Source organism: Xyrauchen texanus, chromosome 11, assembly GCF_025860055.1.
Source record: "Xyrauchen texanus isolate HMW12.3.18 chromosome 11, RBS_HiC_50CHRs, whole genome shotgun sequence".
Taxonomy (NCBI): domain Eukaryota; kingdom Metazoa; phylum Chordata; class Actinopteri; order Cypriniformes; family Catostomidae; genus Xyrauchen; species Xyrauchen texanus.
The window spans coordinates 14,395,517-14,539,695 of record NC_068286.1 but is presented as its reverse complement, the minus strand read 5'-3'; the positions used below and the strand labels follow the sequence as shown (position 1 = coordinate 14,539,695).

The 144,179-nt window shown below is 38.0% G+C and overlaps 5 protein-coding genes and 2 pseudogenes across 9 annotated transcripts in view; 1 reads left to right on the top strand and 6 right to left on the bottom strand.

Moving 5' to 3' along the window:
* The window catches only part of LOC127651838 (reticulon-4 receptor-like 2), a 4,845-nt gene extending 1,939 nt beyond the window's left edge, over positions 1 to 2,906 (bottom strand). Inside the window, exons 1-3 of the mRNA XM_052137872.1 lie at positions 2,762 to 2,906; positions 1,939 to 2,165; positions 1 to 1,308 (exon numbers count right to left, since the gene is read on the bottom strand). The exon at positions 1 to 1,308 is cut by the window's left edge and continues 1,939 nt beyond it. Coding sequence (XP_051993832.1) covers positions 217 to 1,308; positions 1,939 to 2,165; positions 2,762 to 2,819 — 1,377 coding nt within the window. The 5' untranslated portion in view covers positions 2,820 to 2,906 and the 3' untranslated portion in view covers positions 1 to 216. The remainder of the gene's footprint in view (positions 1,309 to 1,938; positions 2,166 to 2,761) is intronic.
* Positions 2,907 to 18,941: 16,035 nt separating this feature from the next.
* Positions 18,942 to 24,488, bottom strand: LOC127651842 (beta-crystallin B1-like; annotated as a pseudogene).
* Positions 24,489 to 28,650: 4,162 nt separating this feature from the next.
* On the top strand, positions 28,651 to 34,824 carry LOC127651311 (beta-crystallin A3-like). The gene is made up of 4 exons (XM_052137092.1): positions 28,651 to 28,717; positions 29,081 to 29,189; positions 29,330 to 29,503; positions 34,677 to 34,824. Exons 1-4 carry the CDS (start codon positions 28,651 to 28,653, stop codon positions 34,822 to 34,824), a joined length of 498 nt encoding a protein of 165 aa, XP_051993052.1.
* Positions 34,825 to 37,335: 2,511 nt separating this feature from the next.
* On the bottom strand, positions 37,336 to 54,768 carry LOC127651830 (protein unc-93 homolog B1-like; annotated as a pseudogene).
* A 5,793-nt stretch (positions 54,769 to 60,561) lies between these two features.
* LOC127651846 (mitochondrial import inner membrane translocase subunit Tim10) lies at positions 60,562 to 61,951 on the bottom strand. Its single transcript, XM_052137879.1, has 2 exons — positions 61,709 to 61,951; positions 60,562 to 61,164 (listed from the first exon to the last, which is right to left on the bottom strand). The coding sequence occupies exons 1-2, from the start codon at positions 61,777 to 61,779 to the stop codon at positions 60,969 to 60,971; spliced, it is 267 nt and encodes an 88-aa protein (XP_051993839.1). The 5' UTR covers positions 61,780 to 61,951; the 3' UTR covers positions 60,562 to 60,968.
* Positions 61,952 to 64,238: 2,287 nt separating this feature from the next.
* LOC127651825 (uncharacterized) lies at positions 64,239 to 80,501 on the bottom strand. The gene is made up of 5 exons (XM_052137853.1): positions 80,385 to 80,501; positions 79,408 to 80,291; positions 77,892 to 78,342; positions 65,243 to 67,381; positions 64,239 to 64,614 (listed from the first exon to the last, which is right to left on the bottom strand). Exons 1-5 carry the CDS (start codon positions 80,485 to 80,487, stop codon positions 64,277 to 64,279), a joined length of 3,915 nt encoding a protein of 1,304 aa, XP_051993813.1. The 5' UTR covers positions 80,488 to 80,501; the 3' UTR covers positions 64,239 to 64,276.
* A 5,101-nt stretch (positions 80,502 to 85,602) lies between these two features.
* On the bottom strand, positions 85,603 to 140,884 carry LOC127651826 (catenin delta-1-like). Of its 5 annotated transcripts, none has more exons than XM_052137854.1 (21): positions 140,543 to 140,884; positions 117,600 to 117,751; positions 115,048 to 115,119; positions 112,724 to 112,849; positions 112,031 to 112,311; positions 110,172 to 110,450; positions 109,824 to 110,079; positions 108,021 to 108,243; positions 107,729 to 107,921; positions 105,160 to 105,277; positions 98,407 to 98,563; positions 97,975 to 97,992; positions 95,593 to 95,658; positions 95,326 to 95,453; positions 94,936 to 95,086; positions 94,559 to 94,754; positions 94,239 to 94,429; positions 94,057 to 94,110; positions 92,928 to 93,010; positions 92,589 to 92,687; positions 85,603 to 87,638 (listed from the first exon to the last, which is right to left on the bottom strand). In XM_052137854.1, exons 2-20 carry the CDS (start codon positions 117,744 to 117,746, stop codon positions 92,628 to 92,630), a joined length of 2,799 nt encoding a protein of 932 aa, XP_051993814.1. In that variant the 5' UTR covers positions 117,747 to 117,751; positions 140,543 to 140,884; the 3' UTR covers positions 85,603 to 87,638; positions 92,589 to 92,627. The 5 variants fall into 5 exon arrangements, with proteins under 5 accessions (XP_051993814.1, XP_051993818.1, XP_051993815.1 ...); XM_052137858.1 differs by having other exon boundaries at positions 85,646 to 87,638; positions 92,633 to 92,687; XM_052137855.1 differs by lacking the exon at positions 97,975 to 97,992 and having other exon boundaries at positions 85,648 to 87,638.
* Between the last annotated feature and the right edge of the window lie 3,295 nt (positions 140,885 to 144,179).

The window sequence follows — 144,179 nt, the reverse complement described above, 5'->3', positions numbered from 1 at the left end:
CTGCCCAATGTTCCCTGCTTACCCCTGTATCCTAAATCAGTGTAGTGCCCTCTAGATGCCAAGAACTAGAGGCTCAAACTGAACAGAACAAAGATACAAGTGAGGTTGATGGTAACAGGAATCAAGGCTTTCAAGAGTTAAATTGAGCAAACAGGGTTTTCCCACCTCCAGAGAGGAGAAAATGAGGGGATGATGGTTCTTCGGAGGTTGGTAGATTCAGCCAAAAAGAAGATAAATACAGACAGTCAAGACAGACATGGAGAGTAGCAAGAGAGAAGAAGTTGAGGAGCGAGAGGAAGAGGAGGAGGGGGGCAGAGAGTCGAATTCAGGTGGGCACTCAAGCTCAAAGCAGCGGAGGGAGGTGATGCCTGCATCTTCATTGCCATAGTTGGCCCAGTACTCTTCTGGGTCAAGCTTAGGAAGAAGAGCCTCTTCATCCCCAAGCTCATACTTTGTGGATGTAGATGTAATTGAGGGTTTTCCTCCAGGGAAGGGGTAGGCCTTGGTCTCAGAACTCTTCTCAAAGATGCCCTTGGAGGTGCTGACAGGCTTGTTCTTGGAGAACCACCAGCGGGTCTTGGTACTGAAAGTGGTGGTGGTTGTGCCACCAAGGGAGCCGGGGTCAGGGAGGGGGCAGAGAGCGAAGTCCATCTCCCTCAGGAAACGCAGGTCCTGTCCACGACGAGGGGCTGGGGAGGCGCACATAACCTCGGAGCTGGATAGACGGGCGCCACGGAAGAACTCCCACAGAGGGCGAGCCTCACAGCCGCATGCCCAAGGGTTGTTGTTCAGCCGCAGAAACTGGATGGAGGCAACGTCATGCATCGCCTGACCGGGCAGTTCTGCCAGGGAATTGTTGAAGAGAAAGAGCATGGTCAGCCGGCCCAGGTCGCGGAAAGCGCGGCGGTTGACCTGACGGACCCTGTTGTCATGAAGCAGCAACCTGTCAAGGTTGACCAGGCCACGGAACACATTCTCGGACAGAGTGCGGATGCGGTTGCCGTGCAGGAAGAGTTGACTGAGGTTGATCAGGTCAGCAAAGAGATCATCCTGGATGAAGTGAAGTTGATTCTCCTGTAGGTAGAGGAACTGTAGACTGTAAAGCTTGTGGAAGATGTCATGGGGGAGGGCAGCCAGGCGGCAGCGGTGCATGTGGAGGCTCTGGAGCTTCTCCAGGCCACGGAAAGCTCCACCCTCAAGGCGGTGCAGGTGGGGGTTGTCGCCCAGATCAAGCTCCTCCAGATCACGCAACTCACTGAAGGAACCGGCCTCAATCCAGGTGATGTTGTTCGAGAAGAGCCACAAGACCTGGCATGTGATGAATGGATGGAAAGAAATGGAAACAAAGGAGGAATAGGGAGCAGAGGGTAAATGATAGTAGAAGAAATGGAAGAACCAGAAAGTGGGGGATAAAGTAAAGAGAAGAAATGATAGCAAACATGAAATAAGTGGGTTGAGAGGTGGAAAAAGTAATGAGGTGAAGATTTGGGGGTGGAGCAAATACAAAATAGAAAGATGTGTTATATATTTGCCATTTCCTTTTGGTAAAGATGTACTCATATCTCCTAATTTTTCACTGTAGGCTTATATGCATTTATATAAATGAAAGTTTATCTACAAATATAAGGATTAAACATTCTCACATTCTCTCACACACACATTTCCTCAGCTGTGTAAATGGGAACATACCATAAATTTGACATGTATTGTTCAAATGTATTGTTACTGTATAAAGCTAAATATACTTACTATAAACTAACTGTAACCCACACCTTAAACCTAACGCTAAATGAAAACGTTTTGCATTATTCAAAATTGTAAAATCATTATTTTTCCAAATGAGGACAAAATGTCCCCAAATTTGTCTGATTTTGTCCCCAATTTGTCCCCAAACTATAGCTATGATACACACACACACACATATGCACTTTTTTTTACCTGTGTGCCAAAAGCAAAGGACCCCACTCTCAGTTCAGTGATGCGGTTGTTTTGCAGGAAAACGCGCTGGGATTCGTAGGGCATGCCGGTGGGCACAATGGTGAAGTTTTGCGCCTGGCAGCTCACGGTCATAGGGGTCGGGTAACATACGCACCGATGAGGGCAGTTCTGCGCAGGCACGGGCTTAACCACGACCAGCCAGACAACCAGCCAGAGCGAGAGCGCGCCTGATGGAAAGAGAGGAGCGCGTCACTTTACTGAAAGCTGCGTATTGGCTACAGTTAATGCTCAACGCTTAGACAGGAGCTGTCCAAAAGCTTTGGTGCTGAAATCAACGCCTTGGAAGTCGGCAATAATCGCATCATCATTTACATTACGTTTTGTATCAAATGTTACAATAATTAAAAAAAATCCATTATAATAATGGCAGTTGCTATACAGTTGCTATACATGAATCTAAAGGCGAATTTTCACATTGCCTACTAATTTTGAACATGGCTCTTCATTCTATTTAAATTTAAGTTGAATTAAAATCTACGACTTAAATTAAACACTTACTTATAGTAATTTTGTGAGAATATTATCTGAACTTATAATCTCAAAACATTACTTTAAAAAGTCAAAGCATCAAAGACGAAAGACATTCGAACTATGCCTTATGCACAAAACCAAGTACATTCTTGACAGCCAACTCGATCGTATTCTATCTCCTAGAAGTGCTTAAAAAGCAATAATTTCCCATACTTTAAACACTTTAACAAAGTTACAGAACTTCAAATACAGACTTAGACAAGAGATGAACAATGAAGAAGCAGAAACTCACTCTTAAAGTTGTGCGCAATGGAGCTGCGTTGGCTCCGCGTAAAAGTTGATGTTTCCATTCCGAACCAAAGCCGAGAGCGAGTTAGCCTGAGGAGTTTAACGAATGATTCCCTGCTATCTCTGCTGGTGCTCTGGTTCCCGAGTCGGAGCGACTGAGAGAGTGCCGAATGACGGGTCCCGGGCCCATTTTATACCCGAGTGTGATGCGCGCCTACGGCTGTGGGCACCACGGAATCTCTAGGACGTCACCAGTCGGGTCAAGCACAAGCGAGGGTGGCAAACGGAAAAGGCGGAGCGGAAAGATGAGGGAAGGGCTTCAGCGCACTAGTTTGGACCGAGGAAGTCGGACGTCTTAGCTCAGAGTTACGTAGAGGACTTGTGGAGACGTAGTTTGGAAAGGGCGGGGGAGCGCGGGCACGGCGCCCGTTAATGACTGAACAGAGAACAGGCGAGGAGTTGCGCACGAGGCACATGAAATAGACACACAGCTCGTTTCTTGGCTTTGGATCCCAAATCCCTTTGGATACTGCTTTCCTCCGCATTATTAATGGTACTGGAGGGAAAAAAAGCATTACTGTATGTGCAGCTGAGACTCTATTCTCTTGAGACACAGGAGTCATGACTTAAAATATAGAGATCCGAAGTTGAAACACTGAGATAATCGCATAGAGATTTGATAATGGGTGACTAAAGTATGACTACATACTGCTTAGAGAAAAGTAACTGTAGACCAATGAATAGAAAGTTTGTCTCCTATATGGCCAGCTTCCTGATCACATTTTATACCTTCATATGAACTAAACTACAGTACACTGAAACATTTTAACCTAAACATTTGCATCATGTGGTAACATCTAAATTAACTGGTACTATTCAGGTCATAAATATTATTAAACATCACTGAATCAACCTGAATACATGAAGTTACACATATAAATGGTAACATCTGGTAGCTCCTTAAGCTAACAATTGCATGTTACCACTTTTTTTAGTGTATCTACTGATAATGTTGTTTAGTTCAAAGTTTTTAGCACTATAGTCAGGGGCGGAGCCAGGAGTTTTTTCAAAAGGGTGGCTAGCCAGGGGCAAGCGATCAGTCTGTGGTGGCACAGAAATGTTCGGGCAGCCTTTTTATATCGTCGGACTGTGGGGAAAATTGCCAAAAAAATTACTAAAACAGCAATTGCGAGTGGGGTGGACAATGGGGTGACTAGGCTTCGGTTCCATGGTGGCCACGGTCACCCCTGGCCACCCCCTAGCTCCGCCACTGACTATAGTCTTATTCTTATGCACAACACTGGTTTGGTTCACATACAATCCCATAAAATCATCTTTTTCAAGATCAACAATCACGCAGGTTTACTAATAGGCTACAAATCCAGATATATGTGTAGAAAGACAGAAAACGGTGGACCCGGTGGATGTCCATGTTGTTATTTAGCAACTCCTCCATTCGCTAATGTTTTGGACGCCTCTTTCTTTTCCTCCCTCCCTCTCCACCTCCACAACAACATACAACACAGGATGACTGGATAAACAGGCTTTCCCTGCTCCATCTACACCCACCAGCTGGAAGTGTGTCTCATGTATCTTACACTATCGCCAACAGACAGCCGTGTGTATGGCATGACTGACAGCATTTGGGTCGTGGTACAGTTGTGTTGAGTGTGATAGGAGGAGAGATGACTGAAAAACAGCAAAAAGGATTAAATCAGAGGAAGCATAGGACGAGTGCGATAAAGAAGAGAAAGTCCAGAGTGTGGATGGAAAGAAGGAGTTTAGGGAACCAAAAGCTTGGAAAAGAAATGACTCATGACTCATACAGTATATTGTGGAACTTGTGGGATATGGATTGCAATTAGTGGGATGTTGCACACAAGGCTTGATCAGGGTGCGGGCCAGTAGCCTAATGCATTAAAGCTGTGTGCCATCTAGTGTTCCAAGAGTGGCTTTGTAGTGCCCTAAGGGAGTGCTCTACTGTGGCAGCCCACATGAAATGACAGATGTACTTTGTCCTCTTGTATAGAGAGAACAGAATAAAATCAGCACTAATAACTTTAGAAACTGCGTCACACTGATAGTAATATTCCAGATTTAATAAAAAGTTAAGCTGAATCGCCAACATTTGTGGCATAATGTTGATTAGCACAAGAAATAATTGACTCGTCCCTCCTTTTCATCTAAAAAGAAAAAATGGAGGTTACATTGAGGCACATAGGTAACACTTTACAATAAGGTTCCATTTGGTAACAGTAATTAACAACATTAGTTAACATTAACTAACAGCGAACAATACTTTTACAGCATTTAATAATCTTAGTTCAAATTAATTACAAGTAACATATGCTAATGCATTTTTTAAACCTAAAGTTGTATTTAGATTTAGCTAACATTAGATAATGCACTATGAACGCACAATGCACAATTGTATTTTTATTAACTAACATTAACAAAGATTAATTAATGCTATAAAAAATATATTTTTAATTGTTTGTTCATGATTTCCAATGCATTAACTAATGTTAACGAATGGACCTTTACTGTAATGTGTTAACAGGACTTACAATGGAAGTGAATGGGGATTTGGATGCTAGAAAGAGACGAGAGGTAGCCACAAAGAATTTTTTGCAATGAGCAATTTCTACCGACAGGAATTTGGTTACATAACATTAAGTTCATTGACTTAGAAAAGTAGTCCCATTTCAAAAGGAAGACTTGGACAATTTTACAGATCAAATATTATATTTTTTAAGTGTTTTAATAAAAATATGAGCAGCAAATTTATTTTTTTATGATCGCCACCAAGACTTAAATTCCAGGTTCAATACAAGTTAAGCTCAATCGACAGCATTTGCGGCATAATGTTTTTTACCACAAAAATGTATTCTGACTCATCCCTCCTTTTCTGCAAAAAATCATCATATTAAAATCATGTTAACATGTATATTGTTTGTCTTGTGGCTATACTTTTGAAAAAGTGAGTAATTTAAATTAAAAAAATTGGTCTTCCATTGTAAGTGCCTCACTGTATCCAATATTCTTGTTTTTTCATCAAAGTCAAACACATTTTTGTGGTAGTCAACATTATGCCACAAATGCTGTCGATTGCGCTTAACTTGTATTTAACCCAGAATATTCCTTTAATTTAAAGAGGCTTCTTGTTTGTTTAAATAAACTGATGGACGAGTAGTAATTATTTTCTGCTGTCATCAACAGCATGCTTCAGATGCTATTGTATATTCCTTTTAGATAGCTGACATTTGGCTAACTGTGATTGGCTGCCAAAGAACATTTGGGTTGTGTGAGTATTGCTTCAAAAAAATCACAACCCTATATTTGCCATAAAAGTCCTTTTGAAAAGTTGAGCCACATTAAACACATTCTTCACTTAGGCCAAAGAAAATAGAGGTCCAGAGGGATGGGGACAAATTAAATACATTTTAATTGAATTAAATAGAAATAAAAAATCCTGTTGTTTCCACTTGTTTTGACTTTAAAAACTACAAAATACACACGTTAAAACCTAAATATCACATGCAGTGTTGTTTCTAATATAGGATCAATCTAATTGATGTTGTTTTAAGGATTTTTTGATATTTTTACAGGAAAACAATACAAAAATTATTATCAAGAATACGATTTTGTCCCTAACATCAAAGGTCTTACTAGAAAAAAAGAAATTATGATCTAATGGAAAAATATGATCGTGCCTGGTAACGTGTGCATGTAAAATGGCTATAAATAGCATTTTAGCTTAGCGTAAAGCTGACAATTTACACAAGGTTTATTTCTATTTCTTGTGCTCCAAACTTACTTCAAAATTCTCTGTCTGCTTGTATGAATGTAACACATCATAAGAAAGTGTTTCATCGCTGTTCAAATGCACTTTGGATCACATCATTAATATGTATAAATGTTTTCCATCTGAAAGGACTAAATATTAAAATAGACAAATTACAATAAAATGCAAAGTAATCTTTTCAGTAATCAAAATACTTTTTGAATGTAACTGTATTCTAAATACCAATTATTTAAATTGTAACTGTAGTGGAATACAGTTACTTATATTTTGATTTTAAATACGTGATCCTGTTACATGTATTCCGTTACTCCCAACCCTGATGGTGGATGTGTCCTTATGAACACAGACACAGCTCTTCTCCAGCATATCTCCCTCAGCTTTGCTTTCTATCTCGGTATCAGAATAGTTACAACAACCCCCGTATGGAATTTCGTTGGCTGATCACTGTACCTCGCAGTGTACCCCCCCCACCCAGGCACCGCCCCTGGGTTGCAGCTGAATTTAATGACGAACAACCACAATCAAATGTTACTTCACAGTCTCCCCTTTCTCTATCTCATTCTTTCGACTTTTACCACTTTCCTTTCTCGCTCATTATTTCCAAATCCGATTGTCTCTGATGTATCTTTGTTGTTGCATCTGTCCTCAGGAGCAACAGTGATTATTCAATCTCTCTCTCTCTCTCTCTCTCTCCCCCCTTCTTCCATTCTTTTCTGTGTCATTGTTTGATCACTGTTTTTTTGGACCTTAATCCATGCATATATTTACATATTTGAATTTGTGTTAATATCAGGAGCCCTACATGTTAACATAAACTGTTATCACACCTTCAGTCCTCAATTAATCTCATAAATATTACGGTTTATAGGTGTAAATAACTTAGCATCGTGTTATGTGTGCGTGCTTCAGACCGTCTACTGCAGCAAATACTGTATATGAAGACTTGACTGGATTGGCTTATCCTGTTTTAATGGTCCCCTCTGAAAATGAGCTTTGTTAAGATTAAATCCATTTTAGACACATTCGCTGGGCTACTCAAAACCAAGTGTCCATAGAGACACTAGAGAAAATCAATGCTGTTGTAGCACTCAATACTGGAGTGGAGCGTTGGAATTGACAAGAGGCTCATCTTAAAACTGTAAAAAATAATGATTTTGCCATGACTGTGTAAGAAACAAGACAGCGTTCAGGTTTTAAGATATCTCCACTGAGATCAGAGGACAAAGTCATGGAAAGACTCTAACCCACATTAACTTTAGTTTTGCATCTGGAAAGTTCTTTAGCCTAACACATCACTGCCTAATACGACAACACAAGAATATAATTAGGTAGAGACATCAAGTCTGCGATTTGAAAGCAAATGTCAAGCCGTCAAACTTTTCCTATCTGCCTTGACAGATGCATTGTATTGTATTAATTGTTGTCTTTCATTCTCATCTGCCTACTTATGGACCCACTTCCTATATCTTCTCATACGTTTTCATGCTTACTAAAACAGCAGTCATGCGTTTTGTTTTTCAGCCTTTGTCATTGTAACGAGTGGCAGCTGGTACGTGATAGCTGTGCTGTATGTGTAAATCTCACTCCCTTGGCCTCAAGAGGCTCATTAGCGACTGATGTAGCATTTAGCCTCCTCGTAAGTGTGCCTGCCTCCTATGCCAGAGACACCGGTTTGAATCCCGTTCTGAACGGGTCGAGCAGGTCCGGTTACGATGGTGCCGTGACCCGGATGGGAGTGAGGTTTAGGGGGGTGAGTGTAACGAGAGCCAGCTGGTACATGATAGCTCTGCGGTATGTGTAAACCTCACTCCCCGGGCCTCAAGTGACGCACTATAACTGATGCTAGAGGCTGTAGCATTTAGCCTTCCCGTTAGTGTGCCTGCCTCCCATGCCGGAGACCCCAGTTCAAATCCTGCTAAGAGCAGGTCAAGTAGGACCGGTTAAACCATCATGTCTGATAATCCAATTATAATATCTGTTAATACACTGATGTGATCTGTCACAGTGCACAAACTGAATATATTGTATTTACTGTGACCTCGAATGTATTTGGACACTTAAAGGGATAGTTCACCCAAAAATGAAAACTCACCCTCATGCTATCTCAGATGTGTACTACTGTCTTTCTTCTGCTGAACAGAAATTATGATTTTTAGAAGAATATTTCAGCTCTGTAGGTCCTCACAATGCAAGTGAATGGGAGCCAAAATGTTGACGATCCAATAAGCAAATAAAGGCATTATAAAAGTAATCCATATGACTCTAGTGTTTTAATCCATATTTTCAGAAGTGATATGATAGATTTTGGTGAGAAATAGATCAAGATTTAAGTCCTTTTTTGTTTGAAATTCTTCTCCCTACCAGTTAGGAGGCAGTATGCATGAAGAATGTGAATCACCAAAAACACAAGAAAAAGAATGTGAAAGTGATCTGTTTCTCACACACACCTAACATATTGCTACTGAAAATATAGATTTAATCACGTCTTACAGATTACTTTTATTATGATTTATATGGTGGCGCTGGTGACTTTTGTTGGAGTGGTGGCTTAGTGGTCTAAAGTACAGAACTGGTAAACAGAAGGTTGCCGGTTCTGCCGCCACCATAGTGTCTTGAGTAAGGCACTTAACTCCAGGTTGCTCCAGGGGGATTGACCCTGTAATAAGTGCACTGTATGTCACTTTGGATAAAAGTGTCTGCCAAACGCATAAATGTTAAGTGATTTTTTGGAGCATCAAAAGTTTGTTTTGGGGTTTTTGAGTTCAGTAGATGAAAGAAAGCCACACATCTGGGATGGCATAAGGGTGAGTAAACGATGAGAGTATTTTCATTTTTGGATGAACTATGTGACAGTTTTACAGATTATGGGTACTTTCCACATACTACCACGAATGTTGTCATGCATTTATATACTCTGTCTGTGCAACATTGTGGTGTCGTGTTCATTGTCTATACAACACTTGGGTGGGGTGGTTGTTTTGTGTCCTGTATTTATCTACTTATGCATTTTTTTCATGTGTTGTGCAAATTGAATGTCAAAGTATTTGCAATGTGACTGTGTGTTACCTGTGTTTAATAGTGTGTTTCTGCAAGACGTCTTGGCAGTTGTTGATGTTTGATGGAACACACTGTACTAAAAGCAAATTCTACAGTCAGACTGGCCATAGTCATTAATCAGAATCTGATCTGAACCTTATAGTCTTATAGTCATTGCTTCAGCGACAACAGCGAGCAGTCATGTGCAGGGGTGAAGTTTCCAGGAGGGATGTGTGGGAGGTACAACCCCCCAAAATAATAATCAAAACAAGCAAGTACAACCACCCCAATATTTATACCATGATCAATAGAAACATGTAGATGCTTCACACTGCAACCAACCCAATTTTGAAGCCAAATCTACACCCTTGGTCTTGTACATTTATTTATGTTTATCAGCGTACTTGGTTCTTTTCTCATCTCATCTCATCATTATTTTAGTTTTTCTACACCCAGAGAGTTCAGCTTGAGCCACGTGACCAACGCCGAAACTATCCACACACGACTGCATCTGGGCCGCTTCTGGGACGCTTCACCTCAAGACTCATGCTTGCATTGTGTTTGATGTGGGTGCTGAAATGAAAACACGCTACTCACATCACACTCACACGCCTTTCGGCGTTGCCTTAATCAATAGTACCGGCCACAGGATGGAATTCCTGTTGCTTTTAAAGTACAATTCATAAGCAATCTCGGGTTCAAATGATTTGCCAGGGATGATGAAACAAAGATTTTGATGTTATATGACTGTATGAAAGCACTCATTTGTAGTTCATAGTACCAGTGTAAGCTGCAGTTTACAGAGTCTGAATTTTTTTTATTAAATATTAAAACATGACAGAGCCATTTTACTCCGCAAAACGTACATTTATTTACAAAGAAAATGAATTGGTACATTCATAATGAATGAACAGTATAAGCAACATTAGCATAATATTTGCATTGCTATCATGACATTTCTATTTCTTTTAATCTCTATGTTTGTTTTAACACCAACTTTAAATAGATAAAAAACCTTTCCACCCCAGAGTTTGATTATGTGGGAATCACTGTTTTAAATATCTTAAATGTCGAGTTCTACCTTCCAGTTTGATTGAAATGATTGGATAAGTGTTCAACGGTGACATATACAACAAAATAAATTACAGATGTGAGTTTAAATTTGGGGGCCCTAATCTGATATGAATGCAAAATAAACAAATAAAAACGACAACAGGAAAGATGGAAATGTTCCCTTTGTAATATTTGGTCCTTATGATTAGTAATAAATCAGTACTTCAAGTTGCTTCTTTCTTTAATGCATGTTGAATGCTCTTAACACAGAAACCAACAATTGGATTACATGTCAAATACAAACATGCTGCAAATTATTACAAACTGAATAAATATTTGAATATTTAAACAAACCATTAAAAACCTAAAATAGTTTAAAATAAAATGAAAAATCAACCCAAAGATGATGCTAAAATGTAAATGGATGCAAAATGAGGTGATTTCATTTTTCATTAATAATTAATTATATTATTTTGGGTGATTTAATTATTAATTTAATGATTTTATAGTTTTCCCCCAATTCCATAATGTATTTAATGATTTATTTAAATATTAAAATATTTGTTTTGAGTTACTGTACTTTAATTTTAAGTTATTTGGTCCTCCATATTAATCTTGATGGAATATACAATGTCAACACACCACAAATACACTTTCCAAAAGTATTTCTTTTCAATTACCTATCAATATCTATATATCTATATCTATACTGTATCTGTGCTTATCTAACTATGCGCTGTACTCCTTTTGCATTTCTGCCATAAAACTGACCCATATACTTCAATCCATGTACAGTATCTGTTATTTTCTCACTCATCTGTTCCCTTAACCCTCTGTCATTGAGCTGATAATGAGCCACAGTCACCGCTGAGCGCCTGCCATCATTTTCCTCCTTCCAAAATCCTCTATTCACAGTGGACTCTGCATAACCAAGCTCTCACACTCTCTATGATTCACTCTCTCTTTTTCTCTCATTCAGATATCTTCTTCTCTAACATCATGCCACCTTTTCCTTTACAGTTTTTTCATCTCTCCCTCTGTCTTCTCTTTTTGACTGTTTTGTTTATTTTTCTCTTGGTGACATCCTCACTTTCCTCCTTTTCTATGCTCTCAGTTTTCTCTCTCTCAGTCCTTTTCTTCCTCACTTTCTCCTCTGCGCTGACTTTTTGTTAGACTGAAAGAGAGGGATGCAAGTGTTAGTTTGCTCACTGCTTTCTGTGTGTGATTGGTGTGTGGGCAAGTGTTTTGAGGGCAAGTGTTTTGAGGGCAAAGTGTGTAATGTTTGTGTAAAGCTAGAACTGTATGACCGTATGTGTGTGTGTGTGTGCGCGTACAGGAACAGCTAGCATTGTGGGATTGCACACAGCTTGAGCCGTTACACTGTGCTATGTGTTTCTTTTTGAATGTGTCATTGTGATCATAGCACTGTCAAAGCCGAGCTCAGTTCTTCATCACATAAATTCAGGTGTCATTTCCTGTTCTATTGTTTCTCTCGCAGCTCTCATTCAATGGCACACGCCTTCTAGTCATCATCGTGTCTTTTTCTTTTCTTTGTTTCTATGTTTTCAGCTTTCCTTGCTGTTGAAAAGAACAGCAGTGCTGGTGACCAGCATATGTTGTGTTTTGGATGCTTGTCTCTAGCATGGGATGCTGCTATGCTCATTGTATAAATATAAAGATACTTGCGGTACTATTTAGGGTTCCTCAGATGTCACACTAGCAAATATTCTGGAGACGTACCCCTTCAAAGAGCATCAAATATCCTAATTATGAACTCAAGGAAGCTTAATATTTATGTTGAGTGCCTCAAAACCTTTCCCTTATGATGGTGTTTAAGATGGGTGGTATTAGGATTTGTTGTTTTTGATTTTTAGATTGAGAACTTCATTAAGTGAACCTTAATCGTGTTTCGGCATTGGTCCAGGGGATGAAGGAAAACACTTAAGGAACTATTGGCAGTCTTTAGAGCTTTTGCTAGACCTAATATAGCCAAGTGTATACACTTTATGTAATTTAACTCTAGTCATAAATTGGACGTGGCCCCTTTAAGAACAGGAGATTTGTGACAACGGCTTTCCGGCATGCTCTCTTGTTAGAGACCTGAAAACATAAAGAGAGCAAGAGAGCTCCCGGGTTTGTTCATCAGTTGATAATTCCTTGGGTAAATATAAAATTCTACACAAAATGTTGTTAAATTGCAGTAAATATTTGTGAACAAGAATCACATGACTGTGATTGGTTGTAATTATTCTAGAAGGATGCATATGGATTGTGTGGAGTTTGACAACATTTTGGCATACATACAAGGACTGGCCTCTTCAGTACTTCGTTGTACCTAATTTCATTTTTGTATTTCATTTACATTTACATTTTACTTTTTTTTTTTTTACATATATACAGCCCCATTGACTGCTGTTTTTTCTTTTATAAACAGCTGTCAGAATAAACCCTAAAAATAGATATTTTTTTATGCTATGTTGTTTTTTAAAATCACTGACTACACTAAGATAAAGTTTCCCATAGAACTGAAGTGTCTGAAGGATCTCCAAAGGTTTACACCAGTGTGACATTTGAACCCACCCAAATGGTGCCTACAGTATCTTTTAATTTCACAGCATTTTTACAGTGTCCCCACCAAGCTATTACTAGTTTAACCAGCAAGACCTCCTTGGTCAACCATGCATGGCGCAACATGGAACACACACAGGAACTTGACATGTTGCTTGCTACCGAATGTCATCGAATACCCTGACATCGACAACATTCTGCCGAGTTACTGACAAGTACCAGTACCCATTAGCAGGACTGGACTGGGAAGAGAAATCGGCCCGGGATTTTACATGGCAACTGGCCCAACTGTTGAGCCACTGTTGAGGGGTGGGGGGGTGTTCGTTGTCTTTTTCGCCATATCGCAGAGTCATTTTGTAGTCCGTTCTGCATAATACGGTGGATCATTTTTGCTTATCGCGGTCCATTCGGCACGTTTCACGGCCGGCCCACTAGGTTCTCCCGATGGCCATTCCGCCAACGTGCGTTGGCCCACTGGGAAAATGCCGGTATGCAAGATTACCAGTCCAGCCCTTCCCAACAGGAATCTACAGTATGTAACAATTCAAATGTGTTACCTTTTTCTGTGGCACTAGCCTACTGATAGGCCAAAGTTATCGCATTCGCATAATCTATGATAAGTGTGATTCAGAGGTTGCATTTTCCCTTTAAGTTACATTTTTGAGCCGACTGACAGTTAGGTTTATGGTTTGGATTTGGGTTAGGGAGTAGGGTTAATAAAATATGCACGTTCAACAACACTTCCAGCTTCTGCCACTGGGGGCAGTGTCTAGAATTTTGGTAAGAACAGACTGATTTCAGTTGACGAACTTTCGAACCATTATCACCAAATTCACAATGAGATCCGTCTGCATAGCTATGCTGGTCCACAAACAAGACCAGTACAAACCAGCTCAACCCAGCTTGAACAACACTAAAAAAATAGGAAACTTGAAATTGTTACCTCAATGATCTATTGCCATACTTGATAAGAATTGCATTTGTTGGTGTAACCTAATTTATATTAATATTTGAATAAATCCTGTAAATTTAGATTTAGTAAATTCTTAGATTACCAGACCATTTTTTTTTAAACTAAAGGAAATTCTATTAAACTGGTCCTGTCTTCATGGCTTACAGATACAACTTATTATTAAGTTTTAAGTATTAAATCTTTTCTTGTTTTACACTTCAGAGTAGTGATAATGAATGCCATATATCTTCCTGCTTACTGTTACCTAAGACTAACTAATTTTCTTCAGCTAAAAATATCCTCTGCTCCCATATGGATCTTCCCCCAGATTCCTCAGACTTGCCCCAGCATCCCAACGCACAAGCCTCTCAGCCTCATGCACTCACTGACACACACAAACTCTCACCCCTCTCTGCACTTTATTTTTAACCCAGTCAATCAGACACTGTTCACCGATGACGCAGATCCACATGCAGCACTGACACCATCAGCCAGAGAGAGAGAGAGAGAGAGAGAGAGAGAGAGAGAGAGAGAGAGAGAGAGAGAGAGAGTAGATGAAAAGGGACAATCTGTGGTAGGGAGAGGAGATGGAGGGAGAACAAAATGCTTGATGATAAGTACAGACCAGATCTCAATGAAAAATCTCTCAGTTTATACCTAAAAAGGTGCTTTATTTTGGTACATCTAAAATAACCTGACTTTGTAAGGTTATACCAATTAAAGTAACTTTTTGGGTCAGATCCTACATAGCTCCCTTGATAGGGTGGGACAGCTTAAACCAGTCTAAATTGGTTTGCTGGCCTTAGTTGGTTTAAGATACAGCTGGTTTCCCAGCATGACAAGTGCCCAAAACCCCTCTAAATCCAGCAAACCATACCAGGCTGTGAGACCAGCTAAGCCCAGCCAACCGTATGCTGGTTTAAAAAACATTTTTTTTTGAGTTTGTAAGATAACAACTACACATCTTCACTTTCTACAGTGTAAGTACAATATACAAATGGCTTTGGAGGTTTCTCCATTCTTTCCGATTACTTCTCTCTCTCTCAAATCTCTCTATCTCTCTCTCTCTCTTTCCTTACTCTCTAACTCTCTCTATCTTACTGATAGGTTCACACCCACTCATTTGTTAAACACTGAGACAAATAGCTTACATCACTAACGGCGGAAAGACTTTTTAGGAAGTTCCAGAAAAAGAACTATCTTCTCCCCCGGCTAACTCACAACACAGCCATGACGCAAGAAAAAAAGACCTGCCGCATGCAAACACACACATACAGCTTGTGCAGCCTCTGTGTGAGCTTGTAGTTCAGAAAGAGAGAGACATAAAGTGGCAAAGGCTACATATTTTCTGTGTGTGTTCATACATAATACAGAAAATCCATTAGTGAAATAGGATATAGCACTGTAAAAATGTTTTGTTAGGTAACCTTAAAATGTAGTGACAAGTAATTGGCAATTATTCAATTGAAAATGTGATTTACATAATATGTCCAAATCAACCTAATTTATTTGTTTACACCAAATGAAGTCATTTTTAAGTGTCAGTACAGGTAGAATATATTTTTTTATTATGTAACAACTGCCTATTTTCAGTTTTTTTACAATGTGCATATGTGAAAGGATGTGTGAGTCCAGGCAATTTTAAATGTCATCGGGATGTATTTTCTGAATTTTAAAATAACAGTCTACTACAGTTATCTTCCATCGACAAATCTGCAGAAAATCTGTGATGAGTTGAGCAAAAGACCAAGAAAATAACAAATCAAGACTGACAAAATGTTAGATTCTCTGCTGAGGAGCTCCTATTGGCGGAGGTGCAGTACTGCTACTGCCCACGATTCAATTACCTCAGAACCCCACTGAGCCGTCTGATTAGTTCCTTGCCTCTAATCATTCCAGCCCCTGTCCCAAAGCATCCTCTATATTATTTTCATTACCTCTCGGTGTGTGAGGTTGCAAAGAGTGTGAGAGACTGGCGAGAAAGGCTGATCACACACTTAGTATATGGAGTTACTAGATTTCCCAGGGTGTTTGTAGTGTGAGTGAATTGTCATGTCTGTAGAGCCTAGGGGCGACTAATATCAGTTTAGAGTGTAGGAAGTATACCATCAAAATCAAATAAATGATTAATTAATTCAGGAAGTCTCAGAAATATGTTATATATAATAGCACACGCACGCACACAAACACGCACACACACATGCACACACACGCAAGCACGCACACACGCGCACACACACATGTTCCTTATGAGGACTCTTCATAGGCATAATTATTTTTATACTGTACAAACTATAGATTCTATCCCCTAGCCTACAGACAGAAGCCTGTCTGTCTTATTTTGCCTGATGTTGTTTTTAAAGGTGCACTCAATGTTTTTCCTCATTAAAAAAGTTTTATATATAATTTAAATCTTGAAACATATGTATACAATTATGAGCACTTACAGGTGATGTAGACCTATCAGTGACCTTATTAAAGCTGTTTATTCTACAAGTAGAGGGTGATCATGGGGGCAGCCATGTTAGAATCACATGACCAGCCGAATGCTACTCATTTAGTCTCCATATCCAACATGTTGTTGAACACTTTTACTTGTGGATTTAATTACTCATGGTTGACTGTGAATAGTTCATTTCTATAATGGCATCTGTAACTGAAAATTACTGATTTTGAATGATGTTGCATCCACACCACGAGGTGTCGCTGCAAGTCCTAGATAACAAACAAAAAAGTCACTAAGTGTACTTTTAAATGTAATACATTTCCATGGATGTATTCCATTTCCATAGAGTACATTCACTGAGCACTTTAATAGGAGCACCTGTACACCTACTTATTCATGCGATTATCTAATCAGCCAATTATGCTCCAGCAGTGCAATACAAAAAACATCCAGATATGGGTCAGGAGCTTTAGTTAATGTTCACATCAACCATCAGAATGGGGGAAAAATTTGGCCTCAGTGATTTTGACTGGTTTGAGTATTTCTGTAACTGCTGATCTCCTGGTATTTTCATGCACAAAAGTCTCTAGAGTTTACTCAGAAGGGTGTGTGAAACAAGACAAAAAAAAAACATCCAGTGAGTGGCAGTTCTGTGGAAGAAAATGGCTTGTTGATGAGAGAAGTCAACTGAGAATGGCCAGACTGGTTTGAGATGACAGAAAGTCTACGGTAACTCAGTTAACTGCTCTGTATAACTGTAGTGAGCAGAATAGCATCTCAGAATGCACATGCCAAACCTTAAGGTGAGTGGGTTACAACAGCAAAAGACCACTGGAGCAGCAGCAATGCAGGAAACATCGGACCCATGGAAAACCCATGGGAGGAAGGGTGCGATAAGGCTCATGAAAGGGAAGTCACTAAATACCAGGAACTAGCTCTAGACTGTAGGGATGCAGAGGTTTACCGGCACAGTCTGTATGGAAGATGCGCCTCAGCCATGGGAATAGCAGGAAAGGATAGGAAGAACGCAACTCTCAGGCTGGGAGAGGCAGCAGAATGAGCCACTTCCTGGCTCTGGAATCGGAGGGAGGAGGTGAGTGAATTGGCCACCATTGCTGATGCGCCAACTGGAGGGCGTTACGGTTAAGGGTCGAAATGCCCAAAGAAGGTTGGACACCGTCTGATGACATCAACTCCTGATCAAAGGTTACTGCCACTCATAGAGTGGCTGAAGATTAGGCATCCCAAGATATATGCTAGTATACAATTCCACAACATTTCAAATGAAGAAATAAATAGAGAGCGATGGATTACAACCGTCAGAAGAGAGAAGATGGCAAATTATCTATAATTCTCTCAGCAGCTGCATTAGAAACCTCATCGCATCTGTGATACTAATTCAAGGGTAATATAATACAAAGTACAATGTTATAAATTTGCAAAAAAATATAAATAAATTAGAAATGTAAAAAAGCTACATTAGGTGAAAAAGCGTCATTACAGGGCTGTAAAAACAGTCCATTAATACAAAAATAGACCTAGCAGCCAAAACAGTCTGTGTGATGTGCACTAAAAGTACAAATAATCAGATTGCGTATTCATTGTGTAATTAAGTTAATTAAGTCTTACTCAGCATCACCATTATAAACAAGTAATCCTGTAAATTGTTTAAAGAAAGGTCATAAAATAATTTTTTCTATCATTATATTTTTCCCCTGAGCTAGTCATGTTTTATGCCAAAACAGTCATACTTTTTTTTTTAAAGACATTTTTCACCCTCTCTTTGAGCCATTGAGTTCAAAAGGTCTCTCTTTTTTCAGCACCCTTCAGACTTCTATATACATGCCGTCTTTGCATTTGAAATGAGTTACAATGCAAATTCGCAGGCTTGCTGTCAAGTCCTATGTAATGTGTTTGGTGCTGCCCCATCCTTCAATAACAGCCTATTTGCAATGCCTGTATGACATTGTGTCAGGTTCTCCAACCAATTCGTCATTCGAGATTTGGGGCTTTGTTTCAATAAATTGTTTTATTGGACTGGAAATTTTTGGTAGTTACAGTATGTTTTCATTGTGCATCAAATACTTTTATTTCAAAAGATCAAAGAAAAATCAATGTTTCATGATATGATACATTTTATAATATAATGGTTGCATTGTTATTGTAAGTTTTGCTCTCCCTTGAAGTTCTTACACAGTGACATACATTGGTTTAGAAATGTGGACAGAAGTTTCTTTTATCGGTACTGTGAGAGGCCTGATAAATTGGTGGTATAAGTTGAAGGCATGAATGGACAGAGATAACCAGCAGTGATAACAGGGAACAATGGTCACAGGTGTCATTTTTATTACTGTTCCAAAAGCATGTGGAGGTTTTACATGGCCTTTTGGCCAAAACAACCCTCTCCCCAGTACCCGTTGCTCCGCCCAACCCACCCTTGTCAATCATCATCCTTGACCCCCTGAGTCAGAGATCACTTAAGGCTTCTTGTGATGGACTGATTTCGTCAGGGGAAAAGTGGAAAAAGGAGGATGAGGAAGAGAAAGAAGAGGGAAGAAAGAAGATGGAAGAAGAGGTAAAGGATTTAGAGAGAATAAAGAGGGGTGAGAAAGAAAATGCCAAATGTCAAACTTTACAATTGCAGTCATTAGATATTGACAGCCACATTTTCAACCAATGTTTTTGTGTTCTCTTGCGGCAGGCCAAGAATGCTTTCTGTTTATCGCTCTCTTCCCACCCTGGAAGGCTCATATGGGTGGTACGCTCCTCCTCTCCTTCTTGGCCCTCCCCCCTCCCCCTCCTTTCTCTTCGTCTCCCACTCTTTTCCTCTCCCCCCTATTCTCTCTCTTTCTCATCCTCCCGAGTCCTCACTTGGTGGCCATAGTGTAGCACCCATCTGGGTGCCACTGCATGTCACGGATGCGCCTGACAGACTGCATCTGTGGATGACGAGCGCCAAACTCGTTAAAGTGACGGTAGTCGCCCTTCTCCAGCAGGTACTGGCTGCCACGGTAACCGGGTACTGGTAGCCCACCCAACTTTGAGATAAAATGTGAGGGAAAGACAAACAGACACCACAAAAATAAATAGAGTAAATTAGAAAAAGAGGAAAATCTTTTTTTAAAAGGAGGAAATCGTTTTTTTTTTAAAGCTGAAAGGTTAAAATTTATGAAGTAGGCATAAAATAATTATAAATGTCTGTTATGAAAACTACATCACTGGAAATGTTTTGCAAAACTTTTTTAAAGTTTAGAATAAGTTAAGAGTAATAATTCTTAGGGGGCCTGGGCAGCTCAGCAATTAAAGACGCTGACTACCACAACTGGTGTCGCAAGTTCAAATCCAGGGCATGCTGAATAATTACAGTCAGGATTCCACAAGCCACGTGATAAGATGCGTGGATTGACTGTCTCAGATGTGGAGGTAACTGAGATTCGTCCTCCGCCACCCGGATTGAGGATTGAGTCACCTCGCCACATTTATACTAACCATGATGGAAATGTTGGTTTCCGTTAGTTTTTCAAATGAATTTCAATGAATACAGTAACTCAGTATGTGACTTGTAGATCTGATCACAAATCTCAGAGACATCTGAAGTCTTTTAGTTTGACTCGAAATCTGATTTCATCAGATCTATTTTTTATGCTCAGATATCACTTTTATCACAGACATCTGCTTGTGCACAAATTGCTTTGATGTGAGAACACTTACGTGCCACAGCTGACCATGATGCTGCCGACACGGTCGGTAAAGCCGTAGGTGTACATACTGGGAACGTCATCATCGATAATCTCCATCTTGCGGCCCTTAAACTCTCCAACCTCATACAGACAGATCTTGTGCTTTTCTGGGTCCTGTCAGGAGCAGACACAAGAAGATCATACCATTTTTTCAATGTTTATATCAACTATTTATATAAATATATATATATATATATATATATATATATATATATATGTATATAATGTTTGCCACTTTCATGGAGCGTGAGATACATGACAGGAATGTATGAGAGACTAAGAAAGAAGTTTAGGAAATGTTGTGGGCAGTGTTGGGTAGTAATAGACTACATGTATATAGTCTGGATTATGTAATCAGATTACAAAAATCAAGTAATTGCAATTAAATTACATTACATTTTTAAATGTGTGTAATCTGATTACAGTTAATTTTATTGATTACATATTTACACATCGATTACATATCAGTCTTGACTCTTTCAATGAATTTAGGGACTTTCAAAGAAATCAGGGACTGACAGAGAGTAAATTGTAATCCAGATTACATGTTTGATTTCATGTTAACTAATGTTTAATGAAAGGAGTGTTAATTGGTACTAACTACACTTAAGAATCAGATTTTAATTCAAACATGCAATGAGTTATTCAAAGGTAATTTGTTTAGATAAGAGGTAGACCGATATATCAGTTTTACAGATTAATCAGTGCCAATAGTTTTAATCTTTGCTGATAGTTGCCGATAATAATTTTTTATTCTTCAGTGTTCCTCAATCTTTCATCATTGAAAATATTCATATTCATATGCATATTCATGTTATCCTCACTTCAAAGTATATTTTTTTATTTCAATAACACAAAGTGTTTTAAATTTGTGCAAGGGCATGCAAAGAAAAATGGAACTATATGGAAAAGTTTCACGTAAGCACATACATCATGTCTCCAACTTCATATCTTGTGAAAAATGTATATATAGAGCCATGTCTCCATCTCCACATTATGCACCAAATCTTATTTTTTTCCTTCAGATTATTATTGGAATTTTGGTTGAACATTTCAACTAAATTTGGGGTTTTATTCATTGTGGACTCTTTTAGCCTCTGTGTCCGTCATGATAAGATTTATTTTTACATTTCTAAACAATACATTTTAAATACTATTGTCCGATTAATCGGTTAACTGCCTTTTCCCACCACCTTATTTATAGTATCAGCAAAATCCACTATTGGTCAACCTCTAGTTTAGATGCAACATGACCACATGGGAAGTCAGTAAGTTGTTTCTGAAAGTTCCAGTAATCTAGAATTAGCCACATAATGCCGACTCACTGACAGGCGACACCACCTATCAGACATTTTTGCAACGGCTCCATTGTATTTGCCTTACCTTGTAACGTGACTGAAAGCGCATAGCGTTAGCAGTGTGGGAGACCTGGGTTTGCATCCCACATTGAAATCAGGAAGTAATTATGTTCGCATGATCAGAAATTAGTGCAATTCAGAAGTTGTATTTTTCCCTCTAACATACAATTTTTACTCCACTGATCATTAGGTGTAGGTTTGAGTTGTGGAGTACAGTTTATAAAATATGGATTCCTCTTCACTGTATAAAATACTATACAACAGAAAATAAGTCACTTTACAACTCACTTTTGGCGCCCCTCTGTGGACATTTAATCTGGAAAATGGACCTCACACGTGCCTATATGCCCAACAGCACTTACCTCTTTGGCCACTCGGGGCAGTGTTTATTTTATTTTTTTTTCTGGTTTCACAGTGTGATCGCTCTGTTAGATTACCTAAAAAAACATAATCTTTAATATGTTACTGAATAATCTAAACTCACATTGCCAATGTGAGTCTCACAGCTAATTTATTTTATTATTTTTTAACTTTGCCCTTTTTGCGCTTTTATTTGGGAGTTCAGTGAGATATAAGATAGGAAATAATGGGACATGGGGAGGAGGAACAAGATTTGGAAAGGTTGCGAGCTAGATTCAAACTTGTGTTATCAACAAGAGAGCCACGGCTCAATGCACTGAGCACTAGGTCACAGCTCTGACCAAAAATTATATTAGAATAATGTTTTAATGATTGCATGATGAACAATGCTCTGACAGTTGAGCTTATCTGACAAACAGTCACTCCAAACATAAACATAAGAGATGAAGAAATTGGTATTGTGAAAAAAGTTGAAGGAAGTGTGAATACCATTCTGACAGGTCTAAAGGAGAGCAGGTAGTCGTTCCTGTGGCAGTTGCTCCAGCAGTCCCAGCGAGGGTATTCACCCTTCTCCAGGATGTACATCTCTCCACAGAAGTTCATCTGCTCCCAACCCACCCAACTAAAAAGTGGTGAGAAAAAGAAAGGAAAAATACAGAAAGTGTTGAAATTCGCAACAATGTCAGAGCAATGTCATATGTGTCAGGAACGTCTGTAATTGTGTCACTCACGGGCCGCACTCCACACGGAGGGAACGCACTTTGTCCATGCCCATTTCACACACATTCATGCACTCGTTGGTGATCTCGATCATACGGCCCTGAAAGTTCTCCTGATCAAACACATACATCTAAAAAGACCAGAGGAGAAAGGGCAGAGAAAATCAGGTAATTTAAGTTGACAATTTTTTTGTTTGACCGCTTAAAAATACATCATACTTCCAACACCCACATCTATTTCTATGGAAACTGAAATGATGCACAGTTTTGCAGAACTGTTTGCATTAAATCCATCATGCATGTGTTATTTAATCATCACATGTAACTTTAAGGCATCTGAATGTATGTAGTGCCTTAGTAGATTAATCTCATTAACTATGGATATAGTTATCCAATATCTTGGATTATGATAATGGATAACCATATATATCTTAGTTTTGAACAATATATCTGTTTATAATTTGAAACCTGACAAACGTCTTTGCTTAAAAACTTTGATGAAAATACATTTATTCATACACTTTAATAGTGGTTAAAGTTTCCAAATACATTTAGGGGCTACTCTACTGTGTGTAATATGGAATTGGCATTGCAATATGATGTGGACTTCGATAAAATATGTGTTAGTGTGTGTTACCTTGTAGTTTCCCATGCCCATCTCAGTTCTCTTAGTCTGAGCAGCCTTTCCATCAGGCTGGGAGGCAGGCTTGGTCTTCTCTCCACCAGAGGACATGATGACTATAATAAAAGAAAGAGAAATCAATAGCAAAAGCATATGTATGAATGGAGAAGCCTAAATAATTCGATTTTTCACTAATATCTATTGTTGGACATATGGTGATGTTAAGTCCTAAAGTTAGCTCAATACAGTTAATGAGACTCATTCTCATTCGATGAGTGCATTTATAGTGCTTGGAAGAATTCTTCAAATGTTGAATGGTTCACCCACTCACTTTGCAAGTCGTACACAAGAGCAGCATAAACCAGCAATGCTCATACGTAACAGAATTTGCCTTAGACGACTAATATATATATATATATATATATATATATATATATATATATATATATATATATATATATACATTTATATTAATATAATGTACATTCTATTATAATATAAATATTGCATAAAACCTCAAAGGTATAATGGCTAAACAAATGCTTAATATACTGTGATTCTTGCTAATTAATAAAGTTATTAAAATACTCTTGTGTTCAATAAATAAATCAAATAAATGCATTATTTTTACATGTTAACACATTTTTCCTATAGCTACATCACCTCGCTCTTTCATTACACTTAGCAGAAAGACAGCTTCTTTTATCTTTACTTCTTCTGTTATGACAAAAAGGTCTACAGTTCACCCAGACAACGTTTAAGCTCTGTGCTCACTAAAGGATCTCATTTTAATTGCTTTCTACCAGTGCTTATGTGTCAAAAGCAGCTCTCTCTCTATTTGAGCTATTTTTTCATAAGTCCGTGCTGGGGTTCCATAGACCATCAGAATAGATGAAAAGAGGGAACAAATCTTTCCCAGGTGGTTTTTCTCTGAAACCCCAGTCTCTTACCTGTGTGTTAGGCAGTAGCCGTCTCACTCAGCGTGTCAGCGTGTGTATTGAAAGCAAACATGTGTCCCTTTTATAGGCTGGCGGCTGGCGTGGGGGGATTAGGCCCACAGAAACAAACTCGCTGAGCTCAACACCCCACACACAGAAAAGAAATCACCCCATCATCAAACAGAGAGAGAGAGAGAGAGAGAGAGAGAGAGAGAGAGAGAGAGAGCGAGAGAGAGAGACCCAAAAATGAAACTTCTCTAATCATTTACTCACCCTCATGCCATTTGAGATCTGTACCTATTACATTTTTCTACTGAACACAAATCAAGATTTTTAGAAGAATATTTCAGCCCTATAGGACCATTCAATGCATGTCAACAGGGTCCAAACTTTTGAAGCTCCAAAAAGCACATAAAGGTAGCATAAATGTAATCCATAAAACTCCAGTGGTTTAATCCATATATTCAGAAGCGAAATAAAAGGTGTGGGTGAGAAACAGATCAAAATTAAGACCTTTAAAAAATAATACATTTAATAAATTCTCTTCCCGGTCCAGTTGGTGGCGATATGCATGAAGAATGTGAATCGCCAAAAACAAAAGAAGAAGAATGTGAAAGTGAAAGCAGAGATTTATAGTAAAATAATTACTTAAATATTCATCTGTTTTCACACACACACATATCATATCGCTTCTTATGACATGGATTTAACCATTGGAGTATTACTTTTATGCTGCCTTCATATGCGTTTGGAGCTTCAAAGTTTTGGACCCTATTAACTTGCATTGAATGGATTGAAACACACTTTTAAAAATCTTAATTGTTTTTTCAACAGAAGAATGAAAGTCATACACATCTGGAATGGCATGAGGGTGAGTAAATTATGAGAGAATTTTCGTTTTTGGGTGATCTATCCCAATGAAGTCTCAATGTCACTATTAAAAACATTTCCACACTGTGAAATGAAACTAGATAAAAACTTTCTTTATTTGAATACAAAAGGAGATATTAGGCAGAATGGCTGCTTCAATCACCATTCACTTTAATTGCATTGAAACAAGATGCAATGAAAGTAAATGGTGACTGAGACCAACATACTTCACTGAGACTACATATAGAAATGTGTTACTGTATTTTGTATTTCACGGAAGAAATTAAATATGATTTCATTCCATTTCTATCAAGAATGCTGCAAACTGCACAAGCTTTTTGGAGTAACGTACCAGCAAATTCTATGTTTTCATTATAAAACTAAAGCTCGGTTGCAGTTTCTCAATTGAACGATGCAAATTTTTTTAGGGTTAACAAAAATGTTCCCTTTATCTGTCACATAAATTAAATTAATATTAATTTTACACTGCCATTTCCCCATTTCTTTTACACTTCTAGGTCACAGGTCATGGGTCATATGATGTGATGAGCAGCCATGATTACCATGGCAACACACAGTCTGAAAGGAAGTCTGGTAAACTTAGTCTAGTAGTCCTAAACTTGATTTGAAGAGAAAATAGATGGAAAAATAAAAGAAACATAATATAAATAATAACTTTTTGGACACATGGAATGGACAGCAAATTTGGGTATCACTATAGGCCTATGTACCATATAGCTAAATCTGTTATAATGTGAAGTATATGTTAATATAAAGTTAATATGAATAGTTTTCTTAAGTTCACTAAACTGAAGTTCACTACCTAATCTAAAACAGCAGAAAAATTACAGACATGTTTCAGAGAGGTTTGATAGTGAGGACTTTCACTGTATGCTGTGGGTCAAATCCCTGCATTCTCCACCTATAGGCCGCTCTTTGTGTACATAGGATGCACAATGCTGACTGATAGGAATACACCCGCCTGCACTCCATTGTCCGGGCCATTGCGTCTGCATTAACGCTCATGCGTGGCTCCATCAAATCCAATGTGCTGACAGCGCAGAATGCACCACTACTCTGGATTCACAATAAAGGGGATGATCTCACAAACAGAACCAAACACACTCACACACACACACACACACACACACACACACACACACACACACACACACACACACACACACAGACACACATTCAGACATACCCCTCTCAGTCTGTGATCACTCCATCAGTTTCAGAGTTGCAACCGGCATTCAGCTGTGGTGGCAGTGTAAAATTAAAGTGCCAAATATTCAAAAAACTCCTTGTGACAAGGGACTGATGTACAACATTGTAAAGTAGGATAGGTGGAGATTCAGGTGAGTTGGCACATATATGAAAGATTAAGGTGGGATAACATAACGGATGAAAATTTTATGGAAATTTACCAGTTATTAAAAAGAAACTGTCAATTCACTTCTATGTTTAATTTAAGATATTACAAGTCAAATGTAATTGCGCTTGCTCAGTTTTAACATTTGGGCTATTGCTCATTTTTGTGCATTGGAGGTGTTAGCACCTGGTCGAACCAGCCTCTGTTTTGTCATTGGAACTTCTTTTCAATACTGACTAGATCCAGTCAAAACATCCATGGAATGTTAATGGGATTTATATCACAATTGGAACCAATCCTCATGGGATCAAACAAGAATTTTCCTACTAGGTCAACTAAAATTCCTTTTTTCATTTTCTTTTCTCTCTCTCTCTCTCCCAAGTCAAGCCATTTTTATTTGTATAACACTTTTCACACCACACATCATGGATTAACAGAAAATGAAACTGTAATATCTATAAAGTTTTGAGTCTTCATTGTGTAGTTTGATTAAATATGATTGTAAATTGTGGACAAAAATAAACAATTAAATAATAATTGTATTTATAACCCCAGTAAGCAAGCCTATGGCGACTGGGGCAAGGAACACAAAACCATAAGATGTTGGTTAATGGAGAAATATAACCTTGGGAGAAACCAGGCTTACTCTGGGGCCAGTTCCCCTCTGGCTAAACAACATGAATAGAATGCCATATATACTAATACTTATTACTCATATACTCATAATACTTATTTATGTGCAGTGCAAGTCATGGTTTAAAATTGTAAGTGTTAAGGGTCAGTGTTTAAACAAAGATTTTGTATATCTCTAAGATTAACGACTAATGTCTTTGAAGTTCATCCTGTATTAACAGCAGAAAAGTATATAGATGCTTATATGGAGACCGTCATGAGACAGGTTAGTTTTACCCTACTGATGATGTGTTGTTGCAATAGTAATCCTGCTCAGTACGAGAGGAACTGCAGGTTCAGACATTTGGTGCGTGTGCTTGGCTGAGGAGCCACTGGTGCGAAGCTTCCATCTGTGGGATAATGACTGAACGCCTGTAAGTCAGAATCCCCCTAAACGTAATGATACTGCAGCACCGCGGGACTCCGATTGGCCTGGGATAGCTGGCCCACGTGGGCCCGGCAAGGAGAGGCGTTCGAGACGGAGCTAGGGCGCCCCTCACCCATCACGCACATAAAGTTTGTGGAGAACCTGGTGCTAAATGACTCGTAGATGACCTGACGGACATGTATATAGAAGAAGGCTTTTGTTTGCAATTAATTTATAGTCTATGTACTCCATTTTAAGAGTGTAGTCCATCATTAGACCAAGGTGATGCAGGTAGAGATCAGTTAGGTGCATCGCAAATGTAATGTTTATCCGGTAGGATCTTATTTGATTCCTTTTCTCTCCAATTTTTTGGCATTCCAAATTCCCAATCTGCAAGTCCTTGTGGTGGCGTAGTGACTTGCCTTAATCTGGGTGGCAGTGTATGAATTTGCCTCCACGTCTGAGAAAGTCAGTCCACTAAATGTATTACGTGGCTTGTTGAGCATGTTACCGTATACCTAGTACATTTGGAGGCTCACGCTATTCTCCTTGGCATCCATACACAACACACCATGCATCCCCACCGAGCATGAGAATGACATTATAGCGACCATGAGGAGGTTAACCCAACATGACTCTACCCACCTTAGCAACCTTTCCAATTGGTATCTTAGGAAGCCTGACTGGAGTCACTCAGTATGCCCCGGATTCGAACTTGCAACTCCTGGTCGGTAGACAGCATCTTTACTTGCTGAGCTACCCAGGTCCCCTCTTATTTGATTCTTAAAAAAAGAGAAGTAGCCTGATGTTTGATCCTGTAAGGACTATACTACAACTAGTAAATCTTGCAAAGAATGTCCAACGTCAAAATGGACATTTGACCTTCTGGCTGGTTATACGAGGGAAATTCCATTAGCCTTCCTTTTTTTAACAAATGCTCAAATGATGATGAATGGCAATCATGTTAATTTGTTAAAAACATTTGAGCCTTCACTTTTCTGCAGGTAAGAAGATGAACAGAGTCACCAAGATTCAAACAACCCCATCAATGTCTGAGATAGACATGGCTCCTTGCTTCAAGGAAATCCTGAACCCTACTATTCTTTCTCACACACTCTAAATTTAATGTGAAAACACATAGTGAGAAACAAGGCCAAACAATTGATTCTTTTTCTGAGAGAGTAACACAAGGTGTCAAACTGTCAATAATTTGACACAGATTTCCTCTTCTCAAGTATTGTTTTTGTGCCTCTAGTTTAATGCTGTGTGAATGGATGCTGCTTGGAAAGAGCAGAAGAATTACGGAGCATTCTGCATTATTTAATAGATACAAGACCTAATGAGAAGACAGAGACACTGAGAAAGGATGTTTGTGATTCAGTCTGTAGGAGCGGGGTACAATTTGAATGTTCAGAATTTGTGTATGCACATGTGTGTTTCTCAGGTGTTCGTGTTCGAGCAGGAGCATTTCCAAAGCAAGTGTCAGGAGCTCACCACAGAGTGCTGCAACATCCAGGAGCGTGGGTTTGACAACATCCGATCTAGTGGAGAGTGGCGCGTGAGTCGCCCACTCAGTGTTAATGATTGCGAAATCTCATGACTTCTTAAGGAAATTGCACTGTTGGATGTTCAAAAATACCAGACTTTACAAATGGACCTTTGTAAATGTTTTAATTATCTTTAAACAATAGCTGGGTGTGGTATGATCACCATGACTTCCAGGGGCAGCAGTTTGTCTTGGAAACTGGAGAATATCCACACTGGGATGCCTACAGAGACAGTCTGGGCTACCATGTGGAGATGATGATGTCATTGCATCCCATCTTCTGTGCTGTGAGTCCATGCACCAATACTTTGAAGGTCTTGTTCAAAGGACCAAAAAGCCTTTATTTTCTCAAAGTTGCATCTAGCGGTAATTGCTAAGACAAGCATCACTATCACTATTAAATAAACCCCTAACCCTAGTATTAATCTTTAGTGCATAACTCGTCATAACTTACATTTCTCTGAACAATCAGATTATTGCCTGATGGAGTAACAAGTGGGTGAAAAAGTCTGGGCCATTGAGCCAGAATGTCATAGAGACATGGGAAGTTGGTTGTATTGACTTGGGCCAGTAAGCAACCATCCATAATACCCTGGCAATGCCCTAGAAAATGCCTAGCAATGTAGCAAAAACCACTTAGAACACTTTTGCAACCATATAACAACACTCTGGCAACCACACACAACACAACTGAGGTGATGAGTTTTGCACAAGCCAAATCTAGTTATTCTTACAGGTGCTCATTAAATGGTTGCTTGTGAAAATTAGATTTTGGTAGCCTTGTAAATTGGGATTAAATTGATAAGAAATGTATTTAGTTTAGTTTTGAATAATGAAAAAATGGTAAGTGTCCGCACACTGATTTTTTGCTGTAAAAATTCTTAATTGGCTTACACATGCTTGCAACGTAGGGAAGGAGGCATTGCCTCAAGTGAAGGAGTTCAAGTACCTCGGGGTCTTGTTCACGAGTGAGGGGACAATGGAGCGGGAGGTTGGCCAGAGAATCGGTGCAGCGGGGGCGGTATTGTACTCGCTCTATCGCACCTTTGTCACAAAAAGAGAGCTGAGCCGGAAGGCAAAGCTCTCGATCTACCGGTCAATTTTTGTTCCTACCCTCACCTATGGTCATGAAGGCTGGGTCATGACCGAAAGAACTAGGTCACGATTACAAGGCCGAAATGGGTTTCCTCAGAATGGTGGTGGGCTTCTCCCTTAGAAATAGGGTGAGGAGCTCAGTCATCCGTAAGGAGCTCGGAGCAGAGCCACTGCTCCTTTGAGTCGAAAGGAGTCAGTTGAGGTGGTTTCGGCATCTGGTAAGGATGCCCCCTGGCCGCCTCCCTAGGGAGGTGTTTCAGGCACGTCCAGCTGGGAGGAGGCCTCGGGGAAGACCCAGGATTAGGTGGAGAGATTACATCTCCACACTGGCCTGGGAACGCCTCGGCGTCCCCAGTCAGAGCTGGTTAATGTGGCTCGGGATAAGGAAGTTTGGGGCCCCCTGCTGGAGCTGCTGCCCCCACGACCCGACTTCGGATAAGCGGTTGAAGATGGATGGATGGGATGCTTGCAACGTTTTGACCATTAGGTCTCAAGGACCTAATGGTGGAAATTTAAAAGCAAGTGTAAGCAAATAAAGTATTTTTGGATCAATAAATCAGTGTGCGTTCACTAACCATTTTTTCTTTGGTATTTGAATTGAGTCTTGCTCTTGTGCCCAACTGAAGATGGATGTGCGTAACTTTTCTTTAGTGTTGAATAACCATAGAGCATAACTGCATAGACCAACATAGTCTCATGACAACTTGTAATTCATTGAGAGTGAGAACCACTAATCCTTGTGGTCACGATTAGTGGTTCTCGCTCTCAATGGGGCATGTGGTAAGTTGTGCGTGGATCATGGAGAGTAGCATGAGCCTTCAAATGCTGGGAGTCTCCGTGGTGTCATGCAAAACGAGCCACGTGATAAGATACATGGATTGACGGACTCAGAAGCGGAGACTTGTCCTCCGCCACCCAGATTGAGGTGAGTAACCACGCCACCAGGACTTACTAAGTAGTGGGCATTGGGCATTCCAAATGGGGAGAAAAGGGGATAAAAAATAAAATACTGAACTAACAATGACCAACACCCTTTTACAGCATTTATTAATCTTGGTTTATGTTCATTCACTATTGTTTTATATAGAATTGTTCTATAGTCTATACAGTATTTAACGCAATTACATCATAAGTAACTTACTACATTTCTAAAAAATTAAGACTAATCACTTACTTTCCTTTTTTCAATGAAAAAGTAATTTAATTATAGTAATTAATTATTTAGTAATGCATTACTCCCAACACTGCTTGTGAATACCGCATCTGTTATGAAGCAAAGTTTATATCAACCTGTCAAAACATGTCAGCACATGACAGCTGATCATTTCACACAGTGCAAAATTCACACATAGACGTACCTAGAGTAGATCTACCTGATTTTTGTAGCTGGTACTAACAGTTGTGAAAATAGTGTGATTTAGGCTCTGCATTCAGAAATAGTTTAATTACCTAAAATTCTTAGACACATAAGATGTTTCACAAAAGCATTGGTCTTAAAATGGGTATTTATATCTTCAGCTTTAGTGTGTCAATAGTAAATATAAATGTTAGACTCCCAAACATTCCTTTTGCAAATAGAAAAGATTAGAATAGAAGAACAGGGAACCCTGCAACAGATGTCATGGGCCCCACAAAGCCCCCCACTGAACATCGTGTTAGTCTGAGAATACATAAAGAGACAGAAGCAATTGAGACAGCGTAAATAGATAGAAGAACTGTGGCGAATTCTCCAAGATGCTTGAAACATCCTATCTGCCAACAACCAAGAAAAACTGTGTCCAGGTGTAACTAGGAGAATTGGGGCTATGTTAAAGGCAAAGGTCGTCACACCAAATATTGATTTAGTTTTTCTACATTTTCTGGACTTTTTATGACATTAAGTGATAAATTAAAACTATTTATGTCATTATTTTTGAAGACATCCACGCTATGCAACATTTTTCACAAGTGCCTAAAACATTTGCACAGTACTGTACATTATGTAAAAGCAGAAACAGAACCGTTAAGACTTGATCTCACTGTGAATTCAGCGACAGTAGGTTGAAAGTTCAGCTTCTGAAATCAGTCTGTGCTTACCAAAATCCGAATCACTGCCCCCAGTGGCCGAAGCTGGAACTGTTGTTAAACATTTGGCCACTCCATTCTCCAGATGAAATGTCCACAGAGTGGCGCCAAAAGCGAGTTGATTTTAGTTGTAAATTATGTAATACAGTCAACAAGAATGCATATTTCATTAAACATTCCCCCTTTCCCAAACCCCAACCCTAAACTTAACTGTCAGTGGAGTAAATATGTAATATTAAAGGGAAAATGCAACCTCCGAATCACACTCATCATTAATAATGTGAATGCCATTACTTCCTGGTTTCTGTGGGACCAGAATCCATGTCTCTGATCAGTAACACCACACAACAGGTATACACATTTGAACTGAGTTCAATGGTCCAAAGGTTATTGGACCATTGAGTAGCAAGATGTCAACTTCCTGTGTAATCATGTTGAAAGACTTACTTTGAAGGAGGGACTGAGCCATATTAAGTGACAAGAATAACAGATAGCCCTTTTCCACCGAAATCACGATGTTCTCATACCGAGCATATGCTCTGCTGGTTCACGGCCGTAAACTGGCCATGCTTTTCCACTGACCTAAGAGCCGAACGGTGACGTAACGGGTTATGTGGTAGTTTCACATGACTACCTCAAACATAAACAAACAAGCCGTGTCACAGAGTGTTTGTAAACAGCTTTTAATGCAATCCATCTTTATTACATTGCTCAACCTGATCTATGCTAAAGACGACAGGTAATGTAATTACATTATATTGTATGAACTATGGCTTGACTTGTTAAGTTCTGTAAACTGTTACAGTGGAATCATTATTAACTCTGGTGTAGCAGATGGTTGTATTTGGATTTTTCCCATAGCCTATAATATTATTGATAGAGAATCCCACTGTTTTACTTAACAGATAGATCTTGCTGATGAGTCAGCTGTCATTACTGCTGTTAGTGCCGTTGAGAAAGAGATCCTTATGGATTTAAAATCCTAAAATATTCTGCATGATCGTGCGATTGATTAATTAAACAGGAAAGGAGGACTGATTTTCACCTCAAGCAAATTGGTAAGTGCTTTTTGCATTGTTATAGCAGCATCAGGAGTTTTCTAAGTGCAAATTAGGCTGCTGGAGCATTCAGTGTTGGATCAAGTTTTGAAATGTAGTGCTGCGTTCCATTCAACTCGGAAAGTCGGATTTTACAACTTCCTACTAGGAAAAGTGCAATGGCAATGGAATGCATTTGTCAGAATTACAACTTGTTGACTAATGCAGAAATTTTCAACTCCGATTTCACCAAGATGCAGGTGCATGATGTAAGTGTACGTAAGTGATTAACATTCACTTTATTAAGTAATATCATTACTTAATATAGTGAATGTTAATCACTTACTAAATGTTAATCATATTAAAGCTTAGTTTAACAAATGCCTGCAGAAACAGGTGTATAAAACATTATAATCTCTTTTGATAATCGTACACCTGTAGCACAAATGCTAGCACTGCAGCATTGTTTATCAGTTGGGTTGCTAGGAGACATCTCTAATGAGAGTCAAACCCCTGCTAAGCTAACAAGAGCATTGCAGTTTTGTTTCCTTAAATGTAATCTTCCAAAAATCGGGGAATGGAATGCATTTATGGTCGGAGAAATCAAGTAGGAATATCCCACATCCACCTTGAATGGAACGCAGCATAACCATGTACACTGACGAAACAAAATATATTGCAAGCAACATTTAAATTGCAAATATTATTACACCGATTTTCCAGGTATTATAAACATCCTTGTTAGATTCAAATGAAAAATTATGATTTTTGAATGTCTGTTTGGGAGACGTTCATTTCACAAAACAGTCATGCTGCAGTTAATATTAGGCTTGCTTAAGCATTAAGTGTCGTTTCAAGTTCTGGCTTTCGTGCGTGGATGTGTTTTTAAAATGTCAATTGGTATTACTAGTTAGCAGCGGCATAATGTACGATGCCCAAAGGCATAGGCTGTCTTATTCATTGTGAAACTGTGTTTTCTTAAATGGCATGAATCACACTAAAGGCCTAGACTTAAAATTCATGGCCCGCCACTGCTTTTGCAAGCGCAAGAATTTTCCTTAAAAAGGTAGATTTGTGTGTGTGTGTGTGTGTGTGTGTGTGTGTGTGTGTGTGTGTGTGTGTATTCAGCTGTAGATGTAAAACTGACCCAGGTCAGTTTGTTTGGTCCCGTTGGGCTCGGGTCAAAAAACAGACCTCCAATGCCCATAAGGACATAGCTAAAGTTATTGATTCAAGGCTCTGCGCATCTTATACAATCTTTCATTGCATTTTTCTCACCTCTCCATGTCCTTGCAGCTTTGTGTGCTATGAGTACACAGGCTATCGAGGACAGCAGTATGTTATGGAGTGTAACAAGCACAGTGGAGACTACCAGCATTGGAAGGACTGGGGCTCACACTGCCAGACCCCTAAGATCCAGTCTATCTGCAGAATCCAACATTAAGTCTTATAGAAAGAGTGTGTGCAAGCACAGTCACATCAATCATTACAGTAGCAGTCACTTTACTAAGTGCAGTCTTGCAAATTTGTGGTTTCCATTTATGTCACTCTAAAGCATATGCAAAAATCTTGAGTACTACGCAAACAAAGGTAAAAATTTTACAATTTGAATTCCATACAGATACACATCATTGCTTCTACCGAGTTTAATTGGACATGCTGCCAAAAAGGCCTGTAGTCAGTCAAAAAAAGATACAGAAAGCATGTTCTCCTCACTTTTAAAAGTTGATAAGCCTATTTATTTTGCTATCCTAACTATGCATGAATATATCATTAGTGTAATTTTATTATTTGCATTTAGCATTGTTTTTTCCCTGCTGTTCACAACAATATCAGAACACATCTGCGACCACCAACAGTTGAGCACCACTGATCTATACAGCAGAAGCACAGTGCGGGGCAAAAAGATGTCAAGATCACTCGATCTTTGTGTAAAGATGTGTATCTGTACATGTAAACATATCATGCTCTGAGACGTTTGCGTGCCATATGGGACAGATGGGTGTGTGTGTAAGACCATTCGGAGGAGAGGAGGATGATGGGTGACTAATAAATGCAGACTCATCTCAAATTAGCATCTGTGGTCTTTGTGTGTGTGTGTGTGTGTGTGTGTGTGTGTGTGTGTGTGTGTGTGTGTGTGTGTGTGTGTGTGTGTGTGTGTGTGTGTGACTGATGGCATTAGTGTACACTAAGGCCAGTGTGCTAATTGTATTAGAGAAAACAAAGACGATGACACTAGCCCAACATAAGGTAAAAAAGGTAAACCAAAAACCACTTGGGTTGGTTGGAGAAATTAAAGATGCACTCACCAACTAATTTGTTTGTGTCATCTTGGAATTACAGTAACACCTAGTGGTGTGGATGTAGCATCATTCAAAATGAATAGTTTTCAGTTACAGACGCCATTGTACAAATGTACTACATCAAAGTCTTTCTAGCAAGTCAGTCCACTGTTGACCATCTTTGGAACGCTCTCAGGATGCTATTTCTATTTTATTTGATACTTATTTTTAATTGATACTGCGTGGACATATTTATATTGCTTGTATTTTAATTCTTGTTTCGTATATTTAGAGATTGTGTGACATTCACCTACAACACAAAAACAAATTCCTTGTATGTGTAAAAAAAACTTACTTTGCAATAAAGCTTTTTCTGATTCTGATTCAGGAGTAAACCTTTTTTTAATAAGAGAAAAATTATAGAGTGCATCTTTAAAGGGATAGTTCACCCAAAAATTTTAATCGGATCATTAACTCGCAGATCCCAGATGTGTATGACTATACTTATTTTGGAGAACACAAAGATTTTAAAAAGAATATTTCAGCTCTCTTGATACATACAAGCAAGTGGATTGTGACTAGAATTCAGAAGGTCCAAAAAGGACATAAAGGCAGCATAAAAGTAATCCATACGACCCTCAAGTTTTCTGAAGCGATATGAAAGGTGTGGTTGAGAAAAAGTTAAATATTTAAGTGTTTTTTTACTATAAATCTCCACCTTTGACCTGCCCCAACCAGTAGGTGGCTGAATGTGGCAGTAAAAGTTTAAGTGTAGATTTATAGGGAAAAAATACTTAATATTGATCTATTGAATATTGAAAAAAAAAGGAATTAAAAAGTCCCCTAGCTGTTTACTGTGTTTCTTTGGTTGATTTTAATTTTTAACTTTGCTTTTTGTTTGTACCTTTTTATTCCCTTCTATAAACCCGATGAAGGCCTACATCCAAAACTATCAAAAAATTCAATTGTTGCTGGTTTACATTCTCTACAAGTACAAGCACTGTGTTTGAAAGTGAAGTTGCACCAGAATAATTACTTTTAAAGGGATAATTCACCTGTGAAATTTATCATTACACACTCGCAGGTTGTTCCAAACCGGGATGAATTTCTTCTGAACACAAAAGTAGATGTTAGGCAGAATGTGTAGAAACTGACATACTCTGTCCCCATTCACTTTTATTGTAAGGGGGAAAAAATAGCTTCTACATCTGATCACAAACTACTGTATATTACTAAATATTTTTTTAAAACATTCTAAATATTAGAAAACTAATAAGCTATAAGGTTGGAAAAAATTACAGTGTACAAAAAGGAATTGAAATGAAATAAAATCTGAGCACATCACCTTGACCAAGTTCAGTATAGAGAGTATACCATTTCTATGGCAACCACCTAACCCTACAAGGTATTTGTAACTTCCTCTTTTCACTTCCCATTTAAATAAAATGCTTTTCACTTCTACTTTTTTTACCGTGAACTATTTTCTGACCTTCAGTTTTCATTAGAGGCCCACACTTTCTCCATTTCAAAGAAAAAAAATGGTATTTTATATTTATGTCTAAAGTGAGTGTTTTTTTCAGTGCCATCTCTTCTCATTCAATCTGACTATTCAGTTTTTATTACATCTTCCCCAACTCTTTCTACTCTCCTAATACCTTTACACCTCTCCTTTTCTAATCTCTCGTGTGCTGGACATAGTCTTCTCTGTCTCCTGCCTGCTCGTAGGCAGCGTTGTCATGTCTCCTCCTGCGATCTCTAACCCTGCTCCTCTGGTCCCGGTGAACCCTGGGAGTTGGCATCTGTATTTGTGTCCTCCTCAACCAACAATCTCTCATCCTCCTCTTTCTCATCATCATCAGCATCACTCAGATCTGTGTCAGATTCATCTGAGTTTTCTTCCTCGAGGTATCTGTATCCTTTCACCTTTGAGGAACAGGATCAATGCAAGATGTTAGTAAAGAGAGCAATTACACAAATGTCTGTTTTTTTGTTATTTTTACACAATAAATTAATCTAATGTCCTAATGTGACTGAAAGTATAAGCAGGTGCATTCTAGAGTAAAAAGAACTGATTATGCCTTTACCAAGAAAGCTATTGACTCTTTTATTTAAAGGGATAGTTCACCCCAAAATTTTATATGCAACTTCAATGAATGAGTACTGCAATAAGTACCCTCATGGCATTCCAGATCTGAATGACTTTCTTTCTTCTGCTGAACATAAATTAAGATTTTTAGAAGAATAATTCAGCTGTGTAGGTCCTGGCAATGCAAGTGAATGGGAACCAATTTTAAGTTCCAAAAAGCACATAAAATGTAATCTATATGACTCCAGTGGTTAATTCTATATCTTCAGAAGTGATATGATATGTGTGGGTGATAAACAGGTAAATATTTAAGTCTCCCTGCCCAGTAGGTAAAAGACAATTGGAAAAACAAAAGAAGAATATGAAAGTGAAAGTGGAGATTGATAGTAAAAAAACTTCTATGGATGAGTTCTATGGATTACTTTTATGTGGCCTTTATGTTCTTTTTGGAGCTTCAAAGTTTTGGAACCTGTTGAATTGCATTGAATGGACCAACAGAGCTGAAAAATGTTTCTAAATATCGTCATTTGTGTTCAGCAGAAGTAAGAAAGTCATACACATCTGGGATGGAATGAGGGTGAGTAAATGATGAGAGAATTACAATTTTTGGGTGAACTGTCACTTTAAGAGGCAGGACTCCCTTTCCCATAGCCATTATATTGAGCATTGCGATTTCTCCTATTCATATGTTTTTGAGTCTGTATCCTCTTCCTTATACTGTTTCTGCAAAGATGCTGTTTTTACAAAGTCAAAGGCACCCAGAGAGACATGTGAACAGCTAAATTATCTTATGTCGTGGACGGGGAATCCGTGGCGACCTGAAAGGAATTTTCTTCGCTAAGCGACGCTCCATCTGCACGTAGCAGAAAGATGCCACTAGAAGAGTCAAGAGTAGGAGTCCGAGTTTGGCCTTGAACCAGAGATAAAATGCAGCAGTCTTGAATATTTTATTTTACCATAAGATTCTGCATTAAATAATAAAAAAATTTAAAACATAAATGTACACACACATATACATATATATACATATACACATATATATATATATATATATATATAAGTCCATTGTAAAGAATTAAATTCTACAGAAATAAGGGTTTTACCCGCATAGGCAATGCAGACCAAAGGTAGACAATAAAGATGGCAATGGCCTGGCACCAATGGTAGATGGTATAAACAAAGTCTAGTCGCTCTTTATCCTCATACAGCATCCCCAGCAAAGCTATGCACAGCATCACAACCAACAACACCGTTTATGAAGATCACTGACTTCATTGCACTCTAACCAGAATCCATCTAAAGCAAATTGCTTTAAGACTGCATGGGAAGCACGACATTCCCAAATTCTTTTGTTTCTTTAACTTCTGACACATTCATGTTCCAGGAGTCGACTTCTATAAAAACTAACCGTTTTCAACCTTTTTTCTTTTTGTTATATGAAGGTCTCATTAAAACTAAAATGGAAACTTTTACAAGGCCTCCATTTATTTTTTGGTACTTCTCAAATGCCGGACTTTCAATATTAAACTAGATAATGTAAAAGGTAAAGTTTGTTCAGACGAACTTGATGTTGGCTTGACAAAGCCGATGGATGGATGGATGGGAGTATTGTAACCTAAAGTCATCATATGGCAGGCCTTGTGTGTGTTTGTATACAACCATACATTTTTTTTTGACAGGTGTTTGAATTAACAAGCATTCCATTGGCCCATTTGAACATTCTTTCAATGTAAGTCTATGCCATTTTTTTGGGATGGAAAATATATTTTGATACTAGATTTTGAGGCAACCCTAAGCAAAGTCTGTAGAATAACAGTCTGTTGGCTTTGTCAAGCCATATAACTATAAATATAACAAAAAAACTATGATAATATAATCAAACATAATTCATTTCACTATTTATTGAGTAAAATTATTTCTATCAATTGTTTTTATTATTACAACTGTCCCACAATTGTGGTGTGATTTCCACAAAACATTTTTGCTCCAAATAAAGGTTTGTTTTTCTTTCAGAAAGTTATTATACTTGTTTACCAAGTCCACAAATATATATATATATATATATATATATATATATATATATATATATATACAAAAACTGTGAAACTATTACTTAATTGTGTTGTATTTAGGATACATCAAATGATAGCCATGAAATTAGCCTTAGCACATCAAGGATTTGCCTTGAATTTTATTTCATGATTATTTACATTTTATTTCAGAAAATGTCATGTCATCACTGTCATTTCCACCACATAATTGTATTAAACCATACAGATTTTAGATGTGGTAAATCTCATGTGGTACATGTACATACACTGTTGGACATTCTTAGTAGACAAGTTTTAAAAAATAGTGAGTGTGAAGAGACTTTACTTTCTAAAATCTACAGTGCTAAAAGTGCCCAAAGTTGAAGAAACACCCATATATTACATCTTACACTTGGAGCATTTACATATTATTTTAGCATTCATAATCTTGTCTTTCGCCATTGGTAAATCTGATTATACATTCAGAGTATACAAAGATCCAAGTCTACATTTTTGCCATTCATACAGTAAGTGACATCTATGCCACCCCACTCTTGAAATGAGTTGCCGCTGCTCTAGTCTACTTCCTGTATCTGTCTCACAGAAATGGGCTGTACAAACTGCTTAATGTGTATGCTTAAATGCATAAACGGCATCTGTACTTACTGCTCAGTCCAGTCTTGTTGAGCGCAGTGCCTAGACCCCAGAGGGCAGAGAGCACCAGCAGATAAGGCAGATAGTCAGGTCTTCTTGGTGCGGGCGACCAGCACATGAGGGCCACGATCAGAACAATGTGTACGAAGGCTCCCGTGAGGAGAATGACCGGTCTGGGCAATCGCAGGAGACTCAGAGACAGAGCCGAACAGATGGAGGCTGACAAACCATACACCATTACCAACAACCAGAGCATCTCCATCCCTACTGCACACACTCCAAATGACGGAGACAAAAAGAGGGTGTATGAGGAAAAGAGAGGGAGAATTATAATGCATAGACATTCTGCCATCATTTATTTACTCTCGTGTTGTTCAAAACCCAAATTACATTCTTTCTTCCAATGGTCAGTCACCTCTCACTTTCATTGCTTCTATTTTCATACAATAAATGTAAATGGTGACTGAGGCTGTCAGTCCCTAACATTCTGCCTATCATCTCCTTTTGTGTTCCATGGAAGAAAGAAGTAATTTAAGTTTGGAACAACATAAGAGTGAGTTAACGATGACAGTATTTTCATTTTAGGGTTACTATCCCTTTAAAAACAGAGCAAGAGTAAATGGGTTGAGAGAATGACTGATTGTGTGTGAGCTGTCACTTTAATACATGAACCTTAATACCAAGAAAACTAACTTACTCGCAGCATCTTGCTTCTACGTAGGTGGTTAATATTGCAGAAGGGCAACAGGACAGCATCAACAATGTCAATCACGCAAATGAAATAGGGCTGTGAAACTATAAAATACTCAGTGGTAAAAGCTGACACAGTGTGAATTTGCATTGTTTATTTTAATTCTAGGTAGTTCATATATCCTATATACTCCATCTCTAACTATTTTAAACAGCATGTTGCTAATTCTTTTATACATATTATGTAAGCATTCTTTTTACCACATTAATTGGGAGACTGCATGGAATATTTGTTTTAAAAATGTATTTGTCACATCGCAGGACCATTAAAAACAACTTGACAACTTAAAGGAATAGCTTTTCTGTCTGTTCCTCACCTAAAGCTATCGTACGACTTCAAAAGACTTGCAATATACTGTAGTGCACGAGTTGCATGGGCCACTTTTCTGACATTTTTATGGTGCATTTGCATCCTTTTTTGAAACTTGAAAGTTGCAGTACTCATTCATTTTAGATGCATGGAAAAGCGACCAGTATATTCTTATATTTTCTCCTTTCTTGTTCCATGGAAGAAAGCAAGTCATATGGGTTTGGAATGACATGAGGCTGAATAAATGGTATCAGAATTTTCCATTTTGGCTTAACTATTCCTTTAAAATCAAGTGGTGACCAGTCACAGCATCAAAAATATACACTTTCTCTTAAAAAATTAAAAACCTTGACTTAAAGCGATAGTTCACCCAAAAATGAAAATTCTCATCATTTACTCCTGTCATTCCAGAAGTGTATGACTTACTTTCTTCTGCTGAACACATAAAAAAATTATAATTTTCTGTAAGTCCATAGAATGCGACTGAATGGTGACCAGATCTCTGAAGCTCCAAAAAGGACATAAAGGTAGCATAAAAGTAATTATACGACTCCAGTGATTAAATCCATGTTTTCTGAAGGGATATGATAGGTGTGGGTCAGAAAATGCTGAGCCTTTTAGAGGATACGGGAAAAAAAAATTCTGAAGCAATTTTGCGTGCCCTTGCAATAGTTTGTGTTCTGTCGCAATACGTTTTGTGTGCCGTCGCAAAAGGGTTTGCATTTTCTTGCAATAAAATTTCCATTGTTTAACAATAGTAACCAGAATTTAACCATGGTATTTGCCGTAATAGTACCCACAAGATTAACCATGGTTAATCTGTATCATAAAACCATGGTTACTATAAGCAGACAGTACTGTATACTGTATTTAAAGCATGGTTTCTGCCAGAAAACATGGTTAGCCTTCAACAGTCATGGTTACTACAATATTACTATAGTAAAAACAAAAGTTTTCCACCAAAAACTATGATTAATACAGTCTACAATATTAAAACCATGGTACAGTAAAAACATGGTTACTACTACAATCACGGTTACTACAGTCTTACTATACTATAGATTAACCATAATTAATATTGTCATTATGGTTTTAATACAAATATCATACTTTAACCATGGAGTTTGCAGTAAAAGCATAGCAACCACAAAATTATGATATTTATTAACATTGTTTTCATTTTCCTGTATTATTACTATGGTTACACTTTGAATATCATGGTTAAAATATGTAACTGTAGTAAAACCGTGTGTAACCGTTTGTGGAAAGGAGGATGCTGGGGCCGGCTTGACAAAACACGTAGACATTAATTGTTGCACTTTTCAGTCGCACACAATAAGGCCGCTTTTGAGCAGTACACAAAAATTTGGATTTTCAGCTCAACACACATAAGACACTAACAGCTTCACACATCTCTGTCTCTCCCGCCTATCCTTAAGTACTGGCACGCAGGTGAAAGTCATTCACCACTTATCTTCCCGCCTCGCTCTGCCCAGATGCCCCTCGGCTCCGCCCTGCTCACCACACCACGGCAAATACATTTTGAGGGCACGGAAAATTATTGAGTGAACACAAACTATTGAGAGGGCACACAAAATGTATTGTGAGGGAACGCAAACTATTGCAAGAGAATGCAAAATGCGTGGGCATGTAAAACTAGTACATATAAATACTTCTCCTACCCAGTAGATGGCGATGTGCACAAACAATACGAGTTGACAAAAACAAAAGAAGAATGTGAAAAAGAATGTTTATAGTAAAAAAAGGACATAAATATTGATCTGTTTCTCACCCACAACCTTCATATCGCTTCTGAAGACCTGGACTTAACCACTGGAGTCGTTTGGATTACTTTTATGCTGACTTTGTGCTTTTTTGTGCTTCAAAGTTCGAGCCAACATTAATTTGCATTGTATGGACATATAAAGCTGAATTATTCTTCTAAAAATCTTCATTTGTGTTCTGCAGAAGTCAGTCAGTCACATCTGGGATGGCACAAGGGTGAGTAAATGATGAGAGAATTTACATTTTTGGTTGAATTATCTCTTAAGATAAAAAAATCTTATGTGCTAACTACCCTACTGCATAACACTCAGTCTAAGTTCTGCCAGTTTCTATTTTTCTCACCAGCATGAATCCCTTGACAGCAAAGAGCATCTCAAAGCTGGAGTAGATGAAGAACGGACAGAGCAGACGCATACGGTAGTCTCATAAGTGCTTGAAGGGCAGCTGGAAGATGTTGCCCCAGCCGATGCTACGCAGGTCGATTTCCTCTGTGGGCCGATATGCAGCTCCACACAGCACAAGGAACTATAAGGGATTAACAGCACAGTTCAGAGACAGTTAACACAAATAAATGAAAGTCCACCATTTATGAACTCTCATGTTGTTCCGAACCCATTTTTCTTTCTTTGTTCCATGGAACATAAAGGGAGTTTTAGGCAGAATGTTTTTCCATACAATGCAAGTGATGCTGTTAGTCCTTATATCTCCTTTTGTGCTTCTCAGAAGAAAGTCATATGGGTTTGAAACAACGTGAGGGTGAATAAAGGACAGAATTTTCATTTTTGGGTGAACTGTTCCTTTAAGGCTGGGAACAGCTAATCTTTGATAAACAAAACAATGGTTTAAAATCTGGATTTGGCAGTATGATGTGTTAATAAAAGCAAAGACTCCTGATTATCAGGATCAAATGCTTGTTACAAACATATTACATTTTTACTGTTGCTGTTACTAATTTAGTCCTTATTTTTAGGAATCTGAAATGAGAACAGAGAATGGATGATGATGATGAAGATAATGGTCTTCCGATGATCATGGCAAGAAAGGCTGCTCCCATGAGCACACTCTCCACTTCGATTAGCAGCAAAGAGCGCGGCAAGCTGCGCAAAACAGTCTTATTAAAATTCTGTATCACACCTTTTCCATCAGCTCCTGTGAGAGGGGGAGAGAAAAATTACCTTCCATGTTTCTAACAAGACTCCTACTGTTTTGAAGCACAATTTGAGTTTGAATGTATGAAGTAAAGATGAAACCAAATATTCAAGATAATGTTTAGATGGAACTAAATGTAAAAGTTGAAAAATTGGTCATTAAAAAAAGGCAATATTGTTGGACCTCTTATCTTAATATTGTAGGACAGATTTTCCAACCTGCCACCAGTAGGCACCAGAGCTCTCTTAAAGTCACAGTATATTTTGGTTTCCGTGAGTGCGGACTGACTAAGTGCATCCCAGTTTTTCTAGACATGCGGATTGTCCATCACTGTGAGCGTGGTCTCCACATTCGCCTGCCTTTTACTGTACTAAATAAGTATCACAAAGCGCCAAACGCATTCGTTTGTGGTCTCGGTCAAGAGTATACTTTGAAAGGCTAGATTGCTTGACTGTGCACAAGACATAACAGCGCACAGAAAAATTAATTACAGAAACCTTTAGGGGTTGCTAAGCCTACTTGATTTCAAGTTATGCTTTCACTCGTGGCTGCTATCAAATAATTAATTTCCACTATAAACACATCCTTTAAGAGACATCCTTTACTTGCCAGAGAATAAAATAACTTTTGTTAACTGAAAAGATAGCCAAAAGGGCCCCAAAAATGTTCTTACATTCTGTCTGTGCTATTTTTAAATTCTTTGTCTATGTATGCATCCGATGAACATCTATCATCAATGTGTCTTGCTGTTTTTTCAGCATCACACCTTATGCCATGAGCACCATGTTTTAAGATGGCATGTCAAGTTAATGCATCAAGCAATAATTTTTTACAAAAGGGCCCACTGAGAAAACAAGGCAAAAGGCAATAAATACACATTTTGTCAAAACTGAATCATGACCAGAATTTGGATGTCCTCGACACTTCATCTTGCACACAGTGTGTGTAATGCAAATTTAGTCATCAGCACAGTACTCAAATTTTCACATTACAGCATTTTCACACTACGTTTTCTCTGAATCTAAGAAAAGTTAAGCCGCGCACAGACTCGTCCACTTATTCTCGAAAAAACTGGGTTGCATGCAGACAGTCAGTGTGCGTTCTTAGCGCATACGCCTGCAGTTGAAAGTACTAAATGAGTATCACAAAGCAGTTGTAGTGTGCATGCGTCAAACGTGTCCAAACGTGCTCACGCTCAAAATAATGAAAGGCTAGAGCACTCGACTCTGCACAAAACATTAAACCACATGGAAAAATTAAGTATACCCTCACTTTTAGACTAATATTTATCCTGTGACAGATGCTTACTTGCTCAGATTCAGAGAAAACGTAGTTTGGCTGTAAAATCAAAACACTTTAAAACCATTTTTGCCATTTGTGGTATTATTCAGTGATCTATTATCGGAAAAAAATAAACCCTGAAGCAGTGGCGGAGATAGGGGATAGCCACCCCACTCGCAATTGCTGTTTTAGTCATTTTTTGGCACAATTTAGTTCTTTAGGGGTGAAATCACTTACTGCCCTATGAGAAAAGATCTTGCATCACTTGTTTGCAGATGGCACTTAGTCTGATATTTTGTTAACTAATGTTATGAAATTCATAGACATAATTTAACTAAAACCATGCCTGGAAACCACGTGTTTAGGTTATAGGTGCATACATAAGTTCAATATGTTCATAATGACAAGATAACTTGCAGAATAATATGTAATCCAGTGAAGAATATTTACAGTCAGCTGGCTCTGATGGAAAAAAACTTGAGTTGCTTTGCAATTAGAAACTTCACACTTCTGACTTCCTGCAAATCACAGTGTCAGCACATCTGCTCTTCATGGTTATGCTGTGGCTGACTCTTCCTGAATCTCATCAGAAATGACGACAAGGGTTTTTTTTAACCAGGATTTGAAATTGCAAAATAGTCGATAATGCCAAATCAACAACAACACTGCTTAATGTGGAAGGTCGCCCACTTGACATGTTTTATGGTGGAAAAACTTTTGTGAAAGATGTTCAGAAGCAAGTTTGATGTCCATAATATGATGTCAGGGCTGTAAACTCCACAGACATTGAGAGGGATAAAACACAATAACTACACCATAAAAAATTTGATGAAAATCTACAGTAACTTACTTGCAACATATAGCCAGTAAGCTGCTGTTTCCCATACCCCAGTAAATAAACGAACTACAGTAGTTTTTAGCATACTGTAGAATGATTTACAGTATGTGCTGTACTGTAAAAGTTTTAACCAACTGATCCCAAAGTATTTGCTTCATGGAAGTCAGTTCCCCTTAAGTACACACAGATGCCCTAGCAAAGTAACCAATTATGGACGCGTTCCATTATTGTTTGACAACCAGAAAGAGTCCAAATTCTTCATCTTCATTTTGAACAGTATATTTATTGCTTTATCACTATCCTTATGTGAAGGGCTTTGCTTGAGCTAATTTTCTTTAAAGGGATATTTCACCCTCATGACATCCCAGATGTTTATGACATTCTTTCTTCAGCAGAAAACAAAGATATTTTAGTAGAATATTTCTGCTCTGTAGGTCCATACAATGCAAATGAATGATGATCAGACATTTGTAGCTCCAAAAATCACGAAGGAATCATAAAAGTGATCCATAAGACTCCAGTGATTAAATCCATGTCTTCAGAAGCGAGTTAATAGGTGTGGGTGAGTCCTTTTTTTACTCTAAAATCCACTTAAACTTTTAAAAATTAAATCTCCATTTAAACATTTGAAACTAAACAGGCACCACATGTGATTTCTAGACGTAAAAGTGCAAGTTACAGTGAAGATTTAGAGTAAAAAAAGAACATACATTTTGTTTCTCACCCACACCTATTTTATCACTTCTGAATATATGGATTTAACCACTGGAGTCTTATGGATTACATCTATGCAGGGCTGGACTGGACTGGTAATCTGGCATACCGGGCATTTTCCCGGTGGGCCAATGCACTTTGTGGCTGATCAAGGGTGGCCTGGCCATTGGAAGAACTGAGTGGGCTGATGGCTCAACTGCGATTAGCTAAAATGAGCAGTGGTTATGCAGAACCCAACCCCTCCCCCCAACAACTTTTGGGCCAGTTGCTATGCAAAATCCCGATTTCACTTCCCAGTCCAGCCCTGCTTCTATGTTTCCTTTATGTGATTTTTGGAGATACAAAAGGTCTGATCTCCAATCATTTGGATTTTATGGACCTACAGAGCAGAGAAATTCTTCATTTATGTTCATCCAAGAAAGTTTTTGAGAAAATGATGAGAATTTTCATTTTCGGTTGAACTGTCCCTTTAAAAATAAATATCACTTGGTTTGATATATATATATATATATATATATATATATATATATATATATATTTAGATGAAGTTTGATTAATATTTGTCATTGGTTTATTCTTTACTCATTGGTTAAGTCTTGTAAAGGTGGCGTTGAAGCAGCAGCGGTTGATGTGTTGTATTGTTTCCCCACAGCATCACAGTTTTTATTTTTATATATACAGCCTATGTTTACCTTCTGTATGTTTGACGTGGTAGTTTCATAGCTCTTTTTTTATTTATCACAAGAGTTTTTTTTAAAATTCAACATAACTGTTATGCAAATATCTTTCCCTTTCCTTTTAAAAGTCTCTACAAAAAATGCAACCTCTACAAAAAGCCTGATCCACTATTTTTTTACTTTTCTTGGCTCCGTTACTGATTCTACGAGGACGTAAAATGTCAAAACCTCAAATAAAAATACAAATAAAAAAAGGATATAACTGACGCTATACTAACATCATACTGAGCACCTGTCCATGCTTAATCAGCACACTACTCGTGAGCCAATGATATATCTGGGTAAGGAGATGAAAGAGGACAAGATTGAGAGAGAGGATTTTACCACAATGTGTGACTTGGAAGAGAGTGTGTTGGTAATCATTCAGATAGTGATTGAGGAACAGCTTCATAGGGAACTCTGCAAACACGAAACTCAGCTGAAAAACAGTGAAAACTATAAATAACTGCTTGCGGATGTACAAACCCACATACACAGCCTGCATCTGACACATACACACAGCTTTGAATATACATGGCAAATGGGGAAAACACAACCAATCAAAGGTTAACTAGTACTGAATTAATGCTGCTTCTGGCAATTCACACATTTCAGATTGGCCTGAAACTGCTTCTTTTAACTCACATGGAAGATGATGTAGAAGACAGACTGGAAAACTATGATGTAAGAGTTGAAGGCTCTTTTGGGGGGCTTCTTATGCTCCTGGACATGTTCCTCCTTATAGTTCACATACTCATAGTATTGCTGGGCCATTCTAATACACAAAAATAAAGATGTGGGACTGCAGGTGGGAAGTATTTTTAACTGAATCAGTCAAGTTGTATAAAAAGATGTATAATGGTGTAGTGAGCTTTTAATGCTAAGACCATGTGATGAGACTCATCTGAGATTTACTGTCAAGTGAGCCTATAACTAAAGGTGAAGTATGTAATTTATTTGCCATTAGAGGCACCGAATAGAATACCACAAATAACTAGAAAAAAGCCTTGTCTGAAAGGTTAAAATAGGGTGTTCTGGCTGATGGCTAGGTGATTGCTAGGACATTGTTAGATGGTTGATATATAATGTTGATAAATAGTCTTGTATGTGTGTTACATTTGAACAGATTTCAGGGCTTAACGTTATGGATTTTTTTCCTACTGCCCAGTAAAAAACATTTTAAAATAATAATATTCCTGTCTATATACACACCGATGCAATGTAAATTAGCGAGTGTACAGCTTGTATAACAGTTTAAATTTGCTGTCCCCTCAAAATAATGCAGCCATTAATGTCTAAACCACTGGCAACAAAAGTGAGTACACCCCTAAGTGAAAATGTCCAAATTGGGCCCAATTAGCCATTTTCCCTCCCCGGTGTCATGTGACTCGTAAGTGTTACAAGGTCTCAGGTGTGAATGGGGAGCAGGTGTGTTAAATTTGGTGTCATCGCTCTCACACTACCTCATACTGGTCACTGGAAGTTCAATATGGCACCTCATGGCAAAGAACTCTCTGAGGTTCTGAAAAAAGAATTGTTGCTCTACATAAAGATGGCCTAGTCTATAAGAAGATTGCCAAGACCCTGACACTGAGCTGCAGCACGGTGGCCAAGACCATACAGCGGTTTAACAGGACAGGTTCCACTCAGAACAGGCCTCACCATGGTCGACTAAAGAAGTTGAGTGCACGTGCTCAGGGTAATTTCCAGAGGTTGTCTTTGGGAAATAGACGTATGAGTGCTGCCAGGATTGCTGCAGAGGTTGAAGGGGTGGGGGGTCAGCCTGTCAGTGCTCAGACCATACGCTGCACACTGCATCAAATTGGTCTGCATGGCTGTCGTCCCAGAAGGAAGCCTCTCCTAAAGATGCACAAGAAAGCCTGAAAACAGTTTGCTGAAGACAAGCAGACTAAGGACATGGATTACTGGAACCATGTCCTGTGGTCTGATGAGACCAAGATAAACTTATTTGGTTCAGATGGTGTCAAGCGTGTGTGGAGGCAACCAGGTGAGGAGTACAAAGACAAGTGTGTCTTGCCTACAGTCAAGCATGGTGGTGGGAGTGTCAAGGTCTGGGGCTGCATGAGTGCTGCCGGCACTGGGGAGCTACAGTTCATTGAGGGAACCATGAATGCCATGTTCTGTGACATACTGAAGCAGAGCATGATCCCCTCCCTTCAGAGACTGGGCCGCAGGGCAGTATTCCAGCATGATAACGACTCCAAACACACCTCCAAGACGACCACTGCCTTGCTAAAGAAGCTGAGGGTGAAGGTGATGGACTGGCCAAGCATGTCTCCAGACCTAAACCCTATTGAGCATCTGTGGGGCATCCTCAAATGGAAGGTGGAGGAGCACAAGGTCTCTAGCATCCACCAGCTCTGTGATGTCGTCATGGAGTGGAAGAGGACTCTAGTGGCAACCTGAGAAGCTCTGGTGAACTCCATGCCCAAGAGGGTTAACGCAGTGCTGGAAAATAATGGTGGCCACACAAAATATTGACACTTTGGGCCCAATTTGGAAAATTTCACTTTTGTTGCCAGCAGTTTAGACATGAATGGCTGTGTGTTGAGTTATTTTGAGGGGACAGCAAATTTACACAGTTATACAAGATGTACACTCACTACTTTACATTGTAGCATAGTATCATTTCTTCAGTGTTGTCACATGAAAAGATAATCAAATATTTACAAAAATGTGAGGGGTGTACTCACTTTTGTGAGATACTGTATATTTTTATATATATATATATATATATATATATATATATATATATATATAAATATACACATACACTGAAATTAGAAAATATGTTTTTTATTAATTATATCATGGCCTGATAGAAAAAGTGAAAATTCTTTCAAATATAATTGCATTTTGGTCCACTAGAAACACTTCTGGTTTCCTAAATGTTGTTTTGAAAACTCAAACATTATAGAGTTGATTGTAAAACCTGTTTTACCTGTTTTCTGCTAATTTGCAATGCATCTCATCTTTGAAGCTGCAGTTATAATTTGTATTTTAATGCAAGAATGTAATACCAAATGTAATATAATAATAAAAGAATCAACAACTGTACAACATATCGGTTGACCTAAATATTTATCTTTACTGATCTGTGCATTTGAACATCCTCACCTGGTGATGTAGTTTCCCCAATGATGCCCACAGCGGAACTATAACAACACCGATGGTGACAGCTGATGGCATCAAAGTGTAGTATCGCTCCCAGTAATTGGTTGAAACAAAGAGTGCATCAATTCCAGAAGCCAGCAACATCATCCATTTGGTGCCTAGAAATCTGTGGATTAAATTGAGAAACAAACTTAAATTGGAAAAATCACAAGTTAGGGATGGGGCAATTACTGAGATGGGAACTTTCTGGAAATAATGAAATAATGAAAGATGCATGAGTATAATAAGCAAAACAACAGTGAAAGAAAAGACATAAAAGGTCATGGTAGTACCTGATCAGCACGGGTGTGTAGACCAAGCCAACAATAGGCGTAACGTTGATGCCATCAGCATTTTATTATCGATGTCCTCCAGCCCCAAGGTGCCATATTTCACCTCTCGGTACGTCTCATCATAGTGCAGAATTAACTGCATCTGCAACAGACCTACAGAGAAAAACACCTCATGAAGTAATAAATAAACAGGGTGGGAATCTTTTTCCCATGAGCAACAGAAATGCCTGGTTATACAAGCCACTTTGATGCTTTCAGGCATTTCAAATAAGGGACTCTGCACAAAGCACTAAATCCTGACAGATGTAATCTGAAGATATTTTCACACTTAAAAACTGCTACTAAGCAACAGCTTTTCTTGTCAAAGTTCAATTCGAGACATCTTTGCAAGACAAGTTGCTCACAACACTGCTGCTCTGCAAAGTTAAAATGAACAAAATGACTGAAGTTTAGGTACGAAACTCTATATGTTGCAAGTTGATAGGTTCTTCTGTCTGCCAATCAGCTAACTCACATGCGATATGTTAAGCCAATCAGATTGCACGGTGAAAGCGAGAACTGTAAACCCTAAAGTTGTCATTACTTGAAATTAGTACTTATTCGTAAGTATTATAGGGGCAGTTACTGACCAGAAGTTTGGGGGGTGCAAGCCCCAGCACCACCAAGATACCACTCTTGGGCCCTTGAGCAAGGCCCTTAACCCAATCTGCCCCAGAGATACCGTATCATGGCTGACCCTGCACTCTAACCCCAGCTTAGCTGGGATATGTTAAAACTAATAAATTCCACTGTATATATGCAAAAAACGGTGTGTATAATGTGTGACCAAAATAAAGGATTCATCTTAAAAATCCATACACTTAAGATTTTAAGTGTTAATAACTCAAAATGTTGGGTACAAAATTGGGGCTATAAGGAATACCCACAATTCCTTGCTGCTTCAATTATTTAATTGTTTTCTTGGTCATATGGAACATATGGAGACAAGTTGTTATTAAGAATTCATAGATGTTTGTTCTTTTGTTGTATTATTTATGTTGTTTTGTTGCAAATCATTTGATATCACCATTAGGGTGATCTGTGCCCCCTTTGGTCACTTTGGATCCCTTCTCACACACTACCTCAGTTCACCTTGTGCATTTGCAACTGAAGAGTTGGTTTATATGCATTTAAATTAAGTTTATATAATGACTGACCTAGAATCAGTTATCATCTCTATTTGAGCTGTGCAATTGTTTGATCTAAAATTGAATCAGTTCAATAAACAAATTTAACAACAGTAGGAACAATTATATTTAAATAACAAATCTCAGTTTAAATAGTTAAGTTCACTCTACTTGAACACCAAGTTATTGAACTTGAATACTCACGTTTTGGGAGACGCCATTACTCAATGTAATTGAGGGAACGAGTTTACTCAATCAAATGAGTGCAATTAACTTATTAGGGTTTTCAGGTCCTTTGACATGTAATCAGATAGTCAATCACCTTGTGTACTCTCTCTTCATCTAACATTTAATTTGCTCAGTTTTGCAGATAAGCGGGTTTACTTGCAATACGCTGTGAGAGTTTTTCTCTGAAACCCACCTCCACCTGTCTAGATCTTGTGTTTTGTCTAATTGTGCAGGAGCAGCATGTTTTCATATTTAACTCAGCATGCCTTTGTATTTTCTAGCAGTAGCATCTTCGTACTTGCTCTGCATAAGCAGCAGCGTAGCAGATCTAGTGCGCCAAGACCAATATCCCATCAATATGTCATAACCACATTAACATGCAAACTTTTTCCGAGAGTTGTCATGACTGCAATTAAGTTGGGTCTCTTAAGTTGTTCACAGGAGAGTTAAGCCAGCTTAACCGGCTTGTTAAAATAGACCATATATTTCATTATTTAGTTTATGTATTTTTAAAAGTAGAACTTCACATTTTCATTTGTTTCATGTTTCCGTTTTCAATTTTTTTTTTTAAAACATCTCATTAAATCTCATTATTGATGCAGATGTTATTGCTGTATAAATACATTATACCTGCTCTGAGAACCATTAAATGATCTGTGTAAATGCACCAAATGCCACTTGAGATGCATTTTCTGTACCACCTTTGCAGTGAAAAGATGGCTTTAGACTATGATATGTCCTGTGCCAGATGAGTATGACTGTATGTGCATATTCAGAGAAAACGCTGTGAGGCTATTATATAATCTACATTTGGCAAGACAATCATTTCAGTGTTGGCATAGTTACTGCAGTTTGGTTCTGTAGAACAGATTGACTAGTAAAGGTAAAATCACCTGCCACCTCAAAACAATTTGCTGGCTGCGGGTGTTCATTTTTCCCTGGCCACATCACTTCCAAACCTTCTTTTGCTTTTGGCACGTTGAAAGATGTCAGCTGTTCCTCGTCTTCACAGTCTCAGACCCGATGAGACATCTTTGTGTGTGAAAGCATGCCAATTAACTTGCTAAAAATGACCTGAATAGTGATTAGCCAGTCAAGTATGACATCCAAAAAACATGTCATATTCACTGGCACTGTAAGTGATCAGACAGTAGACATTGACATCACACTGATGCAACAGTATGACGAGTGAAGTCATAGTCTAAGTCACATTTACAGTGGGATCTTTTCAGAAAGTAGTACGCAGACTTTGGAAAGTATGATATGGCTAAAGTACTGAATCATATTAGGTGCCTGTGATGTGTAGTGTGTGACAGCGCAGCTGACCCATGTAGACACTATAGATGATCATTCCTCCGCAACTGGCCCCCACCACATTCTTCACTACGCCAAGCCTCTTTCGTCTGTAGTACTTGCACTCCTCTTCCTCCTCATCATAGTCAGGATGTGGGCCGAGAAACTCCTCCACCTTTCAGAGGAGGAGAGAAGTTCAAAACAATGGACAGTGAGTTTTATTTTAATGAAACTTTTTCTATTGAACATAAGTGATTACATGATTTGACTTTTTTTTGTCTCAATTATTTAAAATTAGTAAAGAATGCAAAATAAAAAAAAATTAATTAGTGTAGTCAAACTTTTGGGACCCAATGTCTATCTAATGTTTTAATTCACAATCAAAGTCAAAACAATTGCCAAACATTTATTTTACTAACAGTTTGACCAACAATATGTATATATAAATGAACTCTATAACTTTGTAAATAACCAATAATCTCTATAAATACAACACATGCCTTCTGTAAGCCACGGTACCTGTTCCTATATGTTGCCTTCTGGACCGGGTAGCTGCAGTTCATCTTGTCCGCCAGCCGGAGGCGCGCCATTCATTTCGGCGTCGCTGTACACGTTATCTTCAGTGATCACTGCTGCCATCTGCTGGTCTCTATGCGCTCTAACCACCACAAGAGTAATGCAGATTCTACTCAGAAACGAATGAACAAATCTCTGGAATTAAACACATGTGCTATTAAATGTAAAGTGAAAATTATATATGGAAAAGTGCAAATAATGCGTATGTAATATTATCTAAAATGTTGTATTTAGTATGTATTTTGTTCTTTGAGATAATGAAGAATAGTTTCACTGACGGGAAGGTGTTGTAGGCCTACGCAGACAGTAGGTGTACAAAATAATTTAACCAATGTCAGAACAGTGTTAGTTTAATATATTAACAAGCAATAGAAGGTGTAATAAAACATGACGATAACGGGTGGGAGACTCTGTAAAATTTAAGCATTAACTAAGAGTAAATACAACTCACCAAACCGGGTGGAAACGATGAACGTCGCAATGAAGAAAAACACTCCAAAGTACTTTGAAAGTTTTAAACCGAAGGCTTTTCAATCAAATTATCAATTTATCTTATAAACAACTGCGCGCTGCCGTGAAGAAAAAATAAAATAAAAACAAAAAACGGAGAAGGGTCATTATCACACAAGCCAGGAAGACGGATTTCTTAGCCTGTATTGTTTAGCCTCATATTTGTAGCCGTAAATCCTAAATGAGAAAAACGAGCACGGCTGTCAAGATAACAATGGACCGGTCACTAATCATTGTAATGTAAAGCAATCTGCAATAGACCTCATTGAGGCAGAGAGAAGACTAAATCTGAAAATGTAGAGGTACTTATGAAGATGGGGAAAGTGGAGGATGAACAAAATGTACTATTTAACATGGGAGAATTAAAGAGAGCAATGGCCAAAACTGGGAAGACTGCACCAGGAAAAGATTACATTTGTTATAGCATGTTGAAACAGTTAAGTGAGGAGGGGAAGAATAAGTTGTTGATGCTGTACAATAAAGTGTGGGAGGAAGGGAAACTACCAAAGAGCTGGAAGGAGGCAATTATTGTGCCGATAAGAAAACCTGGGAAAGAAGCTAGTAAACCCACAAGTTATAGACCTATTGCTCTGACATCTCATGTCAGTAAATTAATGGAAAGAATAATAAATGAGAGGTTAATGTATATTATGGAAAAAAAGAGGTATGGTGGTTGAATGTCAAAGTGGGTTTAGAAGAGGTAGGAATACTATGGATGCAGTATTGTGTTTGGAAGATAACATAAGAAAAGCACAAGTAAATAAAGAGACAGTAGTGGCAGTATTTTTCGATGTAGAAAAAGCATATGATATGCTATGGAGAGAGGGACTAATGATTAAATTGTATAATATGGGAATTAGAGGAAATTTTCTTAACTGGATAAAGGATTTCCTGGAAGGAAGAACAATTCAGGTTAAAATAGGGGCAGACTTATCAAGTGAACATGTTATAGAAAACGGAACTCCTCAGGGAGTGTTGTAAGTCCCACATTATTTTCAGTAATGATTAATGACATATATGTGAATATACCAATAGGTATGGGAAGATCACTTTTTGCGGATGATGGGGCAATATGGAAAAAGGAAGAAATACAGAACATGTAGTTAAAAAAATACAAGAAGGGATACAGCAGGTGGAGAAGTGGGGAATAAAGTGGGGTGTTAAATTTTCTATAGAGAAAACTAAAGTGATGTTTTTTACAGGGAAGAAAATCAAGGAAAATATTAATATAAAACTATATGGAAGTAATTTAGAGAGTTAAAACATTCCGTTTTTTAGGAGTACACTTTGACACAAGGTTAACTTGGGTAGAACATATTAGAAATGTAGAAGACAAATGTAAAGAAGTAATACATTTAATGAGATGTTTAACAGGTCTAGAATGGGGAACAGAGTATAAATCACTGAAATATATATATGTAAATCTAATAAGATCAAGGATGGATTATGGAAGTGTGGCATATGGATCAGCAGCCAAATCTGTACTTAGGAGGCTTGATGTAATGCAGGCTAAAGCACTGAGATTATGTCTAGGGGCAGTTAAAACATCACCAGTGTGTGCTCTACAGGTGGAAGCGGGAGAAATGCCATTGAACATCCGACGTAAACAATTGCTTGTAAATTATTGGGTAAATCTAAAAGGGCATGGAGATAGTCATCCAACTAAAATGATATTACAAGATAATTGGGAAAGGGAGAGAGCACAAAAGTTCAGTTTTGGGTGGGTCGGAGATGAGGCGGCTAGAGAATTGGGAGTGTATGAAAAGGAATTCTGCCCAACTATAATATGGCCTGATACACCGGTATGGAAGCAAGAAACCATGGAAGTTGATTTTAAATTACTTGAGTTAAAACAGTAAGTAATAGTACAGATCTGGTAGCGAATTTTATAGAAATATAGATTTTAAATATAAAGAGTATATTCAGATTTATACAGACGGATCAAAGGATCCAGAAACAGGAAAGACTGGAGCTGCAGTTTACGTTTTCAACCAAAGAGGTGAGATAAGCAAACGAACCACAAATGATCTGAGTGTGTATGCAGTTGAATTATACGCTATTAAGATGGCACTAGAATGGATTGAGGAAAACAAAATTAAAAAAGCTTTAATTGGAAGTGATTCAGTGTCAGCTTTATACAGTCTCATGACTGGTATATCTAATAGTCATCAGGATTTACTGTATTCAGTATTGATAATATACACAAGAATAAGGGGAAATGTTATGAGATTCAATTGACTTGGATTCCTGCTCATATCGGCATTGTGGGTAATGAGAGAGTGGACAAGTTAGCCAAACAAGCTGTTAAAAAGAGAATATTGAAGAAAATATTAAGTTGTCAAAGTCTGAAGGAAAGAGTATAATATGGAAAGAAGCCATTAGAGAATGGCAACATCAGTGGGATATGGAAACTAAAGGGAGATATTTATATGCTATTCAAAGTAAAGTTGGGGCTGTGAAGAATAGGGGAGGGAATAGAAAAGAAGAAGTAGTTATGACCAGATTAAGGATAGGTCACAGTAATTTGAATAGCACACTACACATTATAGGGAAGCACCCAACTGGTTTTTGTGGTTGTTGTCAGGTTGCAGAAACTATAGAGCATGTGTTGTTGAGTTGCAGACAATATAAAGAACAGAGGAAAAATATGATGGAAGAGTTAGGAAAAATTGGAGCAATAGGGACAGGAATGAAGGAAATACTGGAAAGTGGGGAGAATGAACAAAGCAGAGGAAATATTTTATTATTTTTATCAAGAACAGGACTGATGAGAAGAATATGATGTAACTGGACATGACAGGAAATAAAGCCGGAAGATGGCGGTAGTGCAACGCTAATGGATGCAAGCTGCCGATAAACTTTAAAGAAGAAGAAGAAGAAGAAGAAGAAGAAGAAGAAGAAGAAGAAGAAGAAGAATAGACCTCATTCAGAGTGTTTGAAGGGAATGAAAATGAGGCTGTGGTAGCCTAATGTTGTTTAAATTTGCGTTGAAAATGACTTTCCAAAAATATTCCTTAAACGAAAAACCTCCAGAAATCACCTTTTTTGCTAAGGGATATTATATAACTGTTCAAATCGCTTACAACACCTTTAATATAAGGATATGGTAAGCATAGACTCTTTTTGAGGCAAGGCAGTCCACTCGGCGGCCATCTTCGGAACAACCCCGGGCATTAGAAGTACAGCTCCTGTCCACTTTAATGGGGAAAGATCTAAATCTCTACAACGGTGATTACCATCAAATAACATATTTTAAATGTCAGCAGTAACATCTGATTAGAATGGGATCATGAATTGTGCTTCTTTAGCCCAGAACAGGTTAAAAACCTTTTACCAAAGGCTGGTTCAGCTCTTGCGCATGCATTTTCTCGAATTGACTGACAGGCATGTATTTAAAAGGTGATGTAGATACAGGGTTGGAGAGTAACGGAATACATAATGGGATTGTGTATATAAGATACAAAATATAAGTAACTGCATTCCACTAAAGTTACAATTTAAATCGTTGGTAATTAGAATACAGTTACATTCAAAAAGTATTTTGATTACTGAAGAGATTACTTTGCATTTTATTGTCATTTATTTAATTTAATATCAAGTCCTTTCAGATTATGTGATCCAAATTGCATTTAAACAGTGGTGAAACATTTTCTTATGATGTGTAACATTTATACAAGCAGACAGAAAAGAAGTTTGAAGTTTGGAGCAGAAGAAATAGAAATAACCCTTGTGTAAATTGTCAGCTTTATGCTAAGCTAAAATGCTATTTTTAGACATTTTACATGCAGGTTACCAGGCACGATCATATTTTTTTTATCAAGAAAATTCATGTTGGATCAAAATTAACTTTTTCTAGGAAGACCTTTTATATTAGGGCAAAAATCATATTCTTGATAATAATTTTTGTATTGTTTTCCTGTAAAAATATTTAAAAAAAAATTAAAACAAGATCGATTTGATTAATCTTGTTTAAAAACAACACTGCATAAGATATTTATTTTTTTCAGAGAATGTATTTTGTAGTTTTTATAGTCAAAACAAATGAAAAAAATCTACCACTGCAGAAGATGTAATCCAAAGTATTTAGAAAACGTTACTGGCCTTGAGTAATCTAATGGAATTACAAATACATATTACATTTTACAGCAGGTATTCTGAAATCTGTATGTATATACTGTATGTGTGTGTAGTTTGAAATGTAATGAATTTAAATCCACGAGTCTTATGATGTTCTAGTTCAAATCTGAGTTCGATAACATTGAGTTTATTAATCTCTTGCTTGTTACACTTGTGGTGTTCCCAGAGAGATATGACCGGCCTATTGAACATTGCTTATAAATCTCTCATAATGCCATACTATCACTAAATATTGGATTTCAGTCAGCACAGGTTTTGTATTTCTTTTTGGAACTTATTGATCATAGCCTCATTGGCCTGAGTTTATGCACCTCTGTTTTTGAGTGACAAAAAGCATTATGTGTGGATAATTTTGGCAATATCAAATAAAATATGAAAACGTTCTGTTCAATTTATTATACTTGTGTGCTTTAATGTTTCATCTGGAATTTTGTTTTGAAATGCTTTTATTTCGTACAAAATGGCTCAGTCACACTTGTGGTGTACCTGGTCAGAAATGACCGGCCTTTGAAAATGAATGGGGGAGATCAAAAATAAGAGAAAAGTTAAGTGTTCAGGAGCATGTTCATCATGTGGAGGGGGGCCCTTGGAGATAATTGGCCCCAGGGCCTTTGCAAGTCATAATCCGTCCCTGTCAGTGACGCCTACCATTATTAAGTTCCAAAAATAAATACAAAACCTGTATTAAAATAATTATATAAAGAAATATATTAAAAAAAAAGAAAACAAGTTGGCAAATACATAAGTCAAAATTTGGTGATATTGCATAATGAGAGATTTATAAGCAATTTTTATAGGCAGGTAATGTTTGATCGGGAAAACAAGTGTGACTTTGCACCACTTTGTACAAACTAAAAGCATTTCAAAACAAAATTCATGGTTAAACACGAAATACACTAGTGTGCTAAATAGTACAGAATGTTTTCATATTTTATTTAAATATTGCCACAAATAATGCTTTTTTTTCCCCCACTCAAAAACAGAGGTGCATAAGCTCAGGTCAATGAGGCCTACGGTCATAGAGATTTTTAAGCAATTTTAAATAGGCCGGTCATTTTTGAAATGTCAACACATCACAAGGGTTAACATGCACTAGGAAAGCTTTCAAACACTTTTGGGAAGCTAGATATGTACCATGCCATAAACATATTAAGAAAATGAGACACATATAGGTTATGATAAATATTTTAATATTATGAGTATGCTTAGCAAAATTACTCACATTGTGTCATAAAATACAATGATCTCATCAACATAAAAAAAACATCCACAAAATGTAAAAGAAACACAATTTCACAAGAACACACAATCTCACAATACTCCATAAATCTTTCCACCCAGATAAAGTTTTATTCCTGTGATGTTAAAAATCTTCCATACAACAAACTACAAACACTGCCAGATTCCACCAATTCTTGGAGTAAAATATACCCCACCTCCAAACAAAAGTCTGTACTTTGTCATGTAGTGAATAGTTGTTGTAATGTTCATATAATGTTAACATTTGGGGCCATGCAGCCCAATTTCCCCTTTTTGGATGTCCGTAGTCCCCGCTCCTCCCACAAAAACCAAACTATACAAGATTTTCAGGCCCAGGGTTGAAGTCTGTATCTGGCTTATCCAGTCCCAGCTGCAGCCTTCCTCATCACCTCCTCATCCTGCACGGAAAGCTCGGTGAGCTTCCGACCAAGTCTCTCGTGTAAGTCCAAATACTTGGCGACACAGCGGTCCAGACACACAGCCTCCCCCTTTGAAAGTTCTGCTTCCTTATAATGAGGGGGAACGCATTTCCTGTGACAGGCATTGGTCATGCTGCGGGGAGAAAACACACAAGGGTTAGTTAAGAGATGAGACAGGATTTCAGTTATGTATTATGTATATTTACAACTATATTTCTGAATAATTTACTTTAACTACAATATAACTGTGATCTATTAATTCATCCTCCTAAATCCTCTCTTAAAGGGATAGATCATCCAAAAATTAAAACCCTGTCATCATTTTCATGTTTGATTAAACAGTTCCTTTAAATTTGAAACCACCCCAGCACACGTGCATCTCAGAGATGTTTTATAGATATAAATCAAATAGATGTCCGCGGGATTTGTGAGTGTGTGCTATCAGGGTCTGATTTCAGTTTCCTACACAGATAGCACACATACATCTCTGAGATGTCCGTTTTAGAGACTTTCATCTGGAAAACATCACACTCTCATTAACATCTGCTAAACATCTTATAAAGGTCAGATTTACATACATTCTGAATCGTAAACGTATCACTTTGCTCAATAACCAATCTATAGCAAGGCCTGATGTCTAAATAAGAGAACAATGATATGCACAATGAGATTCATACCGGTTATACATATCAGCCATCATTTCCACCTCCAGTTCCGCGGCGAGCTGCTGCGCTTTCATAGGATCCATTTCTGCAAACAAGCTTTCGGTTCACCCTCGCTTAAAACCCACCAGATAACTTGTGGGTTCCGTTATATATTGAGCCCTGAGAGCCTCGGTTAACCTTCACCAGCGTGCTTGACCGGAGGGAGAACCCATGTGGATCTTTTGCATTCAATGTTGTAATTGTCACTTCCGCTGACAATAAAGTTTTCTATTCAAAAACGCCTCATTGGTTCAAACTTTTCTGTCAGCAGTCAATAAAGCAAAGTTGCCAACCTGGTCGCAGTGAGATTTTAATGGCATGGACAAGTCTGCATTAATGCATGGGCGAAATGTATAAGCCCTGGGGTACCTTAATACGGCCCCTATATTTACTAGTAGCCTACTATCTTTAAAGGTGCACTCAGTACTTATTTTGAAGAATGTCGATGTATGGCTTACAATGACACCTAGTGGCCTGGGTGCTGCATCATTCAAACAGTAGTTATCAGTTACAGATGCCTTTGTAGAAATTCACCATGCAAAGTAAGCCAAGATTAATGTAACTCATGAAAGTGTCCAACAACAGGGCTGTTATAGAGATTAATGGAATATTCCAGGTTCAATTCAAGTTAAGTTCAGTCGACAGCATTTGTGGCATAATATTGATAACCGCGAAAATATATTTTGACTTGCCTCTCCTTTCCTTAAAAAAAAAAAAAAAAAAACAATAAAAAAAAAGAAAAGAAAACTGTGTTACCATGCATGGCACTTACAATGGAAGTGAATGGGGCCAATTTGTTTATGTAAAAAAAAAAAAAACACTTTTTAGAAGTATAGCCACAGGACATCATATCTGTGTAAATATGCAATCACTTACTAACATTTTCTGTGTAAAGTTAGACAGTTTTAAAACGTTTTTTGTTTTTTAAAGAAAAGGATGGATGTCAAAATGTATTTATCTGGTAATCAACATTCTGCCACAAATGCTGTCGATTGAGCTTAACTTGTATTGAACCCAGAATATTCCTTTAAATTGTATTAAACCAAGGGGGCCTGGGAAGCTCAGTGAGTATTGATGCTGACTACCACCACTAGAGTCATGAGTTCAAATCCAGGGTGTGCTGAGTGACTCCAGCCAGGTCTCCTAAGCAACCAAAATTGGCCTGGTTGCTAGGGAGAGTAGAGTCAAATGAGGTAACTTCGTCATGGTTGTGATTAGTGGTTCTCACTCTCAATGCGGTGCATGGTAAATTATGCGGGGAGTAGCATGAGCCTCCGCATAAATTGATGGTCTCAGAAGTGGAGACAACTGAGACTTCTCCTCCACCCGGATTGTGGGGAGTAACCACGAGGACCTACTAAGTAGTGGGAATTGGGCATTCCAAATTGTGAAGGGGATAAAAAAATAAAAAATGAACATTCCTTTAAGTATGTAGAATTCAGCTGGTCATGTGATGTAACATGACATCCCCTATGAGGCACCCCTGTGCCATGTAGAATAAAACAGCTTCTATAAGTTACTGATATGACTGAACTATTAATCTCACATGAGGTCATGATTTTGTATACATGTCAAAATTACTAATTTCTTTAGAAGTAAAACTTTTTGCTCTTACATTTTTTTTCATTTCTAAAACAAGACCTAATCAAAGCCTACAATGCAAATTTGTTACCTTGGTTAGGTCAATATAGCTAGTCTTTCTAAACCATAAACTTTTATATTTTTTATGAAAAATCTTAATAGCCTGAATACATCTATAGAAAATAATAACTGATGATTCCTCCTCGTATATTTAATGTGAAACAATAACTTTTCTGTAACTGTATTACTATAGCATAAACACATATTTTTAGTAAGGGGGACGATGCATTTTAAATGGCTTTGGAATTGCTGTTGATACATGCATGGTGTTCTCCCCTTTTTACATAAGTTTTGTTTAAAATGTTGGGGCTGTCTAGCATATTGAGAGGTTTGACTTCTTCCACAGCACTTTAAAAGTAGATGATTGTCTGTTGAAAATATGGGGTGGCAGCTAACTTGTTACCTGATCAGTAAATGGCTTAACTGATTTGAAGTAATGGAACTCTAGCAAACTGATTTCAGAACAGTCTGAAAGGCACCTTAATTCCATGCTTTAAGTCTCACACCAAATGTGTGAAAGTTGGCAACCCTCCTTTAATAAAGTATGTTTTTGTCTTTGCTTCCAATAATTACAAATTTTATTTAAATATTAAAAAAAAAAATGTATATGTATATATTACACAAATGTTTTTTGGTAGGCAACAGTGTTATTACACAAATTATAACCTGAGTCGGACCCAATTAAATCAAATAAGCACACATCTAAAAGAGACGTTTTTGAACTTAATATATGAACGTATTTTATTTACAGCTTTTAATATATTGAGACAGGCAAAAATGTGAACATTTAGTTATGCAAATTATCAAAGACAAAAACAATTCCTAAACCTCAAAGAGATTAACTCAAACATTTGCAAACTTTAAAGCATTAAAGATGCATTCCCAACTTGAAAAGAAATCTCATTCAGTTTCTTCTCCAGTAACATCAACCTCCTCTTCTTCAGTCCCTTCCATCTCATTCTCTTGGTCCTGCAGACCATCAACAGGCAGGCTGATGATCTGTGTAGCTGTCAAATGCCACGGTAGAGCTTCTGTAGAATCCCCTAGAACATCTACATCAATCTCTTCTTCAGAGTGGCAGTCATCTTCTGATGAAGAGTACACCACGGTGGACAGCACTACCGAGACATCCTCACTGTACACGTTGGGGCTGTGAGAGTATGACCGATTGGTTACCTCATCAATTTGGACATAAGGATCATCTCTGCATATTACACGTGTGTCTCTCTGTGTCAGAACTATAAGGACAAAACAGGTATCACTGGATCACAAAATTAAAGAATGGAGGCTTACTGCATTATTAACAAATAAGCTGCATCTGAATATGCATACTTCCCTACTTATAGTATGCCAAATCAGCATTCCAATGGAGTAGGGTGTCCAAAGAGTAGACGAGAAATACCCGGTCGACCTACTAAATCCGGCGAGATTCTGAAGTGAGCATCCATTGGACACTTTACTATCCCATAACAACACTGGTTCCAAGTAGACTGCACATTCAAAATGCTGAATGCTGCAAACACGAGAGAGAACCACGAGTCGGGCAGCTTTTTTTTTCCAACTGTAAATGCTATTTATACCAAGAATGTTGTTCCTTGTGTTAAAATTTTACTTGTTTACTAAGCCAGAGTCAGTTATTACTGTGGTTGTTGTTACCACTTCAAATCTTTGGGTCACGGGAGAATGCCCACATTCCCGGATAAAGTATGTCAGGTAATGTATTCATACAACTCACCTGCATACCTAAAGAACAGCAGAGAAGAAAGTTCTTCATCAAAATCAGTGCATACTCTAAAGAGTATGCAATTCAGATGCAGCAACTAACTGTAAAAAGTTATTAAAATTCCAAGTTAAAAAAAGCTTTACCTGTATTTGATAAATCATCTGCAATCCTAGACTCTTCCTCTAGAGGGGTCCGTCCATTAACCACCTCAACACTGTTTTGGTCCTCTTCCACATCAATCTCATCATCATCCCCCCCATTGGTGGTTTCACAACAGCCACCATCTGAAGAGAGCAGAGTATTTTCCTCTATGACTTTATCGCTTGCCCTGTGGACTTCAGTTTCTTCATCCTCTAGAGTGACTTCCGTTGTCTGAACAACTTTGCACTTGCCTATATCCTCCCTTTCCTCATTCTCAAGACAACCAACCCCCCAGTTACCACTGCGTAGTGACTGAAATTCTTTGTTGTGCATCTTTTGAACAGTATTTTTCATGTCGGTTTCCTCCAGCACTGTTGGTTTGTTGGCGATAACCACACAGTTGGTCTTTGATGGAGACATGGTATGACCTAGATCATCAACTTTCATCATAATATCCTTCTTTTTGTCCTCAGATGATAAAGCATGGACAGAAATTTCAGAGGATTGGTCTTGAATGTCTTTTCCAATCTCCTTCTGTAAATCACAACTCTTCTCGTGACAATTCTGGAAAAGGTTGGCTGCTAGACCAGAGTTCTCTTCATTGGCAAATCCCTCTCCTCCTTTAACTGAATGTTCCACTTGTGACATCTGTAACCTTTCGTGATTACCAGATTCCTCTACACCACAAATACCCTCATTGTTCTGTTCACTGTCCACCACTAATTTGCTACTTTTTTCTTCACTTTTTTCTAAAAGTTCTTGGAATCTCTGAGGGGTGAAAGCTGTTTCTTGAAGGCTTGATGTTAGTTGCTGACTAATCAGCAAAGAACTCCCACAGACCGAACTTTTAACTCTAGGACAAGCCTGATGGAAAATTTGATTGAGGATACTTGGTCCCTTTGCATGGCTGGCATATTTAAAGTCAGCGTTATCCTTTGTCTGTGTAATATTGTTGTTAACATCTGCTTCCCCCATTACTGTTGATTCTATCTCCTGATTTGGTTCTTGTTTGTTGTCCTGTTCAAACTCACTGCCTGTCTTTGTTTTCTCCACATCACAATCATTTTGGCCTGAATAAGTGGCCATGCTGAAACTATTAGGTGGTCCGCCCGATTTCTTTGCATTGATAGATTTTAGCTGGAGAGCTGCTGTGAGTTTTTTTGATTTAGGAGGTCTGCCATGCCTGCGTTTTATGGTACCTATAGTGAACTGTGCTTTAGGTAAATCATTTTCATGTTTATTTTGTTCAGTTATGTTGTCCAACAGAGGCTTTTTATTAATGAGAGGTAAACCATTTTCTTGCCTTCTCTTCACACAAGCAACTGTTCTGTTTCTGTTTGCACAAGTAGTGGTCTTTTGGGTACCAACTCCACACGAGTTAGAGGTTGACAAGTTAACATTTCCACTGAGGGTCTCTTCAAAAATATCGTCACACTTAGTCCTGGATACCCTTAGTTGAACCTGAGACTGAGTTTGATTATTAGTGTCCCCTTTACCTTTTGGCCTTTGAGCTGCAAGGCTCCGTTGTCTGGTCATTCTCTGCTTAGGGTGCTCAGTGGCATCTCTGACATCAGCTTGAACCAAGTTTAAGCCACTTCCAGTGATTAAACCATGGTTTGAAGTCTTCAACTCCTGATTTTCTGCAAGGTCCAGGCATGATTGATTTTGGGAACCACTTAAGTCAAACAATGGATGTGAGTGAGCGGAATCGATCACTGATTTCAGACGGAAGTCCAATTTTAATGATGATGCAGAAAGCCACTGGGAAACTGTTTGTGTTTCTGGATACTGATCGTGTGTCTCAGATACCTCATCTTGAGATGGCCTTGAAGGAACTTGTGAAGGAACATCACTGTCTGCCTTTTCTGATTCAAGAGGGGAAAGGCATTTTTGAAGTTTGAAATCTAACCTGTCATCAGGTATGGCGGTCATAATTAGTCCTGACATTTCACCAACTGAAGGGAAGGGGCGGACTGGGACAATAGTGGCATTTGAGGTTAAAAATAGGTCTTCAACTAGTGAAGGGGCACTGTCTCTTGCCACAGTTGCCATGGAAGTTGAAGCATGAAGTTCCTGACCAGGTGAATGAGCATGAACTGTACTAGATCCGGACTGATTTTGATAGCCTGAGAGGTCCATCTCTGAAAAATAATAAGTTTAGTTAGGGTTTAAGAACAAGATAGGCCTATCACAATTTGTTTGGGCAGGGCTCTACAGTGAGAGTATTTCACTCGCATTTGCCCCTAAAAATAGATGTGTGCGAACTGGAAAAATTATTTACGAGCACAGTGTGTGAATAAAGATTACAAACGTAACCCCCATTTTTAAGATATTTGTTAAAAAATTACAAAACCCACATTCCACAAGCGGAGTTTTCTGTGATGACACGGTCCAGTCAGAGAGAGAAAGGTGAACAATGGAAAAAAGTAGCGGTATAGGCGACGTCTTTGAAGCGAAAAAGAGATGAGGAGAAAGAGGAATTTGGCGAGGGGGATTCGCAAGGTTCAACTAACGAAGTCTCTTCACAAGGTTTACCGGAGACGGCTAACGTTAGGGATGCTGAGAGCAAAGCTACCGTGACCACAGCTGTCACTTCAACGTCCACTGTAGCCGGTGAAGGGAGAACACATAGATTCAATGCAAATTGTCTCAAAATGTTCCCATGGCTAGAGTTCGAAAACAACATCATGATCTGCAAATATTGTAGAGGGCAGAAACAGGTGGGCAACTCGTCCTTCGTGTCAGGAAACCCGTATCTGAAATAGTGATTGGTCATTTGCGAAGGCTCTTGTAGGTGAACGTTGGGAGCCGGCTCGCATATCAGAATCTATTTATACAAATATAAAAAAATATATATATGAATAATCAAAAGATTTAAAAATAACGAAAAAATAAATAAAAATAATATAGGCCTAAATGCTCAAGCGCACACATTAGTTCTGACTGTCTGCTCAGACTAAAAGCCTCACCTATTGTTCCTGTCAATCACACACGCAGTGTCAACCAATGAACCAAAGATGCGTGAGGGACGGAGCCAACTTACGTTGTTCAGATTGTATTTGAATTGTTACATTTATATGCACTTTGTTTATATACATTGAAAAGTTATACTTTAAATGCACACGTGAAATAACATCCTTCTTTTTTAATTTATTTCTATTTGTGGGATGCTGCAGTATTGCTAATTATTTATTTTTCTTTGATATGGTGCATTATTCTATTATCAGTACCGCCGGTACCAACATGCATACTACGCAGTTTGCGTAGGGCATCAACTCCCTAGGGGGGCACCATCTTACCCTAGGATGGCACCAGAAAGTCCACCGGCTGCCCTTACTCGTTCGCTATACGTTATTCAAGGACCCCAAAAGCAGTTGCGTAACACAGACAATCGCTTCACGCTCATATCACGTGTAGGGCATCAATTTGGCCAGCGGTGGCCCTGTCCATTATGCTGTTCAGACTGTATTCATTTGAATGTTTAGATTTATATGCACTTTCTTTATATACAATAAGTTACACTTTAAATGCAAATATTTAATAGTATTATTTTTCTTAACAATTCAATGCATTTTTAAATACATTGTGGTTAAGGTAGAGTGTAATTACATTTAATAATTTAATTTGAATTGTTTTAACACCAATTATGAAAAGAGCCGGAATGCCCATTGCTAATCTGAAAAGAGATAGTGTAGCAAAACATCTCACGGCGGAGAATCCCTCAAGCTCGGTGTCAGCAGCCTTGAGGCAAATGAGGAGGAGAAGAGGAAGCAGCTGAACATAAAGATAAACATTGCATACTTCATTGTGAAAGAAGAAGAACCTTTTGTCAAAGTTGGGCTGATTATCAGACTCCACCACAAAAACTGAGTTTACATGAATCCCACATACGACAATGTGCGGAGATGACAATGTGCGGAGATGATTGCTGACATAATGAGAGATCGCTGGCTGACCTCTAAGTATGCCAGACGGTCAACATACAAAAGCAGCTGGACAACTGATATCGTTTGATTCTAGTAGGCATGGGTTCAATGTGTGATTTGGGAGGTATGTGCCGTTCCACAGATGTGTGTCCCTTTGTACACGCACACACACTCATACACGCAGTATAAATATGTAATAAATTGTTTGTTAATAAACTCTGTATTTAATTTTCACTGTGCTCCTAAATTTTTTCATTTAGGAGCGCATGTACTCCTTGGGAAAAAAGTTAGCATAGAGCCCTGTTGGGTGAAGTAAGCAAGTGCAGAGTGATATCAAGTTTGGAGCAGAATGTGCTATTGCGCAAAGTACAAAGATATTGATGAGTGCCAGGAGAACACTAGATTTTAAAATGTTAACATGCCGAAGAAAATTTGAGGTGCTTGGCCCAGCAAAATTCACTGCTATAACGCTAACAGTGGCGGCTGGTGCCTTTAAAGTGTGAGGTAGCACACACTATTGTTTTTGGTGTCTGCAATGTTCCTCCGGAAAGCTACTTAAACTATGACTCAAACAGTGACATTTCTTAATGAAAATAGCCTAGCTCAAATCCGTTTTTACAATAATAAAACTCAACAGGCATTATAAATATCCGATTATGAAAGCTGTAATAAATGTGCTATGTTAGATTGTAAATAATGGAGCACGTTTCTTCGAGCAGCCTCTGAACAATGTGTACTCGCAACAGAGATTTTACATTTGATATGTTACCAATCAGGTCAGCATTTCAATTATTGGCCTTTTGTTGCAAAGTTCCGCCACTTTTGGCAGACCAACCAATCATCATATAGAGAAACTGGGATTCCATGGACAAAAATACATGGATTGAAAGCCTGATGTCTAATAGGCAATCAGATGCAATCAGCATGGCTTCAATTGCAATCTTTGGTCTGTGCATCCACTGTTTTCGAAGGACATATTAATGTAGAAAAAAGCAGACTGCATTACTTGAATGTACAAACGATAGTGATGTGATATTTGACACTAAAATATTGAAATGCACATATATTTAAATATGTCATTTATATTATACAGTGCATCTGGAAAGTATTCACAGCGCTTCACTTATTCCACATTTTGTTATGTTAATTAATTTAATTTAATAATTTAATTTGACCAATTGTCACACATTATACATACATTTCTGCATATACATGGTGAAATTATTTATTTTTCACATATCCCAGCTAAGCTGGGGTCAGAGTGCAGGGTCAGCCATGATACGGCGCCCCTGGAGCAGATAGGTTCAAGGGCCTTGCTCAAGGGCCCAACAGTGGTGTCTTGGTGGTGTTGGGGCTTGAACCCACGACCTTCTGATCAGTAACCCAGAGCCTTAACCGCTGAGCCACCACTGCCCTAAATACAGACTTATTCCAAAATTGATTACATTTCTTTCCTCAAAATTGTACAAACAATACCCCATAATGACAACGTGAAAGATGTTTGAAATCTTTGCAAATTCATTTAAAATAAAAACCGGAGGAGGAAAAAATTTTAATAAATAAGTATTTACATAAGTACATAAGTATTCACAGCCTTTGCCATGACACTCAAAATTGAGCTCAGGTGAATCCTGTTTACACAGATCATCCTTGAGATGTTTCTACAACTTGATTGGAGTCCACCTGTGGTAAATTCAGTTGATTGGACATGATTTGGAAAGGCACACACCTGTCTATATAAGGTCCCACAGTTAACAGTGCAAGGATTTGTCTGTAGACCTCCGAGACAGGATTGTATCGAGACACAGATCTGGGGAAGGGGTACAGAAAAGTTTCTGCACAGTGGCCTCCATCATCCATAAATGGAAGTTTGGAACCACCAGGACTCTTACTAGAGCTGGCCGCCCGGCCAAACTGAGCGATCAGGGGAGAAGGGCCTTACTCAGGGAGATGACCAAGAACCTGATGGTCACTCTGACAGAGCTCCAGCGTTTCTCTGTGGAGAGAAGAGAACTTCTAGAAGAACAACCATCTCTGCAGCACTCCAATCAGGCCTGTATGGTAGAGTGGCCAGACGGAAGCCACTCCTCAGTTAAAAGCACATGGCAGCCCGCCTGGAGTTTGCCAAAAGGCACCTCAAGGACTCTCAGACCATGAGAAATAAAATTCTCTGGTCTGATGAAACAAAGATTGAACTTTTTGGCCTGAATGGCAAGCGTCATGTCTGGAAGAAACCAGGCACTGCTCATAACCTGGCCAAAACCATCCCTACAGTGAAGCATGGTGGTGGCAGTATCATGCTGTGGTGATGTTTTTCAGCGGCACAAACTGGGAGAATAGTCAGGATCGAGGGAAATATGAATGCAGCAATGTACGGAGACATCCTTGATGAAAACCTGCTCCAGAGCGCTCTGGACCTCAGACTGGGGTGAAGGTTCATCTTCCAACAGGACAACGACCCTAAGCACACAGCCAAGATAACAAAGGAGTGGTTACGGGACAACTCTGTGAATGTCCTTGATTGGCCCAGCCAGAGCCCAGACTTGAACCTGATTGAACATCTCTGGAGAGATCTGAAAATGGCTGTGCACCGACACTCTCCGTCCAACCTGATGGAGCTTGAGAGGTCCTGCAAAGAAGAATGGGAGAAACTGCTCAAAAATAGATGTGCCAAGCTTGTAGCATCATACTCAAAAAGACTTGAGGCTGTAATTGGTGCCAAAGGTGCTTCAACAAAGTATTGAGCAAAAGCTGTGAATACTGTACATATGATTTTTGTTTTGTTTATTATTTTTAATAAATATGCAAAGATTGCAAACAAACTTCATGTTGTCATTATGGGGTATTGTTTGTAGAATTTTGAGGAAAATAATTAATTTAATCCATTTTGGATTAAGGCTGTAACATAACAAAACGTGTAAAAAGTAAAGCACTTTGAATAAGTTCCGAATAAAGTTTAATAACTTTATCGCCAACTGATATATTATTGGCCGATAACCAGGAAAATCAAAATATTATGATGATGCAGATAATTGAATTACCGCTGATCATGCGTTACATGTATTTGCTTGCAGTTGAGAATCTCTGACAGCCTGTGGCTTCTTTCCTTCAGGCAAGGACTCGGGGAGCCTCAAGCGACAGTGCGCGTTTACAATGTTTTGGGGCAGGTTTTAGTTATCTGCTGTAAGTAACGACATGCCATTTCCCAATTAGGGCTGGGAGGTTTTTCTGATTAAATAGAATTTGCGTTTTGACACTATATTTTTTTAAATTGAGAAATCAACATTTTGCAAAAAATATTGCAAATGCAATGGATAGATACATTGTAAATCACCCAAAGGCTGCATAAGAATTCATAGCGCTTGTCTTAAAGCAGCTCCTGATGCATAATGAGGCCTAATTTCTTTAATTAAATTCTGTAATAGTTATGTAATCTATTTTTGCGCCTCGACAAGGTTAAACAACTGCACACACAAAGTTTTGAATAATGTACAGATTTTGCTCTGATGGAAAGAATTGGTACTTTTATTCACCAAAGTGGCATTCAACTGATCACAATGTATAGTCAGGACATTAATAATGTGAAAATTTACTATTACAATTTGAAAAATTTCTCATCAAAAAATCCTCCATGTGCAGCAATGACAGCTTTGCAGATCTTTGGCATTCTAGCTGTCAGTTTGTCCAGACACTCAGGTGACATTTCACCCTGCACTTCCTGTAGCACTTGCCATAGATGTGGATGTCTTGTCGGGCACTTCTCACACACCTTACAGTCTAGATGATCCCACAAAAGCTCAATGGGGTTAAGATCCATAACACTCTTTTCCAATTATCGAATGTGCAATTCTTTGGCCACTCTAACCTTTTCTTTTTTATTTCCGTTTCAAAAGAGGCTTTTCTTTGCAATTCTTCCTGTAAGGCCTGCACCCCTGAGTCTTCGCTTTACTGTTGTACATGAAACTGGTGTTGAACGGGTAGAATTAAGTGAAGCTGTCAGATGAGATATTTGAGGCATCTACTTATCAATCTAGAGACTCGATGTATTTATCTCTTGTGTAGTTGTGCATCTGGCCTTCCACATCTCTGTCTGTCCTTGTTAGAGCCAGTTGTACTTAATCTTTGAAGACTGTAGTGTACAACTTTGTATGAAATCTTCAGGTTTTTGGCAATTTTAAGCATTTTAAAGCCTTCATGTCTCAAAACAATGATTGACTGACGAGTTTCTAGAGAAAGCAGTTTCTTTTTTGCCATTTTTGACCTAATATTGACCTTAAGACATGCCAGTCTAATTGCATTCCATGGCAACTCAAAAACCAAACACAAAGACAATGTTAAGCTTAATTTAATTAACCAAATTGCTTTCAGCAGTGTTTAATATAATGGCAAGTGATTTTCTAGTACCAAATTAGTAATTTAGCATGATTACTCAATGATAAGGTGTTGGAGTGATGGATGCTGGAAATGGTGCCTGTCTAGATTTGATCAAAAATTAATTTTCTCAAATAATGATTTGAATTCCACTTTGGTGAATTAAAGTACCAATTTCCTTTCGAAACAGCAAAATCTGTACATTATTCCAATCTTTTGGCCACCAGTGTGTGTATACACATACAGGCTGCGAAAAACTTTTATGATCATCTTAATGTGGCTATTTTACATAGAGAACACCCATTTCAAACAACAGCACTTAAGATTGCTCATTATAATTTAGAACTTAAATGCTTCGTTACGGGAGCCGTCCAGTCCAATGCTGAAACCATGGCCAATATGTCCAGGAGTTTGTCTTCTCAACATGACAATGCTGCGGAAATACCGACAAGAATGGAAATTATATGTAACCTTGTCGAGACGCCGAAAGTTAAGCACGATCACAGCATTTAATTAAATAATGATGACTTGGGTAAAATGGGGTTTCAGATTATGCTCAACTTTATAGAGATTAATAACAGAAATGCATGCATGTAAACGCATACAATGTGAATTATAATAAGGGTCTCTAATGTTTCCATAGGTTTGTTTCTTTTGCTGGTAACTGAATGCAAATGGTATTGTCATTTTTCTATTTCATGAACGGCATCACACATTTATTTATTTTCAAGTTTTTGAATCATTGAATCTTAAACATGGTATACAACTTTGTCAATTAGTGCAAATTGTCCCTTCATTTACCGGTGCATATGTCTTCTGGATTTTGGCAAATAATTATGTAACATTCTAAAATAATTTGACTAAATATTAAGCCTAATATTAGGATACATTACCAGGCCTACCAACTCCATTAATAAGTGTCATTAATTTGTTTAGGTTAATAAATTCATTATAAAATGTAACAAAGGGCTAAATAGAAATCAAATAAAAAAATCTAGATAGATAGAGGAGATGAACACTTCTTGCAAAAGGACCTCCCACACTATCAAAAGCCTTAGTCCAAAGTGATAAAGTAAATAGGCTTTTTATTAAGATTGATGTAGTCAACAAAAATGTCAGAGACGTGTAAAAAGGTGATTTAAAAAACAAAATGAAGGCCCATTTCTTGCAAAGGAGCTCCCACACTGTCTGAAATCTCAATATGAAAGGTGTCCAGAGTCACCAAAATGTGCAGATATTGCAATTTTTCTCAAATTCGGAAACCTGTAGAATTTTTTTTAAATAAAAGATATGGGCATGCATTTTTTTTCTACTTATTTAAATTCCCTTTAAGTGTCCACCCTCACTATCAGCACACTTTATATGAAAAAAAAAAAAAAAAAAGGAAAATGACAAAATGGAAGAACGACCATTATGCCGAAAGCACTCATGTTCCCTGGTTGTCCACAGTATGAGAGAAAGGTAAAGTTGGTAAAAAGCAAAGCTATGTCTGTACAACATGAGCAGTTCTCAATTTCTATACAGTTGTATGATACTTTAGGATAGCCATGCAGATTATGCTCAGACTGACCAGTAACAGCTCACCATGGCAGTGTTCATCAAGGTGTAGGAAGAACAAAAACCACCTGCTGACATTGTAATCTACAGAGTGAAGGTTTGTAATAAACCGATATCAGTTTCTTCTCTTGTGCCCTGCTTCTTCACTCTTAAAAATAAAGGTGCCAAGAAGAACCAAAAAGGGTATTTCACCATGATGCCAGAAGATCCTTTTTTGGTTCCTCAAAGAACCTTTAAGTGATGGATTCTTTAAAGAACACATCACTGAAAGGTTCTTCGAGGAACCAGAAAAAGTTATTCTATGGCATCACAGCAAAACACCCTATGGTTCTTCTGGCACCTTTATTTTTAAGCGTGTTGTTTGATACATGTACTCAACCTGGCTTATCCAAAACCTCATCGTTTGCCAATTAATTGCTCCACAAACTACTCTTGCAGCTTGAAATGCATAATATACCTGAGCTTGCTATGATGATTGTATATACAAATGTGTGCAGTTGTTTGTTTGTATGCAAGTATGGGTCAAGCTGGATGTAAGATCATAGTTGTATTGGGTTCTGTAAGAATGTTTCTACTTGTATGGCTGTTTTTAAGAATATGTCTTGATGAGGGGTTATATGTCAGAATGTGTGTATTTGTATGACTGTTTGCAAGAATGTGTCTAGTGGTATGTAAGGTGTCTTATTGTATGGTTGTGAGATTTACCTTAATATTCACCTTGACTGCACAAGAGTAACCACTCTAAAGACCATCAAGCTGTTCTAATGCAAGGACACACCATGCTCTGTTTGATATTGTTCTATTATTTAAATTGCAAATAGTAAATTGTGATTGTAATGCAATAGAGAACTTAACCGTTTATAAAAAATTATTTGTATTTACAGCACAGGCTGTATAAAATATTTTAATAAACGTCAACACTTCAAACACCTAAAGCTTTTTTGTTATTATAGTCAAATTCACTATCCTATCCAGTGGACAGGAGTCAGAAAGCACATCTTTCTGTTCCTCCTGCAAATGACCATAATTATCACAATAGCCGTGCACCTAATCGCAGCTGGTTTGACAGTGATATTCTGAATCGTGGCTGGCTTGATCGGAGTGAACCACTGCTGCACTCCCAGTCTGGCTGCTAGCATAAATATTACACCATGTATACAGAGATTTGGGCGGGTATGTCTTAAATGTTCATCACATGCTGTTTATCATTATTACAGCTGTTAGAATTTCATTATTCTCTCTCTATTAGCGTTCACAAGGATTACCGTAATGACTCATATAAATGGGCACTACACAATTTAAGCAAGTACTGTCATATTTCCCATTAACATCATCATAAATCTGTAATTTAGGCAGATTTCAGGTTGAGGTTACATCCGGCAAAACTTAAATAGCAGCAAGTTTAAATTCCAAGCTTTTAAATTACACCTATTTGTCAAATGAGAAGCTTTTTTTAATGAATTAGCTAGCGGTTCATTGTTAAAGGATAAAAAAATAACTTTTTTTAAATATTGGTTATTGGTATCTGTAGCAGCCCAAATGAGCTGTGAATTATCATTAGCATATCAGCCCAGAAATTCCATAAAAGTGCATCCCTATAAAAAAAAAAAAAAAAAAAAAAGACATTGATCTGTTCCTCACCAAAATCTATCAAATCAATTATAAAAGGCATGAAATTATCCACTGGAGCTTTACGGTTTACTTTTATGCTGGCTTTGTGCTTTTTGTATATTTAAAGTTCTGGCCATCATTCACTCGCAACGCGAGTACCAACAGAGTGTTCTGAAAAAGGAAAAAGTCACACACATCTGGGATGGCAAGAGGGTGAGTAAATAATGAGTATTTTCATTTTTGGGTGAACTATCCTTTTAAAGGAATCGCCACTAGATGCAACTGTGTTGTGGGTGGTTGCCAAGGTGTTGCTATGCAGTTGTTAGGGTGTTCTGGGTGATTGCTTTCTGGCCCATGTGAAATCCCAATGTCTCTATGATATTCTTGTCTCTAGAAATGGCCATCAATGTATGTGTCTTTTTTACATGTTTTATCATCTGCCAAGCATAAATCTTACATTCAATTGCTTAGAAAAGTAATCGTACACCTCTCTTTGAACCACGTGATCTGAGGTTTCATTTATGTTTTCACATAGCAAGACGAGTTATGCACCAGTTTAGCGATCTGGATTAAAAGGGTCATGACATGAGGAATACATTTTCCTTGATCTTTTGTACTACAAAAACATAAGTTTCAAAACTCAAAACATAACCTCCTCACTACAAAAAAACACTAGCTGAAACCAAGCTGCCAAAACGACTTGTTCTCTACTTCCTGCACATTGTGATGTCACACTGTGATAGACATTTGCATCTGACCACCTCCACAACAATGCCTACTTTACCTTATCACCTCCGTAGCCCTGCCCAATAGCGGTGCGCAGTGAGATAGCAAGCAAAAAGCAGGTCATTCAAAAGGCAATCATAACAGTGGCCATTTAGTGTAAAGTCTTAAAGGAGAAGCAGCTAAAAAAAACAGTGCATTTCTGAAAATTATCATGTTCTACAAATGAATGACTTTTTATGCAAACAACTTTACTAACATTATAAGTGAACCTTTATATTATAACATTATAAAAAATACAAAAAAAAGGCATGTCATAACCCCTTTAACAGTTTGCTCAAATCTCTGAGTATGAGCAACTATTAGGAACAGTAACAATAATGCTTGTCCCTAATAGTGCACATACACATAAATATTCACAAAGTAACACACAACGAATATAAATTTTACGATAATGCTTTACCTTCATTTGTCTGTCCTGGTGTTGCCGTCTTCCTCATTTCAGATTCTCTCATCTCTGGCTCACAGCTTTGCACAAGACTGGCTCCTTTAGCTGAGGACTCAGTCCCATTTTCCCCACCTTTAACATCCTGAAGAGTGCCTAGCTGGTTCAGCTGATGCTCATCCAGATTTCGATCAAATGGCATCAAAGGCAGGATGTTTAAACCCATCATAAACATATCCTCCAAGAGCATTGCAATCTGCTCATCAGATTCATCTTCTTGGGGAGGGCTTGAAGATAAAGTTGGTACATCCAAAGGCGAAGAGACATTAATATGATTTGGAGTATGACGACAAGGGTTATCTGAAGAGGCATGTGTGGAATAATCTGAGGGTGAAATAGGTAGGTCTGTTGGTGGGGTGAGAGTCCCAAGACTTTGACCAATAAGTAGACCAGATGGGCAGTTCTTTAGCTGGAATATTAAGTACAAAATTATTAACTGTTGATGTAGAAAGGTAAACTGTGCCTACATCAAGTTAATTTGTCATAAATTACTCAGAAACATAAAAGGAGATGTTTTAATGAACATTACAGCCTTGTCAATGCAATGCATAGCAGTAGATAGTGGCTCACTTTAAAGCTTAAGAAAAGGACCCAAAAGTATTATTAAAGTTCTCCATGCGGCTCATGCATCATATTACAAGTCTTCTGAAAGAATACGATAGGTTTTGGTGAGAAACAATCCGAAATTCAAGTCATTTTTCAGCTAAAATCTTGCTGTCCATTCCACTGTGAACAAGTTTCTTCCGGCAGGGCAGGGACCATTACCAGTTTAGCGCAGGGACGGTGTGAATCAAGATTTTCACTGAAAAATGACTTTCATTTTGGCTCATTTCGCTCTAAAACCAATCGGATGCTTTTAAAAGGCTTGGAAAATGTTACACAAACTGCATAGACTACTTTTATGATACTTTTGGTCCTTTTTTTGGCGGGTGAACTAACGCTTCATTAAAGGGATAGTTCACAAAAAAATAAAAATTATTTCATCACTCACTCACCCCCATGCCATAACAGATGTGTATGACTTTATTTCTTCTGCTTAACACAAACAAATATCTTTAGAAGAATTTCTCAGCTCTGTTGGTCCATACAAAGTAAGTGAATGATGACCAGAACTCAGAAGGTCCAAAAAGGCAGCATAAGATGTAATGGATTTCAATGGATTTAACCACAGGAGTCATATGGATTACTTTTATGCTGCATTTATGTTTTTTTTGGGACCTATGATCACCATTCACTTGCACTGTATGGACCTTCATCTATGTTCTGCAGAAGAAAAAGTCATACACATGAGGGTAAACAAATTATGAGAATTAAAATTTTTGGCGATTCATTTTTGGTGAACAATCCCTTTAAATAATGCTACGTTACTAAAACTGACCCATACAGTAAGGGATTCTGCATATTCTATATAACATCCAGACTAAGCTCCTTATTTGGTAAAATATTGGCATTAGACATCAGAATGAATCCTTACCGGAGTTCGAGGAGCACACTCTTTCAGTTCATCTGGCTCGCTTTCGCCCTGGACGGAGACAAGGAGATTGCTCTCCCACCGAGTTCCTTTCCTCCTCTTCAGTTTTATCTTTAATTTTAACCTGTCTAATTTGGCCTCTTTTTTGTCTTGTGACTTCCAAAGTTTTTGGAAGTCTTTGCCCGAAACATTTCTATGTCTTTCTACCGACCCAACTGGGTTCAATTTGGTCCCTTCAGCCTTCAGGAGCTTGTTCTGATTTTGTTGCCAAGTTTGTATGTTTAATTGGCTTCCTCTTTTTGGCATTTCCCACCTCTTCTTACCCTTTGTTTTATGATGGTTTGATACTGATGCATCTGCCATGTCAGTGCGAGGAGAAACAGTGGCATCACTGATGCATTTAAAACCTCTAGTTGGACTAGCTTCATCAAATGACAGCGTTGGTGGTAAATCGGGTTCCAACAAGCCACAAGGTTGCACTGGAGGCACTAGAGCATCACTATTAATTGCAATATCATAAGTATTGCTCTGCTTCTCCAAAGGCACAGGCATACTCTCATTTTCCTTTTTGCTGTCTTCTATCTGTTCACCAGTCCCTCTCCAGCTTCTCCCAATATCCTCAACTCGTCTTTCAACCCACACTCTCTTTTTCTCAATGTGGTTTCTAAGGCCAAGCCTGTGGGCAGCAGCCATTACTTCTTCATGTTCGCTCTGACTCTCGACCTCCATTTGTCCAGTATACAGGAACCCAACTAGCTTGAGTAGAGCTTGAGATCCTACAGCCTTGAGGCTTATAAGTCTGTTCTGCCCTGCAGGTGGAGCAGGGGAAGTGGAGAAGATGGGACTTAGAGCAGCTAACACACAGCTGTGAGCTGGAACGCAGACACCTGAAGAATTGAATTGAAAAGGGATTTTACATTTTAGGGGGAAAAGAGATTTCAAACACACTACCAGCAGTTATGTAGCTTGTTGCATCTCACCATCTGTCTGTAGAAGTGTGTCACAAAAGATGCTTCCCTGCTGCTGTTTCTGTAGTTCACCAAGCATGTATGATGCAAAGTCAGGGTGCAGATACTTCCACATTCTGGCAGCTATGACTTGAGACTAAAACACATTTTGAAATGGTTCAAAACAATGGTTGTTAAATAGGACACTTCTGAATCGCAAAGAGGTATTTTACTTGAATATCTCACTTCATAGCATATACATTTTACTCAAATTTTTACCCAAACTGCAATCTACAATTGTAGACCTACAATTATGAATAACAACATGTTTTACACTGGTTTTATGTGTGCAAGTGCTAATAAAACCAGTGTAAAACATGTTGTTATTCATAATTGTAAGTCTACAATTTACATAAGACAGAGATACTTATTTTGGTAGTTTGACCAATGGTATAGTAATTTTAAAATAAATGCATTGGTATTATTTAGTATATGAAAAAAGAAATACAATAGTTCAGCTATACTGTGGATGGTGGACACAGCTTGCAAGGTCATCAACGATGCTGAATTTGATCTCTTAACAAGTGAGCCTGATGTAGCGCGAGTTATAATCGCAAAATCACTGTTTTCAACCTCTGTGTGCACGTGGTTCATTAATGCTTGTAGTATTATCCATAGTATACTCTAAAATCAATCATTTTACAATTATACACCGAACACAAGCAATGTGTAGGGCACGTGAGCCACTGCAATACAAATAAAACGAGTTAGGCGCTTCTCTTCAAAAGTTTCACCCAATGGAAAAAGACATGTCAAGGCACGCATCAATATATGGTTGTTTTGACTCTTTTTATGCAAAGGTCAGTCCAAAACCCATATTCTTAAAAACACAAAAAACAAAAACTTACTATTCTAAGAAGTATTTCGTACTCCGTTCAGTCCTCTTCTTCAGGCATCTCCATTAATATAGTTGTCAAATAAAATATTACGAGTGTCTCGTCTGACGTGCCACACTAAAGCACAAAAGCAATGTGATTAAACGTTGGAACGAGGTTTTTCGATTGAAGAGAACGTTCGAGTCGATCTGTGTCAACAAACGAGCTCGTTAAGGGTCTTGCAATTATGACGCACGTGCACTGTTATCAACGAGTTTGTAAAGCGAATTTACAAATGTCATTTAGTGCGACTTCTCATATATTTTGCTTAGAAACACTTGTATAGAAAGTAGAAAAATAATATTAAGGTCACATTTTTGTGATTTATATTCTTTCATTAGGTAGAAATATTGAAGTATTGCGCTTGACTTCACACAGGAGTTAAAGGGATAATTACATAAAAATACAAAGGGAAAGTTCTAAAAAAATTAATGGAATAAAATGAAAATTTAGTCATTATTTACTCACTCTCACATCGTTCCAAAGGTCAATGATTGCCTTACGTCAAAAAAAAGGTTTCTGAAGTTTAGCAGAATGTCTGAGCTGATCTTATTTAGAGTGGATGGGGACCAAGAGCTATTTAGCTCTAAAACATTTACTTTTATTGTATGGAACAGAGCAGTGTGATTATTGTGCTATCAATCAGGGGTTTTCAAACCTTTTGATGCCAAGTACCCCAAATATGAATATCCCCTTGCAAGGACTCCCTTGCTAAAATACAAGGGCTATACATTATCATGAATGAAGATCTATTTTTTACTGTGAGACAAGTAGTAACAGTAATATTATACATTAAACATGTTTGCAAAATCGAATCATTTGCTTTTATTTTGGCAATGTACTAAATCCATAACATATTCAGTTTAATTTAAATATCTGGAAAATGTCTACTTTATATTAAAGGAATATTCCGGGTTCAGTATTCAGTTTAATTTATATATCAGGAAAATGTCTACTTTATATTAAAGGAATATTCCGGGTTCAATACAAGTTGAACAATCGGCAGCATTTGGTTTAATAATGTTGATTACCACAAAAAATCAAGGTTACAGTGTGGCACTAACAATGGAAGTGAATGGAGCCAATTACTGGAAGGTTTGAAGGCAGACAGGTGAAACTTATAATTGTGTTTTTGTTTATTTATTTTTTTAAATGTATTTAATTTTACTTTGTTTTACAGTAGTTTTAAGGTTTATGGCAGTAAGTCATCATGGCAACAAAGTTGTAAAATTGGATATAATTTCACACCGAAAAGGTCAGTTAGTGGATATATAACTTACATCACTTTAAAATACATAGTTCACGTCTTGTGGATATACTTTTGAAAGTCTTTTTTGAGTATTTTAAAGTTCACGGATTGGTCCCTTTCACTTCCACTGTAAGTGCCTCACTGTAACACAGATTTATGCTTTTCTTAAAGGAGACAAAATTAAATAAATGTTTGTGGAACTAACATTTTGCCACAATTTAGCTTAACTTGTATTGAACCCGGAATATTTATTTTGTTGACTGTGTATCTTTTATTGAATAAAATATTAATGATTAATGTCATTTGGATAAGAGAATGAAACGGTAAATTCTTTGTAAACACCTTTGATAATTCTTTAACTATTCATTTAATATAATTCGCAGTTCAGATGTAGTGATATATTAGAACATATTAGACCCATTTATCTAAACTGCCATTTCTCTGAACTGTGACTTGTATAGTTTTTGGACTGTAAAATTTGTAATGTTCAAAATATATGCTTATCTATAGAGGCAATATTTTAAACTCAGGATTTATTTGAATTCTTTTAGATCATTTTTCCCCAAGAAAAGCACGAGCATAGAACATGACAGGACCACACTGTCACTAAATGCACATTTTGATGTTGCTCAAGTTCTTGTCCCAATAAGGAATCTAGCAACAGCATTCTGAATGAACTGTACTTTATATAGGGAACAAGAACATCTGCATATCAAGTTTTTATTTTCAAAAAGTTTTAAATCAAAATGGTTGCCATATTTGAAAAGTTAAATACAAAACCTTCCTTTCCCACTAGCTAAAAATAACTGTTCTGACATTATAAGGGGACCACAAGACCATTTGTCTTGCATTCCATATGTGCATATTGAGAAATTTAATGTTTATGGTCCCCATTTCTCAGCTGCTGTAAAGATGGCCAACTAATTTCTAGAGGAATATTAATCTTACCTGATAACATTATAGTTCTAAAAGGGAATAATTCACCATTTGAACAATTTAATGCACAAAAATTTCAGAAACTTTAAAATGTATGTGTATATATATATATATATATATATATATATATATATATATATATATATATATATATATATATATATACATACACACACACAGGCGACCAAAAGTTTGGAATAATGTACAGATTTTGCTCTTATGGAAACAAATTGGTACTTTTATTCACCAAAGTGGAATTCAACTGATCAAAGTATAATCTGGACATTAATAACGTGAAAAATGTATATTACAATAATTTGTTAAAAAAAAAAAAAACAAGTACAGAACTTCTTAAACTACTTCAAAGAATTCTCATCAAAAAATCCTCCACATGCAGCAATGACAGCTTTGCAGATCTTTGGCATTCTTGCTGTCAGTTTGTCCAGATACTCAGGTGACATTTCACCCCACACTTCCTGTAGCACTTGCCATAGATGTGGATGTCTTGTCGGACACTTCTCACGCACCTTACAGTCTAGATGATCCCACAAAAGCTCAATGGGGTTAAGATCCATAACACTCTTTTCCAATTATCTGTTGTCCAATATCCCACAAAGGTTAAGATCCATAACACTATTTTCCAATAATCTGTTGTCCAATGTCTGTTTCTTTGCCCATTCTAACCTTTTCTTTTTGTTTTTGTTTCAAGAGGCTTTTCTATTCAATACTTCCCATTAGGCCTGCACCCCTGAGTCTTCTCTTTACTGTTGTACATGAAACTGGTGTTGAGCGGGTAGAATTCAGTGAAGCTGTCAGATGAGGACATGCGAGGTCTCTATCTCTTAACCTACACTGTAAAACAATGTCAGTAATTTTAACAGTAAAATAGTGTAAAAATGCTACAGAAATAAAATGTTAATTGATTAACAAATATTAACTGTAAAATATACAGTAAAATGTTTTAATATATATTAAAAGTCAATACAGTAGTTTTTTACAATAAAATTTAATAATTTAAATGTAAAAAGAACGATTTTCCTGTATAATTAATAGTAAAAAGAACAATAGAGTAAATTATTGTTAAAATTACAGTTAAAAAAAAAAACAGTAATCGGGCTTTCCCACAATTCCCTGCGTGATCCATTACATTTCACTATATTTTATGGGAATAGTTCTGTTTCTTCTTGTTTTTAATATCAGTTATGTACACTGGGGTGTTCTGTGTTATATTTGATGTAATTTAGTTCATGTTTACTGCATTATTTAAATCTCACATGTGTTACTATGATGGTGATACGTGTTTGTGTGTTTTTACTGTAAATTTAACAGAATTTTATTGTTTTTTTTTTTTTTTACAGTGCCAGAGTGTAAATTACAACCATTTTCAACTGTAAAATGTACAGGTTGTTACGTAAAGTGGTTTACATTTAACTGTATTTTTTACAGAATTATTCTGGCAATCACAGCTGCCAAATTGTTTTTGTAAAAACAACAGGATTTCTTTTACAGTGTAGAGACTCTGATCTACTTATCCTCGAGTAGTTGTACATCTGGCTTTCCACATCTCTTTCTGTCCTTGTTAGAGCCAGTTGTCCTTTATCTTTGATAAGAGTGTAGTGTACAACTTTGCATGAAATCTTCAGGTTTTTGGCAATTTTAAGCATTTTAAAGCCTTCATGTCTCAAAACAATGATTGACTGACGAGTTTGATTATAATTGTTTTTGCCATTTTTGACCCAATATTGACCTTAAGACATGCCAGTATATTGCTTACTGTGGCAACGCAAAGACAAAACTTAATTTAACAAACAAAATAACTTTCAGCAGAGTTTGATATAATGGCAAGTGATTTTCTAGTACCAAATTAGCAATTTAACATGATTACTCAAGTATAAGGTGTTGGTGTGATGGCTGATGGAAATGTGGTCTGTCTAGATTAGATTAAAAATGACTATTTTCAAATAATGATGGTGCCGTTTTTTACATCAGTAATGTCTTGACTATACTTTGTGATCAGTTGAATGCCCCATTGGTGAATTAAAAGTACTGATTTCCTTCTGAAATGGCAAAATCTGAACATTATTCCAATCATATTTTTATATAATCAGTATTGCCAAGTTACATTTTCAATCGATGAGAAAGGTGCATTGTTTAAGACCAAATGTGAAGTGTTGAAATATAGGAATTATGAAATCAAGATCCACTTCTTAATGTTGCAGAGAAACATAGTCAACTGACAGCACGACACAAAGATTTTTTTTTCCTTTTGTCTTTAATTAAAAGATCGAAACCATAAATGCATTTATTTAAAAAATAAAACTGATTGCATATGCACTTACCCACAACAACCCCCCCAAAAATAAACAAAAGCAGTCCCAATCATAAAATATAGAAAAGGAAGGGCAAAATGACAAGAGGAAAAAAAATAATTAACATTAACAAATATTCTCTGGTATATATAGTTCAATGTGCTTTAACATTATCTTATTTTCTTATCAAGCTAGAATTAAAGTCTGAACTCTGGCTAAATCCTGCCTGTAAGTGATTTGTACGTTTTTGTAATTAAAACACTCCATTTCTGCCTAAATGATCGATTGATTCCTCAAACTTACAGGCAAACAGTCTCCGCAATCTGGACTTGTGGCTCATATGGATTTAGTCAACAACCAATCTTCCATTAACTGTCTGTAGTGTCTAAGTATTGGACAAGGCAGAAGGCGAGATTAAAAATGCACTGGGGGGAAAAATAATTATAAAAAATAAAATAAAAAGTGTCCAAAGCAAACAAAACAATCCATCGACTCTTAGTGCTAGAGTTTCCATTCAGTAAATATCTACAACAGACTTACTGTGCATTTGGAATATGCAGTCTAAGGAACAAGCACTGTACTTACGGATCTCAGGAAAAAACAATGCCTAAACATCCTCAAATGTACACTCGTTTGCTCTCTACACAGACAGGCACTGGAACCATGAGGCAGAAGGGTGGCCGAATGTCCCTGTGCACTCTACTGGACACCGCCTATCACAAACACTCACTCACTCACGACACATTTCACTGTTTAGCAAGCGAGGCACTCAAAGTACACAGAGTGGATTTGTGAGACAGTCATATTTACACATTCATTTATATTCAGACGAAAGTGGAATAGCACAGAGCCCACCAGTAGGGCCTCGACCCACAAAATTTTGAAAAGTGGGAGCTTTTGTCTCAAATTTTAAGGCTCTTCCTAAATCAGCTCTGCTGTGGCTGTTTTACCATGTTTATAAAAAAAATACAGGGGTTTTCTACAAAGAACAAACCAAAGGGGAAGAAAAAAAAAAAAAAAAACGCTCTCCCACTCTGAGATGCTTTGCAAATACTTACAAGCTACTACTTGCATAAGGAGTCACACATTTTGGAGATTCAGTATTCAGAACCACATGGCTATGTCCCAAATAATGCAACTGTCTTCAGCTACCACTAGAGATCATTCTTGAATGCTACTGGTTTCAAAAAAGCTCAGAATGCCTCTATTGTAATGCATCATCAAGGCATGATCATCCATAAAAACCACAAATGAAAATCCTAGCGGGAGTAATGTTAGGTTGAGTGGTCATCTAGTGCTTTTAGAAAACAATGACAAAAAATAGGCCTTATGCCTGTTGCAATGCGACAAGTCATAAAACTTACTGAGATATTCTATATTCATTATTTTTCGCAGGTCACATTTCATCACTGTGAACCACAAAGCAAGATGTATCAAAATAATCAAAATACCAATGGCATTCTATACTAGTGTTCTAATAGATGCATAAGGAATTCTGAAAACAAAACAAAAACAGAAAATGGTTTATAAAGCTGGATAAACTGGGGATGAGACTAAATAGATCTTTTAGTCCCTAGTGTTTCCCTTAGTCCATTATTTCACCAAAATAAACAAGAAAGCAGTATGGACAAAAATCGAAAAGGAATGGATTCATTCTGTAGTGTCTATTGTAAGTAGTGGCTGTTCTGATCACGTTGATCTCAGTGTAAGTTAGTGTGTGAGACAACAAGAGAATGCTGAAAACTATGAAAGGGTCGCTGCAATTAGTGGCTCCCATAAGTGATGAGATCAGAGGCTCAGCAGGGACAGTAGGCAGGAGGAGGAAACTCACGTTGGGTAATGCACACGATCAGTTTTTCTGTGGAGAGAAATAGATATGATGGTTGAGTATAGTATCTTTTTTTGCATGCAATTTACTAAAAATTATTTAATTATGCGTCATCACTGAATTTTGATGGACATTTGTGCACATAACGCAAAATGCACATCAGCTGGTTAATACATTGAACTGATGACGGATAAAACCGCTAAACATCAGTCATGTGACCACGGGGTGGACAAGAGGGGAAGAGATCAGTGTTGGGGAGTAACAAACTAAAACTAGCGACTTTTGGTTTCAGCTACTAACTTAAAGGTGCACGCAGTATTTTTTTTCCTCATTTAAAAAATGTGTACTTAAGAAATTAATAGTATGGATATAAAATGGACATATGTATAAAATCATAACCACTCATATCAGATGATGAGTTCAGTCTTATCAGTAACCTTATAAATGCTCTTATTCTACATGGAGAGGGACTCCTCATGGGGGCAGCCATGTTAGGATCACATGACCAGATGAATACTACTCATGCAGTCATAATCGCAGTAACAACCCTGTTATGGGACACTTACATTCATGGATTAAATTAATCATGGTTTACAGTGTATAGTGACTTTCTACAATAGCATCTATAACTGAAAACTACTGTGTTTGAATGATGCTGCATCCAGACAAGTAGGTGTCAGTGTAAGCCGTATTTCGACATACTTAAAATAAAAAACGACCGAGTGCACCTTTAACAAAATCTTTTAAAAAATGTTCACTGAGCTTTTCTAGGTATAAGCTACATTTTCCAACAGTTTGCAGTGTTTGTTTGTTTTTACACAATGCCAGCTTTTATGGCTATTGTCATGGCAAAATTCAAGTACAAATATTAAAAAGTTAAAACAACTAAAAACCTCTCCATGCTGTTTATGAAAGTATATTAAAAGGCAAATGTCTTGTATAGAAAAAAAAAAACAGAATTGTACTAATAAAAAAAAAAATACAAATACAATGAATACATAAACAGCATGGAGAGGTTTTTAGCTATTTTAACTTTTTTAATATTTGTACTTGAATTTTGCCATGACAATAGCCATAAAAGCTGGCATTGTGTAAAAACAAACAAACACTGCAAACTGTTGGAAAATGTAGCTTGTACCTAGAAAAGCTCAGTGCTTGCATTTACAGTCACGTTAGTTTGACTGATTTATCCAAATTGACTACCAGCCATAGACAATGCAGGTGGAACTTCGATAACGCTACTCATGTGATAAAGGTTTATATCAGTGAGAAAATCTCCCTGTTGTTCTTAGTCTTCATCAACACCGATTGCAAGATTACTCTACTGCTTCTCCTACAATGCCTGGATGTGCAACGTTGAATTTCCAACTGAATTTGAACCACTGAAATTTTAGAGACAATTTTTTTTTTAAAGTGAAATATAAAATGGAACAAATTTTACCATTATAATATTACATAAGGAACAATTGACGACGGACCATTGAGTTAATATAAATAATGCACACCCCAATGTGGTAATGTGGCCACAACGCTCAGGTGTTCACTTTTTTTATTTTTTATAATTTAACGGGTCGACGTAAATTACTCCAATTACGGTTATTTATTTTATAAAATATTTTCCCACTACTTACTTGGTCCTCGTGGTGCGGAGTTACTCACTTCAATCCAGGTGTATGAAGGACATGTCTCAGTTGCCTCCGCAGCTGAGATCGTCAATCCGCGCATCTTATCACGTGGCTTGAGCGCTTTACTGCAGACAGCGCGTGTGGAGGCTTCGCGCTATTCTCCGCGGCATCCACACACAACTCACCATGCGCCCCACAGAGAGCGAACCACAATCACGATTACCCCATGTGACTCGCAGAGCTACCCAGGCCCCATGGTTATTACACCTTAATATTGTTTGAAATCTTTGCAAAGTTATTCAAAATAAAAAAATAGAAGAAAAAAAAGAGAAACAAAAAAAATAAAAATAAAATAAATCACAAGTATTCACGTCCTTTGCTCAATACTTTGTTGAAGCACCTCTGGCACCAATTACAGCCTCAAGTCTTTTTGTGTATGATGCTACAAGCTTGGCACATCTATTTTTGGGCAGTTTCTCCCATTCTTCTTTGCAGAACCTCTCAAGCTCCATCAGGTTGGATGGGGAGCGTCGGTGCACAGCCATTTTCAGATCTCTCCAGAGATGTTCAATCGGGTTCAAGTCTGGGCTCTGGCTGGGCCAATCAAGGACATTCACAGAGTTGTCCCGTAACCACTCCTTTGTTATCTTGGCTGTGTGCTTAGGGTGGTTGTCCTGTTGTAAGATGAACCTTCGCCCCTGTCTGAGGTCCAGAGTGCTCTGGAGCAGGTTTTCATCAAGGATGTCTCTGTACATTGCTGCATTCATCTTTCCCGACTAGTCTCCCAGTTCCTGCCGCTGAAAAACATCACCACAGCATGATGCTGCCACCACCATGCTTCACTGTAGGGATGGTATTGGCCAGGTGATGAGAGGTGGCTGGTTTCCTCCAGACATGATGCTTGCCATTCAGGCCAAAAAGTTAATGTGGAGGTTCAGGGAGGTTCCCATCAGGTTCTTGGTCATCTCCCTGACTAAGGCCCTTCTTCCCGATCGCTCAGTTTGGCCGGGCGGCCAGCTCTAGGAAGAGTCCTGGTGGTTCCAAACTTCTATTTACGGATGGAGGCCACCGTGCTCATTGGGACCTTCAATTCTGCAGAAATGTTTCTGTACCCTTCCTCAGATCTGTGCCTCGATTCAATCCTGTCTCGGAGGTCTACAGACAAATCCTTGCACTGTTAACTGTGGGACCTTATATTAGACAGGTGTGTGCCTTTCTAAATCATGTACAATCAACTGAATTTACCACAGGTGGACTCCAATCAAGTTGTAGAAACATCTCAAGGATGATCCGTGTAAACAGGATTCACCTGAGCTCAATTTTGAGTGTCATGGCAAAGGCTGTGAATACTTATGTACGTGATTTTTTTTCGTTTTTTATTTTTAATAAATTTGCAAAGATTTCAAACAAACTTCTTTCACTTTGTTATTATGGGGTATTGTTTGTAGAATTTTGAGGAAAATAATTAATGTAATACATTTTGGAATAAGCCTGTAACATAATAAAATGTGGAAAAAGTGAAGCTCTGTGAATAATTTCCGGATGCACTGAATCTCAAGATATTCTGATTTTCGTCCCTAAAACGCTCTTGTGGGTGGAACTACTTTCTTTCGCACACAGATCCAGAGTCTTGTTTTAGTACAGGCCAAGCCCTCGTAGCTACTTCGAAAACATCACTTTAATATAAGTAATGGAGACTTGTGCTGCTGTATAGCACTTAATGGAGTAACAAAGTAGTTTGTGAGTGAGCAAGCGAGAGCGAGAAATTGAGAGATTGTTTGTGGAATGATCTGTGCTTGGTTACATCACTTCAAATTGCCAAGATGTAAGTTTAAGTATACTTCTCAACAGCAGTGTGGTCGTGTTGCCATTCTTGTGTATTGCTTTTCAGTTGCTAAACAACTGTTTACAACCCCACTGAGTCGAAGGGGTGAGTTGATATGAAGGCTCTATATGTAGCTCCTGAGTATGTGTGTGAACATGAGGGGGAGGGGGAGCATGAGGGTGCTTTCAATAGATAGTTAAAGTTTTTTGGGATAATAATATATAACATTTTATTGATCAAGTCACAGGGGTGTGTCGACATCAAGTCTCTGTTGGTCACGACACGTGTGTGTATGTATTTATGTGTATGTAAGAGATAGAGGGAGCACAAGGGTGCTTTTCAACTGAATTAATATAAATTTAGAATATTATAGACATTTTTTGTCATTCTTATCCAATTTACTTTGCCAATGTCTTTGATTTACATAGTTATTTTGCTGTGGTAGCTTGTGAGGCTCTTATGAAATCAGAATCAAGCATTCAACAGACATGTGGTATAAAATGCAAATAATATTTGTACCTATAACAATAAAGATGGAATTGCATTATATTGCATTTTGATACTGAACTTTTTAAAAATTAAATAATAAACATTCATTTTCCATGGTGAAATTTTGCACAAAAAGTTTTTCATCATAAATATAGAACCATAAAGACACTGGCTACCACCCCTGGAGTTCGCTAGTTCGAATCCCAGGGCGTGCTGAGTGACTCCAGCCAGGTCTCCTAGGTAACCAAATTGGCCCGGTTGCTAGGGAGGGTAGTCTCACATGGAGTAACCTCCTCATGGTCACAATAATGTGGTTCGTTCTCGGTGGGGTGCGTGGAGAGTTGAGCGTGGATGCCATAATGGATGGTGAGAAATCTCTGCGGGTTTGACGGTCTAAGACATGGAGGCAGCTGGAATTCGTCCAAATGTTTTGCATGAAATAATGTAATGGAGTGAAATATTTAGATAAATGCTGTTATTCATCAGTATGTTTTGACTTGATGAACAGCATCAATTTATATAAATTAGGATATTTTAGACTAGTGTATCTCCTCAAGTTGAATGCTTGGTTTAAAGACGCCTTTTAAACAGCATTAAAATAGTTCCCATGTTTGATGGGCACTTACTGGCTGTTTTCCTCCCCAATTCATCTATTTACACCAGCATTTAAGCAAAAACTTTTAGATCAAATTTTCTTTTAAATCATGAGAAACAAATTCCCTCAAGTGTCTCCAAACTTTTGACTGGTAGTGTATATTTAAAAAGATATTGTGCCCTTTAATAGCTTCAGTGATGTTAACTACTTGTAGATCATTGCTTGTAGTGTAACTACCTGTAGACTACTGGTTTACCTACCGGTACTTTAAATTGAGAGAAGACTGAAAAATAGATTCCCCAACACTGGAGAAGTACAAAAATTAGTCAAACCCATTTACATAAGCATAGAATAAAACATAATAAATGTTAATAGGGGTTAGAACCACAAATACAAAGACCAGAACACAAACACTTGAAGCCCATGCAGAAGGTTGACACACATACCATGCGTGCTCATGCACTGAGTGGGGGGGGGGGAGTGACCTAACCATCATAAGAGTCCAAAAGAGGCAGAGAGCCCCGCCTCTCCCCATACATTCCTCCCTGAGAGTCAGAGACAGAAAGATTGACAGAATAAGAGAAAGGGAAAGACCATTGAAAAATAGAGAGTAATAGGTTTGTGGAGAGCATTAGTTGAGGTGGGACTCCCTCTTAGTGCAATTAGTGAAATTACAGTAGGTTAACAAGTACTGAATTGCTTGTGAAGGAAGTATAGTGAAAACACAAGTTGTTTGTTGTGTGTCAGTGCACACAGGTGGCTGTTTTCTTGAACGTGTTGGTCACCTGAGGTGCATCTCTGTCAGAACGATCCAGAGTGTCGTCTAAAGTGTTTCTCCGTCCTCGCTGGTCTAGAGTAGAGTAAGCGTCTGTTAACACAAACACAAAGTTTACATGAGCACAGTGATTTCTGCCTTACCACATATGTAGGTATGCAAAGGGTCCAAAATTAACACCAAGCATCAAATACACATAAAAAAATACAATAAAATGGGGTTTCAGAGCCGCTTTTTTTTATGACATAAGATGCAATTAGTCTAGTGAAGAAAAGATCGGTGACTGTCATGATTTTTTTTTTTATTAGTCGAAAATTACCACAAATTTAGAATGGACTTGGAAATATAACTTCATGTGGCAACACATTTACTAGTGTTAAGCCACCAAAACAAAAATAAAGAAAAATAAATCATATATATATATATATATATACATACATGTGTTGTGGCAACAGACACAGCTAATTAGGGTATGTTCAGTGATATGGAGTGGTGGTGGCGTAGTGGGCTAAAGCACATAACTGGTAATCAGAAGGTTGCTGGTTCAATCCCCAAAGCCACCACCATTGTGTCCTTGAGCAAAGGCACTTAACTCCAGGTTGCTACAGGGGGATTGTCCCTGTAATAAGTGCACTTTAAGTCGCTTTGGATAAAAGCATCTGCCAAATGCATAAATGTAAATGATATGAAGTTAACACAAACAATACTTTTACTTTAAAGCCACTTTGTGTATTGCTTAAATGCAAAAATATATACTACTTAGCACTTGCTTGTTTTGATTATAATTTTTTTTGCCACCATTCTGAGTAAACTCTGAGACTTGTGCGTGAGAATCCCATTAGATCAGCAGTTACAGAAATATTCAAATGTTCACCATGGTCGAAATCACTGAGATCACATTTGTTTCTCCATTCTGATGGTTGCTGTGAACATTAAAGAAAGCTGATTTATAGCTGCGTGATTTTATACATTACACTGTATAAATGGTTCATGAGTGTATACAGTAATTAAAAGTACAGTTTAATGGCCAGTATAAAGTATTTGGAGCCAGTTAATTCACAATACACACTCCATAAACTAGAAGGTAATTTTGGACCCCGGTACAAACATAACATTTTGATGGTACATGTTTTTCTTACCTGGTCCCATGTCATTAAGAGGAATCATATCTCGGTCCCTGTCCTGTTTGCCTCCTATCAAAAAACCCAAACAATGTGAGTTCACGGAGACAAAGACCTGTGGAGCGCTTGTTAATATGTACTCAGGCTATCTTTTGGATCTATTTGTTGCATAAACACACTAGAATGGATTGCTTCCTCACCTCTGTCTATTAGCGGCAAGGTGCTGTCCTCATATCCTCCGTTGCTGCGGGTGTTGTTAGGGGGGGTTAGGTTGACCATGAAGTCTGTTTTCTTCCAGCCATCTTTTTCCAGTGTCCGGCGGAGCTCCTTGAAGCCCCACACTATCTGCAGCACCAGCCCAGCACCACGGACCTCTCGATCTGAACGGTTGCTACATGGGGAGAACACAGGCGGTTATGAAATGTACAACAACAGCTTACACACAGAGCACATTGCTCAGAAACAAGCACACAGACGTGACCAGAATTTTCAGAGAAACAGCGACACAATACAAACATACCTGTCTTTGTTGATGAGCACCAGTCTCTCGATGCCCTGGGAGCTGCGCAGGGTTTTGGCCGCCTCCACGCTGGACCCGACCACCTCTGCGATAGTGCTGAGAACAGACACCACCGTCTCCTCTGAGAGCGCACGCGCAGGCTGACTCTGACCACCGCCCGGCAGATTAGCCACCAGGTTAGGCACTGCATGTTTACCTAAACACAAAGAGAGACAGATTGCGGTAAATACATATACAGATCACTGCTAAAAGGAATGAGGAGACAAATAAAGGGAATATAAGACTTGGTATATTTGATGCAGGTATTATTTTTATCACTGATAGACTATGCAAGCAATTCTTATTGCAAGTCAAATACTAATCTTGCTTATTCACACCTAGCAGGTCACGGTTGCGAGCGTCAATGGCAAGGTTTCTCAGCGCTCCAGACATGGCTCTGACCACTCGATCGTTCCCATGAGATAACAGCTCCGTCATCATTGGCAGGCCATGCTCATGTCGCAGCATTGCTCTAATGTACCGCCCATACTGACATAGGAAAACAAAGATAGAGTTAATTACAACTCAAAATGAATTAGATTGAAATGTGTCTGTTCCATGACTAACTTGTGCAAACCTGGAACAACTTCACAGCTGCGCAATTACAGAAAATGAAACCACACCCAGGTAATGTGTAATCCTAGTATATGCATTGCAATAGCAGTATAGCACGTATCTGTTTATGTTAGCAGTGCAATTCTCTGCAGTTGTTTTGTGCATGTACTCACAGTCCAGCGGCCCGCACACAGATTCTGTACGGCTCCCGCTGCGGCTTCTAGAACCGATGGGTTCTTGCTCTCTTTCAGGAGGGAAGTGTACACGCGCACCACCTCTGGCTGGAAAAGCAACTCATAGCCTACAGAACAACACAATCATGACATTTTATCTAATCTATTACCTGACTAAACTTATGATATTGAGATGATGCAGTACAATTCACAAAATATTCATAGGCAACAGGAAGTCCATTCAGAACAGTGTGATTGTCTTTGTACCTTTGGCTGGAGTGCTTCTCTTTGGAATGTCAATAGTATCTGAAGTCCCATCATCCTCTTTCTTCCCTAAACACAACAAGTGAAATAGAGAGAAAGTTTAAATAAAGTGATACAGATTAAAGGGATAGTTCAACCAAAAATGAAAAAATTATCCTTTATTCGCCCTCATGCCATCCCAGATGTGTATGATTTTCTTTCTTTTGCTAAACACAGATGAAGATTTTTAAAAGAATATTTCAGCTCTGTAGGACCATTCAATTCAAATGAATGGTGACCAGAACTTTGAAGCTCCAAAAAGCATAAAAAGGCAGCATAAAATACATAAGTTAAATGCATATCTTCTGAAGAAATATGAGATATATATATATATATATATATATATATTTTTTTTTTCACTATATCTCTTTCGCATTCTTTGTGCATATAACCACCTACTGGGCAGGGAGGAGAATTTATAGTAAAAAAGGACTTAAATATCGAACTGTTTCTAGCTCACACATATCATATCGCTTCTGAAGACACTGATTTAACCACTGGAGCTGTATGGATTACTTTCATGCTGTATTTCTGTGCTTCTTGGAGATTTAAATTTATGATGACCATTCACTTGCATTTTAAGGACCTACAGAGCTGAAATATTCTTCTAAAAATCTTCATCTGTGTTCTGCAGAAGAAATAAAATCATACATCTGGGATAGCATGAGTAAATTATGAGAATTTTCATTTTTGGTGAACTTTCCCTTTAATGAACAATTTAAAAAAAAAAATTACGTCACATTTTAGTGATATTATATGACATTTAGAAGCATTTCTTTGAAGAAAACCACCTTCATATTAGACTACAAAATCATGATCACTGCCATTCTATAGACATTTCATTGGCGTGAATAACGCATTCCAACATAAAAGGAAAACATATAAAAGGGGGATTTTCTTCAAACAATAGATGGTTTTCTTCAGACAGAGTTATGACAGAAGCCATTTATTCCCCATTAGAAAAAACCCTACAGGGCGTGTTGATTAGACGGATGACATCATTCAGATGGCCCAGTTTATACAGAATTATGTGCAAGACATAGTGCAAGTAAATACACACAGGAAAAACAATCAAACAATTATCCTTAAATAGGTCTATGTGATTAAAGATTAAGAGGAGGTGTGGATTCATCAGAAGTGAGGTGCACTGGCGCCCTCTCGTGGTTAAAGGTGAAATGTAAATAATGCCAACAGATTTAAAGGGCCTCAGTCATGCAATCAGTTGCTGAGTAAATGGACCTTAGTCAGGAAATATGTCATATGACTCATTTGGCCTTTTTGTGTAAAATGAAAGATTTCATTTCATTCGGGAAAAAAGGAAATAACTTAGAAGACAGCATAATTTTGTTGCCAACCTTTTAAAATGGCTTGTGTGTCAATAACACCCTTTAAATGCCGTCAAGGTTGGCAGCTCACTAGGCTTTGAAACAAAGCTTTAGAATTCCGTGTCCAGTGGCATAATCTGATACTTGTTTCTGGCTCACTCCATTGCCTTGTGCTCAATAACAACATTGTTTATGTGACTGGTGCCCTTACATGTCTTACTTTCCAAACATAATGCAGCTATTAAAATGGATGTCAAATGGTATGGGAAATAATTTTCTAATCCCCTAAAGCAGGAGGCTCACAGAAAAAAGTGAAAATGAAAAAATATATATATATTAAAATGTATAGTTTAACATTAACGAATTAAATATTACAGTTTCGTTTTGCTTTCTAAAGTTTATGGAAATAATAAGTTGATCATGATTATTCTATTGAATATCCTAGTTTTTAACTGTAAAGGGGAAAAAAAAAATCTGCATATATGTTTGTGCTAAAAAAATAATTTCATGAACATTTAGCTTGCTCACTGGAGGTTGTAAGGCCATATTCTCAGTAAAGCTGCTTTGGAATAATTTTAATTTTGAAAATGCAAGACAAAATATATTGTTCCTTTTAAGGTTTACATTCAAACATTAATAGTCAAAATATGGGGCCTGGGTAGCTCAGCGAGAAAAGACGCTGACTACCCACCCATGGAGTTTGCGAGTTTGAATCCCAGGGTGTGCTGGGTGACTCCAGCCAGGTCTCCTAAGCTACCAAATTGGCCCGGTTGCTTCTATTCATTTAATTCTTTAATAATTTGTCCCTTGCAAAAGGATAATCATATCTGGGGGTCCTAGGCATCAAGAAAGTTTGAAAACCCCTTGCGCAAAAGCACTATTAGAATCCCATTTCAGATCCATTTTCTGAACATGAACCTAAAACAGGCATAAGTAGTTATAATGTGGTAAAACGTAAACTATTCCTGTGAAAGCAAGCAAAGCTTTTTATAAAGCAAAGAAAATTAAGAGAAAAGCTTACCTTTAGAAAACCACTCGTCTGCAACAGGATAAAAAGATGAAAGGTAAAACAGCAGAAGAGACCGATGAGAAAATACAGAAGAAAATGAGAGGAAAGGACAGTTTTTTTTTAGATATAAATGCAATAGTGCCCCAGCCACCATTAAACCAACCAGGCAACAAACCAAAAAGCACACATCCATGTGTAAAATTCATGCAAGCCTCATCTCTTTCTCGTGTAAACAACATTGATCTGGCAATTATCAAACTCACAGAATTAACATACTTCAAATTGTGTACTATGATTTAAGGACATGGAATAAACACGGCCACTTAGCTTTGTTTACACAACACAGAGATCACAGTGAAATGCAAAGATAGCAAGTTAGCTTATTGTAATTGGCTATGCCCCACGGACATTGCCTGTGTTTTTCTTTAAATGACTCAGACAAACCTTTGCCCTTTCGGGAACTGAAGCAACCGCCCTTTTGGGAAGAAGGGACGGGGCCTTGGTTGATGGGCATCGTCTCCTGGTAGCGCTCACAGCCTGGTATCTCCCGGTGCACATGATAGGACAGATTCCTCAGCAGACACACGCTGTTCTCTATCAGCTGCAAAGACAGACATAATAAACATTTATTATTATTAGTTTTTAATAATAATGACTTTGTAGGAGACTGAAATATCACAACTGAGATTGCCAAATGATAAACTATTTCTTAAACAGTTGATAATCAAAGAGCAAAGACTGACCCCTTTTGGCACATGTACATGTCTATTTGTTATGTGATTACATCTGAAAGACTTTTATAGTCATTTGCTCAACTGCTATACATCTATAAGATGTTTTCTCTCTGATGTAAATACAATATTCAGCAGATATCTTTGCGACATTTATGATTTAGAATGTTTGTAAATCTGATCTTAAGATGTTTAGCAGATGTTAAATAGAATGTGATGCTTTCCAGATATAACAAACATCTGGAATCCCAATAATCTACATTAGAAACTTTAGAATTTACCGAGTGCCCTTTTTATTCCAATTCCATTGTTTTTTTTTTATTTCCAGCATTACAGCATTTCCACAGATTACAGAGTATAACGTCATCATGACATCATAGTTGCAATAACTTCACGCATAAGATTAGTAAGCAACTTTTATCACACTAAAGTCATGTTAATGCATATAATTATACGTGTATGTTTGAAACCGTGTGTATTTTAATGTTTATAGTCTGGCCCCATTCACTTCCATTGAAAACGTGTATAATTTTTTTTTTTTTTGCAATTCTGTTTGGGTGCTGCTGGAGATGCAGAAATTTCACACTTAAGCTTTAATAATTATGTTAGTAGCTATTTTTATATTGGGTCAAGAACACACACACACACACACACACACACACTCAGAAGTTTCCAACTTAGGTTGAAGTCATAACTCATTTGTTTTTACATTAACATTTTATTGATTAAAAAAAAAAAAACAGGATTGAAGAAACAGAACACAAAGAATCAAATTATAACAAATTGAAGCTCCATCCCCAGATTCTGATTTAGCAGGGAGTAATACAATGATTAGAGGTCGACCGATCGGCCGATTTTTTTGCATTTTTTACATAATCCGCATCGGCCAATATCCACGCATATCAAGCCGATTATTAGGCAGGCGCATCTGTGGGCAGCCTAGTGTTGTTGTGGAACACGTGTTTGACGCACACTGCCCCTAGAGTCATTTTCCAGCAGAATGAGCAGACCTCATCCAGTGCCTAAAGGAGGAGCTAAGTTCCTTGGAGAAAACAGTAAGGGTTAAATTTGTATAACTTCTTTAGATTTAATTAAACTTTTGATATGTTACTGCCAACTTCAAGAAAAAACGTGACAAACGTGATAGTTGACATGACGTTCGGCTACTTTGGATATTGATAGCGTAGTTGAAGTTGCATTATCACAGCAGAAGGGTTGCTATCATGTCACAATAATTAAGCAAGAATTAAGCAAGACTTGAGACTTTTGAATCTGAGACTTTTATTTGTTCTGTTTGTGTGTCTTATATTTGAGAGGGTTGTCACTCAATGCAGATAAATAAGTAATAAAAATATACCAACGCACTATATGCTATTGAAGGACTGGCTTTGGTAAGCTCGGACGTTATCGGTTCTGCTGTCGGTACTGGAGAAATTAAGAAAATACATTTATTATTGCTATAAAGAGAAAGTTATTTTATCTCGCAGCCATTTCTATGTATAATAATATGAAACCATTTGTCTGTGATGCAATTTAGCAGTCAGAGAGAGAGAGAGAGAGATCTCGCGCACAGCGAGCAGAACAAGAGCCCTGCTAAATGAGTGACAGAACTAAACATTCAAACGTAGCCTGGTTTAGATCTGTGATATTAGTCTGATTTTATTTTAGATTTTGCCTTCCAAAGATTATAAAAATAATATTTATACATAAGCCGCATTCTGTCTAGCACAACTTCCTTCCCTTCACAGCGGTGCACTGACATTTCTCCCTAAAACTCAAACTTAACGTCAGAATCAGCACGATCGGTGATTGTTGTAAAATGGTACTGTTGCTAAATTGCGGGACGCGTTTAATGATAAAGAGCGCAAGAGATACCGTTCCCAAGGTGGCGCGCGCTCCGAAACACACCGCAAAGAGACAAGCAAAGTATAGGCTACTTTGGGTTTCATGTGCACGTCTAAACGATCAACTATACACAAAAATATGTCAAAACGACCGGCTTGGAGAATTCACTTAAACACAGTTTATGTCTTAAATGGACGTAGTTATGGAAATAGTTGGGAGAAAATATGCTGCATCAGGAGTCTATTAGATCTGAACTCGGTCTTAAAGGGGAAGCTGTCTATTAAACGTGACGATTGAGCCATTACTGCGAATCAAACAACAAAAGGCAAAGAGAAAATCACTTACAGCTCTTGAATGAATAACATCTGCTTTAATAAGCATTAATCTATCTATGATAAACTATACAGTGTTATTTTACAATTGATTACTTCATTAGATTTCTTTTTAGACCACACCTGAACAGTAATGTTAGTAGACCTTCCTGAAATTAAATCACTGTGCCTATATAACGTTTATATTTGTGTAATATATATATATATATATATATATATATAAAATAAAAAGAGCCGTTAAGAATACTGTTAAAGTACCGGATCGATAAGCAGTATCGTTAAGATAGTAATACCATTAAAACCTTAACGATACCCATCCCTAGTTATGCCTGTGCTTCTCTTGGATGCTCTGAATATTGGATTACATGTCTGGATTGCCCCTTAATTAAAGCTGCATTTGGATCTCAACCTTCGTGTCTCGGAGCAGTTCGTAACACCTGCTTTGTTTATTTAATATATTTGTTATACATTATTTATACAATATGTTTTTACATTATACATTTTTAATTTTAAGTGTACAAGTGCAGATTGGTCAAGTGTTCAATAAATGTATTTGTTGAGAAATGTTGTCTGTCTTAAGTAAATATTTGTTACATTTTATCTTTCAAATAAAAAGTTCAAATAAGAGGCTAAAAACAAGCACATATCGGCCAAAATAAATCGGCAGCATTAATCGGCCATCGGCCGACCCGGATTTCTAAAGATCGGCATCGGCATCAGCCTGAAAAAACCAATATCGGTCGACCTCTAACAATGATGCCTCATGATCTTTTCCAAAAGGTAGTAATCACCACTCCCAGAGTGTTTGCTACTCCCAAAAATAGTACAGAGCAGGTGGCACAGCTGTAAATTCCCTAGTAAAACTCGTTTTTTTAACCACTCCACAGATTTCATATTAGCAAACTATAGTTTTGGAAAGTCGTTTAGGACATCTACTTTGTGCATGACATAAGTAATGTTTCCAACAATTGTTTACACTCAGATTGTTTTACTATTAATTTACTATAATCACAATTCCAGTGGGTCAGAAATGTACATACACCAAGTTAACGGTGCCTTTAAACAGATTGGAAAATTCCAGAAAAGTCCACAAGACTGGTTCATCCTTGGCAGCAATTTCCAAATGCCTAAAAAGGTAGCACACTCATTTGTACAAACAATAGTACACAAGTATAAACACCATGGGACCACGAAGCCATCATACCGCTCCGGGATGAACGTAGTTTGGTGTGAAAAGTGTAACTCAATCCCAGAACAGCAGCAAAGGACCTTGTGAAGATTCTGGATGAAACAGGTAGACAAGTATCTATATCCACAGTAAAACGAATCCTATATTGACATAACCTGAAAGGCTGCTCAGCAAGGAAGAAGCCACTGCTCCAAAACAGCCATAAAAAAAGCCAAGGCTACTGTTTGAAAGTGCAAATGGGGACAAAGATCTTTTTGGAGAAATGTCCTCTGGTCTGATAAAAAATGTTTTTTAACTGTTTGGCCATAATGACCATTTGGAGGAAAAAGGGTAAGGCTTGCAAGCCAAAGAACACCATCCCAACCGTGAAGCATGGGGGAGGCAGCATCATGCTTTGCTGCACTTCACAAAGGAAGAAAAATTATATGGATATATTGAAGCAATACCTCAAGATATCAGACAGGAAGTTAAAGCTCGGTTGCAAATGGGTCTTCCAAAAAGTTATATAGTAAGTGGTTGCTGCTCAGCTTCTCTCTCATTTGGCCACACACAATCTCTTTGAGTGTTTTCAATCTGGTTTTCATCCTCTACATAGCACTGAGACTGCACTCATCAGAGTTGTAATGATCTACTGATTGCCGCGGACTCTGGAGCCATCAATATCCTGGTCCTTTTAGAAATCATCTCTGCTTTTAACGCTATCTCTCATAGCATACTCATCGCTAGGCTTTCTGCAATTGGCATCTCTGGCACTGCTCTGTCCTGGTTCATTTCTTACCTCTCCGGCCACCAACACTACATTTCTATTATGTCAGTTTAAATCTAATACTGTTCCTGTTTATCAAGGTGTCCTCCAGGGTTCTGTACTTGGTCCTTTGGTCTTCATCGTCTGTATGCTTCCCCTAGGTCACACAATTAGCCACCATGGCCTCAATTTTCACTGCTATGATGACGACACTCAACTTGATATCAGCTCCAAGTACACTGCCCCCTTCCCCACAAGCTCCTTATCAGAATGTATTAAGGACATCAACTCATGGATGACAGTAACATTCTAAAACTCACCACTGATAAAACTGATGTACTGATAGTTGGGTGTCCAAGTGTTTTATCTCATCTGCCTGATCAATTGGACTATATAAATGGTGTCCTGGTCAGACCCTCTGCTACTGTTCATAACCTTGGCATTATCATTGACCCCACACTCGCTTTCCATACTCACATCTCCTCGCTCACAAAAACTGCTTTCTATCATCTACGCAACATTGCACGACTCCGCCCCATTCTTAGCACCAAAGATGCAGAAACTCTTCACAACTTTATTAATTCTCAATTTTACTATTGTAATGCATTCTTTTCCGACCTTCTGATTAAAACAATAAACAAACTGTAATACATCTAGATTTCAGCAGCTAGTGTTCTCACATACTCAAAGAAATCCGCTCACATCACTCCCATTCTTTGTAGGCTACACTAGCTGCCATTATTGTATCAATACAAAATTCTCCTTAAAACATTCAAAGCTTTACATGGTCTTGCCCCCAATGCATCACTGATCTTGTCCACCACTACACCCCACACCGCTCACTCAGGTCATCTGATTTGGGCCTATTCATTCCACATTGCAAGCTGGCCTCATTAGGTGGTAGGGCTTATTGCACAGTTGCCCCTTTGCTTTGGAACTCTATTCCTCAGTCCCTCCGAGATCTCACATCCATACATGATTTCAAAATCAATCAAAACATATCTCTTTGACCTATGCTTCTCTGACTCTTAAATTGGTTTATTTTATTTGGTGATACTTTAATGTTTACTCACATCCAGTAAAGCGACCTTGAGTTTGAAGAAAGGTGCTATATAAAATAAATGTATTATTGTTATATACAATGACACAAAGCATACCTGTAACATTGTGGCACAATGGCTTAAGGACAACAAAGTCAAGGTATTGGTTGTGACTGTCACAAAGCCTGACCTCAATCCGATAGAACATTTGGGCAGAACTGAAGAAGCGTGTGCGCTCAAGGAGGCCTGACACACCTGACAGTTACGCCAGTTCTGTCTGGAGGAATGGGCCAATATTCCAGCATCAAGCTTGAAGGCTACCCAAAATGTTTGAACCAAGTTAAACAATTTGACAACAATTTCTAGCTCCAAAATACTAACAAAGTGTATGTAAACTTCTGACCCACTGGGAATGTGATGAAAGAAATAAAAAGCTGAAGCTGAAATTCTCTCTACTATTTTTTGGACTTTATTTATGTACTTTTATTTTCACCCTTTTTCTCCCCAATTTAGAATGCCCAATTCCAAATGCACTCTTCGTGGCATCCATGCACAACTCACCACGTGCCCCACCGAGAGCAAGAACCACACATTATAGTGACCACAAGGAGGTTACCCCATATGACTCTACCCTCCCTAGTAACCAGGCCAATCGGTTGCTAAGGAGACCTGGCTGGGAACTCAGCACACCCTGATTCAAACTCGCAACTCCAGGAGTGATAGTCAGCATAAATACTCACTGAACTACACAGGCCCTGACATTTCACATTCTTAAAATAAATTAGTGATCCTAACTGACCTAAGACGATTTTACAATTGTGAAAAACTGAGGTGTATGTAAACTTCTGACTTCAACTGCATGTATATATACACAGATTGAGAGATATAGATCTATATCTATCTCATATATATATATATATATATATATATATATATATATATATATATATAAATAAATAACTGGTTTTGAATAACTGTTTCCAAACTTTAATTCGAACATAATCACATCTAAATATGATTGAAATGTGCAATATGCAGTCATAAAAATACTTTGTTCTCCTTCTAGTCTTCCCTAAAATTATCTGCTATTGTGTTTCGAATTTGTGGTAGAAGAGCAGCCCACAATCTTTGTACAAAAAACAGTTTGTACAAAAAAATATATTAAATACATGTTCACATGTATGTGCTTACAATTTAAATCTATTGGGTAATGTGCAATGAATGCCCCAATAAGTTAAATTGTAAACTAACAAGTCAAAATTGGTTTCGACCGAAACTAAGTGCTCAAAATCACCAACTAAAACTCAATGGTTACCTTGTTGTCCACATCTTTACAGTTGATCTGTGACTGGACAATATACATGAGAGAGTCGACCAGTCCAGAGCACTCCCTCAGCTTCCTCCTGGCCTCGCTCCGCTCTGAACTCACATTCCTGAAAGAGAAACATCATGTAACTAATTAGGACAGTGCCTCTTTAAAATTGTGAAAACTTTGGCATGCAAAGAAAGTTTTAGCTTCAGGTCATCACCTAAAACTAAAGCAGAAAATACAAGGGTGCCGGATGTGAAATTGGGAGTTAAAAGGCAGGCCACTGTTAGCTTTTTCTTTTTTTTTTTTTTTATGTAATCATGGTGTAAAACCATTCCTCTGCCTGAACAGAGTGCTTTCTAAAAGCCTAATAGGCAAGTGGGAGATGTGAGGGACAGTATAAAAGAGAAACACTCAAGGGAAATAAGAGGATTTCAAAGATCACATTTCTCTCTTTTGTCCAAACTTTGTCCTGGTTCTTTCAAAGTGTCTGAGTTTCACACACACATACAAAAGAGCATTTCCTTTGCACTTCCCTCCTTTCTTCCACTTAAAATGCAGTTTCCTCACACACACTCACAACCTTTCTTGACAGGAATTCTTAGCCAGCATAAAGCCACACCCCTCAGCCTTTAATGTATTTTACCATATGAATCTTGAATGTGCAACCACTTCCAAACACATCCTAATTACGAAAGTGCAAAACTACACATTTTCAAGGAAGCCCTGTATAATTAGGCTAGTTTCGGTTTCACCTGATCCTGATCGAACAGGTTTCTTTGGGGAGTTAACATAAAATGTGTTTGCATTCAAAACAGCCAAAGACATTTATCTTAATGTGTATGGCTTTGGCGTGGAGCTTTAAATGGGATTAATTTAAAGACACTACCTTTCCGAGAGAGTCTTACAGCTAAATAAATTCTACAGGGCAGCACTTTGTCAGCATTCCAATTAAAACACCACCACTAAATGTATGACAACCAAAAATATATAAGGGAGATCAGGTTAGTTGTCTCAAAGGCTACATTTCAGTAACAATATAATATGGATTCAAAAGTACAACTTCGCAAATGTGTCTTTTCACTAGCAGTGGTTTTATATGTTGTTCTCAAACATTACTTCAAAACCCCCTTAAATAAGAATAATTGCTGTGACTTCTACACTCTGTAGTAAATTTTCATCATATGTCATATCTAATATTCAATCATACTTTTGTTATAGGTCTTGGGTAAACAAGTGAACATTTCAAAACCACACTGGATTATATAAAAGCAGTATAGAGTCAACTATATTATGAAGGCAAGTCACATTTTGTCATATTGTCAAAATTTTACTGGGTATGTTGTCTTGTGTTTTGAAATGTCATAAATGTATACAATTTATCAATTCCAAAATTTGTTGGCAAAACAATGTTTTAATATTTTTGTAAGTAACTTTTACATTTTTGTTGTTTTGTCAATTGGTTTGTGCCTCAATTGACACTTCGCTAAGCTCCGCTCCCCTTAGTTAAGTTTGCTTGCTCTGACAAGCTCTGCAGAACTCCCCATTGGAATGAATGGGAGATTGCCATGGATGGCACGTTTTTTTGGCAAAATATTCTCTAAATGGATATTATGTGGGCTGGAATGAAGAGTGAAATTGTAATGCACATTTATCTTAAGTTTTTGGTTAAAGAAACTGTTAAATTACAGTCATTTGACTAAACCTGTGGAGACTGTGAATCAGAATCAAGGAAAACGATTAGTCACTTGAAAAGAAAAACTTCATTTAATAGCGATTAAGAGAACAGTGTTTTTAATCTCATAACACACTAATTTTGCTGCTGTGAACGGTTTATTTACTAATCGCCTTTACTATGACTTGAATTGATACATAAATTAAAGTTATAGCTAATAATGGAATTTGCTTTGAAGCAAATGTAGGTGTTGTTGGAGATGTTATATGTTCATTTGTGAATGAGGGCTGACAAAGTTTAATCCATAAAATGCTCTTCTCCAGACTTTTCAAAATATAAAAAAAAAAGAAAGAAAAACACTGCGTGTATCCTCTCTATGCAACGCGTGTCACTATTAAAAATTACCCGGCAACAACATGTTTGACATTTTTTTTATTATTTTGATAAAATTGCACATAAAATTAGCCAAACACATTACTTCCATAGGCTATCATTGGAAAATAGAAAACACGTGTCAGAGTAATGGCGGACGTGCAACATTTGCTGAGACAGGATTGGTCAGAAGCGCTTTTACGGCAGGGCTTAGCGAGGGGCCATTTGTTTTACTTTTTACATTTAGCTAAAAAGCCTTTAAGAGGTTGCTTAATGCAATGTAGATTTAAAGTGAGGCATAGATTTTATTTTCGTAATTGCTGGGGGTTAAGTGTGGTTTAATAGCAGGTTTCATAGTGACAACTTACCCCATAACTGGGGCAAGTTGTCACAAATGGTCAACATGTGTAACATTATCCTGGGCAAGAAGTGAAAACAAAACCTACCCTGAAAAATAGTCACTAGTGTAAAAAGTGTAGATTTAGCAATCAACCTCACAAAAAGTCAACCGTCTCTTTCTCGCTGTACCTTAAGCAGCCGGCAGTGTTGGTGAGTGCCGTCTCCCACTCCAAGTGTCTGGGTTTGCAGCTCTCCTCTCCCCCTTCGTTCCCCCTCTCCCAGCCCGAGTGTGGAACCATCACCTCATCAGACAGAGCGTGCAGCGCGTGATCCACAATCTCCATCTTTACAGAGTCATGAGATGACAGGTTCCACAGCGTGCCTTACAGAAGACAAGTCGACATCATCATCATCACTTTAACTACAGTATTCAAGTTCCAAAAGATCCTCTGATGACTAAGAGCAAGATCTTTTTATATACCTGTTATAGTGTCTGTGAGGTCCTGATCCCTTGTCTTCCTCAATAGCCGCACCAGGGCGGGAATTCCATCACAGTTCTTGATGGCTATCTTGTTATCTGGATCTCGTCCGTACGAGATGTTCTTGAGAGCTCCGCATGCTGCGTAATGCACCTCCTTCTTTGGGTTATCAAGCATTGACACCAGGGCTGGGATCCCCTTCATTCGCCTTACTTCTGATTTCACCTGCACAGAAAAAGTGCATAGAGCTTGCGAGTTGTGCAACAGCATAGTGAGGGCCAAATTCAGATTAGGAGATTATTTGTTGACGCTGTATCCTGTCGTACATTGACCGGACCTATACAGCAGTAGTTCTAGAGCTGTTGGAAAAAATCGTTTCAGCGATGAATTGTGATTCATACTCAAATGGTTCTGAATCGATTCTCAAAGGAATCAGAATCAATTCAGAGTTCAGTTTAAATCCCAGTACAGCAGTGGTGCACGCCAAAGACAGACGTAGAAACAAAGACACGAGATAAGTGCATCCACTAAATTCAAGTGCACAAACACGACTGTTTGCAGATCAGCAGTATCAAACACATGACCATTTGTGCCCGAACGAAACCCACGCACATGGCAACGGGATAGTTGATTCGTGTTAAGAAGCCAACAAACAACACGAAAGGTGAACTTGCACCCATAATTGCACTGATTTGCACACACCGGGGGAAAACAGAAGAAAATAATGATGAGGCAGCGGTTCGGGAGATGTCGGTGATGTTTTCATTTAATTACGGACAAAAGTGCGCACACTTGATGATAAAGGTTTTATCTTCTACTCGCAGAGCAAACAGATAGAACAGTGCCTTCAGGACGCTAGATACATTTTTGAAGCAACAACTCCGCTATTTAAACTGCTATACTATCACCTATGCAGGAGAGGAGAGGAGAAGGTGACAGCAGATATCTCTCTCATCCAGGACCAGCAACATCCATTTGTGCTTAAAAATGAAAACGAATAGCATGGCATAGATTCATTTTAAATAATAAATACTATTAAATGATTTACAGAGCTTAAAAATAAAAATAATGATATAATCAGTTGAAGTAATAGTATTCAGTATGTTTTGATGGAGAACCAATATTTATTTGGTGCTTTTAAGAGGTCCTAAAGAAAGAAAACGTGAAAATCTTTTAAACTATAGAACCATTTATTTAATCTTGTGGATGTTCCATGTTTTGTTCACAGCTCATACTGAATGTGGCATTAAAAGTTTGTAACAGAATGTAACAGTTTACTGTAATGCGACTCATTCTGATTTTTAAAACGGCTGTTAAATAAAAAGCTAAAAGGGGACAAAAATTGAAAAAAATTAATTTTGAAGAAACTGAAAAAAGATAGAAATTGGACAAGATGCATTGAGAATAATTTTATAACCGAATAGTTACCCTTAGAATAGTAACCGAATCGAATTGTGAGGCCAGTGAAGATTCACACCTATAAGTGGTTCTCAACCTTTTTGACTCCAAGGCCTCCCATTGTCAGAGAAAATATTTGAAGGCCCCCCTATGTAGGCTTATATTAGATATTTATATTAAAAATATATCTATTATAAGATATTTCCTTAAAACTTGTGATCCCAGAAATGTCTATAACTGTATATTCTTCATAAAAAGTTTAATTATAATAATTTATATCTATAATCTTTCGTATTTTAAATAAGAGAACTTGAGGCCCCCCTGGAAGTGTGCCGAGGCCCCCAGTGGGTCCCGACCCCTGGTTGAGAGCCACTGCTATAGAGCTTTCTGTGGGAATACAAACTAACCTTATCGTTCTTAAAGGTGAGATGCTGCAAGTAGGCTGCAGCGTTGCTTTTTACAGGGTCCAGGCGATAGTTGAGCATAGCGATGACTTCAGGAAGTTCTGGCTGCCTCCATGTGTTGGGGGCAGGGCCTTTCCGCAGTGTGCTGTCCAATGATGCCATGCTGCCTCTCTCTCCCTGAGCCAATGGGGCTCCGACTCCCCAATAATACATATCACCAGCTCCACTCATATCGCCATCCAGTGTGCCCTCATATGACCTAGACAGATTATTACATGAAGGTCAGTACAAGGTGACAGAATTTTCATTTTTGGGTGATCTATCCCTTTAATATAATGGAAACACACTAACCCGGTCCTACGTGGGGGTGGGGCATGGAGTGCATGTGCTAGCCGGGGCATTGTGCTATAGTGTATTGGCGTCCCCATGCCATAATCAGGATCATCGTATCCCAGGCTCCTCTGATCATCCTCCAGGCCGTAGGGCTCTGGGACGAATCGCTGCAGGACCCCAGTGATCTCCAGAGCACTGCCCATACGTCCCACCTGAGGCTGAGCTGCGTACGGGTCCAACTGTGGCCGGCTCTGTGCGCGGTAAGCAGAGTCCAGTGTGCGGTAGCCATCTACAGGCCTATGGAGTAAGTAACATGGTCAAGAAGAAAACTTTCTTAATTGATGAGCTATTACAATAGTACACATTTAAATTGGTTAAATGTTCTCGCTTCAAGATCCAGATTGACATGAGGCATGAAATGATGACCCAACTTCATGCTAAAACTGTTTATCTAAAAAAAAATATATAAAAAGGACTTTGAAATCAAACGTGAAATCGATGTCAACCCATATTTCGGTTTTACAGATTAATCAGTGCTGATAGTTGCTTTTGGAACTATTGGTTGTCGGCAAATATCAACACATAGTTTATTATAATAAATAAGATAACCTTATACGTGGCTTGATTCATGCATCCAACGCAAAAGGCGAATCTGCCCGATTCCAGCATTGCTCAAACACCCCAGATCATCACCGATCCTCCACCTGGTTGTCTAACTGTTACACAGAGAGACCTGTAGAGGCCTAAAAGCCACAGTGTCTTGCAACCACTGTGAAATTTGGTGGAAGATCGATGATGATCACGTACAAGGTTATCCTGTAAGACTTGCTTCCTTCTGGTCTGACAATGTTTCCCAACTCTGAGGATTGTTTTTTCCAGCAGGACAATACTCCATGCCACACAGCTAGGTTAATCAATGTGTGGATGGAGGACCACTGGATCAAGACCCTGTCATGGCCAGCCCAATCTCCAGTCCTGAACCCCATTGAAAACTTCTGGAATGTGATAGAGGAAGATGGTTGGCCATAAGCCATCAAACAAAGCCAAGCTGCTTTCACTTTTGCATAAGGAGTGGCAAAAAGTTACCCAACAGCAATGTGAAAGACTGGAAGAGAGCATGATAAGCCACATGAAAGCTGTGATTAAACATCAGGTTTATTCCACCAAATATTGATTTATGGACTCTTCCAAAGTTAAAGCTTTAGTTTTATGGTTTTTAAAAATTAATATGAGCTTGTTTACTTTGCAAACACTGCATCTTTAGTTATTCTGACCAGTTGTCATTTTCTACAAATAAATGCTCTAAATGACATTTGGAATTTGGGCGAAATGTGGTCAGCATTTTATAGAATAAAACAAAATTGTTAATTTTACTCAAACACATACCTATAAATAGTAAATCCAGAGAAACTGATCATTTTGTACTGGTCTCTTAATTTATTTCCAGAGCGTGTGTGTGTGTGTGTGTGTGTGTAAGTGTGTGTATTTATATAATATATATATAATTTTTAAAATGTACTACTATTTCCATGTAATACATAGGCCCAACAAAATGCCAAATTATTTACATGACAATTTTGTAAATGCATAAACAACCAAGGTGATAAAAGTGCCAGTCTAACAAAAGGATTGTACTGTATAAATATTTGTTCCAGTTTACCAAGTGACAGATGAATTCGTGACAAAATACTATTAAGTTTTATAGGACAAACAGCCCTCGACATCACCAAAAGATATGGGAAGCATTTCATCCATTTAAAAGGTGATAAACCCATTCATTTTGACTTCCTAAACATTTTATGGTGAGTTGCATGTCAATAAACCGCTGCACATCTATAACACTGCCATATAGTTAGCTCCATAAAGTAGGCACGCACCTGTAGCGGTCATCCATACGAGTTCCTCGACTGAGGCTAGTGTAGGCTTCCGAAGGAGGTCCGCTGCGGTAGTCGTCATAACCGCCTGGAGGTCCATAGTGGTAGTTACGAGGGACAGTAGCAGTGGGGTAGTCCATGGGTCCACCTGGTGGCCTGTACACACGGTCCATCGGGGTGTTATAACTCATGCCGGTGACTGAACCAGTACCGTCCACAGAGAGTGTGTCAGAGACAGAGGGAATGACTGATCGTGTGGTGGTGGTCTTTGTGACCTTCTTGACCTAAAATAGAGGGAGAAAAATACTGTAGCTCTGTACTTTGCCAACTTTGCTCAACTGAACCTGCAACTCTCTAATCAAATATGGTGCAGGTTGGACGTCAATACAATAACCAAAGTTCATGAAAACAAACTTTGAAACAGTGAAGATTATCAGTGAATAATGAGAAAAATGTCAGCCTGTTCATCAAAAAAAAAAAAAGCTAAAATATGGCTATATACAGTAAATTATCAAAGTATTTATATTAGTGTATTCATGGTACCAAAATTTCAATAGTCAGTTTTCAAATTTCACGGTTCTTGATACCAATTTTAGCACCACAGTATAAATATGATAATATGACAATGTGCTATTGAACACACCAGTTTAGCATATATATATATAGCAATTCCTTTTTAAGTGCACACAAACTTACTGTAGTCTCAGTGCGGCGTGTTGTGCCATCATCACTGGTTTCGACTGAAATTACTGGCGGTACCTCATGAGGATCTTCCTCCACCATTACAGACTCAACAATATGACCAGGGTCCAACATCCTGTACTGTAGCATTGATGCACAAACAAAGAACAATAGTGAGCAAAAGCAAAGAACAGGAAGTGTGTTCCAATCACACAAACACAACATCTGGTCACAGAGCATTCGCAGGTGTCAATGACGACACACACTAACAAGTTCCTTCAGAAACAGAGGAATTCAATAAGCGTAAAAGTATGCACAAGAGCATCTCTCATGGTTAACTAAAATCATGGCCAGGGGGAGACACTTTCAGGCCAGTTTGTTGAACTGTCACAGTCTGTCTGCGTTCGTGGGTGCAATATTACTCATGTTTATATAAAAACATACAGTAAATTTCAGAACTCAAAACTTCCTCCCCAGTCAAAATTAGAGCAAGTTTATATCTCCCACTTTATTGAAACATCTCGTTATAAAAACTGTGCTAGTGATGTCATGAGACATTGCTCAGTTTTTTACACACCACAACATTTGTTTTTAATTGTTGGTGTATATAAACAAGCACTAGCTGGACATCTTTTACCATTTCGATGCATTTCTGGCCATCTGCGCCTCAGTGCACCGGTGTGTGTATGTCATGTTTTACCGTGCTATAGACTGTGTTTGTGCGGCTAATAACAACGTTGCCTGCTTGTGAACCAGTCATAATACGATTCAAACTTTGTACATTTACGCATTTGTCAGACGCTTTTATCCAAAGTGACTTACAGTGCACTTATTACAGGGACAATCCCCCTGGAGCAACCTGGAGTTAAGTCTCTTGTTCAAGGAAACAATGGTGGTGGCTGTGGGAATCGGACCAGCGACCTCCTCATTAACAGTTATGTGCCTTAGCCCACTACATCACCACTCCACAAAGGAAATGTTATTGAAGAATGGGTGTGTGTAAACCCTGAAATTTAGCTTTAGAGCTTGTTTATTCTCTTTCGATTGAGTTTCAAATATGGCTGAATTTGAGGGGCTGCACGATGTTAGCCAATCAGAACAGTGTCCGTTTACATTGAAGTTTAAATGATAAGCTAAGGCCAAAACCGAGCATTTCAGTCAGCGGGCCATAGACGGGGTGGACATTTTTTATTTATTATTAAACTATGACAGCTTTGGTGCAAAAAAACTTTGACATTATCAGTGGACCTAAGGAAAAATAAGAAAATAAGAAAATAGCATTTCATGGATTTCTGTGATGCATTGAACATTGTGCCACCAAGGTAATATTTTCTAGCTGGCTAACAAATATTTGTAGGGCTGCAACTAACAATTATTTTGATAATAAATACATTTTTGATGATTTATTAATTTGATAAAAAAAAAAAAATAATAATAATTTAATTTTTTAAAAAGCATAAAATTATTGTATGCTATATGTTGCGTAAAAAAGCTTTCAAATATAAATGTTACCATTGCATACATAAAAAAAAAAGTTTGTCCAAAGTTTGGAAGCAACCAAACAAACAAAACAACTCCGTTATAAATTATAAGAAAAATTAAACCACATTCCAAGTTTAAACTGGTAGGACGAAGAATGTTCTGCATTACCATACATGACATTACTGTAATGTCTTTGCTCTATAAACTTTTGGGACACAGTTACTGTTCTTATAAAATATTTTTCTTGAATTATATGTAGGATTTATTTACGGAAACATTTAAACTTAAATGTCATGCCCAAAATATTTATCAAAATGCCAACTTGTCTCCCCCACTTTTCAAATAAGTTTTATAATGCAAACACATTTGTCACTACTATAAAGTCACTGATTGAAATCAGTTGTTGATTATCGATTTTATTGATTTATTGCAGCAGTAAAGATTAATTTGTCTGATTTGTCAAATATTCAGTATTTAAAATAAAAACTAATTTTTAACACCATGCAATCACTTTCCAGCAATAGTAATTTATATACAAATGTAAAGCTACATTACAGCTTTTCTCGAATATAATATTTAAACAAATTAATTCTATTGATGTTAAAATACTTCTATCCAATTTTAATATGCAGAAACAACTATAAGTTGGTATTCTATGCAAAGCTATGGTTTATTCATTCATTGCATTTGGTGGTCATTGGGTGAAGTAATTAAAAATGCCACTTTAATGTTTAGCCTAATTCAAAATCTGACAAAAAATGTAATTTATCAAATTTGCTGTTGGCACTTGGCAGGGCAAGCTAAGTCTACTTAACACAATGGGCCTTATTGTTGAGCCCTGGACACCACATACTAACCTGTGTCCCGTTTATGTATCCTTCGCTTAATTTGAGCCGTTCTAAATCCACATCACCAGTGACACGCCCGTTCTAGAGAAACAGAGAAAGGGAGAGGGGGAAAGAGAGCGTTACGACAACAAAAAACACGCACCATAATGGGGGGAGGCGACAAAGTGGCCAGTGATCGTGGCACTGAACAATGCTATATGTTCACAGTGCCCACAGCAGGACACAGAATAAATACTGCATGTGCAACACACAATAAAAAAAAACGGAATCTTTTGAAATGATTATGTCCATGCAAAGGATGCGTATGGGTAAATGACAAATTACTCAAGTGACTGAAATTAATTATACCATTATAAAAGAAAAACATGACAGTGTAGCGGAAATAAATGATGGATGAACAAATACCATGAATGAGGCAAGGGGGATGACTACCAGAGAATATTACTCATGCATTTACACAACAATGGCATGCAGCGCCACTCAAATTCTCTACGTGCTCTACCGCGCTGCTGTACTACTCGCGGTCCACAGAGGGAGCCGTGAAGGTTTACGGTAATCTTAACTGACAGGCGGGTTGTGGGAACCTGTCAGCAGGTAGGAACAGAGCCTGCTCAGCATGTTAATATCAGCACAACTATGTCAACAGAGAGGAGATATGCCTTGAAGTGGCGTTCCAAACACCAGTGACCAGCCTCTTATCTCTATATGTGTGTGTGTGTGTGTGTGTGTGTGTGTGTGTGTGTGTGTGTATGTATGTGAGAGAGAATATTGTGTACAAATCAGAAAAGATCAGAGGATTTTAGAAAGGAATAGTTCTTTCAAAAATGAAAAAAATAATATATATATATATTTATAATTATTATAATTGTTTATGTCTTTATTTACTCACCCTCATGTTGTTCCAAACACACATGACTTTTTTCCATAAAACAAAAAAGGAGATTTTAGGCAGAAAGTCTCAAATCTCATTTGTGCTTGTGATTCATTCAAACATGGAGCGTCATCAGCACCAGGTTTGGCGTCATCATCAATTATCACTTGAGCACATTTACATGTCCGATTTTACACAGACTGCTTTATAAAACAACAATGTCTAAGGCCATGCAAATGCCTCAAGGCCATAAACGTTTTAAGAAAAAAAAAAAAAAAACGGCTTTGCATTGCATGTAAACACCTTGACTGCCGTTAACCAGCTAATCCAATATGCGCAATTGTGTGTTTGTTTGGACATCAAATCAAATAATCAGATGAGTTTATTTGGTCTTGCATGTCTTATCACTGCGTCAAACCTGGTACGACACATCTTGAAGTGCCAAGTTTGAATGTGCGCAAATGAGATTTGATGGCCAAGGTGGAAGATTTTTGTCAATAACAACTTCCATTTCTGGCTGTTCCTCGCACAATGCTATCATGTTGCTTCAGAAGACTTGAAATATAGCGTAGAGATTGTATGTACTACCTTTATAGAATGTTTATGGTGCAATCTCATAATCTTTGGTCATTGTTTGAAGGAAAAAAACACTATTTTACAAATCTTGTGTGTTCAATGGAAGACAGAAAGTCACTGTTTTAGAACAACATCCAAAAGGAAGTGCCATAATTCTAATTTTGGGTGAACTAACACTTAAATGTTTATGAGATGCTTTTTTCCTGCTATACTGTGTTAGTATGATGTATTTAAGAGACAAGCAACAAAAGTTAATGTGTTTAAGTATTTGCTGGAAATCAACCTTTCCATTTTAATAAATCACTTGCAAACACAGTCATCGCCTGGGAGGCGTGTCCTCCATTGTGTAACCAATCAGACAAGTCCTCTAATTCAAACAGTGATTTAAAATTGAGAAGAGCCAGCTGAAAAAGGTCAAGACTATACTTAATGTGTTCGTGTTGATAAACCAAAAGACAGAGCTTTCCAAAATCCTCTTCTAAACACAAGGGAGACTCGACTTACTAAACCGGTTTGTTATCTCTGCGCTCAGACATCAGTGGAAGGGGGTTTGGGTGTTGAGAAAGTTTCTGTGATAATTGAGACATTCAGCATAAGGACAGTGAAAAAACAAACACAGAATTCCTCTTCATTGAAGAACATTCAATCCACATAGTCAGACAGACAGTTGGTTATTACATATGTACAACATACAGACATGCTTTTGTGAAGACCAATTGGTGGCATTCAAAAAAATGACAAGACATAAAACGTCAAGGTTTGAAGAAGGAATAATGTGATGGCAACACAAACTGGGGGGTACGAAGAAACACCATGCAAGGGAAATTTAAACTTGGTGTGTAAATGATGGCAGCATCAATGATGACAGAAGAATGCGATTGATACAAATAAAAACAAAACAATGGCAAGGAACGCAATGGTGAAATAAGGGTTAATCGCCATGCTCCTCAAGGTGTCCAAGATTACAACAGATGCAATGGTGCAAAGTGATACTGTTGTAAGAGATGCAGGGAGGTGGGGCAAGATGACATTTAAGATGAACATGGGGGTGAAACATCACAGGGTGATGACGTGGGGAACCCTGCTGCTGCATGATTGGCTGGGAAGGCGTTACCTGCAGGGTGGGGAGGGGGCGGGGAAGGGTTCCGGAGGGCCCCACACTCCTCCTCTCCTCCTCCAGAGCTCGAGTCAGACGCTCAAACTGCATCTCCTGCTCTCGCACGGAGGCCAGGAGAGATGCGGCATTCTCACACTGCTCCATACACACTGAGAGAAAGAGGACAGGGTTACACTCGCACACACATCATGAGAACGAGTGCTTTACACACTCCACACATCTCCTGAAAACACAAGAGAGAAACATGCCTGCATGCACTCCATGCAGAACAACAGACACTTGTACAGAGAAATGCAGAGCCCCATCTAAGATGGTGTGCACTAGGGATGTGTCAGGATGGACGATTAGTTCAGTGTTTCCCAATCTTGGTCCAGGAGGAACCCCGCACAATACATTTTGGATATCTCTCTAAACTAACACACCAGATTCAACTAATCAGCTCATTAGTGGAGGCTCCAAAACCTAAATGGATCCTTTTTTAAACAGAAGTAAACTACAGCAGGGTAATCTTCTATAGCAGTAAATAAGGGAGCACAGCAAATATTTTTGCCTTCCCATTTTTCCAACAGCAAAAGAAAAAAATCCACTTCAACGTTTCCACAATGGTCGATTCCAACAGTCAGAACACAGTAAGATGCCAATTTAGGCTATGTCTACATGAATCCATGTACATTTGAAAATTGCATTTTTGTTTTTGAAACGCTCAGTCCACACGGAAATGTATGAAAATGCTTAAAATCCCCTTACTGCAACATGGAAAAATAAAAAAACGGTCTGAAATGCAACTGATCTTCTGTTCCATCACCAAACACCAATTCCAAGTTATGTTCCCGTAACATTTTTACATTCACCTTGCATTCCTTCAAAATAAAATGTATTTTTAATAATGCTATCAAAGTGAATATCATGCACAACAGCACTGCTATAACGCATCTCGAGTGTTTTGGTTGAATGGATCACATGACTGAATCACATAACAACAAATGTGTCATAATTTTTCCGATCCACACTACAAAACGAAGACGGCATTTTCAAATGTATCCACTTGTCAGAGTGGTTTCAAAAAGCTCAGTCTTAGTGTTGACGGAAGGCCAAAACTTGAAAACGCAGAAAAAGTATGCGTTTTTAAATGAAACCGTATTGGTGTGGATGTGGCATAACGGTCAAGCTCTCAGCAACTGTATATGAAACCCCATCACAGCAGTGGTGACATTTTTTACCTCAATGCCAGGATAATAAAACAAAAATATTAGTTTACACTACACAATTTTAAGCCCGATTTTTGCTCGCCGACAGTTTTGTGGAGATTGCCGACAAAAGCCTGAAATTGAAGGCAAATCAGAGCTCGCACCCGTGAACAACGAACGCAATGTATGAACTATCAAAAATGCGATAGAGAAGTGCAGACGTGTTAAATAGCTGTACCTGTCTGCGCTTCCAAATCCTGCAATGTAAAATATGTTTTCACTGAATACAACTACAGTGTTGACCTACAGCCAATGAAAGGGCAAGAAATGGGGCACGGGAAGTTTCAGTGGTAGGAGTCCTGATGTACCTGCAACAGAACATCAGCAAGCATGGCTGCAGTATCAAGAAAGTCTCATTGGACCGAAGAAATGGAGGAACATTTTTTGGAACTTTGGCACGAGCACCAGTGCTTATTTGATGTTTCATCTGATCTGTACCACAGCCAGGTGGAGAAAGAGAAGAGTTGAAGAGAAATTGCCAAGTCTCTTGGACAGACAGGTAAGCAAATAGGTAGAGTTTTCAGTAGGAGGTACTTTCATATTGTACCTAATAAAATATGATTAAAAACACACATCATATTGTGAAATGCATAACATATCATGCATTTGTTTTCATATCAATTCTCGCATGTACTCTGATCTGAAACGTAATTCGGAGTCCAGGCAGAGTCATCTGGGATTAGTCAGTAGTGAAATGTTTTGTAATGTGTTCACACCTGTCGTTGATTCTTGTTGAATTTGAAAACGCTACGACTTCAAATGACAAGACAGACAGTTGTGTAATATGAACGGTACCACGATCTGACGTCTTTGAAAGTCGTGTAGTGTATAGGAGGCATAAGAGAAACACCAAAATGCGCAGTTGTGTGGTACTCCATGACCAGGATTGAAAACGACTGAATTAGTTTATCTAGACTTTGTTCTAATTTTAGTTTTAGCAAAAAAAAAATATTTCTAACATTGGGACTTTAAATTGAATTTAGAGAGGTAACTTCTCAGAGAGGGTTTTCGCAGGTTGACAGCACACTGAACTTCTGTGTGCTGTTGGACTAACAGCCTGATAAACTTTCTCTGAGAAATTTAGGGTGTATTCACACTTGTAGTTCAGTTCTCTTGGTCCGGACCAAAAAAAGAAAACGATACATTTAGTCCTGGTTCACTTAGCATTGGCATTGGCGAACCTATCGATAAGAAACCAAAGGCATCAGGAAAAAGTCACAATCTGATTGGACAGCTTTTATGTAGTATATTTTTTTAAATCAATCAAAAAAATGCTGGCCAAAATGTGTTCGTTGGATTTATATATGTATATATGGAGGTATTTTTACCAGCTGAGAACAAACGAAGAGTTAATAAAATGTGTAAAGGAGTCAAAACAATGCCAGGCATTCCTCCGTTGTACACACAAACAAAGATATGCTGCAAGGACAGCTGACAGGCTGTTCCGACGTCAGTACTGAACTGTAATGGGAAACATAGCTCCTATGATGAGAAGAACCAGGTATGCTTGAGGGCAGTATTAGGCAAATTAATTCTGTTTTTGGTGCGTTTAGACGTCTTTGATATATGAACGCAACATGGACCAATCTAACCGTACCAGAGTTTGTTTGGAAGCAGACCGAGATACACTTTTCAGGCGGTCTCGGTACGCTTGTTTAGTGCGCACCAAGGTTCGGGTGACAGCATTCACACTTGATCAAATGAACAGCACTAACAGAGCAATCGCACCAGAGTTCATTTTAATCGAACCAAACCTGCCAAGTGTGAAAACACCCTTAATCTCTAAATTCACCCCTTTAAAGCACCATAGCTACAGCCTGTCTAAACCAGGTGTTTTTTAACAAATAAAAAAGCACAACCATAAAATATATAAAAAAAATGCAATAACTGTAAAACTACAAATTACTTTATGCATGAGCAATGTTTAGAAGCTTATGTATATTTCAAAAGTATTTTTTGTGAACTTTGCCAGTTTTGTGTAATAAACGTTTATAGATATTTAGCCTATAGAGTGCATCCGGAAATTATTCACAGAGCTTCACTTTTTCCACATTTTGTTATGTTACAGCCTTATTCCAAAATATATTAAATTCATTATTTTCCTCAATTCTACAAACAATAACCCATAATGACAAAGTGAAAGAAGTTTGTTTGAAATCTTTGCAAATTTATAAAAATAAATAAATAGTGTCACATGTACAGTATTCACCACCTTTGCTCAATACTTTGTTGAAGCACCTCTGGCACCAATTACAGCCTCAAGTCTTTTTGAGTATGATGCTACAAGCTTGGCACACCTATTTTTGGGCAGTTTCTCCCATTCTTCTTTGCAGGACCTCAAGCTCCATCAGGTTGGATGGGGAGCGTCGGTGCACAGCCGTTTTCAGATCTCTCCAGAGATGTTCAATCGGGTTCAAGTCTGGGCTCTGGCTGGGCCACTGAAGGACATTCACAGAGTTGTCCCATAGCCACTCCTTTGTCATTTTGCCACTCTACCAAACAGGCCTGATTGGTGGAGTGCTGCAGAGATGGTTCTTCTGGAAGGTTCTCCTCTCTCCACAGAGAAACGCTGGAGCTCTGTCAGGGTGACCATCGGGTTCTTGGTCACCTCCCTGACTAAGGCACGTCTCCCCAATCGCTCAGTTTGGCCAGACGGCCAGCTCTAGGAAGAGTCCTGGTGGTTCCAAACTTCTTCGATTTACGGATGATGGAGGCCACTGTGCTCATTGGGACCATCAATGCTGTAAAAATTGTTCTGTACCCTTCCCCAGATCTGTGCTTCGATACAATGTCTCGGAGGTCTACAGACAACATCTTGGACTGCATGGCTTGATTTGTGCACTGACATGCACTGTTAACTGTGGGACCTTATATAGACAGGTGTGTGCCTTTCCAAATCATGTCCAATCAACTGAATTTACCACAGGTGGACTCCAATCAAGTTGTAGAAATATCTCAAGGATGATCAGTGGAAACAGGATGCACCTGAGCTCAATTTTGAGTGTCATGGCAAAGGCTGTGAATACTCGTTTTTTTATTTTTAATAAATTTGCAAAGATTTCAAACAAACTTCTTTCACGTTGTCATTATGGGGTATTGTTTGTAGAATTTTGAGAATAATTAATTTAATCCGTTTTGGAATAAGGCTGCAACATAGCAAACTGTGGAAAAGGTGAAGTGCTTTGAATACTATCTGGATGCACTGTATACTGGCTGAATATCGGTCATGTAACTCACTGATATTTAGCCTTTATATTAGAATAGTTCCACATTGAATGATCTAATTATGAAATAAATAAGAACATGAATTAGTATAAAAATATAATTTCACCACATAGACTGTTTTAAGATATCCCAGAACAGAGGTGTGAATCTTCACTGCACTCACGATTAGATTACGATTCAAAGGGTAACGATTTGATTATAAAACTATCTCGATGCATCTTGTCCTTCAATATCTTTATTTTTTTTTTCAGTTTCTTCAAAATAATTTCTCCACTTTCTCCCTTTCAGCTTTTTATTTAACAGCTGTTTTAAAAATCAGAATGAGTCGCATTACAAAAACTGGCCTTTTACATTCAGTATGAGCAGTGAACAAAACTTGGAATATCCACAAGATTAAATAAATGGTTCTATAGTTTAAAAGAGTATCTCAGTTTCTTTCTTTAGAACCTAAAATATCTCTTAAAAGCACCAAAGAAATATTGGTTCTCCATCAAAACCAGACACAGCCAATGCAGTGGTGTCTGAGGGATCTTCTATGAAAATATTACAATATTTTAGAGAGTTTATCAATTGAGTGCAGTTGGATATGAATGTTATAAGATGATCGGTTCATTTTGAATCATAATGACATATATATATTTTTTTACATTAAAATTATTTTCATATTTCTTTACATACAGATATCCAAGTATGGGGGCATAGAAGCCCTTGTGACTGAGGAATGATACTGTATGGGGGTTCAGGGTTATCTCCAGAGAGACATTTTTGAAAATGTAAAAGTCTTCAAACAAACTACTTCTATTTTCATTAAAGTGAGAAAGACTAGGCTACAAACTAGTAATTGTTTTGTCTTTCATACTGGTCAGAGATGATGACATCTGAATAATTTCACAAATTATAACAAAAATCGATTAGTTTATTATTAAAGGCTTGGAACATGCCGATTAATAAAACTAAATTTAGAAAGGAAAAACTATGGTCTAAAGGCACTCTGGAAACAGGCACCTCATGTTTACGCATATGTGGGGAAAAGATGAAGCGGGTGCGGACCAGGATAGGGCATCAGTGAAGACGTGTTTCAGTGCTAGAGAAAAATATTAAAGAATACAGCGCAGAAAGATCAGATATGATGTAACCGGAACTGTTGTTTTGTCATGCTGCTCACTAGAGACGATGAGATGGCATAACCGTCGTCATGATGTCTTGCAGTCAAGGAGGAATCAAGCTGGGGTCCGGAACGCGGTGACCTGCGTAGCGGGGGCAATAGCAATTACATACAGTCTGAGACTGCGTTTCCACTGAAGCGGAAGGAATCCACACAAAGCCACTCCCAACCCAATCGCTTGCCCAGCGCTGCTGTCAATTTTACAATCCACCTCGTGAGCTTGACGCTCTGCTTCCATAGGAAGGAATTGAAAGCGCTCACATTCGCTCACCACGCACCAGTGGAAACATACGACAAGAAAGCCAAACTGCTAGTGTTTTTAGCAACACGCATGTCTAGGTGCAGAACACAGGCGAAATATAAAAAAATGACTCAAAAGCTTATCATCGATATAGTGGAGTATTTTTTATCACGATAAATATTGATATTGTTTTATTGCCCAGCCCTAGTTTACATACAGATGGATGTCTTTGGCTGTTGCGCCATCATAGAGCGAGCATTGCATTAAACAAAAATTACAAATATTTCGAGACCCCTACAATCGGTTTCATTCAGTCACAATCCATAAAACAGTTTTTGACCACAAGAACACATCCAGTATAAACTCCCCCTTAGAAACCTGTCTGACTGGCATGTGGTTTACAATGAACAAGACCAAAATGTCAGCAAAATTATAAAGGGCTTCCTTAAGACAGACTAGTCGTTCAGACAACCCACCAACTATTGGATTATAAAAATGTCACTTTGCGCATCCCTAGTGTGCACCATATGACCCATACAAAAAGCAAATTCAAGAAGCATTAACAGAAACAGACAGAAAAAAATGGAAAGCAAACAAATGTGAGAGATAGTGAGAACATAACAGACTGAAAATAAAACCAGGACTTCATGAGCTGTGAAAAGAGCATGCGAGCGAGACAGGTGCTAACAAAGCTCTTCAGATGCAGGCGTGATCACGCAGTCACTGCTGAATGGCAGAGTACAGAGGAAACCAGACCGGTTTCATTCACACAGAGAACAGAGTGAATCAGATGCTGTGTGAGAAGAGATCATGTATAGGCAGGCATAACAAGTAAAGACACAACAAGGAATGAGCCATGGTCTAAGCAACTGGAGAATGGCTCTACACAAACTTATTGAAGCAAAAAACTCTGCTGGCCTCTATAGAGGTCATTTTACTGTTTGACAACTAATACACCAAATCAACGTTTTCATACATAAAATGACACCCCTTACAGAAAGTACAGTGTACTATGGTGCAGTAATGGTTTTACAGATTCATGTAGTACTCCCAAAAAAAGGGTACACAGTAAAATACGGTATTATCATTGTATTACTGTGGGAAAACATCCAAAAAACATTATATTTTAATATATAAAGGCATCATGGGGTGCCTAGGTAGCTCAGCAAGTAAAGACGCTGACTACCACACCTGGAGTCGCAAGTTCAAATCCAGGGCATGCTGAGTGACTCCACTCAGGCTTCCTAAGCAACCAATTGGCTCAGTTGCTCCGGTAGGGGAGAGTCACATTGGGTTAACCTCCTCGTGGTCGCTATAATGTGGTTCTCGCTCTTGGTGGGGTACGTGATGTGTTCTGCGTGGATGGCGCAGAGAATAGCGTGAGCCTCCACACGTGCTAGGTCTCTGCGGTAATGTGCTAAACAAGCCACAGAAGATGCACGGATTAACGGTCTCCGCCAACACGAGGACTTAATTGGGCAGAAAAATAAAATAAATAAATAAACACATGATGGAACTAAATTAGGGATGGGTATTCTGGTCATTTTGTCTACTCAAATTACTGTTCCTGACTAATTATTCGAGTACTGATATGTACATAACTTTATTAATAATATCATGTCTGACAAACGTTTGGGCTGCTGCATTGCCTCTTGTTGTACCAGTGTATCGTCTATTCATTATTATACAGTGTTTACCATTAATTGACTAGACTATGGCGGCCCGCCACAGTCTTATTTGCTCCGCCACAGTCTCGTAATGAACCAAAAACATTTAAAATATTTTTGCACTTCTCAGTCTCATAATAACATAAAAGGTTTCGTTTTGCGCTCTCTCTCGTGTGCCAGTCAGTTCAGTCAGCTCCTCCCCCGCTGCTGTAAACTCACACACACGCAGATATCTGCACTGGATCTATCTAACGTTATTTGGTTTTGAGGTAAGTAACGTAAACCAGCCCTCAACATTGCGAGTAAATCACTCGTATATGAGTGTAAGTTTCACGAACAAAAAATGTATTAGCAGCCACTGGCAACAAGTAAATATTTGTTTTACTTAATAAAAAGCCAAACTCCCGCATAAATATAAACAAGGTATAAACGTATTAATTTTGTGAACGCAAAGCACTACAGTTTCACTTAACAGCCATGTATTGTCAAATATTCGTGGTCATTGTGGGTTTATTCACGCAGTGTAATAATAGGCAGTGAGACAGAGGAGATGCCCTGCACTTATTCTGTGGAGATGATAACATCCAAGAAACAGAATCTCAAAGTCTTCCTTCATGAGAAATAAGGGCTTGTAAGTTAATCAGAGAGCCTTAAAATAATGCGTGAAAGTGAAGAATTTAAGGCAGAAATATTTTACTATTGCATAATATAATTAATATAATACAATATAATGTAATATAATAGCTATAAAAGGTTGGCTGGGCTACAAAAGAAGCAAAAGAAAACAAAAAAGTTACAACCACGATGATTAACGTAAATAAAAGTTAGCATTACTAGGTTAATTGGCATAACGTTACACACTGCTTACGGCTTCACTAGCTAGCTATCATTAGCAGCCTAAGGTAACGTTAAAAGATTAAAAGCTGAAACTGACATCACTAGTTTGTACCCTGCTTTTCAGAATGGTTAGAGCATGAAATTGTTAAAGCTACAGTAGGTAGTATTTATTCATTGAAAAAAAAATTTGTTCTATATAAACATGGTGTCCATGTTAAATGAGGCCCAGTGAGAAATTCGTTAGCACCACAGACTCTGTGAAAGGCAAGCCTTTGCTCTGTTTGTGAACAGCTGTCAAGTAACCCTGGCTGGGGGTGACAGCATCATGTATATAGGGAAGACGGCACCATTTCTCACAATTCAATTTATTTCAAAATTGCCTACAGCAGCTTTAAGAGCACAAAACAGTTTACAAGAGCACAACACTAGCCTCTTAATTTTGACCTCAATGTGCACCAGATGGAAGTATTTAACATGTACAAAATTTTCTTATGGGGGAGCATGCCCCCGGACCCCCCCAGAGAGTCGGAGGTCCACCCCCCCAGTCTCACAAAATCCTGTGGGAAACACGGAATATAATTTGTTATAATCAGTTACAAAATGTACAAAAGATTGCATAATCAAAATATAATGCATAATATTTTATCATCATGTGAAGATTTGCTGCCCAACTCAATGAAAGAATGTGCACAACATGCGTCAATTCTTCCTTCAGTTTACCGTAGTAATCTTGGTAAGCGAATCGCTGTTGGCTTAACAGGAGACGCGTTAACCATCGCGTTTTTAAGGTGTCAAATTGGAGTTCAGTTTTGAAGATGTTGTATTCTGTCCCGCTGCTGGCCAAAGTGATGCCCTACGGAGAGGGGGGAGGGGTGGGGTCAAAGTTCTTGCATTAAAGAATAATAAAACATGTTTAGCAAACGTTATGCAGAGACAGGTGTTCAAAGCACGGTCTTTTCATTATCGTAATGGTAGCATTGCGGTGTCGTATATCAGTTTGGTTGCTATGAGACGTCTCTGACAATATATGTACCACTCAAAACCACAACGTAATCAATCTCAAAATTAAAAAAAAGCTCTCTCTTTGAAGCACTGCATTTAGTTGTCAGGTAATAGTTACTGAATTTTTTATTAAGTGAAGGTCCCATCATGCACGATCATGTTTTTCCAACAAACTTTAAAGAATAATATGGTACTGCCATGGTAAGTCCATAAAAATTATGGTACTTCATTATACCATGGTAAATGTAAAAAAAAAAACAATTTGAAAATACCATGGAAATTAAATACCAAGGAACTGAATGATAATATTTAGACACCTTGCTATTTACTTATATAGTGCTTCAAATTATCAAGGAAAAATTTCAAACAAAACATGGTAATATAATAATATTTTGTGCATTGCAGCTAACTACAGCCTTAATAGGCTTTCATTAAATTAAGACAATCTTCCCCCTTCAACTTCAGCTTTGTGCAGGTGAAAAAGAAAACCTGTGTGCTCTGCATAAAGCTCAACGTTCAGATCAGCTCTTCGGTAAATTGCTCCAAAGCAAGACTGATGTCACACATGGGAAGCTGAGTCAACTGAAGTTGCAGGTTGAGATTCAAAAGGTTCTTTAGTACAGCTGGCTGGGAAAAGACAGCATGAGGGCACTGAAGAAGAAGGGTTGCCACGGTGTAAGGGGTTACTGGTTTTACTCGGTACAAGGGACAACACCGGTGTGAAATTGTATACCAGGTAAGAGGAGGAAACATTATTAATGAAACTTCCAATATCAATACAATAGCCAAACAAATAGCATAGCCTTAAAGAATAGTAGGGCTGCACCTAACGATAAATTTTGTTTATCGATTAATCTTTCGATTAATCGAACGACTAATTTGCCAATTTTTCTAAAGATTTTTTATAATTATTTCTTGATTAATATAACAATTAATTAACCCAAAATAAATATAAAAAACTGGTCTCATTAATATTTCAATATTTTAATAAATTATCTTCTCTTAAACTTGAACAAATGTACAAGACACAAAGTGTGCACTGCAGGGTATTATTCTGCATCAAAAATAGCCCTGTTTTAACTGGTAATCTCCATGTTACAGTCCAACATTAATTTTATTTTGTAGAGATTATGTTGGACTGCTAAACTTAAGGTTGGACAATGTTTTGATATTCCTCCTGAAAGTGACTTGAATTTTACATTTGTTTCATTTATTTTGTTGATTAATTTTATTTTGGAGTGATTTTAAGTAAGAACTTGTTCAATTCGAGTAAAAGGAAAGTGCAATCTACATTTAGCAATCCAACAACAAAATTAAACAAATTCCACCTCTCCTCCTCTCTCCCTCATCTTACAGTAACATTAGTGCAATTCGAGCAACAGTTAACTTTTTCTAACAGGAATAACTAAAAATATTGTAATCTGAATAAAATCTCAGTGGGGCAAGGAATATAATTGAAACGATTTACAGACTGTAACGCACAGTTTATGCCATTTTCTCACTCATATATGGCCGTTAAAGTAAACAGAAAATATAAAACGGCCAAATAACAAAATTAGATGACGCATGGTGTAAAGTTGCTTTAGTAGCGGTGCAGAAATTACTTTTAAAATGGGGGCGATTAGGAAACATTTAGAAAATCTATTTTAAGTGACTACTACAAACAGAAACATGTGTTGTAATACTATATCATGTTTGGGTGGGGACAAAAGGTAAACAGGACTTACGGTGCTGCCGTCTTGACAAGCGATCCGCGATGCTTTCGCTTCAAGTGTTCGTTCATGGCGGTTGTACGGCTGTGATAAGCCATTTCCAATTTTCATATCTTACACAGCACCACATCGTTGGTTCTCTGGCTAAAATACTCCCACGCTTTAGATCACCATGGGCAAGTTTTTTTAGCAGCAGTTTGTTCTTCGGGGAATCCATGCTATGCAAATCGACGTATTTCTGTAATCGATGACGTCAATGAATCGTCCCAGCCCTAAAGAACAGTCACCTAATGAAGAGTTTGCGACCCATGATAAATTAACTTAAATGCTACATTGAAAGCCAGATGTTCCTTACCAGCATATCAAATTACACAGGCAGCAAAGTATGCGCATTGACAGATGATGTTTAATTGCATGTAGCAAAAATAATGCGCATGGTGGGTAACTGCAAAGTCTCGGATTCGGACTGACACAAGAAATGCTTTTAGACACACAGACATGCACTTGAAGAAACACATTTCTTATATTTTTAAGAACAGATGAGAGAAAAGTAATCTATGCACATGTCTGACAGGCTATTTGTTCTGAAGTGTGGAACACGTGTACGTAAAAGGTGCTCACTCTTTCTTTGTTTCAGTCTTCTGATCATTTTCTGCAAGAATAGTATCATCTATGAGAATACTGCAAATGACCTCAGACCATCTCAACTCAGGAGGTATTTGGAGTTCAGTTCGAGCACATCTCTGCAGGGTCACTTTATATATATATAACCTGTGATTAAATTATAAATAATGCAAAAACAAATTCACCTCGAACCATGATTTATATTTCAGTGATTATTATCATAACTATGTTTACATTTATAATTGTTTTTAGATCTTAATTTGTATTAGTAATTTTCTGCCTGTTGTCATAGATCCAAAATTACTAATAAAATCTTTGGTTTAAGTTTTCTGTTTTTTAAATAAATTAATTAAATTTTCACTGTAAAATCACTAAAGCAAGAATATTCACTGATCCTTCAGTTGATGATGTAATTGGATAAGTTTTTTTTTAAAATAAAAATATTGTGAACATATTTCTTGCATATGCCCAGCTCTAGGAGGGAACAAAACCAATTTATTCACATACATTCCAAGTCATTACCCTTCCGAAGCAGCTAAACTGGGTCCTGGGATGAAAGGTAAAAATACACGACCGGTAGCCCATGATGGAGAGAATGCACGGATGAAGTAGGTTTGCTGCCAAAGAGATGTTGACCTTCACCATTGTTAACTTCTTTTTTTTTTTAACTTTCAAAAAGTTGAACACATTTTAATTGTACTTCAATTTTTTTCTGTTTTATTTGAATTTTTAGCTAAAACAAATTTAAAAAATAAAGTTCAAAGTTTTAAATCAAGCTGCCTTGTGTTATTGTGTAGGCTATTGCTTAATGAAATTACCCCATAGTACCACTTAGCATCCAACCAGCGGTAATACTGGTGTTAGTCGGTTTGAACATCAACACCGCACCGGTGTGAAAATTATGATATTGTGGCAAGTCTATAAAGTCATACATGCATATAATCAAGATAAAGGGAACTAACTGGAACAAATTGGAAATCTACGGAACAAAAGAGGTCCAATCATGTGCAATTGGAAGTTTTTTTTACAGTCATTACAAAGTGAAAGAAACAAACCCCCAACTACACCTGCTCTCATTCATCAATCATTACTATGCATCGTCAAAACAAATGATAACTCATCCACTGCACAAAAGGTAAAAACTAAATTCTAAAACAGCAACAAAACAAGTGATCCATGAGCAAGCAGTAATACTTGATTAAGTAACCAAATTCCCCCTACGATCGCATGCTAGCACCAACATTTTCTGAAGAAGTTAGAAGTCTTTGATTCTTCTCCTGACATTTTTACATCTGCCAGGCGAGTCTGATCACTTAAAAATAGGGATGGTATCAATACAGATTTATCTATTTGATTCGAATTTTGAATTGATTCCGCTAAATTTATATAAAAGTACATTTCATCTTTTTTCATGTCCGTTTTGCTGACATATGAGAGTAAACAAATGATTCTCTATACTAATTTCGATACCACCACAAAATACAAGTTTCAATATTCAAGAAAAGGAAACAGTCAGTAATTAAGATCAAAGAAAAAAAAATTACAAGCAACAGAACAGAGTAACAGAATTACTAGTCTTTAGTCTGCGATTATGATACTTGAATAATTAGGGCTGGGTCCTGATACAGACTGCCAGATTCAATTAGATTCAGATTCAAATGGGTATATTTCTTTTTTAATGTTCCTTTTGATTACATATGAAATAATTTATTTCCCAGCTAATACTGTTAATTATACAGGGAACCTTCTAACGAACATACATTCTGAAAATATAAAATGTAACTAATAATATTTTATTAGTTATTCATCATGTCACATTTTGGCTTTTGAAAAATAACAAAACCACATATTCAATCAATAAAATATTACATTTCATATTTTCCTTGTTACATTTGTATTTTTAAATTGTATAATTTGTACCATTTACAACAATTTACATTGATTTGTTGAACATGTGCTAAAACCAGTCTCTAACAAAAATTTCTGTAAAGAGCATCTGCAAATGAGCGCATGTGAACGAGAGAGAGACTCAAACGGCTCTGTCGTCCGTGCTATGCATTATATATTTTTTTTGCTGTTTTTGATCCACAACTGACTATAGACGACAGAAAGGGTATTAAAAAGAAACATTTTAACAGAAAACTCAGCACCTGGTCACAGCATTCTACAACAGTGGACTCTTTATCAGCATACTGAAGCCAAAATCCTTATGATTTACAAGGATGGATCTACCCTTTTGAAGATTGCAAACATCTGTAACGTAGCCACTGTAAAAATAAAGCACAAACACTACTGGGAATTTCTGGACCTCTCTCTCCTCCTAACGTGGAACCATAGCACAACTACCGTGGATGTCAGAAACTATTTTAAGAAGACCACAAATGTGTGTATCAATCCAAGAGTGAAAGAGTATCCCAAAAACAAACAGTGGCTCCTACTATTAGAATATGAATCAAATGGAAGCGAGCGGGAGCCAAGGCCAAATGTACAAAACAACATAGGAGAGGCTCTGCCCCTGATTTAATGACCACTGTAGCCTCAAATGTTGCAGGCAGCTTACCCAACCTATAAAAAACACACATGACTTGCTCTCTCTCTCTCGTGCCACACCATGTAGTGTGTGTGTGAGAGAGAGAGGAAACATTTGCAGCTGTCTGCCTAGTAGTGAACGGAACAATAGGAAATGTGTGTCCAATACAGAGAATCGGTTGAGCAGGACAGCGGGGTTTGCAATATGTGCTGGTGACTTTGGTTCGGGGGATTGTGGGTGGGATGATTACATTGTCCTTGAAAGTACACACACAGCAGTCAGTTTTATCTACGACTGAAACTGTTTTCCAAATTTCTCCAACTTCCCTTCCCATAAAGCAAACAGACTCTCGTAGAAAGTCGGGGATGGACACACACACACACACAAATTCCAGCTTGTATTGTGGCATGTCAGATCCTGTCTCGGCTAAATAATGACTGAAAAACACTTCCCATTCTTTTACCTTATATGTCACTCTTTCTCTAAATACCCTATGACATATGTATGTCCTCATTCCATCCCCTAACTTCTGATTGAAAAGTGTGTAATTGATTAATCACTCAGCTTTCAGACTTTCACATTCAAGAATACTTATTTTGATAATCAAGCAGTCAAACAGTGCTATTTATTGGTATTTTAATAATATTGAATTGTCAGCTCACGATAGTTAAGGATGCAGGGTTTTTTTTAAAGACGCAGCAAAATTGCTTGTTCTATGTACAGTACAGAGCAACGATCAGAACATCAGGCTAGCTAGCCAAACGAAAGCAACGACTATGGCAAAGCATCAGGAAGAGGAAAAAACATAAAAGAAAGTGAAAACATGGGTTTATTTGGTTTTATTTATTTATTTATTTCGATTTATTATGATTTAATTTGGTTTCATTGAAGTAATGGACAAAGTGTGAATTGAGCATGTGATTTGTGGTGAAAGACTAAAATATGAAAAGAATGAATAAACTGAGTGCGCAATTGAGTGAGATATACAGCAACATATATTCTCCATTTCTTTTCAACATTAACAGATTGGCCGATTACAAGAGCTATGACACATTTCAATAGGTTGTACTGCACTCTTTCAATATAGATAGTTATTCATGTTTTTTCATGCTACGTTGGAGAGAAAGCATTGTGCCACTCCATTTGAATGTGCAGCACAAAAGCATTATAGATTATCTAAACAATATTTATTGTTTGTGTTTTGTGATAAAAATGGATATAATTTGAAGGCTGAGACTAAAGTCGTGTTTCTCCAAAACACTTCTTCAGGTTACAATGATGGAACGCATCACATGTGCATATGTAGTTAAAGGGAAAATTGTATATTATACGGAGCCTATATGCAATTTGGAACAAAGAGAACTACAGTATGTTTGTGTTCTCTGGACAGACAATTTAATCTTGTGAACCTGTGCATATTGCTGTTGGGCGTTTGCAGGAGAGGGAGTCATTCAGGATTTAGAAAGTTAGAATAGGGGTCCCCATTATGGTCTTATATTCTTATGGATTTGCATTGTACATAGACATTAGGAAATAAACCTAACAAAATAGCCATGTTCTGCAAATTGGCACTTTTATATTACTTGAACAATGTATTTGGTGATTTGGAAACAGTTCTCTTAAGTTTGATGAAGACGAATGAGAAACACTGAGTGAAATACCACAATATATTGTAGTTTTGAATCGAAATAGACCAAAAATAAAGAATTGCAATAATATTGTATCATGAATCAATTATCGATTTTAAAGCATATCACCAGTTACATTGTGATTCCCACCCCTACTTCCAACACAAGTAGTTTTCTGTTTTAGATGTGATGTCTAGCTGGATATGATTCACAATGAGGGAAATAAATAAGGCCATGTCCAAAACTGAAGGCAGCTGACTTGTTGCACAGCCAGTTAATAGCTTAACAGGTGTTTTTGTATGAACGTACCTCCTAAGGAAACTGGGTTGAGATAGAGGTCTGCATGGGATTGTTTTTTCCCCTCCTGCAAGTTTCTATCAGGGCTCCAGACTAAAAAAAAATTAAATGGTGCTTACCTGCCTGCTTTTATAACGGACAGCTTCATGCCTAAAGGGCAGGGCTCAAACACCATAGCAATATTAGTATTGACATTATATAAGAGGTTTCAACTAGGTCATGTGGAAGAACACTCTCCATACGCGTCAGCTTAGTGACGCAATGTCAAGTGTACTGAGTCTTAAGGGAACCCGAAGTTCTTTTCGGGCAATTCATGAAAAGTAATTTGTTCATGACTCTCTTGCGCCATGTTTGTTGTTGCGTTCGGTGCAGCGAGCAGACACCGAATGGATGAAAAGCGGCACGAGACAGACGGGTGCATGATCCAAAGATGTATTCAATAACTCACAAGATGATATCTGACGAAACCGCATATGAATCCACAAAACCCATCTGTCGCCAATGGTGGCTAGATTTTAAGTTTCAGTCCCAATAAATTTGTGGTCGCATTTGCAACCATTTTAGTTGCAGTAAGGAGCCCTGTTTTACATAAAAAAATAAAAATAATCAAAAGTGCTTGCAACTTAAAAATGGTTAGATACATTTATTGTTACGATTGTGTTGAAGTATTTAATTTGTTGTTTGGCTATTAGACAAGGCAACTCCATGAGCACGCTAGTATGCTCAGACAATGTCAAAGCCTGCCCCCCCCCCCCTCCCAATTTGGAATACCCAATTCCCAATGTGCTAGTCCTCGCTGTGGCGTAGTGACTAACCTCAATCCGGGTGGCGGAGCACGAATCTCAGCTGCCTCCGCATCCGAGACCATCAACCCGCGCATATATAGCGTGTGTGGAGGATTCACGCCATCCACCGCGGCATCCACACAAAACTCACTACACTGAGAGTGAACCACATTATAGGGATCACAAGAAGGTTACCCCATGTGACTCTACCCTCCCTAGCAACCGGGCCAATTTGGTTGCATAAGAGACCCGGCAGGAGTCACTCAGCATGCCCTAGGATTCGAACTAGTGTACTCAAGGGGTGGTAGCAGCATCTTTAGCACTGAGCTACCCAGGACCCCTGTATTTTTTTTTAAGAAAAAAAAAATTAAGATATTCTTAATAAAGTATTTTAGAACTTCTTAAATTTCAAGAATTGCACTTACGAAACATGCTTATGAACTTCTAATAATTTATTATAAGTTTTTCTTTTTCGTGAATCCAGCCCCAGACCCCTAGGCTAACTTGTGTTTACATTCTATGCTGCCATGGAAAATAACTATCAGTCTGTATCAGATTGGGGGCTTCAGTAGAGACATTGTTGAAGATGTTGACTTCCTTTGTGGTAACAATTTGTTAGTGTTTATTATTTGGGTTAAAATCACTAAATCTGTTCATTAGAATCTATTCTGAAGCATTGCATTCCTCTAATAAAGCAAATATTTTCAGTGAATGAAAACTGTAGACAGTCCACAATCTGCCATTTTTTTAGATGTTCAGTGTATTTTTCCACAATGCAGTGCGAATTAGACTGTCTTACTAAAGATAACAGAGTTTGATTTTTGTAACCAGCTTTCTATGGCGGCTTTAACTTAACAAGTCTTAAGTTAATGGCTATGTTTATGCAACCAGCTTGAGCTATACTGCTTGAGAAGGCAGCAATGTATAGGACACCACCAGAGCTCATCTTAGCTGTTAAACTGTCATGGGACAACTCTCTAAATAGGCCTGACCTAGAACACCTTGAAACTTGGGCAAAAATCACAAAGCATGATTTAACACCACAGGTACACTACATCTGCAGAGTTTAGCTTGCTTAACTATGCGTCAAACCAGAAATAATGCAGTTTGCTTTAGCATCACAGGCATTACATCTTCAATGCATCATCAAGGCCATTTTACATCATTAACGCCAAAGAGCTCTCATGACAGACAAATCAAAGGTAGCAATGGCAGTATTAGACATAAGCCACACTAGGCCCAAGTAATTCAATTTGTCAGGTGCTTAATCCTTTGCGTCTCTAATGGGATAGCAGAAGTATTAGACAGCTAAGCCTCCAAGCATCCAAACTCTAACCACATAGCACCAATATACGGACAGATCACCAACAACAGCTCGGCTTCAACACGGTTTAAACACATTAAGTAAATAAAGCCTGCTATATAACAGACTCCAGCTGCAGCAGGACGAATATGATCATGTGCACGTGGGAGGCAATTCAGACAACAGCTGCTGACTTCTGCTTCAAATATGAGGATTGGGGAAGAACGATGTTAAAGGGATCATGATTTGAGGAATGAATTTTTCCTTGATCTTTTAACATTGCACTATAAAAACCTACTGCAAGTTTCAGAACTCAAAACCACATCCTCACTGCAAGAGCATTTGTTGAAACCAAGCTGCCAAAAAGACACATTCGCTACTTCCTCCACACTGTGATGTCACACTGTGGTAGACATTTGCATCTGACCGCCTCGGGTGCATAGTCCCAAAATATGGTGAAATTAACTTTGTATTCATATGCTTTAAAATACTAGGCTAATAATTGAAGATTAATTTAATATCTGCTACATAGCTAATGGTAAAACTGTATTTATACACAGTGTATTTTCAACTTGGAACAAAAGACAACTATGTTTGTGATGTCTGGGATCTCTAAATGATAAATTTGTATACAATTAACTTTTTCAGTTTTCTTAGGGGTTCCGATGTTCTGCGTGCTCCGATGACGACATCATAAGATTATCGTATTGCATATTGCATTTTTACTCCATATAATACAGCCCTAGTTTGTATTTTTTTTACTTAAATAATATTCCATGTGAACCTCAGAAAAAAAGGCATGTCACGACTCTTAAGGGAATCACAGTGTGCCTTCATACAAACAGATTGAAATGCAATCAGGCATCAGAGGAGGAAAACACCAACACAAACCACTCCGGTTCATGGCACCTGTAGTACCATTTTACATTTACATTTATGCATATGGCAGACGCTTTAATCCAAAGCGACTTACAGTGCAATTATTACAGGGACAATCCCCCCCGGAACAACCTGGAGTTAAGTGCCTTGCTCAAGGGCACAATGGTGGTGGCCGTGGGGTTCGAACCACTGACTTTCTGAGCAACAGCCCTGTGCTTTAGCCACTACACCACCACCACTCCATCACGCATTTTACCACACATCACGCATGTCTCCCAGTTCCTGCTGACTCAGGCAACACTGAAATGTAAAGAACTATACACCATCAGCACTGGCCTGCCTCTAAACTAATGCCCAGTGAGCTTTGGTTCACACACAGCCAACTGACCCTCAATCAGCTATGTGCTTTCACCCATTATATAGTGCTATAACTGGTAGTGGTTAAAGGGGACCTATTATGCAAAATTCACTTTTACACGGTGTTTGAACATAAATGAGTGTTGGCAGTGTGTACACAACCACCCTTTAATGATAAAAATCCACCCAGTCCTTTTTTTTAATACCCATTAATCATAATCACCGTCTCAGAATAAGCCGTTCGCAGATTCTGTTCAATGTGACGTCACTTTGTAGAGGCCCTGCCCACGACTGTTGATGGACACTGCCGCACCTGTACACCTATTATCAAGTGAACATTACGCAACGTGTTCAACATGTTTGTTTATTTGTTGCTTTGTTATAGCGCATAGCGAACGTTGTAACAGTATTTGTGTGTGTTGCTCATCCATCGTTGCAAATCTGTTGAAAGAAACTGTACAACCAATAAATAAATGTATCAAACATGGAAAACTGGAGGACAACAAAGTGGGTCAAGAGATAGAGTCTACCTTTGTTTTTGATTTTGTTAAAGTCTTTGGTTTTGTTGAGGTCATGGCTTATCGAAACGGGCTTCTCTGTGGCCAGTTTCAGATTTTCCAAGTGTAAGGAAGTGATTCTAATTGCAAATGTTTGCTGCTCTATATTCTGCATTTCAGCCCACGCTACGCCAGATGCTCCTGTCTCTATTTTAAGAGTTAGTTTTCTGTTGTGTGGCCAGTAACGTTCTTTTCCGTTAACAAAACCAGAGATGGACAATTTTAGGCACTCTTTAAAAAAAATAAAACTACAAACTATTTCGCCCTCCTTGTTCACTCCTCTCCTCCCTCCCTGTGAAACTGGAGTTCAGTTCATCAACACCACTGGGCGGGGACAGTAGAGCGAGTTATCAACATGCTTCGTTATTACGTCACAAAATAATTCTTCAAGTGTAAACGCAAGAGAGAATAATTGACGCATTTTAAAATGGCCTACGTTTTTTACACTTATTTCAGCGTCTCACGTGTGAGTGTCGCGTTTTTAAACCCTGTGTCAAGAACGTAAACTTGTAAAAAGCATCTCGAGACACCTGCGTTCTTTTCAATTCGTTGCGCTGCATTTAGTTCCAATGTAGTCGATCGCTGGTCTCTCACTCACACACACACACACACACACAAATAACAATTTTTGGCGCACCTGTGAACCTCCTTATGGATTGCTTGGAAACAGCGTGGAATGTGTGTTATTGTAAGCATTAAGGCTAAATACTAACAATGGCATAATATAGCAGTGTTAGAATCATAGATCAAGCCAAATTGTCTTGGATTCAAATAACCATTCAGAAACTTCCTGGTTCATTCTCAAAGATGTTACTTCTGACTCAGTCTCTCCCTCATCAGTGTCTGACTCCGGTTCAAACATAAAGGGCTGAATACCACTATTTTCACTGTCAGTCATAATGCTTATGATGTCTAGTTATCTGAGGCAGAGATGTCAAAACGCCACCCTATTCTGGATACGGGGCGGGGAGCACCAGCTCTTTTGCATTTAAAGACACACAAAAACAGCTCGTTTTTATTCCCACCCAAAAATTGGCATTTCCAACATGGTATAATAAATGATCTGTAGGGTAATGAGCTGAAACGTCACAGACACATTCTGGGGACACCAAAGTTTTAAAATTACATCTTGTGAAAGGCGGCATAATATGTGCCCTTTAAGAGCAAGGACGCGGCATTTATTGGCACATCAATCAAGTATTAGCCATAACTTCTCATTCAGGCTGCATGTGAACCAAGCACGAGAGACCCGGAAATGGGCGAGCCTGTGACGTATCGCTTTTTAAATATCAACCTGAGACCGTTACCAGGTAAAAGGGAGGGACCGCTCGTACTTTCTCTTCCTTGATTTTGAAAATCCAAAGTACAAGTGAGAGGGAAAGAGGGTGGACGTGCTTTTTTAAAACAACATATCCGTCCTTCCGCGTTTGAAAGACACACCCAGCTATTAAGCGGTCACTACCGCGGTCAAACGATTTGGTTAACAATTTCTGAGTCTTTCTTAACGTATTCGGTGGGTGGGGGCGTTTCAAACCGGCGAGTGTTAACGGGTACTCTTTTATCAGCCCTCTCAGGTCAATGTAGACGATTGTGAAAATGTCATGCATTCCTGCTTTGAGGCTTCATGTTTCTACTCAGAGCCCAAGAAGCATCATGAGTGACACTGACACACGTTGAGTGTCTCATTCCACTCAGACGACTCGTGAGGTACAATCTCTCACACACACAGTAACCTACTGTTTCACATGTGTTGTGTGTAAATGAGAGTCACCGTGAACACACTCACATTGAACCGCGCCTTTCCCTTCCCCCACCTACAAATACCCACTCAACAGGTTTCTGAACTTTCTTATAATAATGATTATTGCATATACCGGGATAGTTATCTGACTGAATTTCGCCATCTTCGCAAACCCGAGAAATACCGTGATGAGGCACACGTGAGGCGGAGATCAGTTCAGGTAAACCAATAGTGGAGACACTACACCTGAACCCAAAAGACGAGCATCCCGAGCCAATACATAAGTTAAATAAAATCAAATTTAAACTCAAATAAGCTATATAACCAACAAAAACAATCAATCCAAACACAGGATTTGATCATTTGCGACTCCTAATATTTCCAAGAAACGATTGTTTTAATGATCGGGTGACTTCCGCAAACTCAGGTGTGTTTGTGAGGTTTGACCTGCTTTACTGCAGTGGACATTTCAACCTCAATGCCATTTATTTAGCCACATCAGCATTTCAACCCACGTTAAACCTACACTAAAAAGTCATCCTGACAACACCTGAACATTAAACCATTAAGTATGTTACAACCGAGAAGCTGCAAAATTAAGGGAATTTCCCAATGAGAACTTTAAAACATTGCATATTTTTTTTCACGCGAGGCACTGACGCTAATCTACATGTTCAACCAGTCTCAACTAATCTACAACCAGTTGTATAATTTGAAGAAATCATGGTTATAACATAGGAAGAAGTAAAAAAAGCAACATCTATTAATAAGCACATAAACCAAATCCCAGTTTTAACCATTAACTTTATCTTTTCTCTATATCCTAGAAATCAACAGACTGCAATCCAGTGCTCACAATGCTTATTTCACCATGCATATCATACAAGATCATGGAAACGACTATGCAGAAGATTTTAAACCCAACTTTAAGATTTTCTTTCCCAATGCTCCACGCAACAAAATGTAACTCGGCGCTGGTGCCTTCTCGCTTAGCACGGCAGCTAACTCCACTAGCCTGCTAATATGGAGAGCTGGCTAACTTAGTTCTGCTCCTAAATCACAAGGCCAAACACGGGAAACTGGAGGACGACAAAAAAGCCAAGAGAGATCACAAACAAATAGAAGAGTTACCATATAGTCTACCTTTGTTTTGGTTTCGTCAAAGTCCTGATGTGAGGTCGTGGCCTATCGAAACGGGCTTCTCTGTGGCCAGTTTCAGATTTTCCAAGCGGTAGGAAGTGATTGTAATTCCAAATGTTTGCTGCTCTATATTCGGGCGTTTCAGCCCCACGCTACGCCAGACGCATCTGCACCTATTTTAAGAGTTCGTTTTCTGTTGTGTGGCCTGTAACGTGCTTTTACGTTAACAAAGAAAAAGCCTGAGATGGACAAATTTAGGCACTCTTTAAAAAAACACACACACACACACCAATCTATCTCGCCCTCCTTGTTCAATCCTCTCTTTGGTCGTCGTCCCACGGTGAAGCGTGTGACTCTGACCCCTCCCTGTGAAACTGGAGTTCAGTTCATCAACACCACTGGGCGGGGACACTAGGGCGAGTTATCAACATGCTTCGATATTACATTGCTAAACAATTCTTCAAATGTAAAAGCAAAAGCGTGTTCTTGACGCACTATAAAATGGCCTACGTTTTTACACTGCGTGTTTTTTCAGAGTCTCACACAGGAGTGTCAGGGTAAAAAGAACGTAAACTTGTAAAAAGCGTCTCGAGACACCTGCGTTCCTTTCAATTTGTTGCGCTGCATGTAGTTCCAATGTAGATCACTGGTCTCTCACACACACAAATATCTATTTTGGTGCACCTGTGAACCCCCTCATGGATTGCTTGAAAACAGTGTGGAATTTGTGTTATTGCAAGCGTTAAGGCCACATACTAACAATTGCGTGATATAGCAGTGTTAGTAACATAGATAAAGCAAATTATTCGTTAAAAGTGCTGTAAGCGATTTTTTTTATGAAATGGCAAACAGAAAATGTCACTATTATTACCTAAAGATATGAATGAAATAAAATGCCATATCTAGTGGGGTGAAAGGTGGAAATGATTCTTGGGGCCTCACAACAAATTATACAGTGTAATTTTTTTTTAGGAAAGGGGTCCAGAGCAATATACAGTCAGGGGGCCCATAATACCATGCTACGCAATGCTACGGCACTGATGAAATAGGTGCAATAAAATACCTATAGTTTCTGTATACAGTGAAAAACTTAATTGGCCGTGGTCTGTTTGATAATTATTATACATATATATTTTATTTTGCTTTGTGAAGTTCAAGAACTGTTAAAACCACTTACAGCACATTTAAGTAGTGAGCAGACAATTCCTGGCTGAGTTGACAATGGTGCATGCTTTGTCAAGCCATTTTCATCATGGTAATTGCAAAATTAATGGGTAAACACAGTGTGACAGAACTGATATTGGGTTTTAAATGATATTATGAACTACTATACAGTGTATGTTGTTAGTTGAGATTTTACAATTTGGGCTATGCTGACAATTGAGGAGATTCCTTTCATCCTGCTTGATTAATCATTAGCTTCTGCTACATAGAACTCACATGATGGCATGTAAAGCAATCAAATTAATTATTAATTTGTTGGTTGAGTCCAATGCATTTCTTTCTCTTCTTCAGAAAACTTCCTGGTGTCATCAAATGGATAGATATATTATTGTCATTGAGCAATTGATGGTTTGGTCAATGGAAACAACTATTACAGCATTAGTAAATACCAAATCTTAAAAAGTGCTATCAGATGCATCCTCAGGGCAAAAGTCTAAATCTTTTCTGCTGTAAACTTCCATAATAATCAAACACTTTTTTTTATACCATGCACCCAAATTCATATCATTATAAGTTAGATATTGGGGGGATGACAAATATGCTTTGTCATCTATCTGTGCATTAAAAATAACAGTTCTTAAGAATATTGGGATTTTTTTCTAGATTGACTCAGGATCGGTCATATCTGGTGGGTCAGTCAGGCATCGGTCATAGCTAGTCACAGTCATCTGATCCTCCTGTCAAGTGTGGGATATGCCGTAATATGATGTAACTTCCCCTCCCTTCAAGGGAATCAAACTCAACTGATGCTCAACTGACAATCAGGATGGGAGTTTGTGGATCCAAATGCTTAACAGGTGAGTCAGAGTAAGGCTTGCCCATTTTTACTCTCTTTGGGCTTGTACAGGAGAACTCTGTAGAACACTGTTTAGGTTCATAGGTCACTCCCTTGGCCCTAGGGCACACAAAAACCCTTGGCAGCTATAATGTAGGCTTTTCCACGGTTGTCCATGTGGTTTTTCAAATCAGTGTTATTGAAAGGTCACCTGTCAGATTGTAAATTATAACTAGCCACAGCAAGTTAGGGAGTAGTTTCAATGTAGTAGTCAGTCATAGCAGGCTTGTGTCAATGCAGCAACTTACATTCGACCACCCACACTGGTCCTAATTACTTTTACTTTCCCAGTCTTTATCAAATGTTGGTTAATATAGAACATTGTACAGCAAGTCTGTTTAACTGCCATCTTGTGGTATTTTAAGTTTCCTTTTGGTTGACCCATTTGCAATGGATTATTAATTTTTTAAATGGTTAATTATGACACAGTTTTACACTGATAGTGCCAATTGCTCACATTATTTATACTATGGGCATTATATCTGTTTCAGTTTTGGGTCCCCAAGTGGTCAGTGTCCTCTGAATAAATCTAGCATTGTTCATTATACCGTCATGTGAAATGCATGAGGAAAACACAAACAAGAAAGACTCTAGACAACATGGAGAAGATCAACAGCCAGCAAAGCCCATGAAAGAATTATAGATAAAAGGTTTTTGGAGGTCTCACGGCAGTTCAAGGGTTGTAAGCATTAAATCATCAAAAGTCTCTAGATCATGCAAGGGATCTCTAGATTAGGAGTCAGCTGATCTATCATTTTGCAGATACCGATAACTATGGTGGTGGAAAAGAGAGATAACTAATTAATCGTCCGATAGATTTTAAATTTGATTTATAGAATGTAAAAAAAATCTTATTCTTTCCTTACTATGACTCCAAAAATTCCTAAATAATAATAAAAAAAGTCCCAGATGCAGTTTATTGTTCAACCAAAATGAACCAGACAAAAATTAAGATTTGGTGCATAACGTGGGACTTTTAGATTTCTATACTCCCTCAGAGTTGTCTTGGTAGGAAGTAGTTTTGTATTCTGGATTCCAACCTCTCTCCACAACGTGAATGCAAACTTGTAGGAAAAGGCAGCCACACTGCTGGTGGCATTCCAAAGATATAGGATCTTATGGGGCTTTCTATAACAGATTGAGGAACACTAAGATGAGCTCACAGAAAACAAATCTCATGGCTCCATCTAGTGTCTAACAGAGGACAATACAGTGGGACTTTTCACAGCACTTGAATGAGGTTATCTCAGATTTGATAGTTAAAAGTTGTAAAGAAAGTCTGGTTTTAACTGGTCAGTGCCTCCCAAGCTCAGAGAGAAAGTTACAAGAAGAAAGTCCTCTATCCCTCGCTTTTACATGTCTAGTGTGAGATAAACAAAGGATGCATTGAGTGAGCGAGCCTTGTGTGCTTTTTGTCATACGTCAGTATGTCAGATATCCACACTTTAAAGAATGTATAACTGAGTTGTTCAGGCTGACTGCATGTTCTGATCATGCATATAGTTTTTCTTGGTGATAATAGTAAATCATATTTAGTTGTCCATTGTGTGAGTAACATCTCTTTTTAGACTATTTGTAAGG

Bases quoted from the DNA above. Each gene is read 5' to 3' on its own strand.
- LOC127651311 (XM_052137092.1), top strand. From the start codon at position 28,651: ATGAACAGAGTCACCAAGATTCAAACAACCCCATCAATGTCTGAGATA. The intron at 28,718-29,080 runs AGGAAATCCTGA...TGTGTGTTTCTC, and splicing joins AGACATGGCTCCTTGCTTCA to AGGTGTTCGTGTTCGAGCAG. The intron at 29,504-34,676 runs GTTCAAAGGACC...ATGTCCTTGCAG, and splicing joins ACCAATACTTTGAAGGTCTT to CTTTGTGTGCTATGAGTACA.
- LOC127651826 (XM_052137858.1), bottom strand. From the start codon at position 117,746: ATGGAGCAGTGTGAGAATGCCGCATCTCTCCTGGCCTCCGTGCGAGAG. The intron at 93,011-94,056 runs GTAAGAAAAACA...TTGTGTTAACAG, and splicing joins TCTTAATGACATGGGACCAG to ACGCTTACTCTACTCTAGAC. The intron at 87,639-92,632 runs GTTAGGTCACTC...TTCTCTCCACAG, and splicing joins TCTTTTGGACTCTTATGATG to AAAAACTGATCGTGTGCATT.
- LOC127651846 (XM_052137879.1), bottom strand. From the start codon at position 61,779: ATGGATCCTATGAAAGCGCAGCAGCTCGCCGCGGAACTGGAGGTGGAA. The intron at 61,165-61,708 runs GTATGAATCTCA...TTCTCCCCGCAG, and splicing joins ATGGCTGATATGTATAACCG to CATGACCAATGCCTGTCACA.
- LOC127651825 (XM_052137853.1), bottom strand. From the start codon at position 80,487: ATGTGGAAGTATCTGCACCCTGACTTTGCATCATACATGCTTGGTGAA. The intron at 80,292-80,384 runs GTGAGATGCAAC...TCAATTCTTCAG, and splicing joins CACACTTCTACAGACAGATG to GTGTCTGCGTTCCAGCTCAC. The intron at 67,382-77,891 runs GTAAAGCATTAT...ATTATTTTTCAG, and splicing joins ACCAGGACAGACAAATGAAG to AGATGGACCTCTCAGGCTAT.